The sequence below is a fragment of the Quercus lobata genome, chromosome 10, assembly GCF_001633185.2.
Source record: "Quercus lobata isolate SW786 chromosome 10, ValleyOak3.0 Primary Assembly, whole genome shotgun sequence".
Taxonomy (NCBI): Eukaryota; Viridiplantae; Streptophyta; class Magnoliopsida; order Fagales; family Fagaceae; genus Quercus; species Quercus lobata.
Window position 1 is genome coordinate 25408667 of NC_044913.1, and position 144179 is coordinate 25552845.

At 35.2% G+C, this 144179-nt stretch overlaps 10 protein-coding genes across 13 annotated transcripts; 7 read left to right on the forward strand and 3 right to left on the reverse strand.

The window, feature by feature from the left end:
• Positions 1–5798: 5798 nt before the first annotated feature.
• Positions 5799–9592, forward strand: LOC115962437 (cleavage stimulating factor 64). The gene is made up of 7 exons (XM_031081274.1): positions 5799–5954; positions 6135–6212; positions 7784–7822; positions 7907–8485; positions 8576–8650; positions 8944–9135; positions 9224–9592. Exons 1-7 carry the CDS (start codon positions 5862–5864, stop codon positions 9347–9349), a joined length of 1182 nt encoding a protein of 393 aa, XP_030937134.1. The 5' UTR covers positions 5799–5861; the 3' UTR covers positions 9350–9592.
• Positions 9593–20174: 10582 nt separating this feature from the next.
• On the forward strand, positions 20175–28036 carry LOC115963245 (CRM-domain containing factor CFM3, chloroplastic/mitochondrial). Its single transcript, XM_031082186.1, has 10 exons — positions 20175–21285; positions 21877–22342; positions 22428–22558; positions 22656–23129; positions 23531–23687; positions 23765–24057; positions 24166–24225; positions 25489–25581; positions 26796–26951; positions 27474–28036. The coding sequence occupies exons 1-9, from the start codon at positions 20368–20370 to the stop codon at positions 26883–26885; spliced, it is 2682 nt and encodes an 893-aa protein (XP_030938046.1). The 5' UTR covers positions 20175–20367; the 3' UTR covers positions 26886–26951; positions 27474–28036.
• Positions 28037–32217: 4181 nt separating this feature from the next.
• LOC115965502 lies at positions 32218–40217 on the forward strand. 3 transcript variants are annotated; one of them, XM_031084745.1, is made up of 5 exons: positions 32218–32300; positions 36472–36757; positions 36844–37055; positions 37421–37685; positions 39720–40217. In XM_031084745.1, exons 2-5 carry the CDS (start codon positions 36497–36499, stop codon positions 40014–40016), a joined length of 1035 nt encoding a protein of 344 aa, XP_030940605.1. In that variant the 5' UTR covers positions 32218–32300; positions 36472–36496; the 3' UTR covers positions 40017–40217. The 3 variants fall into 3 exon arrangements, with proteins under 3 accessions (XP_030940605.1, XP_030940607.1, XP_030940606.1); XM_031084747.1 differs by having other exon boundaries at positions 39726–40217; XM_031084746.1 differs by lacking the exon at positions 32218–32300 and adding an exon at positions 36209–36297 and having other exon boundaries at positions 39720–40198.
• Positions 40218–43304: 3087 nt separating this feature from the next.
• Positions 43305–43799, forward strand: LOC115964558. Its single transcript, XM_031083846.1, has one exon. The coding sequence runs from the start codon at positions 43305–43307 to the stop codon at positions 43797–43799; it is 495 nt and encodes a 164-aa protein (XP_030939706.1).
• Positions 43800–44012: 213 nt separating this feature from the next.
• LOC115964559 lies at positions 44013–44537 on the forward strand. The gene has a single exon (XM_031083847.1). It carries the CDS (start codon positions 44013–44015, stop codon positions 44535–44537), a length of 525 nt encoding a protein of 174 aa, XP_030939707.1.
• A 12976-nt stretch (positions 44538–57513) lies between these two features.
• On the reverse strand, positions 57514–69806 carry LOC115963351 (synaptotagmin-5). Its single transcript, XM_031082316.1, has 14 exons — positions 69351–69806; positions 66923–66997; positions 66726–66833; positions 66024–66056; positions 65833–65922; positions 64128–64250; positions 63178–63321; positions 61924–62343; positions 61365–61496; positions 60477–60695; positions 60095–60367; positions 59374–59511; positions 58393–58695; positions 57514–57988 (listed from the first exon to the last, which is right to left on the reverse strand). Exons 1-14 carry the CDS (start codon positions 69537–69539, stop codon positions 57767–57769), a joined length of 2469 nt encoding a protein of 822 aa, XP_030938176.1. The 5' UTR covers positions 69540–69806; the 3' UTR covers positions 57514–57766.
• Positions 69807–100873: 31067 nt separating this feature from the next.
• LOC115966110 (VQ motif-containing protein 20) lies at positions 100874–101907 on the forward strand. The gene has a single exon (XM_031085449.1). It carries the CDS (start codon positions 101045–101047, stop codon positions 101690–101692), a length of 648 nt encoding a protein of 215 aa, XP_030941309.1. The 5' UTR covers positions 100874–101044; the 3' UTR covers positions 101693–101907.
• A 6755-nt stretch (positions 101908–108662) lies between these two features.
• On the reverse strand, positions 108663–118514 carry LOC115963334. Of its 2 annotated transcripts, XM_031082300.1 has the most exons (11): positions 118213–118342; positions 118035–118113; positions 117169–117416; positions 116717–116951; positions 115616–115785; positions 113938–114080; positions 113607–113784; positions 112871–113450; positions 112284–112396; positions 109545–109785; positions 108663–109147 (listed from the first exon to the last, which is right to left on the reverse strand). In XM_031082300.1, exons 3-11 carry the CDS (start codon positions 117357–117359, stop codon positions 108920–108922), a joined length of 2079 nt encoding a protein of 692 aa, XP_030938160.1. In that variant the 5' UTR covers positions 117360–117416; positions 118035–118113; positions 118213–118342; the 3' UTR covers positions 108663–108919. The 2 variants fall into 2 exon arrangements, with proteins under 2 accessions (XP_030938160.1, XP_030938159.1); XM_031082299.1 differs by having other exon boundaries at positions 108726–109147; positions 118035–118514.
• A 21390-nt stretch (positions 118515–139904) lies between these two features.
• Positions 139905–141753, reverse strand: LOC115965987 (transcription factor BEE 1-like). Its single transcript, XM_031085323.1, has 6 exons — positions 141263–141753; positions 141029–141148; positions 140815–140880; positions 140615–140683; positions 140440–140517; positions 139905–140168 (listed from the first exon to the last, which is right to left on the reverse strand). Exons 1-6 carry the CDS (start codon positions 141653–141655, stop codon positions 140073–140075), a joined length of 822 nt encoding a protein of 273 aa, XP_030941183.1. The 5' UTR covers positions 141656–141753; the 3' UTR covers positions 139905–140072.
• A 1758-nt stretch (positions 141754–143511) lies between these two features.
• On the forward strand, positions 143512–144129 carry LOC115964560. The gene is made up of 2 exons (XM_031083848.1): positions 143512–143672; positions 143829–144129. The coding sequence occupies exons 1-2, from the start codon at positions 143512–143514 to the stop codon at positions 144127–144129; spliced, it is 462 nt and encodes a 153-aa protein (XP_030939708.1).
• The last annotated feature ends 50 nt before the right edge of the window (positions 144130–144179 follow it).

The following is a 144179-nucleotide window of genomic DNA, read 5'->3' on the forward strand; positions in this document are numbered from 1 at the left end:
ACCTTTTTTTAGGATTTTCCCCCATATGTGTTTTTTTTTTTTTTTCTTTTTTTTTTTCCAATCTTTATAAATAGAAGAAGCATCTCATAATTCAGCACACTTTTCACCCTCTAGAGAGAAACACCTTTTTTTCTACGCTATAAGAGGCACACGTTTTGAGGGTCTCAAATTGTTGATACTTGCTGATCCTCTCTGAGATTTGCTGCTTAAATTAGAGTTTTTAGATTTCAATGATAACTGAATAAGTTTCTTTGAACCCTAAAACATCCTCTCAAGAACAAAGAGTGCTCATGCAAGAGATTGTTTCCTTCACCCTATCTTTTTCTTATGCTTCTTGTTTATAATGATGAATGTTCTTTTATCTATGAATTGCTAATCATTTTTTTGTTTAAAGCATGATTTTCTTTTATGTGATTGTTATAATCTTTTTCTTAAATGTCAATAATCTGCACGTGAACAACTCTTTTTCTTAAAATAAAAACAGATATGCATCTTCATTAGATGTAGATCTGACTTTTTCTTAAAAATAAAAACAGATCTATATCTTCATTAGATGTAGATCTGACTTTCCTTAAAAATAAAAATAGATATACATCTTCATTAGATGTAAATCTGACTTCTCTTAAAAATAAAAACAGATCTACATCTTCATTAGATGTAGATTTGACTTTTTCTTAAAAATAAAAACAGATCTACGTCTTTATTAGATGTATATCTAACTTTTTCTTAAAATAAAAATAGATCTACATCTTTCATAGATGTAGATTTGAATTTTTCTTCACAATAAAACAGATCTGCATCTTCTTTAGATGTAGATTTGAATTTTTCTTCAACATAAAATGAATTTGCATCTTCCTTAGATGTAGATCTGGATTTTCCTCAATCAAAACTGGTTTGTGTCTTCATTAGATGCAAATCCGAACATATTTTTATTTAAAAAAAAAAAAAATTGATTTGTATCTTCCTTAGATATTGATCTAATTTTTTTTTTTTTTTAATGCATGCAAATTTTTGAAATAGAGAAAAAGATTAAACATGATTGTGCTTGTGTTTGTTTTATTTATTTCATGTTGCATAAATTTAAATTATGAGTGAAACTCTCTTCTTAAAAAATCTTTTTCATTCTTTTAAAACATATAAAAAATAGATATGATTTTTCTATTGTCAAAACAGTTTTTTTATCATCACAACACAGATCTAGATTTTTATCATCAAAAACCTCTTTTTCTACATACTACAAAACATATCTGGTATTTTGATAAACCAAAATCATTTTTTTTTTTTTTTTACCAATCAAAACAGATCTGAATTTTTTTTTTTTTTAAACAAAAGAAGAAACTTCAATCATAAATAAATTTGTGTGATTTAATTTTAGTGTCACATGTTCAACATATCATTCATGACATGCATAAAAAGGTACATTAGTCACAAGAGTCTAGAAAACCAGACTTTGTCTAGGCAGAATGGGTGCCTAACACTTTCCCATTCGGTAACCTAGCCTCTAGATTTAGATCTTTGGTTACGTAGATTTAGCCTTGTCTTTACTTTAAATTTTGGGTAAAATGTAACTAGGACAAAAAACCATGTATTTTGGTAGTTTGTAACTAGGATCCAAAACTATGTATTTTTGGTAGATTGTAACTAGGACCTAAAACTATGTAATTTTTAAGTTTTTCAGGATATGTAATTTTTTTATTCAATCAATGAATGGATTTGAGTCCTCGAAAAAAAAAGGCGTCCCTCAAAAAAGAGATTCGGGTACCTTTTGGGGCACCTCTCTTTTTGAGTAAGTGATGTGGAGTCGCCACTTATTTTTTTATACAAAAAATAAGAAAAAATAAATAAATACATGACTGAATTGTTCTCTTCATTAATTGAATAAAAGATTACATATCCTAAAATTTTTGAAAATTACATAGCTTTAGGTCTTAGTTACAATCTACCAAAAATACATGGCTTGTTGTCCTAGTTACATTCCACCCAAAATAAAAAGTAAAGACAGGGCTAGATTTACTTAGCCAAAGACCTAAATCCGGAAGTTAGGTTACAGAATGGGAAGGTGTTAGGCACCCATTTTGTCTAGACAGAGTCTGTTTTTCTAGACTCTTGTGACCAATGTACCATTTTATGCATGTCATGAATGATGTGTTGAACATGTGAAAAAATTAAATCACACAAATTTATTTATGAATGAAGTCTCTTCTTTTGTTTAAAAAAAAAATCAGATCTGTTTTGATTGGTAAAAAAAAAATTTGATTTTGGTTTGTCAAAATACCAAATATGTTTTGTAGTATGTAGAGAAAGTGGCTTTTGATGATAAAAATCCAGATTAGTGCTGTGATGATAAAAAAAAATGGTTTTGACAATAGAAAAATCAGATCTATTTTTTATATGTTTTAAAAGAATGAAAAAGATTTTTTAAGAAGAGAGTTTCATTCATAATTTAAATTTATGCAACATGAATTAAATAAAAAAAAAACACAAACTCAATCATGTTTAATCTTTTTCTTTATTTCAAAAATCTGCATGCATTAAAAAAAAAATCATATCTATATCTGAGGAAGATACAAAACAGTTTTTTTTTTTTTTTTTGATAAAAAATGTTTGGATTTGCATCTAATGAAGACACAAACCAGTTTTGATTAAAGAAAATCTAGATCTACATCTAAGGAATATGCAGATCCATTTTATGTTGAAGAAAAATTCAGATTTACATCTAAGGAAGATGCAGATCTGTTTTTATAAGTTAGATCTACATCTAATAAAGATGTAGATCTGTTTTTTATTTTTAAGAAATAGTCAGATCTACATCTAGTGAAGATGCAGATCTGTTTTTATTTTTATGGAAAAGTCAGATCTACATCTAGTGAAGATATAGATTAGTTTTTATTTTTAAGAAAAAGTCAGATCTACATCTAATGAATATGCAGATCTGTTTTTATTTTAAGAAAAAGAGTTGTTTACATGCAAATTATTGACATTCAAGAAAAAGATTATAACAATCACATAAAAAAACAATCATGCTTTAAACAAAACAATGATTAACAATTCATAGATAAAAGAACATTCATCATTATAAACAAGAAGCATAAGAAAGAGATAGGGTAAAGGAAACAACCTCTTGCATGAGCACTCTTTGTTCTTGAGGGTATGTTTTAGGGTTAAAACCCTAATTTAAACAACAAATCTCAGAGAGGATTAGCAAATATCAACAATTTGAGAGTCTCAAAACGTGTGCCTCTCAGAGTGTAGAAAAAAGGTGTTTCTCTCTAGAGGGTGAAAAGTGTGTTGAATTATGAGATGCATCCTCTATTTATAGAGGTTGGAATGCTGAAAAAGAAAAAAGCAAAAAACGTATGGGGGAAAATCCTAAAAAAAGGAGATTTGGATAAGAATAAGCTGATTTTTCAGATCAGAACCAGTTTTGTATTTTGATCATATCTCTTAGTTCAAAATTCTGATTAAGCTGAAATGTTTAGAGCTGAAAGGAAATTCGATTATCTACAACTTTTCCAGAAAGAGCCTAGTCCTAATTTTGAGTTCTACTATGCCAAAAGTGCCTCAGAACGTGAATCTGAAATTTGTTACTTGATTAGCACGTTTTTGAGGTGTTTTTCAACTCTAAGACGGTATTTGGACGAATTTCAGAATTATTTTCATTATAAACCTCATTCCAAAGTGATAACTATGACATTTTAAAATAATTATTTTGAATATAATTATCCCAAAAGCCTAATTATCCACGGTCTTTAAATATTATCAACTTATTTGTTTTAATCCCATGCAACAAATTTCACTTTAAGAAAAATGCACCACCAATCACATAAATTCATTTAATTAATTTTAATCATCAACCAATCAAAATTAATTTCAATTAATCACATGTGATCAGCTTCATCCCATACAATGCATACTGACCGTGCAAACTTGATTATGCGATATCTTCGATCCGACGGTCCGATTTGAAAACTGGGCATACTGTGGCAACCGTTAGAACCTCAAGATCATTTTTATGATATGCAATGAATGAATTAATGCATGTAATGCAAGGACAAAATGATGCATGTAATGCAATAATAATTTTTAGGGTACATGAATGGTCATTCAAGTCATTCTCCTTGATTAAATTATGGGTGCAAAATTAAGTGTCTACAGAGAGAGTCTTTTCCTAGATGTTCAATCATGGACGAGGGGGTAAACATGAAGGGATCATATGCATGGCAGAGTATTTTAAAGGCATGACAAGTGATTGATCTGGGATCTTCTTGTTGGATAGGCGATGGAAAAAATGTCTACATCAGAGGGGACAAATGGCTTCTAGAATTCCATTCTAGTAGAGTTATTTGACCGATGAAAAAATTTCCTGGAAATACGTGGGTTTGTGCTCTATTAAAGGAAGATGGATCTAGCTGGATAACTGAGCGGGTGCTCCATGAAGCTGAATTGGCATCCATGAAGCTGATTTGTGCCCCATGAAGCTGAATTGGCATCCAAATCGGGGACCTCAAATTACTCTGCCCAAGGGGTGTTTTGGAAGGAAATTTGTAACCTCAACATCCCAAGTAAACTTAAACACTTCCTATGGGGAGCTTGTAATGATTCACTACCGACGAAGAAAAATCTCTTTCGTCAAAAGGTGACTCAAAACTCTACTTGTGAGTGCCACCATGAAGGTGTGGAAGATACCATACATGCTCTTTGGGACTGCCAAGTGGTTAAAGAAACATGGTGGGATGAAGTAAACTGTCATCACCAACTCTCAGAACACTTTGTCAACTTTCAGGACTTATTGACAGGGAATCTTAATGTCAATGTTCAAAACTTAGCAGAGCGCTTTACCTACATTGCTTGGAGCATTTGGGCCAAACGCAATGCCACAAGATTAAATTCCCCATCTTTGCCATACTCTAAAATTTACTCTGATGCGATGGAAAGATTATAGGAATTTCATTCAGTCTAGGATTCGCCTTCACTTGTGGTATCCTCTGCATCCTTAGTTCACTGGTCTCTTCCCCAACAACTGTTTTACAAAGCCAATTTCGGTGGTGCTCTTTTCCAGGACATCACTTCGGAAGGAACATTGGTGGTGATCAGGGACCTTGTAGGTCAGATTATTGGATCACTCTCGGAAAGGATTGTCTTGCCCCCAACGGTGTACGATGTTGAAGCTCTGGCTTATCGAATGGCGATAGCTTTCACTCTAGAGATAGGGCTCTAGGAAGTGGTTTTTGAGGGAGATTCGGAGACTGTTATACGAAGCCTCAATTCCAAATTGCAATGCATGCTCCTTTTGGACGCGTCATTGAAGTCTCTCGCTTCCTAGCTTCATCACTCGGATCTTATTCGTTTTCTCATGTGAAGCAAAAAGGTAACTGCGTAGCTGATAAACTAGCCAGATTGGCAAAGTTTGTTTTTTTCTAATCCTCAAATTTGGTTAGAAGACATCCATAGTGATGCTACCAATATTGTATTGTTTGACAGAAGTTTTCTATTGATTGAATGAAATAATAGTCTTTTATCTCAAAAAGAAAAAAAGAGTGTGATGAAAATTTTGTGAGTTTTTTGTTTTGCCTAGAATTTCTCAATCTTATTTTTGACTTAGGATAAATTGACACATTAACTTGTGAAAATATTGTGAGATTTTATACCGCTACAAGAACTCATTTTAGGGGGGAAAAGATTAAAAATGAAAAAAGAAAAGTTGAAATTGAAGTATCCCAAGGTCCATATATTTTGGGCCTAACCGCAAAATTTCAATAAACTTGGCCCAGGACCAACACAAAAAACCGAAATTAAACTCCTACCCTCCTCACACTTGAATCTCTCTCTCTCTCTCTCTCTCTCTCTCTGTGTGTGAAACAATGGCGGGAAAGTCAATCACCGGCGAAGGCTTATCGGCGAACCTCGCCGGAATGTCGAAGAACCAGCTCTATGAAATCATGTCTCAGATGAAGGTCAACTATTTTCTCATTCTCTCTCTCCGAACTTTCTTTGAATTCATTTTTTTTTTTCCTTTCTCATTCATCCTTTTCCTTCACTTTCGAAATTTTCTTTTCTTCCAAACACTGAATAATCTCTCTGACAAAAACAGAAATTACAATAGAATTTGTTTCATTCTTCTTCTCGCATTACAGGCTCTAATCGAACAGAACCAGCAACAAGCGAGGCAAATCCTCATTCAGAACCCACTCTTGACCAAAGCCCTTTTCCAGGTACCAAATTTTTAGGGTTTCAAAAATTAAAGCTGTTTTCTGCTTATTTCATGGACTCTGGAAATTCTGTGTTTTTTTTTTTTTTTTTTTTTTTTTTTCATGTATTTATTTAGGTTGTGCAATTAGGGTTTAGCATTTTTTTTTAGGGGTTTGATGAATCAAAATTCATTTAAATAGAGAAGAAAAATTGAACCAATATATATATATATATATATATTGTTTGCAAATAGTGTTTTTTGTCCTAGTAGGAGAGTGAGAATTGCAATGGTGTTCTTGTCCTAGTAGGAGTAATTCTGGAAAAGACACAAGAGTTTGCATTGATGGCTTTGAATTAGAAACATGTGATTCTAAATGGGTAATCTTTAGAAAACACTACCATACTAAAATATCACTTGGAGATTTCATTATTCGACCAACTTCATAACCAAGAAGTACCTCTCGGCCTTTGAACTCTGGATGGGAGGGATTTGGGAATTGGGAGTACCACCCCATTATTGTGAGTTTGAGTCTGGAATCAGCTTTTCAAAAAAAAAAAGTTGGGGGGGTAAGGAAGCCTACCAATCAGCTCTCCTGAACCCGCAAAAGCGGAATCTTTCTGAACTCAATATGGCCTTTATTTATGGAAATGATGACAAATAATTGTCTGATAAGTTTCATAGACTATGTAGTGTTCTTGGCATACGGTTGCTTCCTCTGGTTTGACCTAACACTTTTATATTATAGCAAACTCTAGGTAATGAACTATTTTCTCTCTATGGAAGTTAGGCAATGTCGTATTACAAGTTTGCCTTTTACTAAATTAGTCCCTAAATTTAAAATTTAAAGAAATTTGGTATCTATATTGTATAATGAAAATATTGAGAGTATTATTTTAGGAAATAGTAAACAGAGTTATCAAGAACCTGAAAGTTGTGAACATTAGCAATTGTCATAACAGAAGTCCAGTGACAGTTTACTAAAACTGCTTCTGTCCATGTTGGAATTAATCAAAGTCTACTTTAATAGATTATTGTCAAGGCAGCATTATGTGGCATAGGTAATTTTGGGGGGGGGGGGGGGGGAGTTGGTTCTTTGATCTTTATACAGGACATACCTGTAGAGACTTTTGTGTTTTCTCTCTCCCCATGCCCAGTAATACCAAGTTATTCAGACTTGATGATTCTAGTATACATTAAGTTATTAAACTTGTTACAATGTATATTTGGTATTTGTAAAATTCATTTCACTTATGATACGTATATGTCTGCATTTGGTGTGTCATAGTTCTGTTAACATGGAGATCGACAATTAGTTTTAACTTTTAAGTAGTTCATTATGCAATCTTGAGATGGTGCGCATTTCTGAAAATGATGTAAGGCAACTCTACTATGATTCATCTAAGAATCATTGTATTTTATCTAGATTTTAGAAATTTTTTTTTTTTAATAAATGAGATGTATACCACACCAGTTAGTGGTGATCTATGTTTTAGTTGGTTTTGTAATTCATTTTGTTTTCAGTTGGACATTATACTACATTACATTCAACTGTTTTTTTTTTTCTTTGACTGGTTAGTATTTTATTTTTGCTAGGCACAAATTATGCTTGGAATGGTCCAGCCCCCTCAAGCGGTATGCTTTGTTATTTATGAAGCTTTGATCTTTAGATTTTATTTAATGCCTACATGTATATGCTAAATTTCAGTTTGTGTTTAGATTCCAAGCATCCAGCCACCAGTATTACAGCCTCCTCAACAATCGGCACAGCCAACTCAAATGTCAAATGTTCAGGCAGCTCACTCACCACCAAGTCAAGTGGGTATGCAGGACCAAACTGGTGCATCTCAGATTCCACCTAACAGAAAACAACACCAGAACCAAACTGTGATGCCTATTTCAACTGCTGCTGTTCCTACACTAAATGTTCAGTCTCAGCCCATGCCTTCACATCCCCTGCAGATGCCACAGCCGCCTAAAGGACATATGAATTCCCAAATGCCCCCTATGTCTCTTCCGCAATCATCTCAACTTTCCAATGTCCCTTCACTTCCTCTATATTCCTCTTCACAGCCACCTCCACTTCAGCAACCGCAAATGTCAACTGCTTCCAGCCAGTTGCAACAGCCACTACAGACAACTGGAATTCCTCATCTGCCACTGCAACCTCCATTGCCACCACAACCTAGGCCACCTCCAGTTCCATCTTATCATCATCAGTATCACCCTCAAATGGGGCCTAATGTGGGTTTCCAACATCCTGGTGCTTCTCAACATCTCCAACAGCAAATGTTTCATGTAAGCTGAAGATCATATTGTTCAAAAATCATTATTGATTGTGGTATATATTAGATTTTTTAAAATTGTTTTCTTTCTTGATAATTTCAGCCAGGTAGTAAACCTCCTGCTGGGATTGGTTCTTCATATCCACAGGGGCAGCCACCACATCAATCACTGTATCAGGTATGCATGTACTTTTTAGTTATTGGATAGCACCATTATGTTCGACATGTTCTTACTGGGGTGGTTAGTCAACTAACTATTGATGGGAGGGATATAAATCTGAAGAAATTAGGCTTGGTGGATGAGCATTGGAGAGAGATAGTGGTGTCCTTTTTGGGGGGGCATACATGCCATGGTTTAATAAAACCAACACAACTCATTGATGATCTTGCACATAAACATAGTCAACTGTTGTAGAAGAAAATTGACAAATACAACTTTATAACTTATATTTACCCTCACTATCCCCCCAGATGGGAGGTCAACATTTAGGGACAGAATTCAGCAATCAAGGTGGAAGTTCCATGCAAGTGGATAGAGGATCTTCTTGGATGTCTGGCCCACCTGAAAATTCGTCAGTAACACAGCATTCAGGTCTTCCAGGCCCACCACCACTAGTTCCTGGTCAAATGGGTCCCGGCAATCAGCCTCCTCGCTCCCAATCGGTAATATGTCCACCACTGTTTTTTGGTATCAACTAGATATTTTATAATACATTCAGATTTTAAAAACTGACTTCTGCTCATTATGTAGTTGACACCGGAGATGGAGAAAGCACTACTTCAACAAGTCATGAGCCTCACTCCTGAACAGATTAATCTCCTGCCTCCAGAGCAAAGGAATCAAGTGCTTCAATTGCAGCAGATACTACGCCAATGAAACAAAGAAAATTGATTTTGTTTGGAAGGAAAGCATGACAGGATCAAACATCCTTTTTAAGTGGTAGAGATTGAATGTATTTCGTTGCCATCTAAGTTACCAATTTGCTACAGTGAAGAATGATACAAAATCCTTCAGAACTAAGTTACAGTTTCTCATCATGAATTTTTTTTTGGTGGGGGTGGGGGGCTTATAGTGTATCTCTCGTGCTTTTAAGTGAGCCGTTGAGGTTTTTTGGAATTGCATTTCTCTTCTCTTCCATAATGTCTGCTTCATTAATGCCCCAATTAACTGTTCATCTTATTTGCTAGGTAGTTGTGGTTCATAGCAAATATGTGAACGTGGTTCTTATTCTCTCTCTCTTTCTCCGACCCAAAAATAAGAAAGAAAAAAAAAAACAATACGTTGATTTATTTTCTAAAATCTAGGGATCATGGTGTAAGGTGCAGATTGTAAGAGAACACTCACTATTTTCTACTCACCAAAAATTTAGAGGACACTTAGGTTCTTACAAAAAATACTCGTGTAACTGCTTTAGTCAAATTCAGCTACAAAGGTTTACAAAGTATGCACAAATACACGATACACATTGTTTTCCCACACTACACATAGTACTTTTCCTCTCCAATTAGTTACTGACCCCTAACAACCTTAAGGCCACAAGCCATGCAAGTAACCTTGGTAGTCCAAGTAAACTATCCAGCACTCAGCCTTGGTCAATACACACCAAGTAGAGGGTTTAGCCCAGCCAATGTCGCCTCCAAACTCTGAGCTATACAGTATCATCACCACTCATATGCAGCCTAACATGCTTTGTTAAGCAAGCCATAATCCAGTCTCTTTTCTTTTATTTATTTTTTGAGATATAACCCACTATATATACCACACAAGCAGCCCAACCTTGCCTTGAACACAAGCAGTGCACATTGCACATTAACCTGTCTATGGTCAAGCCCATGCAAAGCAACCACATAGCACCATTGTACATGCTTTCCCCAGCATACACTAGCGTGAAACCTACCAGATCCATGTTCCCAACACAATCACAATGCCACTATGACACTTTCAACCAAGCCAACTCATGTGAACATGCACCACAAAGAGGCAATACAACCAGTTAACAGTCCAAAACACCTTGATCAGCTCATGTCATGCCTCTTTCATGCTCATAGGCTTGTGTGACTGGCATGGGTTCAAGATGCCACCACATGTAGCCAGACATCTCAAGGATAGAACAAAACTCCCCACTGAAAGAACTCGATGTCCTCATCAGTAGGGAAACAAACAAAGGGAATCAACTGATCATTATCCTCTTCCAATACAGTAACAATCATCAAAGCAAAAAAAAAAAAAAAAAAAAAAACTTCATTCACTTTCTCCTAATCTTTCTCGAATTTATTTGTCACTAGCAGTGTAGGCACACAAGAAGGACACTTTCCACCCATGGACAAAATTCCACCAAGGAATGGCAATATTTCCACCTTTGATGCCACCTAGAAGGCTAGAAGCCTAGAAGTCATCCCCAATATGACTTCAAAATAATGTCAAGATACAACAAAGAAATCAACTTTACCGTGCCAATTTTCAATCCCAAATTGCTTATCGTAAGTAATGCCATAAACTGTATATGCTTATGAATTTACTGCCTTCATTCTACTCGGGCACTAGTTGACTTTCACCCCAAGTGCAACAACCATCTTTTCAGTAATGAAATTATGAGTGACACTCGTACTGTCCAACATGGCTAGAAAACCATGTGAATTTGGCAAATCCTAAACAAACATCAAACCAGCCGATGTCTCATAACTTGATTGAAAATTGCCTACAAGTCTGCTATAAATAAGGTAGAAGTGGTAGAAGAAGAAGTCTCAACAATGGTGTTAATAGGAGCAACCAATGGTAGTACATTGTTAATGATAGCCACTACTACGGAATTTTGAAGAAGCCATGCACAAATACAAAATTGATAAATGGAATGCCCCCTGATACAGCAAAATTTACAATAGAGGTGATCTTTTTTTGGATTAGATCGCTTGTTCACGTATCGATTGAAGCCACCATACTAGTGCAGACATGTTTCTTCTTGAACATGCTTAATTATTAACAACTTGATCAGTTGTGGGCAGTGGTGAGTGATGAAATAATCGACCACAAACTGGCTCAAAGTCATGAAGAAGGCCCATTAGGAACTGATGAAGTCGTTGTTGCGCACAATACTCTGGGAATAGCTCGTCTTTTGTTGGTGATATGGTATCTAGGTTAGCTTGAAGAATGCATGTCGAACCCAAAGAAACCACATACACAAGTAAAATTCAACGATGTGCTCTCCTAAGTCCTAACTACTGGTTAAGTCCGTACAGTGTCACTATAGGGATCCGTTTTGATATAATTTATTTTGCTGAAAACTGAAAATAATAAAAAATATATATTTTGATTACTATTCATTAATGAATTTATTGTTCATTAGTCTGATTGCACTGTTCATGTCCCATGAACAGTGCACCAAGCGCTGGTCCAAAAAAAAAAAAAGTTGAAAACGTGCAAAACGTAGACATGGGAAGCGCAAACGTGTTTCCCAAATGTACCCTAAGCTAATATTCTTTGGCACCATTAGAGCCAGCATATCAAGAGGCAAGCATGTCCTATATCTTCTAGGTGGTGTCATAACCTCCAAATTCCAATTTGACAAATGGAGTGGAAGTATTGCGAAGCTAAGTGATGGTCTAGTAGTAGTAGTAGTTTGTGCTCTACTAGTCTTTAAGGCGGGAAGTGAAGTTATTTTTAGTCTCTTTCTCAACAATGGTAGGGTTTTATGGTCCCCAAAAACATAAAGCCAAAGCTTACGGTTTCGAAGGAAGCTGCGAATAACTTGAGCCCACACAATGCAGTAATCCCCATCAAGAACTATGCGTATAGGATGAGAACATCATTTTGTGACATTTTGAAAATTCAAAAGTAAAAAAGGACAAAAAACTAGGTATGGTGCACCTGTTCAAAGTCAAAGTCAATGGTCAACATCAACTTGATAGTTGACTCGATCTAGTTGTTAACATGGTAGGTTGAAATGGCACCTATTTTGACGTGGCAAATGACCTGGTTGGTGCAGAATGCTTTGTTAGCATTTGTGGGCTCGTGCAAAGGTAGTTTTGGGTATTTACTATTTATAGCAAAGTTGTGTTGTTTGTTCTTTGATCTTTTTATTTAATTGGCTGATCACTAAATCAATGCACAAACTCAAATCAATGCACAAATGGAATGGATCTAACTAAACAAGTGTTGAATTAGCAACAGGAACATTGTCTGCGACCAATGCTAATGGGATGACGCTAGGAAATAGAGGATAATACTTTTGTAGAGCTTGTGCTTGGATACCATAAAAAGTATAAGTTTGTGTTAAGTAATTGTACACGGAGTGTTTTGGTCACACGCCAACTTATCATTAGTAAGGTATTATCCTCTTTAGAAGTGACACATAACCTCATACCAATTAAAGTCGAATGCCTTTATATAAGGCACATGACCTCCCTTACTTAGGAGATGTGGGATTTAGTCCAAATTTGATTGATTCTCCTTTGTCTCACCACACTTAAGATGTTTTTTGGTCTTTGGTATTCTCATAAGTCACAGCATACATGAATAAGATAGAAGAAATATAACATAAAAAAATACAAGTGCAATGTAGTACAAGGGTACAATGTATTGATACATTGAATCTAAACAACTAGTCTTGGGCCTTGGGCTCTTGGGGGTATTGTATTTTTACAATATCATATACTATATACTATTTAGTTAAAATTGTATCCTACATGTTTTGGTTGTCAAGTGGATGCCCTCTCATTTTTTCTTCTATCGCTATGTGACACACTATAAGTGTATTAATACTATTAATAATGTGAAACAATTTCAATTTGAATCCCTAATCTATTTGTGTTATTCATTTACCTTATCATGGAATCATTTATGTAACGAATCACTTATTAAATTTTGCATTTCACTTAAAGTTTGTTCATAAATCAATTTGATGGCTATTGAATAGCAACACTAGAGAAAGAAAACTTCCTTTGAAAACAGAAAGTTTGGATTAGAGTGAGTAAGCGATTATCAAAAAAATCAAATAAATAATTCAAATTGAAGAAATTTCATAAATTTTAATACTTTAATCAACAAAATTTAAAACTTGGCACATAAACCTTTTTTTTTTCCCCCCAGAAGGACTTGGCATGTAAGCTTAAATATGGTTTTGATAAAATTACTTTTTTACCTACCAGTAACAACCTGTTATTAAGATTTGTTGCAGACATAAACCACATTTATTTTTCTCTCCCTTTCTCACTCTCTTCACTCAGTCTCCGCCTCTCTCTCTCGGCTCATTGTAGTTTTGGAACTCTCGAGTTCGTGCTAATTTTAGCAAAAGAAGGTGGTCGATCTCACTAGTGCAGAGAAGGAGATTTTTGAACAGCATTAATTGACCCACAGACTTAGGTATGATGCCTTTCTCTTTCACTTTTCCCCAAATTTTATTGATTTAGCAAGGAGGAGATGGTCTACAGCTTGTGGGTTTGTTTGTGTCTATGGGTGTGTGTGTTTGGTGGGCTGTAAACATGTGGTGTGGGTGTGCTGCAAAGACTTAGAAAGAAGAGATGGGTCATCGTTGTTTTGGTATATGAAGGAAACGGGTATGTTGGAGGAGTCTGTTGGAAGTGGTGGACTTGCATCTTTTATTTTGTTCTTTTCTCTGTATCAGTCATTGGCTTTCTTATACGCATTCCTTCTTTCATCGCTTTGGCTGAATTGTGTTGTTGGGTTTTGCTTTTTTGGATAAAGGTACTTGTTGATTGTTATGTGATTCTGAATTTTGGGTTTTGATGATTAGGGAATACTAGGTTTTTGGTGATGTGAATTGGGTTACATTTGGATTTTTTTTTATTGTATGGGAATTGTTCACACATTCCGGTTTGTTTTGTGTTTTGAATTGTGTTTGGACATAAAATTCAAGACAAGAGAGGTTTATGAATTGATCTGATGACTCTAATGGCGATGATGATGATGATACTGGTTTCCCAAGTTATTTGTAGGGTCTGTGTTTCAAGTTGGGGTTTTGGCATTGATTTGTTTTCTAGTATAGAATCTGGAGATGTTTTATGTTCTTTGAATTGCTGCTATTATATTTTTTATTTTTCTAAATTCAATTTTATAATCTCTGCAATCCTTGTTGTAATTTTTCAATTTTGAGAGTTGTTGGAGACTCTTTTGGTAAGTGAATTTTTGGGTTTTGGTTGAAAATTCAGAAGTTCTGTACTTATATATGAGAATCAAAGGTAAGAAAGAGAAGGAATGACTAACTATACAATGTGTATTAATCTAGTAACTATGTTAATCTAGTATCTAAATCCACTAATCTAGTAACTAACTTCATCTAAGTTTTATACATGTCTTTTAGTGCCATTACAAGAGAACAACCTTAGTTTAGAAAGAAAGTCTTCTTTTGCATTCTGCTGTAACTTCAATTACAAGAACTTCTAAATTTCCAACTAAAACCCATAAATTCACTTACCAAAAGAGCCCTAACAACTCTCAAAATTGAAAAATACCAACAAAAATTATAGAGATTATAAAATTGAATTTAGAAAAATGAAAAATGAAAAATGAAAAATATAAAAGCAACAATTCAAAGAACAGAAAACATTTTCAGATTTTATACTAGAAAACAAATCAATGCCAAAACCCCAGCTCAAAAACAGACCCTACAAAAGACTTGGGAAGCTAGTATCATCATCATCATCATCGCCATCAAAGTCATCAGACCAATTCAAAAACCTCTCTTGTCTTGACTTTTATGTCCAAACACAATACAAAACACAAAACAAACTGGAATGTCTGAACAATTCCCATACAATAAAAAAAAAATTCCAGTTGAACCCAATTCACATCACCAAAAACCCACTATTCCCCAATCATCAAAACTCAAAACTCAAAATCACATAACAATCAACAAGTTCAAACCTTTATCCTAAAAAATCAAAACCCAACAATACAATTCAATCAAAGCAATGAAAGAACAAATGAGTATAAGAAAGCCATTGACTGATATAGAGAAAAGAAAAATTAAAAGATGCAAGTCCTCCACTTCCAACAAACTCCTCCAACATACCCGTTTCCTTTATATCCCCAAAACAACAATGACCTATCTCTTCTTTTTAAGTCTTTGCAGCACACTCACACCACATGTTCACAACCCACCAAACACACACACCCACAGACACAAATAAACCCACAAGTTGCAAACCTTCTTCTCCTTGCGAAAATCAATAAAATTTGGGGAAAAGAGAGAGAGAAACATTGAGATAGATGCGAGATTTTCTTTTTTAAAGGCTTTAGCTATTTATATTTCCTAGAATATTAAAATAGCTAAACTGATATGAATGCTCTTATTGCCAACTACTTTTATTTTGTGATGTAACTACCCAAATTGTTAAGGCAACAATTATTTTGTGATATTATTGCCAATCACTTTTATTTTGTGACATTATAGTTAATTACTTAGGCATGTATTTTGTGATGTAACTGCTCAAACCATTAAAGTAACAATTATTTTGTGATGTTATTGCCAATTGCTTTTATTTTGTGATGGTATAGTCAATTACTTAGGTAGCTATTATTTTGCAATATAACTGTCAAACTAATAAGGCATATAGTATTTTGTGTGTGATAGTAATTAACAATAAATCATGAGCTAGTCAAATTTTCATTTGGTAAGGATGTACTATTTATTTTTGTACCTAGAAGTTTGCAAAATTATTATTGCACATTGCTTAGTTATTTCTCAAAAGAGACATTACACTTATTATTACTATTTTTTTTTTTAATGTTCAAAATTGATTAGCAATATTTTTGCTATTTTACTATTTTGATTTAAGTGTGCAATTAAATCTAATTTTTTATTCCAATTGGATCTACACCTTTTTTCTTTTCTTTTTTTTTTTTTTTCGAGGGAGGGGTTGGTTGTTACTTTGTACATAAGCAAAACATTCAAAACTATACTTATTTTTTCTACTCATACAAGGGATTTGATTCCTCCTATATTCTATTCCATTACAATTTAATTCTTTTAGTACATAGTAGAATCATAGATAGGGAACTATACTAGACTAAGAACCTAACTAATTTTATTTCTTTTCTTTTAATCACATTGTTACCTTAAGTAATTCTTTATTTATATTACAAGATTCAACCTCATGTTGTGCCTTTTATATTAATCTTTCAAGTTTGAACTGTGAACTCTTTAAACATTTGAAAGCTAAGGTTGAAGGAGCCATGGTTTTAAAAACCGGACTGGAGACAAAACCATATTTGTCTTTGGTTCTCGGTTTTTGATCGGTTTTGGGCCTTTTTTTAGAATCGGACTGGCCTTCGGTTCCCGATTCAACTGGTTGAACCGGCTGGTCAAGTCCAATTTTTAAAACATAGGAAGGAACCTAAAGAACCTACAAGCTTACTGCTTAACATTTGTTTGCTTTTGGGTTAATTGGAGTTCCATCACTTTTGGGTAATGTTTCTTAAAAAAATCACTTATGTTTTTATTATATGTTGTAAGCAAAAATAATTTTCAAGGTCAGACCCCCAGAGCAGCCCATTTTAATAAATAAATAAGATAGGGCACCCCCCCCCCCCCCTTCTTCTTCTTTTATTTATTTATTTATTTTTTATTTTTTAACTTATGCAAATCATATGAATTTTTCCATTCTTCAACAATTTATGCTTTTTAAAAATTTATTTTCTTATTAATACAGTAATCATTTCATTTAAAATTGCGCGTCATTAGTTAGATTATAAATTCCAAAAGTGCAACAATCTAAAAGAACACTGTATTACAATGTGAAACTCACACTACACCATCACATGTCCTTACACATTATAAAATTATGGCAAATACATTATTTTTTCAGTTCTAATTTGCATATCTGCACTAAATATGAAAATGGAAACCAAAAGTATGCACATAGCACCATATATTCCCTTTCTTCCTTTGATACATTTGTTGCATCTCTGGGATAGATCTTTTTCCTGCACTGCTTTCTTCTCCCGGCCTTTTGATCGTCTCCTCCATGTTGGCAATAATATTATCTTTCATTTTGTTCATTTCTTCCAAATGTTGATTTTCTTGCAATACTTTTAGAATCTTTCTTACTAATCCATTCATAACATTCTGCCTTTATCACATAATTCAATCTCAAGCTAGTCAAAGTAATCACAATTATGCCCTATCTACAAATTACAAAGATGGTTAACATATTACTCAAAACACATAAAAAAAGAATTAGAAAATGGATATGAACTACTTGCCTTATAATTAGGACATCTCCAAAACTTTCTTCCTAGATTCTTAGTAGTCTTTGATGTGATTACACATGTTGAAAGTTTGCATCTACACTCTTGTACCTCACTACTATTTACACAATAACATAATTAGAAACTAAAAGAAAATGAGAAAGCAAGCATAATGAACTATTTACACAATAATTTAACTCAAAAAATACCAAATATTAAAGGGGAAAAATTAAGAACTATTTTCAACTTCTAGTAGTAGCTTTGATTAAACTAAATATTGGGTTCTATTATATTTTTGGTCTAGTTCATAACGCCAGATAGCGTTTTGGCCTAGGTGTTCTTATCACATATCACAGGCGAATTGGTTTGCAATAAAGTAATTAAGCTAACACACAAATTTAAACTAAAAATCCAAAGTCTACTAAACTTACCCAAATGTTTTTGGCGACGCTATAGTTTCATCGAGTATTGGCTGGAAACACCTCCTCTCTCTCGATCTCTCACTCTCATTCTTTCTCTCGATCTCTCAATCTCTTTCTCTTTCTCTCTATCAATCTCTCTATCTCTTTCTCTTAATTAGGGATTTTGGTGGGGGGGGGGGTAGGTGATGTTTTTTCTTCTTCAGGGCCAGTGAGAGTACGACATCGTTTATCAAGTTTTAAATTTATGGGTTTTTAAAAAAAATTAAGAAATAAATAATAAAATTAAATTTAAATATTAAAAAAATACCAAATTAGTGTCATTTTTAGGGTGGTGGGGCGGGGGGAGGGGGCTAATGGTAATATTAGACAACACTTTAATGGAGGAATGAATCGAGGAGTTTTGAAACTTAGAAAACTCATATGAACGAAAGCAAACTTAGACGATTGAAATGAATCCTGATGAACTTAGAGGGTGGAGAGAGGGTCATCGTGAGGCATGAGAACTGAGAAGCCTATGATCATGTCGGTGTGTGAAGGCGATGGCAACGGTAGATTTGGCGTGAGAGGGACTATGGAGTGGAGTGGAGGCAGAATGTGAGAGTGAGAGTGAAATGTGTGGGGTATGTATGGTAGGGTTTTCTAACCTTTGTTTTTATAGTTTAATTACATATTTATTTAGTTAATCTAATTGGTTTTATTCGTTTTAAATAGGCCCAAATGTTTTAACTAGTTAATCTAATCTAGTTAGTTAATTTATTTAGTTTCATTAGGCCCAAATGTTTTAAAATAAATTGAAAAGGCCAGAGGCCCAAAGCCCAAATATTTATAAAATTTATATTATATATTTAATATAAAATATATTATATTATGATAAGGTTTGGTTTCGGCCAGTTTGGTGCACTCAAACTTGCCACCAAAATCGAACTAAAAATTTCGGTTTTTTTAAAAATGAAAATCGAAATTGAATTGAAAATTTTGCAACGGTTTGGTCAGTTTCGGGCGGTTTTTGGGTTTTTTAGTTTTGTGCACACCCCTAATTTTTAACCTTTTATTTATTTATTATTTTTATGGAACTTAAATGGGTTTAAACTCTTGAACTTTTATGTAATTTTTGCATAAATATTTGTTTTTATAATTTATTTCTTTATAATTTTATAGTTACAATAAGAAATGAGTCTCTCTTGCGGTGAGGCGAGAGGCTTAAATGCATTGGACCTAATCAGATTCTGCCACATGACAATTCCTGAACACATGGCAGCATTCTATTGAATCCAGTGCATAGGACATTGGACCAAGCTGAACCTCTATGGGAAACATGAAAAAGTGTCTATTGATCTAGGAAACAAATCATGGTGTGCTAGATAATGAAACCAAATAAATTAAGGATTCAGTTAATAGGTGCCCTTGGGGCATTTGTTAATGGAAAATTTTAAGAAAGTTTTAATATCACTTTTATGTGAAGTATAAAAAATTGTAAAAGAAAGTTAGTTATTTTTTTATTTTCCCATAAAAATTTTCAAAATATAGTCCATTAACAAATGCTCTTAAGATATCCATTACCTTTTTCTATGAATTAATAAGAGTACCTTTTATTTCACATTATCTTTAAAATTGTGAATTCAAATCATGATTTCCCTTACTTTTTGTAAGTGTGTACTATGTGAGAGATAGTGTGTTATAGTATTTGGATAAAGTTTCCCTTTAGATAGAAATTCATCAAACTTTTTGTATATATTTTTATTAGATATAAATTTTAAAAATTTATTTATTGTATTTCAAGTTTTTTATTTTCTTAACATGCACGTAAAGTTTTATTCAATTCAACTGCTATTTACCATTCCACTAATAAAAATATTTTTTTATGCATAATTTTACACCATTAAAATTTAAAATTTATACACTTAATTGATCCATAGCGTTGATTTTTGATATTTTTGAAAATTTACATGAAGTAAAATGATAAATGAAGTTCATCAAAAAAAAAAAAAAAAAATGATAAATGAAAAGTTTGAAAGGACTTTTTCGGTTTTCTAATCATGTCAGCAAACCTTTAAAAAGAGGAAGGAAAATATCACAAATTTCCAAGAAAACCTTATCCATCAATATCATCATCCTCTCTCCCAAAACCCCAAACCCAAGCTCCACTCTCAGACAGTCAGACACTACTTCTTCTTCCTCCTCTCCTCCAAACAAATGAAACTAACAAAATCAAAAACCATACTCATACTCCACAAAACAGCTTAAAACTCATAATACACTCACCCAAAAATGGCATTGACAACAGCCAAAATATCAGAATTGCCAATGAGAAGAAACCCATTCCCACTGACCTCCAACTCCCACTCCCACTCCCACTCCCACTCTCACTCTCTGAACTTTCTCTTCTCCTCAGCCCCAAATCTGTCATTTCACATCCTCAAACCCTTCTCTTCTCTCCGAACCACCACACAACACAGCGGCAATAGCCATAGCAATAGCAGAAGCAATACAACCCCTAAGCCTAAGCCTAAGCCTAATCCTAATCCTAATCCCAAGGCTTCATCCAAACCCAAATCCACGTCAGCTCCCTGGCTCAACAAATGGCCCTCTCACACTCCCCCCGCCAAAAACGACGTCGTCGGTGTCGGTGTCGATGTCGAAGACCGAGTCGAGACTCGCTATTTCGATAACAAAGTTAAAGGACACAGCGCCATCGAGAGAATTGTGCTCCGGTTGCGGAACCTAGGGCTGGTATCGGACGAAGAATTGGAGGAGACCGATGATGGAGTCGACGCATTGCCGCCGCCGGCCACCGGGGAAGAGAAATTGGGGGATTTGTTGCGGCGGGAGTGGATTCGGCCGGATTTTATATTCGAAGAGAGCGAGAATGGTCCCGACGAGTCGGTTTTGCCGTGGGAGAGAGATGGGGAGGAGGATAAGGTGGTGGAGGATGAGGAGAGAGCGTGGACGCCGAAGAGGAGAGCGAAGGCGCCTTCGTTGGCGGAGCTGACTATGGAGGACGAGGAGCTGAGGAGGTTGAGGAGGGTGGGAATGTATATTAGAGAGCGGATTAGCATTCCGAAGGCGGGTATTACCAAGGAGGTTTTGGAGAAAATTCACGCAAAATGGAGGAAGGAGGAGGTGGTTAGACTCAAGTTCCATGAAGTTCTTGCTCATGATATGAAAACCGCGCACGAGATTGTCGAGGTTTATTGCTTTTCTTTGCTCAAATTATATCTAACCATTCAAAATTTGCAGCATACATGTAATGTAGTATGTTTTAATTATGATGTGAAATATGTCATGTGATTGTGTGATAATTTATAGAATTCTTAACCTTTAAAAGTGGGATCTTTGTGCACTCTGTATGACCTTTAAAAATGTACTGGTTAAGACTAGTAGCTTAACGTGTTTAACTATGCCTATAATTATTTCAATGGCCATTGTTTTAAACATTATGTGTTTTTTGTAATGTTAAAACAACAAATTGGGGTGCTTATATTGCACCAAAGCTTTTAGAATCCTAGCTCTAGTTTGAGAAATTAAAAAGGGGATGAGGATTTGATGAGTTCCTAATGGTAAATCTTTATATATAATTTGTTCCAAAAATTATGATGTTTTACTTCGTTGAGTAGCTTGACTTGTCTCTGGGTAGTTCAAGGCCCTTTATTCATAGTAATAGTTCTACCCACTACTGGTTATCTCATATCCTTACATTTGGTAATATTCGTTATTTTGTTATTTATTAATTGAATATAAATGGGAAACATGTAACTGACTGCTTGTAGTGATGGTCAGCGACGGACGGGAGGGTTGGTTATATGGAGGTCGGGAAGTGTTATGGTGGTGTACCGTGGAAGTAATTATGAATGGCCTCCAAAATCCCAACCTGTTCACAGGGAAGCTGATGCTTTTTATGTTCCCGATGTTTCTTCTGCTGACAGTTCCATGACAAGAAGCGGCAGTGATGAAAGTTCAAGTCCAGAAAAGATTGAGACTGCAGTGAAAATGCCAGACAGTCCTGTGAGCATAACTGAGGAAGAATCTGAATACAACAATCTACTAGATGGTTTAGGTCCTCGTTTTGTTGAGTGGTGGGGTACAGGAGTACTTCCTGTTGATGCTGATGTGCTTCCTCAAAAGGTTCCTGGTTACAAAACACCTTTTAGGCTCCTTCCCACTGGAATGCGATCACGACTGACCAATGCAGAGATGACTAATTTTAGGAAACTTGCAAAATCACTACCTTCTCATTTTGCCCTTGGTATTGTTCACCTTCTATAAGTACTTTTATTTAGTTTAGTTTGTATATTTTTTACATTAAATTTTGTCCTGAACATCTTATGAAGGGAGAAATAGAAACCATCAGGGTTTGGCATCTGCTATTATTAAGCTTTGGGAGAAAAGTTTAATCGTGAAGATTGCTGTTAAACGGGGTATCCAGAATACAAACAACAAACTGATGGCTGAGGAACTAAAGGTGTGTTTTGTGCTGATCCTGCTCCAGCCATGAATATTTTTTTCCCCTCTCCAATAACCATCAAGCATACTGTTTTAAAGTTTCATCTATCTTGCAGAATTTAACAGGAGGTGTCTTGCTGCTAAGAAACAAATATTACATTGTCATGTACCGTGGAAAGGATTTTGTCCCAACAAGTGTAGCTACTGTTTTGGCTGAAAGACAGGAATTGGCTAAACGGGTCCAAGATGTGGAAGAGAAAGTGCGGTGTGGACCAGTGGGTGCAGTTCAATCGGATGAAGATGACAAACAGGCACTTCCGACAGGTGCAGCTGCTGCTTTGGCTCAAAGACAGGATTTGGCAAAACAGAGTCAAGTTGTGGAAGATAAAGTTCAGTGTGAAGCAGTGGATGTAGTTCAAGCAGGTGAAGATCAAGAGCAGGCACTTGCAGGTACTTTGGCTGAGTTTTATGAGGCTCAAGCTCGGTGGGGAAGAGAAATATCTGCTGAAGAGCGTGAGAAGATGATTGAAGAAGCTTCGAAATCTAAGACTTCTAGGCTTGTGAAACGAATTGAACATAAATTAGCCATTGTAAGTCTCTCTCTCTCTGAAAATTAAGTGCTTGAAAAGTATTGGCATTATCTTGAGCCTAATAAATCCACTTGCTTTCCTAGAGTAACCAAAGATGGATAATAGAATAGGCTGTGTAGAATGTTCACTTAACTTTAGTTTGCCAACAATTGGAAAAATATTCCACTGGTCCCTTCATTCTAATCCACATTTTCAAATTGACTTAATTGTCTTGTACTTTTAAGATGCAAAGTCTATCTCTTGAGAAAGAATATGAATTGCAGCTTTGAATTTCCCAACTAAAGAGTTTCTGTATATAAACTGAGTAGCACCATTTGATTAATAACTCCAGGATTAAAATGCCATTTTCCATGTTTCTGTTTTCATATTTGTTTAATTTTGGTATTTGGTTGTGTTATCAGGCCCAAACCAAAAAGCTTAGAGCAGAAAAACTTTTAGCTAAAATTGAAGCATCAATGCTTCCTGCTGGTCCTGATCATGATCAGGAAACAATCACTGAGGAGGAACGGGTGATGTTTCGCAGGGTTGGTTTAAGAATGAAGGCATATTTACCTCTTGGTTAGTAATTCTCATTTTATTTGGTGAATTTTAAATCCTGAGTTCAAATGCTAATTGGTCTAAATCATATGGATCAGGCATTCGTGGTGTTTTTGATGGTGTCATTGAGAATATGCACTTGCATTGGAAGCATAGAGAACTTGTGAAACTAATATCCAAACAAAAGACCCTTGCTTTTGTTGAAGACACAGCAAGGTTGTTGGAGTATGAGAGTGGGGGAGTACTAGTGGCAATAGAAAGAGTCCCTAAAGGATATGCTCTTATTTACTATCGTGGAAAGAACTATAGGCGGCCCATTAGCATAAGGCCAAGAAACCTATTGACAAAGGCAAAGGCACTAAAGCGTTCAGTGGCCATGCAACGACATGAGGTTCTATCTTTTATGTCTCCATTTTTTAAATAAAAATATACAACATTTGCTACCTCTGATTCTGGGACACGTCCTTAATATCACATCATATTTTAAATAACTATGCAGGCTCTTAGTCAGCACATATCTGAATTGGAGAGAACCATAGAGCAAATGAAAAAAGAAATTGTAAGTATACTTTTCATATTGAAACCCCGCCCTTTTTTCTCTCTTGTAGATAAAAGTTGTACCATAAGGCTCTTATATGTTCCTATTTGGGCTGAAATTTGTGAAACCTTGGGTTTGCATATTTCTTTACCAGCTAACGTGGTTATTGAAATCACCTATTCTTGATTTGGATCTTCTACCCTGTGTGATATTGCTGAAAGTAAGATCTAATTTGTTATTTGTTTTGGCGTATATGAATGTATAAGATATTTATGCCTTTTTTATTTTTTATTTATTTCAAGAAGAATTCAAATGAAAGTCAAATTATTTTTCTTCTTTGAGGTTAATTCATTTTGGAGATGACCATTTTTCCTGAAACTGTTTATTAATGATTTGCCCATAGTATTGGAATATTTTTGAAGTTGACATTAGGTTTAACTGATCTAACCAGTTGAAAAGTTTCCATTTTAACCTGTAAAATTGCTATATATAAACCTGAGATGCATGAACTTTTTGAATAAATGAAGGTCTACTGTCATGTGTCATTGGGTCAGTCATAAATTAAAAAATGTCGTACACAGTGTAGATAAAAAATGTCGTACACAGTGTAGATAATAACCCCCAATTTTTTTGGAGGTTGATTCTTGAACTCAAACCTGCGACCTATCACTTTTGGGTCAGTCATAAATACAAGGTTAAAAGTTGTGTGAACCATTTGGGATTAATGCTTAACAGAACTTGTGGGAAGTTGGCTTTGGCATTCTAAAACCAGAAATAATAATCTTTCTCATCTCATGGGGGCTCTGTGATTTTTAGTTAAGATAAAATATGTTAGTTATTTTTCCCATAATATTTAGCATGCTTGCATTTATGTAGTTACATTATTCATTGTTCACTTGCTGGTGTATCAGTTTCCAGATCTTTCCCTTGCCTACACCATCAATATCATAAAAACATGCACTTGGCCTGATATTAAAGTTTGTAATCTTTGATTTAGCCTTTATTAACAATGAAGTAAGCTAACAAGTCAAGGGAAACTTGGTTGGGTTTTTTACTAGAGAAATCAGTAGCAACAACTTTGAATTATAGATATCAAAAGAAAAATGTACAAAGTAGGTTTGATAAATTGTGATTCTTCTGGGATTTAATAATATATGCTGATACTAGTAGCTTAAATATGAAATTTTGTTACTTGACCTCATTTTTAACAACATTGTAATCAGTTTTTTTTCTTCTAAAAAGTCTCATCTGAGGGCAACTGAACTTTTTGTTGCTTATCCACAGGGTATTTCTCAAGATGCAGAGGATGGGAATTCCTGGAGCTCTGAGGATGCTAACGGACCTAACCAGATTGGCACTCTCTCAGAGTTCACCCAAGTGAGATATTTTTCTTTACACTGCCTACTACTGCTGGTATTCTTATTTTTGGTTAAAATGGTGAGGACGTGTGTCATTGAGGAGGGAGATTGGTGCAGACAAGATAATGATCTCCAATTATGCATACTTTTGGAGGATGACACAAGAAAGACAGACCAACCAGTGACCCTATGAATAGAGCCTACTACTTTTTGGGCCTAAGACCTAATCAATTTAAATTCTAGGTTTTATTTACTTTATGTAGTTGGTTACCATTTTTATTTTATTTTCCTTTTCCTTCTTTTTTAGTAGAATTAATATTGCTAGTTGGGATTGTTTCCTTTTCTTACTAGGATAATAAGTTTGGAATCTTATTTAAAGAATCTAGGGTATTATTTACAGCTTGTTTGAATAATAAAATTTAATGTTGGAGTTTCTTCCTTGAATAGCTTGGTGTGAACTCTAGGCAACCCTAAGTATTGATTCTTAGATTTTTTTTTTTTTTTTTTTTTTTTTTTAATGGGGGAGGCTTTAAGAGGTATCTATTTTAATTTAGTTCTATTTTATTTTGCAAGTCAATTGTATTTTTATTGGTCAAATGTATTTTATTTTAGGCCTTAGTATTTAATTAGCTTTATTAGTATTTTATTAGAGGCAAGGTTATTTCTATAGTTCAATAATTGGGACCTTTCAGGTCCATTATGAATAGGGTTTTCCCATGTCAGTTAGAATTAAGGTTTAGTAGTCTATATAAGGAAAGTATTGTACACCTATGAAGTGACAATTGTTTTGATGAATAAAATTGATTTTGAAATCATCCCAATTGTTTGATGCTGTCTCTAGCCAACCCTAGGTGTTTACTCCGAGAGGTTATCTCTTTTACTTACTGCTGATTCCAATTATGCCTTGGTTCTCTATCTTTATTTTTGGGTTCTTTAATTTTCGCATTGCATTATTTTGGCTTGTCTTGCATCAGTTTTGTTTTATCTTGCTTGGTGCTGATTTCCAAGTGAGGCTAGGTCTCAATTTCTAGGTGTATTTAATTTTTTCTACTCTTGTTGATTCTCAATTCCTTTGAGCACTTGTGCTGCACCAGAGTTGGGCTGGTGTTGGATTCTTCAACTTGCTCCATAGAACTGCTTATTATATCGTTTTTTGTAACCACTGAAAAATATATTTCATGAGAATAAGATTTATTTATTTATTATTATTTTTAAACTTGATCTCTTCTGCAGAGTGAGGAGGAAGCTTCATGCATGACTTCTGGTGGTGAAGAAGATGATGGCATCAGTGATTGGGAAGATGATGAAGATGATGATGCTTGACATATTAAGTATTTGCTCTGTTCAAGAAGTAGTTGACAGTTGTGTCATTGCCGTTCGCCAATTGAGGTAATCATATTAAGTGTTATCAGATCACTTACACACTTCTCATCCTTAGTGTCGGTCTGTTAGGGGTATATTTTCTTCCATGGTGTATTAATACTAGAAGGAAGTCTTCAAGGCCATATATGAACTAATTTAATTTGTCCTCTTGGCCATATGTTCACACTATGATCCATATCCATTAAAAAAACAGGTTTTGGGATTCATTGTGAGTGTCTGGGGTATGTTGGTTCTTAATGAATTCATAACTTGAGTGGAAGGAAGACTTCAAGGCCATGAATGAAATAATTGGATTCTCTTTTATGGACCTGAACATTCACTCTGTATTTAATGTCCAGAAAAAGTTATCTCCGGTTATGTGATCCATTGTGGTCCCAATTTTAGTTTCTCACATGTCCAGTGAATCATTATTGTGCTTCTTGTCTGACCTTTGATCTTTTTGGATCAAAACTGTCTGCCTTGTCAGCTGTGGCTAACAAGCTTTTTGTTGAATAAACTGATTTGATCTCATTTTCTCTTTTTCTCTAGTTACATTTCCCCAGCAGGTAATTTTGTGTGGATGGCTTGCAACACTGCATGGGCAAATTTTCTTCTCACGTGCATTGACAGAGAGCTGGCGACTCTCGTACTCATTAACATTTCTCCCTTAATGGAAATTTGCTGTAATTGCTCCAAAGGATTGGAGGTATGCCTGAATATTATATGCATGCAGTATGTCACTTGCACTACTCCATCCGGTGCAGCAAACTAGGCTATATATACTCCCCACCTGTTCTTTTACCATGCTCTTTGTCGAATCATCACTTTTATTATGAAGCTTAGTAACAGGTTTCACAAGGTCTGTTTAGCATGAGCCTGCCTTTCATTGGAGGAGCGTAATTTAGCACAATTGTAGTAATGTCCTTGACAGCTATTTCTAAGTCAAATGTATTTCAAATTGTAAAAGCATTTCTGGTGGTAAAAAATGTGAACGATGACCACTATTTCAGCTGTATCTTATTGTCTTTGATGACTAACCTGCTAGAGGTTTTTCCTCTCTGGTTCTCTGATGTGATAAAGTAGCTGCAACTTGTACTCCTGACTTGATTTAATATCTTTGCACGGAAGTTTGAAGGGGATTTTCACCTATCAAAAAAAAAAAAAGTTGCAGGGGATTTTGTTGGCATGGAAGAATAGAATTCTTTCAGCCTTTAATTAAGAATGCACATAGAGTCAATAAATTAGTTAGATTTTGGTTTTATACATTTGGATAATTATGTATAAGAGAGCTGAATATGCCCTTTTCTGATTGGCCCCTAACATTTGGCTCTTACAATTGAATTAATCTTATAGATTCCTCCCTAGCCAACCCAAATGTCTTTCATGGATGTATTCTCCTACTAAATCCAACACCTCACATAGCCCATTCCCAAATCACTTTAATAGCTTGAAGGAGAGACGAGTGAACAGGTTCCACTCAATCCTACAAAAAGACACATACACCTCCAGGTTGACGTTTGTGGCTTTGAGCTGGCGTTAGAATACAAATTGCATGAGGCTTATCACCTACTGCTGTCTTCTTCAAATGATATTCCATTTCCTTCTCTCAGTTTTTCCTGCGTGCGCTTGCGGATATGTGCACTTGATCAATCTTAGCGATTTCGTTTGGCATATGAGTTGATGAGGTAAATGAGATATTAAACCAACCACCCCCCCCCCCCCCCCCCCGCGGGGCCGCGCGCGTGCGCGTGCACGAAACTATGGACACAATCATTTCTATTCTCAATTTCACAACTTATTGATTTGTACGATTGTGAGTGATCAACGTAAAGTGGTGTGTAGCACAAGGCAGAAAATTCAACTACTCACAAATCAATAAATTGTAAAATTGGGTGCGTGATTAATTGTATCTCTAAAAGTGAGTTATTTTCTTTTGTCTTTCATAGGCCAAATGGCTTATTCCATGGAGAAGCAAAGATATTTTACATTCATGTATCATGTGTATGGTGAATACATTCACAAAATCTCTCTCTCTCTCTCTCTCTCTATATATATATATATATATAAAGTACATTAACAAAAATAAGAAGGGATATTGTGACTACCCCTCATGTCAAATAGGCCAAAGACATTTCAAAATTAACCTACTTGGTCCCTAAATACAAACAATGTTAGAGTATTGGTAGTAGATTACCTAAAATAAGGTAAGAGATGAATATGGGTAACCAAAACCAAAAATGCCCAAAAACCAACCCATATTAGCTTACCTATTTTCCTCCCAAGATAGGTTTTAGTTACAGTTGCTCCCTATCTTAGGTAGCCATATTCATTCCCTAAATATTTATTTATTGTTGTTGTGTTGCGAAAAAATAAAATGGGTGTTTTGAAAAGTGAGAAGAATAAAATATATATATATATATATTAATATTAAATAGGGTTTGTAACAAAGAATTTTATGTGGATGAAAAAAAAAAATGGTTAGCTAAAACAGGAAAAGTAGTTTTTTATTGTAAAATAGAGAGAAATTTTAAGTAACATGCTACCATGTTTACACCGCTTTTAAACTATACTCCAAAACTAATCGTTATACACAATGTGTTATTAGTTATTACATGCATCTTATAAATATATCTACCACTTATGAGGGAATGAAAAGTGAATACATATATTAAATACATAATAGATTTTCTCACAGTAATTTCATTCCCAAGAGCACAAACTCAGCAGGTGGACCCAACAAAAGTTGCTAAGCTTTAGGGATATGGCTAAAGCTCATGTACATCTTATCAAAATTCAAAGCCTGACCGGTCTTTATCACGAGTCATTTTCTTTGTGTAACAAGTTTTAGTTTGAGTAGTTCATATTGCTTTCTACCATATCATACACAGATGAATAAGACGAGATGCCTTTGGACTTTTTAGAGAGTCGAATAGGATAGGAATGCCTCTTCTCCCCTAGTCGTTGAAGGCACCACTCCCCTAGTCGAATGTTCCTACCTACACTAGAATATGTGGCGTTTAATGGTTTGCCAAGGAGTGAATGTATAAATTAATGATGGCTACAGAGGAAACTCTAAAAACGTGTGTTCATTCAATTTTTTAGTGATTTAATAAGATAAATTAAATACAAAAGGTAAATTAAAATTTTAAATTTAACTTCCACTATATCCCATACACTCCCATCTAAAAAAAAATCCACATTCTCTAAATTTCTAGTTTTTATAGTCTAAAACTATACATAAAAAATAAGTTTATGAATTAAATAATAAATAACATCAGATTGACAAGAAATTTGACATTTGTGTTAAGAACATGCAATTTAATAGTTAGATTTTTAAAATATGAGGCAATGTTAAATTTTTTTATAGGAAATATAATCCTTGGTTATAACCAAGTTTTGTAACAAACTTTATCCTTTGCAATGATAACAAAAAATAAAAAAAATAAACATTATATTTTTTATTTAAAAAAAAAAAAAAAACTAAAAGCAAAAAGAGTGCGTGGGTATGAAGAGGCTACTAATTCATTAATCATAATGAAAATATAGGAAGTTTCTGATAATTACACAAAATATGCAACCACCATATAAACCCTCTCATTGCTTAGCCTGTTTGCAGAATATTAGGGTTTCTATTTTTGAAGGACTTAATGAACCTTGGTTTATTGTCATCAGTATTGCTTTAAAGAACCAAATTTAGGATGCTCTTGCGAGAAGTCATAAATAAATCATTTTTGTCTTTGGTAAATTTCCCAAGGGCTATAGTCATAGTGATCCTCCTACATGCATTGTGCAAATAGTAATAAGTAATAGAAATCACTTAGAGTTCAACAAAATATCAAGCTAAAAAGCCCCTGACCAAAATTTTGGCTTCCTAAATGGCTCATAAGGTTATTGGTTTCATTCTCAAGTTCAACAAACAAAGCTCCTCCATCTAGAAGAGTCAAGGGCTAGCTCGGAAAATTTATGTTATGAGATGGTCGTATAAGACATCTCTTTTATAATATGTATGACTATATGAGTCTCACATGTTGTGAGAGAAAGACGTCATGAGACCATGAGAGCTTCTCTAAGGCTCGATTCGTAGAAGTGTGTCATGCACTTCACATGGCAAAATATGTAAAATGGAAAAGTTAAAGCATCAATTTTTTTTTTTTTCCAAATTATTACGTGGCTACTAAAATAATTATCAATACATACTCGTTTAAATATTTAATGATTCATGTGACTTATTTAAATAATTTAATAAGTTATGTGATTCAAAAAGATAAAATAATTTATAAATTGTCTCATAATAGATTGGATAAAATTTCTCCAAATTGGTTTTAAAAAAAACTGTCCAAAAGTGAAAATTAATGGCATAAACTTAAGTTAAACATCACTTTCTAGAATGCTATCTTTAGTATAAAGAATAGGCCGATATGGCCTATTGCATGGTAGTAAAAATTTTGTTTGAGAGAAGTGAAAAGAAAGTTTAGAGACACAAAAACTTGATATCTGTTGATATGGCAAGTTGTTAGTAGTAAGTAAAAAAATGATATCAATGGCGAGCTCAAATGAAAACCAACAAAAACTTGCCAACTCAATTAGTATGAAAAATGTTGTCAAATTTTTATGTATATAGCATTACTTGAAAAGTAAAACATCTTAGAAAACATATAATAAACCACTAGTAAAGGTAGTTTAGCACTAGGAAGTCTTTATGACCTCACACTTGCAATTCAAGGAATTGTGGATTCAAAAGGTGGTAAACCCTATTTGTGTTCTGGTGGTCCCACTCCATAACACAATGCAGAAGTTTAAGTAATACATAACCAGTGAACTCTTGAGACCCCTTTTTATGTTTTTCTACACAAAAAAAAAATACAACAAACACTTCAATAAAAAATGAAAAACGAAAAAGCAAGCTTGCCATTGATATTTTTTTACTTACTAAGAACATTTGCCACATCAACAAATGTCAAGTGTTTTTATTTTATTTAATTTTATTTTTTATCTCTAGACTTTCTTTTTACTTCTTTAAAAGAGAAAAGTTAAACCTTATTAGACGTGTGTAGACACACGTGTTTTATACTAAAAGCTGGTCATAAATAAACACACGACAACACAACACATATAGGGTCCACTAGTATCAAGACAGACCTTTTTAACTCGTCAAACTTCACTTCAGAATCAGATATATCTGTGTGCGGCTTCTCAAAAAGAAAAGAAAAGATATATCTGTGTGCGTATCAATCAGAGTCATTTTGGTAGTTGGGTATTCTGTGGGAAAGAATTGGGGGGAGGAGTGAACAGGAAAATATCTGCAGCATCAACCAGAGCTCAGCTCATACGAGAAAAGCCAAGCAAAACAGTTTCTTTAAAGCTTCCCTCAATCAGGTGGGTACCTTTTTATCCTTTTCTTTTTATTTGATTTGGATGCTGTTAAACTTTAGATGTGCCTTATTTATTTTCATCGTGTCCGTAGGAACCATAACGTTATCTTATCTGGCTCGCTCGCTCTCTCTGTTTAACATTTGTCATTGCAAAGATGTCGGATAACACAGAAAGTAAAATTGTATTTGTAGTGTGAATATAAATTACACTTTGTCTGCATGTAGTTTGCCTAAAAAAATATTTTTCTTTAAATATTAGTACTTTACCTGCCTGAAGTAAACACTGCTTGTCTCAAGTTATCTACCTCAGTTAAGAACATGATACATGAGCTACTCGGGCAACTAACAAGAATATCCAATTCTGAATGATTTTTACATAAGAAGAGAATACATCATGTTTGTTGAGAGCCATCAAAATCATTGCTTCACATTCACAGCCATTACAACCTTGGTCAACTCGTAGAGCAATACTGTGATCAAATTGCCAGCACCAAAAATTTAAACCCAACCCAAAAGACAAGCATAGAGAGGACAGTGAAAGATAAATGAGACAAGTGTACTTAGAGCAGTGAGCTGAACTCTTCATTTCCCATACTTCTTTTTCAATCTTTCCTTGACGAAAGATTGTTGAGGGGCAAATGTTGACATAAGAGAGATGCACACCGGCAGCAAAAAGAGCAGCACCAGAGCCGAGGAATGCCACAGTCATCAACAATTTCTTGGGTGTTAAAGGAAAGCACAGCACCATTTCCTCAATTATCTACGTGCAAAAGGAGAAGATTCAATCAAAGCTAACCAGCTCACATACATAAAACCACAATCTTTCATTGATTGAAAAGAAAATTAGATCTTATAGATCTGAATTTTATAAAACCTAACTTTTAGATCTTCTTTTCTTTTGATTTTTTTAGTTTTTTATGTTTTGAGAAGAGAAAGACATAAAATTAATGGTAACAAAAATACAAATTTACCTCATTTTTTAACCGAGGTGGATATAATTTTAGTTCCTAAATTTTACTTTGAACAATATATAATTTTATCTCTTTGTTATTGAAAATGTTTCACTTCTTGCACTTGAAATTTAAAAATTAAATTAGAATAGGGAAAAGATTTCAAAGCAACACTCCAATCTAGTAAAGTATGAAAAAAGACATAACACATCTCTCAAAGCATCTTGCATTCCATTGTCACCAAAGACACCACATAATGCAATGCGGCACAACCCTCCAAAAAGCTATATTTTGATATCTACCAAAGGCACCTTACAAAAGTTGCTATAAATTCAAGGACACTTTGTGGCATTACCTAAAGGAGACTAAACAAACTCCACACCATCGTCCATAACTCATAAGCTGTGGGAACATGAAGTAGAAGTTCGTCCACTAACTCCCCACTCTATTTACACATATGACACTATTTTACAACAATAATACATCTCTTCTGATAGGCCAAGAATGTATTGATCCATTTGGTAAATTAATCAATTAATTATTCAAGTGAATTCATTAGATCAAATTACATGCAGTAAGTATAGTAGCACAAACAAATCACTAAGTTAAATGCAGCGGAAAGTAAATTTAATATAGGTGATTTGTTTACGAATGGAGAAAACCACCGAGGTAAAACCCCACCAGATGAATTTAAGATCACCATTCTCAAAAATCCACTATTATCAATCACAAGCGGTTACAAGTAAAAGAAATCACAGTACCTAATACCAACCTACAGTTGAACCCTTACCCCAATACCCAATTGGACTTGTATTGTAGCGGCAATCTCTCCATTCAATGCACGAATCCCAGTACGTGATTAACCAATGATGCATAGATCCCAGTACGTGACTAACACACCAACTTGAGGAAGATGTTGGCTGCAAAGTTCTTTAGTTCATTAGCGATGAAGATTAGGAAGCCCCTTGGTCACAAAACCCTTGGCGTAAAGACACAGTAGTTTCTACAGAGATTTCTGTCTTCGGTCACACAATGCATGTAACAACTAGTGCAACAACCTTTGCATCCACTGTGACGGCCCCTAAAATAATCTTTATATATGTCTAAGGTTATGAGAAAAGAAACCTTACACAAATACTCAAGGATATACGGGTAATCAGATCTGAAATTTCTGATTTCATAATTTTCAATAGATATAGCTTCTGTCGAGACATCTGTCGAGTTTTAATGAATAACACTTCTTCACTTGTTTCTTGGTCAGATTTGCATGGTTTCAATACTAAATTTGAACACTTGTTTCTTGAAATACTAAACCCATCTTAGATCTACCAAATTGCAAGTAAAGTGCGTTTTGTCAAAAGATTAGCCAATTACATAAAATATGTCTCTAACATCTTCCGTAAATTATCAGAAGGAAAAATCTTCCCTAGGATAGCAGTCCACAAGAAGAAAGCTATTCTACGAGGAACCTTCGATTGTCTCACCAACTTCCAAGGACATGACATGCCAATAGTTGAGCAAATGTAAAGGTAGTACCCACGCACCTCAAAACCCCAATTCTTGTCTAGCCTCCATCATAATTTATCAAGTCCCTCTCTTTTCACTGTGGTGGAATAGATCAAATACATAAAAGCAGTCAAAGACTCCAAGTCCCAATCTTGGATTGAGCTAGAGAACTAGATATCCCAATGGAGTATCCCATTAGAAAAATGCATAACCTTGCTATAAAAGACTTCTTATCATGACTAATTCTATATCACAAATCATGCCGAAATTTTACTCAAGTACCATCACCTATATCGAATTGTATAAACTAAGAAAAAGTCAACCGCTCTTATCTTATGGATTTCCAGAGACTTACACCATGACACCCCTTTTGTACATTAGCCACCCCATTCACTCCCATACTTCACCTCTATGACCCTCCTCCATAGATTATCTCTCTTGGTCCCATATCTCCACAACTATTTTCCTAACAATGCTTGGTTGAATCTTCTCAAGTTCCAAACACCCAATCCTCCAAACTGCAATGGTTCACAAATCTGAGCCCAATTAACCAAATGAAATTTAGGTTCCTCACTAATTCCACTCCATAAGAAATCCCTTTGAAGTTTCTCTATACAGCTAGCCACCTCCACTGGAATGGAAACAATTCAAAGGAAGAAACTGGGCAAACTCGAAAGAATGGTTTTAATCAAAGTTATCTTCCCCATTTTTATTGGAAATTTACTTTGAAGTTGTGTGTTTTTGTTTGAATTTTACTTTTGATTTGAATTGGAAATCTATTTAATGGAAAGAAAAGTTTTTTATTTGAATTTTTGAAATTTGAAACAACTTGGTCTCTCTCCCCTTTATGTTATAAGTAGCATGATGGAGGATTTTGTTTCCTTCAAGTGGTATCTGTTTGCTTGGTGAGATTAATTCACATTGGATTGGAGGATGAGGTTGAGGCATCAAAACTTATTGAGTGAGTAACTGATAAATCAATATATAAACACATACCTTTAATTTTTTGACAATTTATTATTATTTGGTAAGTAATGATATTTTTATTGGAAAAAGACCACTAAAAGAATTACAAAGAAAATGTATTATATAAAGAAGTGTAGTGAATCTTTCAATTCATCTATGGAATTACTATTGTTAAAACTCCACACATGCATGAGACCAATCAAACAAAGATCTAATAAACAATGCTATTAATTGAGTCACCGAATTTTCAATATTCTCAAAATTACAATGATTCCTTTACCTCCACAATTTCCACATAAATCATATAGGGACTATACTCCAAATATCCGATGAATGTTTGTCAACCCAATTGCTCCAACCAAACAAAAGATCAATGACCTTTTCTGGTAACACCGATTGAATCCTAAAAGATCTAAAACAAAACTCCACAAATCACAAGCAACTCATGTCGCTGGAATAGAATGTTTCTTCATTAAGCTGGCATTGGTGTTTTTATTTTCATTTTTTGAATTGATGCTAGAGAGGCCTTTTCCACATCCGGATTATGGATTTCAAAGCAACCATACTTCTATAGTTAATGTGAGTTGTCAACCTAGTATTTTGTTCTCGTAATCTGCAGCCACTGCCGGCAGAACTTATTCTAAATAAATATGTTGCAAAATATATATGCAAGTCCTTTACTAAAAATTTTGTGCTTAGACTCATGGAGCTTAATGTGTTGATTGATTAATATTTTTTGTCACCATAATTTAGTATAACGTTGATCAACACTTCAAGGATGTTGAAGAGAGCTGTAGTGTTGATTTTTGTGGTGTTTCTGGCATGGGCTTATAAGGCAACCCAACCTCTTCCACCTAAGATATGTGGTTCTCCAGATGGTCCCCCTGTTACAGCAACAAGAATCAAACTTAGTGATGGAAGGCATTTGGCATACAAAGAACATGGTGTGCCTAAAGAAACAGCCAAATATAAAATTGTCTATGTCCATGCTTTTGATTTTTGCAGGCATGATGCTGTCATCGCCAAAACACTATCTCCGGTACTTATCCAGTGGTTGTTATATATACATATAAATATGATATTCTTGGACTTGGTATCATTTGAATCAATCGTTGGTTCTTTCAGGAAATCGTTGAAGAGTTGGGGATCTACGTTGTGTCTTTTGACAGACCTGGTTATGGGGAGAGTGATCCTAATCCAAAGCGAACAGTGAAGAGCATGGCTTTGGATATAGAAGAGCTTGCTGATCAATTGGGATTGGGATCAAAATTCTATGTAATTGGTTTCTCAATGGGTGGGCAGGTGCTTTGGAGTTGCCTCAAGTACATTCCTCACAGGTATGATTTACCCTTGCTATATAAATAAAGGGTAGTGTTTGTTACACACACCATACATACACACAGTTGCACACTAATTTTTTGAACTGAAATCGTGAATTGAAGTATGATTTCACACACACTGTTGCACACTAATTTTTTGAATTGAAATCCTGTATTGAAGACATGATTTCAAAACTGAAATCATGTTTTCAACTCCCAATTTGAGTTAAAAAATTGTGCGTAATGGTGTGTGTAAGAGGGTTTGTGTAACAGGTTTTATCCATAAATAAATGCTAGACAAGAGAATAACAAGAACTGCTGCATTTGCCACTTTATGTGCAGTGCCTTTTCTCTTATGTGTGGGGTACTTGGAACACTAACAGGTTAGCAGGGGCAGGACTATTAGCTCCAGTGGTTAACTACTGGTGGCCGGGTTTTCCTGGAAACTTATCTGGTGAAGTCTACAACCAGCAGCTTTGGCAAGATCAATGGACACTTCGTGTTGCTCACTACACTCCTTGGCTTACCTACTGGTGGAACACTCAAAAATGGTTCCCCTCTCTTAGTGTTGCAGCAAATAATATGGATATTTTTTCTCCCCAAGACAAAGAACTCATGGCAAAGCTCTCTGACAGAGAAAACTATATGGTTAGCATCTAATTTTCATACAGGTTGCAAGTTCAAAATTTTTATTTCATTAATCCAATTTTCATATTAGGTGCATATATATCTTTATTTTAAGAGTGAAGTTGCAAATTTATCTATAACAAAGCAAAATGCAAAGCAAAATTATCTTTATTTGTATGATTATCCTGATCTGTTGTACTATTGAAATGCAAAGCAAAATTTTAAGCTTTTCTGCTGACAAATATGTCTATTAAAGACTACAGAAACGGTTGCCTGATTTCTGTAGATAATTAGTATTAGAATTTACTGCATACCACAATGATATATTGGTCACAAAAGGCTGTGAAAGGACACCATAAACTTTGAATATCTTATTAATTTCTAAATATATAGCAATTAGGAGTGAAGGTATGACTCCTTAATAGCATGTGTTTGGTTAGGCTTTGTTATTTTCTAACTTCATTTTGTGCTTAATGGTTTGAGTTATGATCATAATTTAATATAAGAACATTTAGCTTAACATGTTAAAATTTGTTTGGTATTTGTGATGGCTTCAATCAAATAAATAATTGCTGTGGATTGGATAAGATCCCCAGTCACATCAATTTTGCATGCCTGGAGATATTGCTAGGCCACCATTAGAGTAATGTTATGGTTCATACTTCATATTGAGTAAAATTGATAATGGATTTTCATTGAAACTCTATTAACTTATGACAAATAAAGATTAGGCTTGAAATAATGACTTAGAGGTTAGTTTATATAGAGTAAAAATGAGAGAACCAAATGCTCTGCACTTGTTCGTTGGGATTGACTTTTGGCCTTCCCTGTAAAGATTTCTTTCGTCTTTTTGCTAAAATTTCATAAAGTACATAGTGATAGTTTTCATTGGGAAATATCTTTGTGTGGTGTGCACTATATTTTTATGTCTCCTCTTATAAACCCCCGAAATTTGGTGTTTTTTCATGGACTTTATGATCCCTAATGACATTCTCTTCGTCTTGCAATCGTGGTTGTATTTGTTTATTTTTCCCCCTCGTTTGTTTGGTAATAAAACTAATGGCTGTGAAGGATCTCTAAGAACAAATATAAACTGTAAAAGAATTATGATTTAGGACTGAAATGCCACCACATTTTTCTGTAAAAAAAACCAGTTATTTACCTCTTAAAGTGAGGAAACTTGACTTGAAATAGGGGTTGACTAAATAATTCTCAGTGATGGGGAACAACTTATTTAGCTGAAACTGAAAACTTTTTGTTGAAAGTGCTGTAGATAAAACTAAAAGGTAGCTAAAATAGTACCGCAAGACATATGAATAGTACCAAAAAGTGCAATAAGACCTATGAATAGTAACAAAAAAAAAGCTGAATAGTAACAAAAAAAATGCTAAATAGTAAAAAAAGCTGACTTTTTAAGCCAATACCATACACACACTAAGTTTAGTTATGCATATTGGTAATTGATTCTACTATGGTAGAGTATTGTAATAACAATCTTGGAATCTAAAAATGCAGTGAACATCACTCTTGTATAAAGATGTGCTTAACAAATTTTGGTGCACCACTAATAGAAACAGAATTTTGAGATAAGATTAGGCTTTCAGCTCCTTTTCCCAGCCAAACTTAAGGTTTGATTAACTGATTAAAGCATCTTATACGACAAAAGTTTAAAGGGAGGAAATTTGTGTTATGTTAAGAGGCTTTCTTTTCAGTTCTTTTATTTATTTATTATTTTCATGTAAATCTACCCTCTCTCTCTCTCTCATTTTTTATTTTTTATTTTTTTTATGGGCCAATTGATATGGATTTAAAAGCATATTTTTTTGGTACTATAATCAACATATTTCTCAGGTTCAATTTCCATGAAGTGCATGAGTTACTAATAGGAAAAAAAAAAAAAAAAAACTTTAAATGTTCTTATTTTTTAAGAGTGTATTTGTATAAGCTATTGGAAAACTGTGTTTTGAGTTTAAAATGAACATTTGTAAAAAAAAAAAAGCTCTTTTAAACTCCCAAAACGCCTAATCAAATGGACCCTAAATGTGGCTTCCTTAGGCACAGGTAAGACAGCAAGGAGAATTTGAGTCCCTCCATCGTGACCTGATTGTTGGATTTTCTGCTTGGGAGTTCAGTCCTATGGATTTGGAAAACCCATTTCCAAACAATGAAGGTTCTGTCCACTTGTGGCATGGAGATGAAGATTGGATTGTGCCTGTTACACTGCAACGATACATTGCCCAACAATTGCCATGGATTCACTATCATGAGCTTCCGGGAGCTGGGCACTTTTTCTCATATGCTGATGGAATGGGTGATACTATCATCAAGGCAATTTTGAGATGGGAGAAGTAACCTCAGTGGCAAAGCCAGAAAATTTTTCTAAGGAAAGAGACTAAATATAGCAAAATTCTTAACTTAAAAATAAAAGGTTGATGAACCCAAATAAGTACTTTATTTCATATGTTAGAAACTTAAATAATAAAGTTATGTCCTGTACTCTTTCATTGTGATAAAATAATTTATTAATTGGTTCTAAGCCAAACATTCTAATCATCTCTCTTTCCATGTATAGAGTTAAACAATCACTCACAAACTCATTTGATATTCGTGAGTTCTATATTTATATGGCCTAGTTTTAAGATGCGCTCGATGGATTTCAATGGGTTGATTAACTTTTTATATATATTTTTTATTGATAGCGCATTCATTAGCATAATACTTTTATATTGGTGGTTATAATTTAGGATTCAGATCTTCTAGATTTTTTAGGGTACTCTACCAAATAGATTTCTTTAAATCTTAATCATTCTTTAATAATTTAATGGATTAGATTTTGCCATGTTAGCATTCTAATAACAATAATTTTAATTGTTTTGTTTACAATATTATTTTATTATTTTAAGAATATTGTTAGTGGAATGCTGACATGACAGAATCTAGGTCATAAATAATTAAAGTGTAGTTAGGATTTAAGAAAATCTATAAATAGAGTGCCCTAAGAAATCTAGAGGATCTAAGTCCCATAATTTAGGATCACATTATTATTATTATTTTTTTTTTTTTGAGAAAGAATTTAGGATCACATTAAGTAGTAGTTTTTGAGTTTTTAATATATTCTCTCTTAAAATATCCATTAATTATTATGGATGATGTTCCAATAAGTTATCCACATTTTGGAACTTAAAATATAATTTTTTTAAAACAAGCTATATAACAACTAGACTCATCACACGTGTGCAATAATGCTCTTATTTATTTATTTATTTTTTGTTTAGTATTATAATGTTTAAAAACAATATATAAATAACTGTGCGTATTATTATTATTATTTTATTTATTTTTTTTAAGAAAGAGGTTAAGGTAACGTAGAATAATGTTTAAAAATGAGATAGAAAATCATAAAAAGTTGAAACCCAATGGGACATTTGAAATTATTGAATGGAATAAGAATTATGATAAGTAAAAAAATTTGAGATTTACACAAAAGAAAGATGATATAACGGTATAAAATTTAGATGGATGAGGATTTGTGATAACGGTATAAAATTTAGATAACAGACATTTTGAAATGCTTAAAGATTTTTTTTTTTTTTTGAAGAATTAATTTTGTATTTTTTTATATAAAGATAATTGAAGTATTTGAATACAAATAGATAACAAATATAGATAGAAATCAAATATTTGAATACAAATTGGTGGTAAGAATAACGGTTTTTGTTCCCCTTTTGTATGTGAGATAGTATTACTCTTTTAACATTTTCTGGAAGAAATAATTTTTTTTTTATAAAGATAATTGAAGTATTTGAATTCAAATTGATAATAAATACATATAGGAATTAGACATTTAAATACAAATGGGTGATGAGAATAACAATTTTTTTTGTTTTTTGTTTTTTGTTTTCCTTTTGTAGGTGAAATAGTATTACTATTTTAATATTTTTTTGTTTTTTTGTAGGAAAAAAAAATTAAATTAAAGGGTATGTTATTTTAGAATTTGTATGAGGGTATTTTGGTACACCAAAACTTGAAGACGAAATAGGAGAATCCTCTTATTAATAGTATAGATTATATATATATGTAGGGGCAAAGGCCCAAGATCATACAATGGGCCTTGAGCCTCGTATGGTAAGATCGACCACGTCCGAGGAGAAGACGTGGGTGCCAAAAGGGTTCCCGACCTAGTTCTTGTGGGCCTGAAGATGTTTAGAAGGCGGTCCAAGGAGAAATGTCTCATCGGACGTAACAAATGTGGCTCAAACATGCATTTTGCCTGCTACAAGGACCCACCTCAACGGGCATTAGTAACAAGGATGAGTCCCACAGGCCCGTAGGAAGGAAGGAGGCGTAGGGTGTCCAAGGAGAGGCTGCAGCTGCCACATTAAATGCATTGCAGCTACTTTTCTGGTCGCATTAATGTGGAGAGGACCTGTGAACAGTGCTGCCTTGGCTACCACAACTCACAGAAAGATGGGAGGGATGTCCGATGGGACAGGCACTCAAGTGAGGGTCCAGATGATCAACAAGTGTAAGACCCTGATGACTTCAAGAAGACTATATAAGAAAAATGAGTCCCCATGAAGAGGGGGACGGAGAAAAAAGGAAACTAAAATAGAAGAACAGATGGACGTGAAGGGGATTTTCTTACTTTCAATTGTTGTACGGCCCAACTTTAGCTAGAGTACACTTCGTTAAGGCCTAGTTCTATAACCCACTTTCTATAAATTCATTGTTTCGGGGCTCCTTGGACTAGAACCCTATACCTGCTAGGCCTGGGCTCTAAATTGTGACCCTATAATTGGCGCCGCTTGTGGGGAAGAACTTGTGCCTTAGCAAGTGAGACCGTTAGAAATGGAAGGATCAAGTCTGCACCAAACGGGACCCGTAGACTCCCAACGGCAGGACAACTTTCTGAACCTTGAACGGGAAAGAGATCAAGACAAGCGACGAGAAGGTAGCGTAAATACCTCCCACATGAGCAGAAGTTGCTCGAAAGGGAAAGGTCATGCATCCCAAAGGCGGGACGATAATAGGGCTCTACAGTAAGAAATCGACGACCTAAAGAGGAAGTTGCGCCGAGCGCAACGAAGGCGTCCTTCCCCTAGTCCGGACACCAGCGACGAGGAGGACAATGAGTACAGGCGAAGGTCGAGAACCCCACCAAGTGAAACTTTCTCCTATGAGGAAGAGCAACCTCACAAACGCGGCCACAAAAGTCCATCTTACAAGGGCCTAGCAAACGACACCATGAGTAAGGCCCTGGACCGCATCTCTTAGTCACCCTTCACGCGCAGGATAGAGGGGACTGAACTTCCTCAGCGGTTCCACCAACCCACTTTCGCCATATATAATGGTCGGACGGACCCTGTAGAGCACGTAAGCCAGTTCAACCAGAGGATGGCCGTCCATTTCAGAGACGAGGAGTTGATGTGTAAAGTGTTTCTGTCCAGTTTAGGACCTATGACGATGAGATGGTTTGACAGCCTCAAGCCAAACTCCATAAATTCTTTTAAGCAGCTAACCCAGGCTTTCAGTTCTCGCTTCATAACGAGCAGCAGAGTTCCTCGGCCCTTAGATTCCCTCCTGTCCTTGTCCATGTGAGAAGGAGAGACCCTGAAAGCCTACTTGGATAGGTATTGGGAGATGTATAACAAGATAGAGGGAAATTACGATGACGTCGCCATCAGCACCTTCAAGAGAGGCTTGCTGACAAAGCACGGTTTAAGGAAGTCCCTCACTGGGAAACCGGTCACCAGCGTGTGCCAGCTCATGGACCGAATCGACAAGTACAAGAGGGTCGAAGAGGACCAACAGAAGGGAAAGGGTAAAGTGAAGGTTGTCCCTCAAGAGAGGAGGGACTTTAGGTCGGACCGATTTAGCAACAATAACTGGCCGAGAAGGAATTACTCGGAGCAGTCTGGATCCACCGGGGCACAGGCAGTCCACGTTGTGTTCCAAGAACCATTACATAAGATCTTAGAGAAAGTCAAGAACGAACCGTTCTTTCAATGGCCAAATAGGATGGCAAGCGACCCAGCGAAACGTAACCAGAGCTTATACTGCGAATACCACCAAGAATCGGGGCACATTACTGATGACTACAGAAACCTGAAAAACCACTTGGACCGGTTGGTCTGAGAGGGGAAGCTGAGACATCTCTTGTATCATCCCGCTGGACGACAAGAGCAAACGAGCGTCGAGGCAAGGCAAAGCATCTTGAGACCGCCTATTGGCACGATAAATGTCATTCTTGCCGCTCCAAGAAGAATCGGCTCCCATCATTTCAGAGTGATATCGGTGGCCCGACTTCCCGTTGAAGCTGACGACCATGAGTCTAAAAGGGCTAAAGGGATGGCCTTGCCCATACTCGGATTCTCGGATGAGGATAAAGTTGGAACCATCCAGTCCCACGACGATGCTCTAGTTGTCACGCTCAGGATTGGGGGATATGACGTGAAGAGGGTGCTAGTTGATCAGGGTAGTGCCGTGGAGGTAATGTACCCCTACTTGTACAAGGGGCTGAAGTTGAGACTAGAAGACCTGATAGCATACGACTCCCCTTTGGTAAGTTTCGAAGGGAAAACTGTTACTCTAAAAGGCCAGATTAGGCTGCTTATACAAACAGGCTCGGACATAATGGAGGTGGACTTCATAGTGGTGGACGCATATTCGCCCTACACCGCCATTGTAGCTAGACCGTGGCTTTATGCCCTAGGATCTGTATCCTCAACCTTACACCAAAAGGTGAAGTACCCGTCAGAGGGTCAGGTCAAAGAAGTGATAAGGGACCAAGCCATGGCCCGGCAATGCATGGTGTCCGCCATCTCGCGACGACCGAGTACTGAGCCCTCTACCTCTGCCAAGAATGGCTTATAGTAATTAACAGCCTTGGCCCCGGGTGGTGGGGGACCCGTCGAGGAGGCGAGTTGTGAGGATTTGGAAAAATTTCTTGTGGGCTCCGATCTAGAAAGATTTTTTCAAATCGGCTCGGAACTGCCGCCCTAAGAGAAGGAAAAACTGATTGATTTTCTTAGAGAGAATGTGGACGTGTTTGCATGGGACGCCTACGAGGCTCTTAAGGTTGATCCGAATTTCATTTGCCATCATCTTAATGTTAGTCCGGCCGTTACACCTAAGAAACAACCTCCTCAGCGACTGTTGAAAGAGCATGCAGATGCGGTAAGGGAGGAAGTGATGAAATTAAAGAAAGCAGGGGCCATCAAAGAAGTTTTCTATCCCGAGTGGCTGGCCAATACAGTTGTGGTGAAGAAGAAGAGTGGGAAATGGCGAATCTGTGTGGACTTCATAAACCTGAATAAGGCCTGCCCAAAGGATCCTTTTCCTATGCCTCGGATAGATCGATTGGTGGATTCGACCGTGGGACACCCTCGAATGAGCTTCTTAGATGTCTTTCAAGGATACCATCAAATACCCCTGGCCGCCGACGACCAAGAAAAGATGGCTTTTGTCACCCCCGTTGGAAACTACCACTATAAGGTGATGCCTTTTGGTTTGAAGAACGCTGGGTCCACCTACCAGAGGATGATGACCAGGATGTTTGAACTACAGATGGGTAAGAGCATTGAAGTCTATATAGATGACATGGTGGTGAAGAGTAAGTTTGTGTCCGGTCACTTGAGGGACTTTGGCGATATCTTTGAAATCTTGAGAAAGTACAGGCTGCGCCTGAATGCGTCTAAATGTTCGTTCGGAGTGGGATCAGGGAAATTCTTAGGTTATATGGTGACCCATAGAGGTATTGAAGTCAGCCTCGAATAGATTAGAGCTATCCACAGCATGCAGCCTCCTCGGAACCCCAAGGAGGTCCAAAAGCTCACCGGCATGATTGCCGCCTTGAACCGTTTTATCTCTCGTTCGACGGATAGGTGTAGGCCTTTCTTTCTCTTATTAAACAAGTGGAAATGGTTCAAGTGGATTGAAGAATGCGCCCTAGCCTTCCAACGACTCAAAGAGTATCTGTCTCGGCCACCAATCATGTCCAGTCCCGAAGCTGACAAGGTTTTATTCGCCTATATTGCCGTGGCCCCTCACGCAGTGAGCCTGGTGCTGATCCGGTTGGACAATGGCATACAACGACCTGTCTACTACGTGAGCAAGTTATTGCATGAGGCAGAGATCTGTTACCTCCCCCTGGAAAAGGCCATCCTGGCGATCGTACAAGCCACGCGAAAGCTCCCCCACTATTTCCAGGCGCACACCGTTGTTGTACTAATCCAACTCCCGCTCAGGTCAATACTCCGAAGTGTTGATTACACAGGGAGAATAGCTAAGTGGGGGACCATTCTTGATGCCTTTGACATTAGGTACATGCCTCGCAGTGTTGTGAAGAGCCAAGTCCTCGCGAATCTGGTAGTTGAGTTTGCTAAACCCTCACCAGAAGAAGGGGGAGGGGTACCAAGCACAGACGAAAAACTGGTCGACACAGTCTCTCAGCAAGAGCTCACCTGTTGGAAAGCATACGTTGACGACGCGGCAAATCAAAGGGGCTCTGGGGTGGGGCTTGTCCTGATTTCCCCCGAGGGGATTACCATTGAGAAATCATTAATGCTGGGTTTTTCGGCCACGAATAACAAGACAAAATATGAGGCCCTGTTGGAAGGAATGTCTATGGTCGAGAAACTGGGCAGGAAATCCATAAACATGTTCTCGGACTCAAGGCTTGTTGTAGGACAAGTAAATGGGGAATTGAAGGCAAGGGATGAAAGAATGCAAGAGTATTTGGTCTAAGCTAAGCGCTTGCGGATGCGTTTTAATCCCTTTAGCCTAATGCATGTACCTAGGAGCGGAAACACCCATGCTGATTCTTTTGCCACGCTAGCCACCTCCTCGGCACAATGCCTACCTCGAGTTATACTCGTGGAAGATCTACACAGGCCCTCGGTGGTGAAGGCCGAGTTGATGCATGTTTACAGCGTTAGGGCAGGGCCTAGCTGGATGGATCTTCTAATACTGTTTTTAAAGGAGGACGTCTTACCCGAAGAGAAGAGCGAGACCGACAAGATTAGAAGAAAGGCTTCTCGATTCTAGCTGTCCAAGGACTTGAAACTGTATAAGCGCTCATTTTCAGGACCATACTTGCTATGCGTACATCCAGATGCCATAGAGCTTATCCTAGAGGAATTGCACGAAGGAATTTATGGGAGCCATACAGGGGGTAGATCCTTGTCCCATAGGGCCATAACCTAAGGTTATTGGTGGCCGAGCATGCAGAAAGAGGCGCACGAATACGTGAAGAAGTGCGACCAATGCCAGAGGTTCGCCCCAAATATACATCAACCAGGCGGGACCTTCAATCCGCTGTCCAGCCCTTGGCCGTTCACGCAGTGGGGCCTGGATATCCTAGGACCATTTCCTAAAGCAGTAGGGAACAAAAGGTTCCTTCTCGTCACCACTTATTATTTCACAAAATGGGTCGAAGCTGAGCCACTAGCAAACATTAGAGACGTAGATGCCAAGAAATTTATTTGGAAGAACATCGTCACCAGGTTTGGAGTCCCTCACACCCTAATCTTGGACAACGGTCTCCAGTTCGATAGTAAAGCTTTTAGAAGGTATTGCAGCGAGTTGGGAATTGCGAATAGATACTCCACACCAGGGAATGGGCAAGCCGAAACCGTCAACAAAGTCATAGTAAATGGGCTAAAGAAGAGGTTAGATGACGCAAAAAGGAGATGGGCAGAAGAATTGCCCCATGTCCTGTGGACGTACCGCACCACGCCGCGTAGATCCACAGGGGAGACCCCCTTTTCGATGACCTATGGAGCTGAGGCTGTCAGTCCTCTAGAAACAAACTTCCCAACATTGAAGACCAGCACATTCTGTCCTAATGTTAACAACGAGTTGCTGGAAAAAAGCTTAGACTTCATTGAGGAAAGAAGGGAAAAAGCAATGGTCCAACTCACCTACTACAAACACAAACTTAAGTAAGGTTATGATGTCAAGGTGAAGCTAAGGCCATTAGCACCTGGGGATCTGGTATTAAGAAAAGTTCTAGGCACTGCAAAAAATCCCGCGTGGGGAAAGCTCGGACCAAATTGGGAAGGGTTATATCGTATCACCTCGGTGGCTGGTATAGGGGTCTACTTTTTAGAAGATTTGGATGAACATGTAGTGCCACGTCCTTGGAATGTAAATAACCTAAAAAGGTACTATTATTAATGAAAGTTGGTATTCTTGGTACTACTCATTGTGCATTCTTATCTAAGTGTTAAACAGAATCCAAGCCCTACGTGGCTCCTCGGACCACAGGCTAGGGGGAAATTAACCACCACGTAGTTCTTATCTAAGTGTTAAACAGAACCCAAGTCCTGTGTGGCTCCTCGAACCACAGGCTAGGGGGAAATTAACCACCACATAGTTCTTATCTAAGTGTTAAACAAAACCCAAGTCCTGTGTGACTCCTCAGACCACAGGTTAGGGGGAAATTAACCACCACGCATTTCTTATCTAAGTGTTAAACAGAACCCAAGTCCTGCGTGGCTCCTTGGACCACAGGCTAGGGGGAAATTAACCACCACGCAGTTCTTATCTAAGTGTTAAACAGAACCCAAGTCCTGCGTGGCTCCTTGGACCACAGGTTAAGGGGAAATTAACCACCACGCATTTCTTATCTAAGTGTTAAACAGAACCCAAGTTCTACGTGGCTCCTCGGACCATAAGTTAGGGGGAAATTAACCACCACGTAGTTCTTATCTAAGTGTTAAACAGAACCCAAGTCCTGCATGGCTCCTCGGAATACAGGCTAGGGGGAAATTAACCACTACGCAATTCTCATCTAAGTGTTAAATAGAACCCAAGTCCTACATGGCTTCTCGGACCCTAGGCTAGGGGGAAATTAACCACTATGCAATTCTTATCTAAGTGTTAAACAGAACCCAAGTCCTACGTGACTTCTTGAACCATAGGCTTGGGGGAAATTAACCACTATTCTTTCATTCATACTTAGCCGTATTGCTTAAACTACGAGTAATGGTTTATCCTTGGAAATCTAGTAACATAGTCGAAATTCATTCATAATGAAGGCAAAAATGGAAGCAGTAAAACAAGGTTCAAAGAAGAAATTATGTCATTCATTAAACTTCGAGATGTGTCATCTTACAAACGTTAACAAAATCTAAGGAAATGAAGGACAAAACAAAATGACTACAAGAAAAGTTCTACACTAATGTTCTAAGCTTTATCTTGGGCTGAGCTCTTTGTAGGGACCTTTGCCTCGGGGTGATCACCTCCTACCGTGGGCTTGGGTCCGGCCTCTTTGGCTTGCGCGATAACGTCCCTTATAGTGAGGGCGTCCTCAGGCGATTTGTCCTTAGTTGGTGGCTGTACCTCCTCGTTCCCCCCTTTTTCTTCAGGTATGATGGAATCAGGAGCAGTGGTCGGGGCAGAAAGGGGCTCCTCAGGAGGAACCGAACCCAGAATCTCGCGAATATCCTCAGGGAAGAAGATATTCTCGATCTTCCTAAGGTCGGAGTCCGCAGGAACTGTCGCCCGGTCCAAGGCTACCCCCCAGGACACGGTGATGTAGTCCCTGCAAACTGCAGCCACTTCCTCGGTCAGCCTGGCTTCAGTATCCACCACTCCGCGCTCATAGGAGGCTGCCATCGCAGCCTCAGCCGCCTCCCTGGCCAAACGAGCCGCCTCTTTTGCCTGTAACAGCTGTGCCTTGAGGTCCGAGACCATTTACTTCTCGGTCGCAAGGTTTATTTCTAATAGATGAAGCTGCTGGCGCATGTCCTCGGCCTGCTTCGTTGTAGTCTTGAGGCCTGCCTCGGCACTGTCCTGGGCCTTAAATACCTCTTTGATCTCCTTGCTCAAGCGCTCTTTCTCCAACCTAAGAGCACCCGCAGCCTTCTCTGCAGTAAGGCGGGACTGAACCTCAGTGTTCAGCTCTTCTCGAGAGTTCTTCGCCCACTCCTCAGCCACGAAGATTTGTTAGGTGACCTGCACAAGAGTAACGGAAGGATCACTAAAATGAAAGTGACGGATAGACGAGTATGGAATAAAGGACCTAAACAAGGAAGAGTTTTCGTTTTACCATGGCCAGATCTCTCTTCAACGACATGAAAATGTCTGGTTGCTGGGTGGCTCGAAGCCCCTTCATATCATGAGGCAGAATGAGGGGCTGCTGTAGGGCCTCAGCAAGGTAAGACGCCTGCCCCCGCTGGGACTCCCAAAGGGTTGCATCCCACGAGATAGGGGCGCTGTCCAGCTCTAGGCGGGGGGACCAGGTGCGCTGCTCCCTCCTAATAGCCGTCTCCTCTCGGCTATCGATGGGCTTTGTCCTCTTGTCCTTGGGCTCTTTGCCATTTTTCTGTTGTTTGGCCTTTTGAGGGCCGACCTCACCTTCCTCCAATTCTTCCACTGGCCTCTTCGGCCTCAAATTGGGAATGGGTTGTAGCGCGAGGTCAGTGGAAAGAGGAAGAGGATGAGGAAGTTTAGTTGGAACCTGCTCCTTGGGGGCATCCTTGGAGGACTGCCTCTTGTTCCTATTGGACAAGAGCCCCCTCATACCGGACCTCGGCTTCAAGTCCATATCCTCCTCTTCGACTTCTTGGCTCGTGTCAATCTGAGCAATTACCAGGCCAGGGGAGTGAGCCGCCGAGAAGCGATCGAGATCCGAGCTGGAATCTGAGAGCTCTACGGGCCTTGTTGGCATCTCGCCCTCCTCGGTGAAATGGATGTGGTCGATTTCTGCCTCGAGAGATGAATGCGAGGAGTCAACTCCCTCTCCTGGGGTGGCTACCTCTTGGAGAACACGCTGAACGGGTGGTTGGACTGGTGGTAAGTCTCTCCGAGCAAGGAAGCCTAGTTTAGAGACGTCAATACGGGCTAATCGGGGACTTCCAGCCCTTATTGCTTGACCCACATCCACAAAAGCGCAAGAAAGGGGCTCGTAGTCCAAGATAAGGTGAGCGGCATGCAGTTGCCTGTCTTCGCTCACAATGACCTCGGACCTTAGAAGATAGTTGAGGGCTTGGACGTTGACCAAACTTATCCTCGGAATGGTGTGTTCCTTGTCTGCAAAATACCCAAAGGAAGGGTTATATCAGTCTGAGAAGGTAAATAATCAAACCGAAACTGAAATAAGTGAAAGGAAAGTTTAAAACTAAGATCCCCGCCGAGGGATCTGACCCTATAGTGCCCCACCTGGTGCTCCCGCCCTAACTGGGCAGTGAAGACCGCCGTGCCATGCTCTGGTAGACAATCAAATGGTCGTCCTTCAAGCCTTTGTTGGACTTGGGAAGGCAGAATATCAGCCTCACCTCGTCGAACCTAGATTTCAGGTAATATGACTCATTGAGGCAATGAAACTTGTACAAGTGAACTACATCGTGCCATGAGAGGCCGAGGTTCATCTGTTCGTTTAGAGCGTCTACGCACCCTAGGATTCGGAACATGTTAGTGGCACACTAGTGGGGGGCCAGCCTATGGCCACGCAAATAATGCCTAGTTATCCTCCCCATGGGGATCGTCATTCCTCCTTCTATGAAAGTTATCATAGGAATGGCGACCTATCCCGTCCCTCTCTTGGTTAAGATCTGGTCTGAGAAGCAGTGTTCTAGACCCACTCCCGACGGGATACGGTATTTGGCCCTGAATCCTTCCATACCGGCCGGAGAATCTACCAGTTTCTAAAACTTACCCATCCTACTAACCTTAGGTGGTACGAAGAAGGTTTACTAATGGAAGGAAGTCGAGAAGAACAACAGAGAAGAAAAGTTAAGGAATACGGGGAAATGAACACTTACGGGAGCGCAGATCCTAAACCTCCCAAGCTTTCAATGAACTCGTCGGAAATCCTCACGAAAGTGGCTATGGACTTTAGAGTGTTTTGCGAGAGGAAATACTGAAGTACTCTGGAACATTTGGGTGCCTTTTCTAAAAGGAGGAAGTAATTCCCCTTAGAAGCCTTATATAGCAAGGAGAAACTGGACGAGTTTACTCCCGCCCAAAGAATTGGGGAAATATCTACCATTGATTAAGTGCCCTACCATTAGATGCGAGGGACATAAAGCCGCTTGGCACAATTAATAGCGCCTCATGGGCTACGAAACGCCAGTGGCAATAATGAGGCACGTGAGGCTGTACTCCCACACGCGTGAGTCAAGAAATCATAGTAAGTTATCCCATAAGTATCAAAATCCCACTTTTTCTCCTCGGATAAGAGGGAAAAACGGAAATTTTGAGGGACTATTGTAGGGGCAAAGGCCTAAGATCATACAATGGGCCTTGGGCCCTGTATGGTAAGATCGACCACGTCCGAGGAGAAGACGTGGGTGCCAAAAGGGCTCTCGGCTCAGTTCTTGTGGGCCTGAAGATGTTTAGAAGGCGGTCCGAGGAGAAATGTCTCCTCAGACGTAACAAATGTGGCTCAAACATGCACTCTGCCTGCTACAAGGACCTACCCCAATGGGCATTAGTAACAAGGATGAGTCCCACAGGCCTGTAGGAAGGAAGGAGGCGTAGGGCGTCCAAGGAGAGGCTGCAGCTGCCACATTAAATGCATTGCAGCTACTTTTTTGGCCGCATTAATGTGGAGAGGACTTGTGAACAGTGTTGCCTTGACTACCACAACTCACAGAAAGATGAGAGGGATGTCCGATGGGACAGGCACTCAAGTGAGGGTCCAAATGATCAAAAAGTGTAAGGCCCTAATGACTTTAAGAAGACTATATAAGAAAGGGGAGTTCCCATGAAGAGGGGGATGGAGAAAAAAGGAAACTAAAACAGAATAACAGTGTAAGAACCATAGTCTTTGAATAGGGACCCGTGTATGTTCCTCTCGTCTCCTCGGACTAAGAATCTATGGATGTGAAGGGGATTTTCTTACTTTCAATTGTTGTATGGCCCAACTTTAGCTAGAGTACACTTCGTTAAGACCTAGTTTTATAACTTACTCTCTATAAATTCATTGTTTCAGGGCTCCTTGGACCAGAACCCCATACCTGTTGGGCCTGGGCTCTAAATTGTGACCTACAATATATATATATATATATATATATATATATTGTGTACAACAAAGTTTAAATTACTCACAACACCAAAAAAAATTTATATAGAACAATTCAAACCATTACACGGTTAATTTTGCTTTTTATCATCATACCAAGACACCAATTGATTTTTTGGTGTAAGTGGAGATTAAACCTTTGATCTCTTATTCAATTATCAAAGACTTTACCAGTTGAACTAATTGAAACCCATAGTATAATTATTTTTATTACATAAACTTAGCCACACTATTATTAATTTATTATATTTAACATATAATCTATCTATCTATCTATCTATATAAAAGCTGAAGTGTAGCGTGTAATATTGTTGCGCTCCCGTTGAGTTACATCAATACCACATTATCAATCTGTTTTCAATATTTTCTCTCTCATTTTTAATTATTTATCTCCTTATTAATTTGCCACTTTACAGTTACACATTCTCCAACATTTACATATTTTTACATTTTTATCTCTCCACTACTCTATACCTTAACCTTACAATTTTTCCACCCCTTCATCTTATTTTTATTTTGACTCTTCTTCTCCCCATTTTTTTACCATAAAAATTTATTATTTTCTCTTCCATTCAATCCATATTTTGCTCACACAAAAAGGTGAATAATCTCTCTCTCTCTCTCTCTCTCTATATATATATATATATATATTCTTTCTTTTGGTGGATGTTTAATTCCTTCGATTGATGGATTTTTATGTTTAACTCTACTTTATGTTGATATGATTTAGTTATATTTTAATTTTTTTTTTATCTTTTTAATTTTATTTTCTTTGTTTGTTACATGTTATCCTATGAAATTACAGAATGGTTGTTATTCTACTACATAACATGACTTGGATAATTTGGTGTTTGCAACTATACATTTTTTTTTTTTAATATTCATCAACTCATCTTTTTTTAATATAATTTTGTTATATGTCTCTCTCTTCCAAAAAAGGTGATTGTTCTCTCTCTCTCTCTCTCTAGTTTTGGTTTGAGTTAATTTTTAGATATTTTAGAAATGAGATGATTATGTATTTGAATGTCTCTATAAATTATTTGAGTAATATCAATTGTAAATTTGTGATGATGTTTAGTTATCATGATAATCTTCTTAAGATAATGAGAATTTGGAACTTAAAAATTTTAGTTGAAGAAAAAAAAAAAAAAAAAACTATAACACACTATACAAAAGTTTGAATAATATAGATCACTTGAAAAAAAAAAATAGTATTTCTATCTTTTATCTCAAAAAAATAATGGAATAATATTGATCAAATGCACCTAAGTTTTTCAAAAAAAAAACTCAAAATTTAGAATGATATATTTATAGAGATGGAGAGATGAAAAATAATTTTAAAAATAATATCTCCTGTATGTTTTAGAGAATAAATCATACATTATATAACGTTACAAAATAGTTATATATTTTCACGTATCGCATGAGTGTGTGACTAGATTTATAATTAAAGTTATGAACAAATAAATATCCATTCACCTTCCATGACATCTTTGGTGTTGTACAATACTAAAAAAGTAACTTGCTTTTTAACCACACATTCAGCCAGTAGCTTATTATAAAAAACAATAACAGTATATAACAGCTCAAATCAGTGAGATGGCAAGAGAGAGAGAAAGAGAAAGATACCAGTAAATGCCGCCATGGACTGGAGTTGGAGCTTGGAGCCGAGTAAACGATTTGTATTTACTATTTATGACAAGTATTGTACCATGGATTGAATTTTATTTTATAAACTGTTGCGTAGAAGAATGCAGTTGATACTATAATAAAATTTTTTTTAGGCATTGTGACCTTGACCCCAGCACAAGAATATAAGTATTTTGGGGTCTTTTTTTTCAAGGGGCAACATGTTGCTTAAGCGTCAGGTCATGTTTTCCAATAAATCTAAGAACACAACAATTTTCATATCTATTGAAGGGGGAAAGTGGGCTTTTATCCTTAATTTTTAAACTGTTCAGCAATTTGTCCATGTCTTCAAACTATTTAGGTGTATTTCCCTATTTTGGAACTCAATTTTCTGAAAATCGAATTCTCCCAATAACTCGAGTTTTTTATTACCGATCGGTATTTTGAGTTTTTTTATTAGTGCCGACCAGTATTAATTGGGAAATTATTAGTGCCGATCAATTCTAATTGAAATCTGATTAATACTGATCAATATTAATTGGAACCTAAATAATACTAATCGGCATTAATATGATTTTCCTTTAAAAAATGCTCAAAAAACCATTACGATTTTTCAACAGCGACTTGAATCACATTTTTGGCCCTGCAAACATTGAAATTTAGTTTTCTTTATTTTTTGGAAAAGTTGTAGATAATTAAATTTCCTTTCAAAGACACTGATTCCGAATCAATTGGGATTATGAGCAAAAAGTTATAGCTAAAACACTAGAAAGGTGCAAAACATAACTCGGAAATGGTAAAGCTGAGTTATAAGGGGAAATGGATTTTCTAAAAATCGAGTTCCAAAAGAGGGACATGCTATTATATAGTTTCAAAATAGGGATAAATTGCTACATAGTTTAAAAATTAAGAGCAAAAGCCCATTAACCCCTTTATTGAAGTGACATGTTTGATTAGTACTAATAAAAGTAATGTTATTAGTAGTTCTATGTGAAAGTAATATTAACTCCAATTATAGTTTTATCATATCAAGATATGTGATTAAGAATGTGAAAATTATTATGTCCCTAGTATTACTAGATGTTTCCAAAGTTCAATACGGAGAAAAGTGTTGGGATTTATAGTGATGTAAAGCTGTCTAATTAGATAAGCGTGAGTTTACCAAAAAAAATAGTAAGGGTGAGGTGTACGTGGTAAGACCAAGAGACTCCATTACAGCCTGCCGAAGATTGATTGTCCATTGATGGAATTCCTTTGAGCTCCAGTGGAATCCCGCAAGTGGTTTTTAGACTGCTTGGTGCTAAAATGGTTTTTTTTTTTTTTTTTCCACGAACCCTGATGCTTGAGAATTGAATATTGAGACTAATCTGATTCTACAGGAATATGTTGCTTTGAATGTATAAATATTTAACCATACTTGTAAATAAGTTTGGATTTGGGTACTATCGTTCTAGAAGACTACTAAATAAAAAATCTATTATTGTTTTAATATGTTGGTAAAAGCAATTATCATGAGTAAATGTTATAAGTTGAAATTCTATCGTTAAAATAAATAAATAAACTGTATTGGGGTTCTAATAATTAAGGGCAATTTCATGGTCATGCATATATATAAATTAAGTTAGAAATTTTATTTCATGAAACTTGGGTTTCATCTGCATGATTAACTCTTTTTCAGGGAAAATAGTGGTCTCTAAGTCTCTTTTATCCAAGCACTTGTGTTCTCATTATACCGAGCATATTTGGTTTTAAGTATGTGCTGCTTTGTTGCCTTCTCTACCAACATATGTGCTCGAACATGTAGCAGCTTAGGCAACTTCAGGTCTCGAAAACAAAAGTAGGGAAAATGACAATTGTTACACCAAGATTCTCATGGAAGATTTGATCGTTATGCAAGCTCTAAAATTATTATGATGCCTAAAAATAAGATAATGAACCTGAAAATATATTGCTAAGAATTAGTATAAATAAGATCCCACACCATTATTAAGGATTTCAATTTTAATATTTATGTTTCTCTGAATTAAGCATTCAGCAGACACTTGCACTTTCCAGCTTTGCATTAGTTTTGTAAATTAGAGGGTCCAGACTCCAGAGGAGTAAATAGGCAGAATCTAGAGGAAGCTTTGAAATCTTAGTATTTCCAAGCTTGCTTTGCATTATTTCTTGACATTCAAAGAATCAAGTACGTGGTTTAATGGTTTCTTTCAATTTTTATTCTCTTAATTTAATCATTTGAATTTATTTTTATTATATCTTTCAATTTAAGGTTCTATCCTCGTTTTTTAATGTGTCCAGTGACATCAAGCTTATTGGGTACCTTCTTGGCAACTTTTTATTCACTATTTACAAGTTGCACATGAGTCTCTCAAGAAAGAAGCTTATTTCAAGCTTTGGCTAGCTTATTTCTATTACTACTACGGATCTCCCTAAGCTTGTTTTTGGTAAAACAAAATAAAAAATAAAAATAAAAATAAAAATCACTACTTTGCAAGTTTCTCTCCCTTTTTGCGCACCTTCTGTTTATTTTAGGTTCCACTTTACTTCTATTTTTTTGGTATAGTAATTTCAACACCCATTAAAATATATATATATATATATATATATATCTCGCCTTATTCTATCTTTTAGGTTTTATGTATATTAATTTTAGCAAAAAGATAGATAAATTGTTCCCAAACTGATACAATTGGGCTAAGATTATCAAGTTGAGTAATGTGAATAATGTTGGGCATAAAACAATTTCATCAAGACCAATACTTGAAAACATATCTCCAACAAGATATTTATAGGCTTGTAACTATGCAACCCAAGAAAGAATCCTAAAAGCATTTTTGCATTTTCCAATCAAGTCAATTAGACATTCAATCAACTCAATCACTTCAATAGGAGACTACTATCTTTCTCCGACTCTTACGAAAATGCCATATATATGATTGGAAAAAGAAGGAAAAAAATATCTACATTCTCTAAATTACAACTATTTTCTGTAATAACTTAAAAACATTATATTTTTTTTATTAATAACAAACAAACAAAAAAGAGTATATGCGTGTAAAGAGGCTAGTGACTCATTAATCATAATGAAAATATAGGAAGTCTCTAATCAATTGCGCAGAATATTGTAGTCTGCAACTGATGTTTAGTAGCATCTAATACCAATACATAAGAACAAAGAGCCTCATTGTTTTGTTTTTTTGGAGCAATTTCTAACATAATTAAAGACACTGGAATTCTCAAATTCTGAAAGAGCAAATGCTATATTTTCATTCAATATTAAGTATTAGTCATGCATCCATATTCAATATACACAGCCTGACATGAACCATTAAAGACTTGTGAGTTGGAGAACCATGTACACTAGGCTATCCGAGATGATTCTTGTGTAAGAAAAACTATATCAAGGGCAAAAATAATCATTAAGGCTAAAACTTGAAGGAATGTTTCAATTGTCAGAAGACATTCTGCTCAAAGAAGGAGATGAGCTAAAAACTTCCTGATCAAGCTCTGTAATCTTGTTAATAAGAAGCATTTGCTCAGTCTCAAGCTGTATCATGTACTCTTCTTGCGTATCCTCAATGCTTTCTATCTCACTCAAAGCTGCTGAGAGTTCTTCAAGATTGCCATCCTCAATTAAAGATTGAAACTTGACCAACGTTTGCTTCATCTGATCAGACTCATTTTTAACAAACACAAGTTAGACATAAAAGCATTAAAATTAAAGTCATTCAAACTTATAGTTTCAGGATAATGGGTTTTTATACCTTGAGACACATACAGTATGAATAGACCAAAATGATCATTAATTATCTTAAGATGGTGATATGGACTAATAAGGAAATAGAATACTAAAATAGCACTACAAATTGAAAATCCAACCATGATAATGAAATTTTGTGTGCTGGGAGAAGACTGGTTTAGATAATGCAATCACATGGGAGAAGACTAATTTGTGATTTTGAACCAAAAGTTGTCAATGACATTTAGTCAAGTGGGAATCTGAGCTCATCTGATCACAATACATGCTAGAAAGCGAAATATATATGGTCTAGGAAAAGAAATATATATCACCTGGCCAGAAATACGATGTGCTCTAGTTAAGGATGGTTCAGAATCTAAACTAGATTTCTTCTGTAGTTCGGGAACTCTTCTCGTAATTTGAATATGAATCTCTCCCCTTTTAACCCCTTGCAGGGGTATCCACTTGTCAGATCTCTGATTCGGAGGCAATCTCTGATATTCTACAACACAATCACCTATACTTGTTGTGGGTAGTAAATCATTGTGGTCTTTTACATACAAAACTAAGGGGCTGCCATCATCAGGGAATTCTAAGGTCTGATTCCACTGGGGATTTAGAGTTTTGTAGACAACCTGTAATGGCACAGAAGTAAGCATTTGAGATGGTGCAATCTCACCAAAAGATTAATTGCAAGCACCCCCAGTTATATGCTTCTTTCATAAATGATGGTCATCAATGGACATAAAATTACACAATCAATAACCAATTCAGCTTTTCCTCATTAAGACATACATATAAGCCAAACATCATTTTGTCATGAAATTTTTTGGCAATGAGATTTCTTGAAAATGTGTTATTAAATCCACCATTCACATAGCTCCATGTTTGACAGATGATAAAAAATAAGTAAAGGGGTGACCAATTGAAACAGTTGAGAACTCATGCTTGTAGTTAGTTGCTCAAATGCAAGCAAACTAGAGAGGAATGTACTGTGACTTTTATAAGAAATAAATCAAAGGAATATTTTCTAAGGAACAAGTCAAAGTGATATATCTTAAGCAGAAAACTCTCTTTCCAGACCACTGCACCACTGGGGCGAGATGGTATCTCCCCAAATCAAGGGCAGCATATTTAGTGTGTAAGTATTTCTAACCATCTCCCACAAAAAAGAAAAAACAAAGACAACAACAACACTCTCTTTCCAGAATTGCACACTCTTTTATTATGTTTCAGAAACTTGATCATGACAGCTGAACTGGAAAATTAGCTAGCTGTATCATAATTGCAATAAAAATGTGGTTGTCTCAAACCTTTGTTCTTTTCTTCAAGTTCCCATAATGTGCCCTCACATAGGGATCACTTGTCCCTCTGAGATCAGCTGCAACAAGGTCTTTTGCTTCAATGAGAATGAGTTCAATCCAGCCACTTCCTGAACCTATAGTTGAACCCTGAAAATTACAAGAAAAGAAAAGAAGAAAAAAAAAGCGTATCAGAGTAGACACGTTTAATCTGAATAAGTACATATTAGGGGCAACATTATGCTGAAAAAATTGGCAGGCTAAGCTTGAGTAAAGATTGTATCCAATGCACAAAACTTCCCCCTCTGCAGGGTCTAGGGAAAGGAGGTTGGTAGCAATCCTCACCCCCAATTTTTAAGAGGCAGATTCTCAAAATCAAATCCAAAATACATCGGTTGGGCAGAGGGCACTTGTCATTGCACCAAGGCCAGAACTCCGCAGGACAGACCACTCCACTAAGATTATAGTAATTTTTTTTTTTAAATGACCAAGCTAACTCAGGACAAACCAAAATTCAATGTCAGCATTTACTCTTTATATTGAGCAGGCTGAACAGGCCAGGCTTAAAATTGCAACATCTGGTTCAGGAACATTCACAAGATCATGTCCATAAACACACAGACAAACATGCTACATGCTCATACACTTTTCATGTCCTTGTTAAGTTTTTCTTTTCTGTATTTTCATATCTAACTGATTGGGATGATCTCTTTTCATTCTAATAAAAACATACCCTTGATCCGTCGAAGTCATCAACTCTGACTGCTTCTATTTGAAGCCTTAGCTCTCCTGAATTCACTTTTTCAAGGGGAACCCATACATCCCATGTTGACCCCTCCACCAGTCCTTCCAAATTTACTCGTGCGCAACCTATGTGGTCATCTCCAAAGGTGTCTTCATTGTAGCATTTTATTTTAAGATATTCATCGCCTCCTATCTCATCAAATTCAAATTTCTGGTTCCATATGGGATTTAAAGCATGCATAGACTTAGTTTTCTGGAGAGCCTGAAAAGGTCCAAACACATACATGTTACACCAGAAGTAATGCTAGAATGTTCAGGATATTTGACCTCAGTTCATATAACATGAGACTATGAAGAAAAGAGAAACCTACCTTTCCATATTGCAATTTAACATATGGATCACACTTTCCAGATTTTTCTTTTGCAATAAGATCTTTTCCTTCCACAACAGTTATATTGATCTTCCTTCCAGTTCTTGCCAGAACAGTTGATGTCCCATTGATTGATTGTTGCAAGCTGAGATGATAGCTGTTCAAGCTGTGTGAACCATCCGAGAATTGCCATTCTTTTAAGACAAGTCTCACTGTCAACTGTAAAATTAATTTGAACGAGGGGAAAAAAACAAAAACAAGAACTTCTATTTCAAAGAAGCATATTGTAGTGAGAAAACTAAAACAATTAATTATCATCCAAAAAAGAAAAAGAAAAAGAGACATATAACAGTTTAATACGGCAAAGAAACCCTATTTGCTGTTCAAGGTTTAGGTGAACTATTTTTTGGTCCAATAGTTGGTTGAAAACATGAAATATTTTTAACCCCCCCCCCCCCCCAACACCTTCTTTTTTTAATAATGTAGGGAACCTTTCTAAAGAAAAGCCCTTTGGACACTCCAACTCTAGCCGGTAAGGCAATTGACTCCACCCATCATAACCAGTTGCCAGGTAATCCAAGGGCATTCACCCATGACAGGCAAAGCAGTTTATGCCCATGCCTGGGTCAACTAAAAGCCCTATTAGATCTAGAGTAATCACAAGTACGTTAGACCGCTATTAACTCATGTATCATATGATGAAATAACTTGCTGTAGTCAATATCAATCTGAGATGACAACGTTCATTAAGTTCTTGGAACATGGGAGACTAATTTTATAAGTAAAAACGCTGATGTGGAAAGAAGGAAGAAGAAGAAAAAATCATGGGACACAAATTATAAATATAGGGAAGAGTTATGACTTGTCATGAGATTTATTAATGTTTACCTCCCCAGACTGAGCCCCCTCAAATGGAATAACCATTTCAACTTCTGTTCCACAAAACGCATGCTTGGCTATTACACCAGAGTCAGGTCCTATTGCCCAAAATGTTGTGGAATCATCTGCGACATACTTCATCTGCTCATAGGATACAAGAATTCAACTTTGCTAACATTTTAATGAGTAATTGATATGCATAGTACATATTCTGAGAGTAAACAAGGGTTGAATAGATGGACAATTTTCAGACTATTAGTTGATAACACGTTTGTTAGCAATGTGAATAAATTATTGTGGTTGCTCAATTGAAAATGTGATAATTGCATGATTGGTCATGATATGTTATGAATCAGACCTAGCCATTTATTTAAGTCAGGCTACTTAGCAATATAAGGAAACATATTTTAACATAATATCATTATGGCACAATTCACACTTGATTTTTGACTAGTGTCTCAAGCATGTCTCTGTACATTTAAGGTGCAGGAACCAACTAAATTATACATCAAATAGTGATGGACCATGGCTTTATAATCTGAGACAGTGGCATCAAGAATGCTAGTACCTTAATTTCACAACTTGCTAGATAGTCATACTTCACACTGTTCGGGGTAGAGTCATAAAGATGGAATCGAATAATTCCTGTCTCTTCATGTAAAACCATATTGAATGTTGAATTCCATGTGGGACTTGAGCCTAATCTCACATCTGTCCTCCTAGTTAACTCTTCAAGTTCAACTTCCACAAATGTCTGCAGATCTTTATCAGTATGGAGCTCTTCTAAAGTGCCTTTTGTAGAAGAATTTTGCTGCCTTCTCACTGAGTTCCCTCTCAAGTAACTCCGAGAAAGTTTACTCGCTGAAATGACTGTCACATATATGCTACCACCAACAGCCTTCTTCCTTAGGTCTACAGCTGGCAAAGAGTAACAACGGCGGCGAGGTTCAACCATCGTCTTAACCAAGGTGTCAGTGAAAATTTTAACCTGCAAAGAACATATTATCAGATTAAGCTATTATATTTTCCAAAGAGTATAGCCAGAGTCATCATATTGGCCATCTAAGATTTGCTTTAGTATCACTTAGATGCTATTGTTTATTACGCCAGAAGAAACATCGAAAACAAAAAGCACTTCACCAATTTCAGGTGAGTATATACCATATTGACGTGAAAGGAGATATGGTAATAATATTAAAGCATAACATCAGATTCATCTGTTGTATAACCAGCCTAGTTTCCAGAAAATTGGGTTTCATCAAAAGTAGTAAGCATTTATTAGAATAATGGTTAAATAATTAAAATCATCATTTCTTATCAACTTATACTTTTGGGACAAGTCGTAATTTATCATGGTATCAAAGTAGGTGTTGTTGGGTTCAAACCATGTCTCCACTTTACCTCCCATTTTGGGTCGCACCTAATGGAGAGGACTTTGGGACCACATGAGGGTGAGTGTTAGAATAATCATGAAATGATTAATTTCACCATTTTCTATCTGCTTCTATGTTCGGGCCAAGTCTAATTTATCAGCATTCTCCTGCATAGCAATTTCTCAATTTAATTTTAGAAAAATTTCAGTAGTTGTGCTACAAACATTATATAACTGGATCTTTCCAGAACCATTCATGGAAAATAGAAATGCTGTGATTTGAAATGCACTTTTCTGCTATCAATACTGCAGAAGCTGCATCAAAACTACTCAATAAACTAATAAAAAAGGATGATACCAGATCAAGATCAACTGAAGCCAGCTCACATAAAGAAATACAATCTAAATTAATTCTTTATGTGAGTGAATATGGTCACTTAAGAAACCCACCAGCCAAGAAGAAACACCAGGCAACGCTGTGGCTGGTAGTGATTGGCTTCCACCACTTCCAAAGGCTACTCCAATTCTCACTTCAGGGGTTGACACAAATGAATACAAAATTGCCTTCCCCTCCAGAACTGGCATCAAGTGAAGCTGTAAAATGTAATTCACTGAATGAATAACAATTAGAAACACTGAAACTGCCTTTTCAGAAATACACAACAATCAGTGCCTTTAGAAACTGTAGGACATCGAAATTTCAGAGACACAAAAATCGAAGCAGTCATCAAATCAGGGCAAACCATTCTTTATGAGAGCAAAAAGGATCAAATTAACATTAAAAAGACACAAAAACTGTAACTAAGACGCATCAATGCCATAGCCATTCAACATCTGCCAAGGATATCATGTAAGATGGAATCATCAACTCTAACTTTAAATACAAGAATCTGAATGCATGCTACATCAGGTAAAAACTCAAAATGTGAAATAAAATGAAGAGAAAAAATCGATCCAATTTTATTTGTAAGGGACAGCCTAGACATCTACAACTTCAAAAATTCAGCCAAAAAAAAAAAAAAATCTACAACTTCAAAAGCTGACTAGCATTAACTTAACTATTCCCTTCATGGGCACCTCACACTTCGTGGTCAATGCGTCAAAGGTTAACTCCAACAAGATATCTTTTTTTGGGTAACACAAGTTCCTAGTGGATCTTGAACCCATGACCTTACCATCCACCTTGCTCTTACAAGGAAAGGAGATTCCATTTGAGCTAGAGCTCATTGGCTCCTCCAACACAATCCTTGAACCTCCTCCAGACCAAGATTCACATTCTCACAAACTAATAAATCAAAATGATCATCCAGTTTCTTTTACTTTTGTAATATATGATTTGTACTATCCTTTCAAGCTGTGTGAGAGAGAGAGAGAGAGAGAGAGAGAAATACTGTACATACATCACCCTTGATATGAAGGTTATTTATAATAATCCGTGCAGTCCCCATTGGCTTGGCCAGCTTAGCATGCAACAAAATGCTCATATCAGTTGTGTCCCAGTCAAAACCCAATCGCATGATTTTCTGTCAACATAAAGATGCTTCATGAAGATCCCAAGAATTTAGCAACAAAATTTCACTGCTTGACTCAAGAAGACAAACCAGCAATCATAACAATAAACCACACTAGGTGACAGCAAGAATATACTGAAATTTTGAACTATTATTATGTAAATTACTTAACCAGGCAATCTGATACTTATGATGTACCAGTTACAGTCATGTCAGACACCAAGGCCAGAGTCTATACATAATTAGAGTGTCATGTTCTTTCAGGCCACTGAATCAAACATTTCTTATCTGTCTAGGCACGATAGAGTAGCAGGCTTGCAGCTGTGCTTCTGTTTTTGATATTTACTAAAAGAAAATCACCCACTAACATAATATACTATTGTAACTTTTAGATGCCAAGATGACAGTTTTACACCCCAGACAAAAACAAAGGTCGATGTTTACCTTGACAAGTGCAAAGTGAATTGTATCTAAAATTTCAGTAGAGCACATTCTTTTATATTTTCGTTACAACTTGATCCCTTGACCATTTTCAATGCTTTCAAGGTTTATTATTTTGTACTTTTCTTCTCATTCAACACACGCACAGACACAGAAAATTTATAGAAGTTTTTAGATAAAACTGGTTACAGAGAACCATAGTTAGTGACTTGACCAATACATGGCAAGTCAAAAGGCTAATTGCACATCTTAAAAAACCATTGAAACAACTATTTATATACATCACCAGTATGAAATTGAAGAACACAGAGTTTACATGGAGGCATCAGCAGTACTTGATGCTTTATTTGGTAGAAATTATTTAGAGGTTGTTATTTCAGAGATAACGAAGGCTATATGGTACAAATTCCACTTGGAACCAGTGATGGACTTAAATCAATACTTAAAAATTGCTTACTAGAGATTTTAAATTTTCCTTGGATCTGCTTCTGCATTTGAGGAAATGCAAACATACTTACATTAATGTATGTAAAATTTCAAGAAAATAAAATAAAATAAAGAGAACACACACACAAGGCCTAGGTCAGTATCTGATAACTAATTAGGCCAATTCTTCAATCATTTTAACATCCATTATATAGCTAAGCCAACATGGAAGTGCTGAATTTTAAAAGAATGACATAATGGCCAATTCCTTGTTTATAGCAAACACAGAAGCTGATCACTACCAGCTTATAAAATTATGGCAACTCAGACTTGCCTTTAACAATAAAAGCAACAAGCAAGAAGTAACCAGCATGTTCAAGGCACCTGATAGAACGCTAACAGGAACAAGACATTTAAAAAAGAAAAAAAAAGAAAAAAGAAAAACTGAAAAAGGATTCTACTTCAAACAATAAAACCTGAAAAAGGATTTCAATCAGGTTGACTAACAAATAAACAGTAGAGAAACAACAAAAGAAATCTTCCTATTTGTAGAAACCTTCTTTCCAAGCTTTTATATTGGATTTCGAAAAAGGCTTGTTCCTGATATAATATCTAAAATTAAACACAATCCCTGCCCACCACCCCCCGCTCCAAAAAAAAAAAAGTGAACCTTGTCAAAAGAATGGGATACACATAAAATTTCAGAACTAAAAATCAGAAACCAAACCTGATCACCCGAAGTTGACCAGCTAGTCCCTTGAAGACCTAGGCTTGGTGGGCTTGAACCCAGTGAAAATTCAAGCAATTCAATTTTTTCCTACATGATAGCTTTTCTTCAGTATAGAGGTAGCATTCGGTTATCATCAGTCCAAAGATACGATGAATGAATGAATTTAAAAGAAAAAGTAGACCACTTACAATAAGCCTTGATTTTCGGTGCTTTAACCGTTTCTGCAAAAGAGTAGATTTTCCAATTAAGTTTATCATTATAAAATGTAATGTATGTATGTACGCCAAACTAAGGGGAGATATTCTACTGAAGCACTTATGATATTGGTAACAAGTATGAACACAATTTCTTCCAGCATTAGGTTGCAGTATATCAATTCCAAGGACTTTATGACAATAGAGGAAAAGAGAATATCAGTACTCCTGTCAAGTTGTCAATAATGGAATGGCAACACGGAATCAACTACTCTAATATCCATTTCTGGAGATTTCTTTTCAAAAAAATTTATAAAACATTGTAATCCCACTAGTAGGAGGGTCATGGATTAAATCTAAGTTGATCTAGGGGGAAATTTTTTGATCTTGTCATGATCTAAATGCAATAGATCTACTGTAGAAACTATGAATTACACTGTATTTGTCATCAGATCAAACTTACACCAAAATTTTTCAAAAAGGAATCAATTTATGAACATGCTAGCACAACTATTTAATCAGTAAAGTTTGAGAAGCATGCAAACAGAATTAGTTAACATGGTGCAGATGAATTCATTAAACCATAAAAACATGCAAATACTAGCAAGAAATGAAACATCGAGCAGAGGAGTTGCATAATTTCTGTGTTGAGTGATTAAAAGTGAATCTCAAGTATAATGAAGTACAGGATCTCACCTCAACAATGGCTGAGAACCTTATTGAGAGCTTTGGGCTAATGAAGTTAGGCCATACTTCCATCAACAGCCTATTCAACCATTCACAGTGCTCCAACGGTGTTATTGCCTACAAAAATGCAAATGGATAAAAATTGACTTCAAAAATCTCAAAGACTCATTGTTCGTATAACCAAAAAGAAGCAAATGTGAAGTTACTGAGGTGTTCTGTATAACTCGCTTCCATTTTTCATTCAAGTCTTCGACAAGTATTTGCTGTTGATAAGTTCCATACTGCACACATGAAAGTGACATCTCAGGTTATCACCATGTATGATTTCAAAACTCATTAACCAAAAAACCTAAAGCACATTATGTGTGAAACAATGACAAAGTATAGAGGTCTTTTGAACTGATTAAAATTAATGCATAATTCTGTTAAGCAGAAGCCTATTATAGAACTAGACTTTATTGAATCAATAGAAGTGGGAAAAAATCACAAATAATTTAAAGAATGTGACAGGTACAGTATGTGAAAAATTAAAACTATAATAAATAAAGGAAATTATAACATAATGGATTTCTATTATGGCAGACAAGCCAAAATCAAAATTATACTCCTGACTTCAAACCCCCAACATAAATAGCTTGGCCAAAAATTTATATAAAAAAAAAAAAGTTTTGAGTTGGCAAAAGTACAGCTATATTTTGGTCCTGCACTGATGTTTCAAATGCTACAGCACATGAGTTCCTTAGTTTGTGCTCAAAGATATCTCTTGTATAAAGATAGCATGCTCAAGTTTGTAACAACAATTTAGTTCCCTGGATTATTTTTCCCCCTTTTTCTTTTGGATAGGTAAACAGAATTCATACACTGGTACGGGATTGGATTTATGACTTTATCCTCACCCCTTATATATGGGGGAGGAATGCCAGACCATTGGCAGTTTACATGATGATTATTTTAAAGGAGAAAGAAAGGGTGACATAATGGCACACAACAATTAAAAAGAAAAAGAAATATAAAAAACCTATCAACTTGTTTCTATGTTATATGAGTAAAAATTTCCGGATTTCCTCATTTTTATAATGGGTGAGATTAGATGACACTAAAACTAATTGAAACTCAGTGCTACTACAAAGGAAAATCTTATTGTGTGCAATAATGCTCCTTTCCACAATGAACACAACAATGTAAAAGCTATTTCAACTACATGCCAAAAATGGGTTTGCCACATATGTGCGTGCGCAGATATATGTGTGTGTGTGTGAATGTGACAAAGGAGAGTACTTAGATTCTCTTCTTATTTGTACATAGTTTTTTTTCTTCTTCTGTTTTTCTGTATATATATATATATATATATATATATATTTTGTTTCTTCATGTGGCTTGCATGAAGTAGCCTTGTTTGATAAAAATTTTCTTACTTATCCAAAAAAAGAGAAGATCTTGTCTTTGTAACTCAATTTTTTATTCAACCATCAATGCAGCACAAATAATGAAAAGAAACAAAGAAAATAATAAAAGGAGAAATATCAATACATGATTATCCACCACCAAAAATTGGTTCAAAGAGTACCCCCACTTACTGTATTTTTTTATTTTTTCATAGGAAATCTAGTTATTGGATAAACTTCTGCAAGAATGCATACCAGAATAGCTTTCCATATACATACATACATACATATATATACATATATATATAAGTTGTTGCTTGGTGTAAACTCCCATCATTTTTTCTATCGGAGCATACTCAAGGATATCTTCTTCTTTTTTTCCTTTTTTTTAGATAAGTAACATCTGTCAAAGCATATCTTCTCTCCATCAAAGTTGCCTATTGAATTTGCATAAACTAATAAAAAATAAAATAAACAATAATTTCAATTTCAATTTCAATTTCAATTTTGGGTATAATTTTAATTGTTTTTATGTCATAATTAATCAATGGCAAAGGAATGGTTTGGGAGATGCAATGAATTGCATCAGATTTCATAAGGAAGAAATTACATATTCAAGTACAATACTTATACTGTCAAAAAGATGTGAGATAACCTGCTGTGCAAGGCAAGCTTCAGCCTGAATAAAGAAATATATAAAGCTAATAATAAACTCAACAAGAACTCAGTCAGGAATAGCAGCAGAACTAGATATTATATATTTACATAAAGACACACACGCACAGACCATTAAAAAAAATTCAATTTTAGAAGACTTGTAGAGATATGCAAAAGTTTATTGTAGCAGAATTCTGGGGAAAAGTGCAACACAGAGCAATAAATTTATATTAAAAAAAGCCAAATAGATTAGCAATGAAATAAAAGGCCAAATTCACTACTGTTGAGGAGGAAAAGAAATATCACAGTACACTTGAAAAGCTCTAAATTCAACCCAAAAAAAAAAAAACTGTTCAAAGTAAGCAACACAGACCAGACAATTTCATTTGCTCATAATTAATTAGTATGCAATAATTACTGAACACAATCATAACTAAAAGAGCTTAAAAAAAGAGCAACATAACAATAAAGTCAGTCAATTTCACTTAAACCAAAACAACACCCAAAAAAAAGTAACAATTTAAAATTAAAAAAAAAAAAAAAATTCAAGGAAAGAATCATGAAAACAAAAGGAGAACTATAAAGAAATTACCTGTCTAGTTGCCCAGACAGCAACAATGAGTGGAACCCAATTGGTAACAGAGAAAACCCATCTCTCAATAGCCCAAACAATCAATATTAGAGGAATCAAGAACGGAATTAGAGGCATCTCTTGTATGATACGTTTCACAAACTCCACAACCTCATCAAAACTCAAAGCTCTCTTTCTCCACCTACCCATTTGAGAAGGCACCCAGCTGAACCAGTTTCTAGCTTCTCTATATCCTTACATACAACAAATAATAGGTGTCCATACCTCCATGTTTATGTCAAAAAAAATGATTCCCATGTAAAACAAGAACTCATTGTCAAAAGGGTCAGAAGATGAATTATCCAGAAATATTAAATTTCCGGGATAGTGGTGGAATAATATATTTTGTTTTCAACAGTTAAAGAAGCCAAAGGCCCCAAAGAGGAAAAGGTGAAATAAGCTGAGAGAGACACAGACATTGGAAAAGTACGTTATTTATACAAAACAAAAAACAAAGGAAAAGGAAAGTCTAAAAGTCAGCGATAAACTCAGAAAAATTAAGCTTTATATTTTAGTGAGTCTGGAAGGATTTGTCGTTTTTGAGTAAAGGACGGTTTTGCTGTCCGTATTATTGCAAAACTATCTGTACTTTCCTTCATACCAGTATTTTAATCTTTTTTTTTTTTTTTTTTCTATCTTCACAGTCAAAAAAAAAAAAAAATCATTTTTTTAATTAAAATAACATTTCGATCCCTACTCTTTATCAAAAGTTTATTATTTATCTTTAAACTTAAGATATTAAAAATATTTGACATTTTATTCTTAAATTTTAAAAATGATCTTTTTTTTTTTTTATTTATCAAAATAGTCTATATTTCCAAGATTAAATTACACTTTTCCATTCTAATTTTTCATATTGATTTAATAATGCTAAATTATTTGAGAACCTTTATGACAAAGGAAAAGGGTGTATGTATAGAAATTCAGTATTTATTTACAGTTACATGATATTCAAAAACTTTTGAAATGTACAAAGTGTGAATGCTTATACAAGATATGGTCAGATTCAATGAGGTGAATAGCCATTTAAGGGATCATAGGACCTTGTTAGCTTGATTTTATCAATCATATTGATTTGGTGGTGCAAGCCGTAGTGGAGATTTTCTGCTGAATTTTTTGTTTTGATGTGGCAAGAACTTAAGTTAGAAATCATTTTTAAAAAAAATATGAAAGTTTCTAATATTATTGTAGATGTTAGACCCCCTTTTTTTTAGTTAATACTTAATAAAGGTTGGAACTTAATTCGATGGCCTCGACTATATGTTGTTGGTTGGAGTCCAAGAATTAAACTCTCCAAAGTTTATCAATCACTTTCTCAACTTTGTAAAATTAAAAGCATTATGCATTGAATACAACCTTAAAAGTTTATATTATTGTATTGTCATTCAATTTTTTAAATAAAAAAAAGGTCAATTAGTTAAACTTCATTTTCTATAAAGTATTAGCAAAACATTTTCAAAATTTTCTATTCTTTTAGAGCTTAAATTTTTGAGAAGAAGAAAAAAAAAATACTTTTAGATGAGACTACCTAGTTTTTGTTTTTAAAGGAAATAAATAAATATTTTTTTTTTTTTAAAAAGGACTTAAATGAGATCGACAGTCTCAAAAATTAGCCATCCATCAATAAATTGTGTACATAAAATTTTATCACATCATCAGTAATTCAAACAATCATTGATCAGTGTGTATATATATAAAAGAATTTCACAACAAAGTTATCCTAAGAATTTTGGAAGATTTTAGTTCTTATTGGGTATTCACCCATGTAATGATTGTTATTCTATATACTTGGTGTACTACGCCTCCATTTCACATAAGAGTAGACCCTATTTGTGGGGCACACGAACAGGACTATCCTAATGTGAGATAATGTTGTAATCTATTAGATGCACTAAATAATTTCACCTTCATACTCTTCTTAGAAGTTGCCTAAAAGATCTAAGCTCCTAAAGGAGCAATAATAGTTTACTTCTATTTTAATTAATATTTATACACTTTTTTTCCCTCAAGTTGGTAGATCAAGAAATGAGTGGATGATTTGTGGATTCTAGTTAGCTCAACCACTAAACTCTTTTGCCGTCGAGTAACTAGAGATTTGAGATCTATCTTATCTTAAAGGGAAAAAAAAAGTTGATGATGCTTGCAAATATTAGTCCATCTCTCAAAAAGGATACATTGGTAATCACACATACTTGATGGATTCATACACTTCCTTTTTTCTTCAAAGTAATAGAAGAAAGGTGATGTGTGGATAAATTATATTGGTTTAAGGTCCACCTTAAAAGGAGTAGTATGATAATTACGCACACTTGGTAGGTCTTAAAAATTTAAAATTACTATCTCATTCTCATCTTTCATTCTATTCCCCAAAAAGGAAAGATTTAATTTGAGTTAGAAATCATTAAACGTTTTTAATATAAAAGCTTTATTTTTAAATACAGAATTTTTATAATATCTCAGAGGTTAGATTTTAATGTAAATCATGAGATGGTAAGTACACTTTGTGATAAGTTGCTGGTTCAAGTTCAAAGATTTAACTCTCTAAAAGTTGGTGATAAAGATGTCTATCAATTATTGTTATTGGTTTGAGTTGGAGAAATAAACTCTGTAAAAATTAGAAGTAAAGATGCCTATGAATCTTTTATTTCAGTTTTGTAAAAGTAGATTCTAAAAAATAAAAAATAAAATAAAATAAAATAAAACAAAATTGTAAAAGTTTTTTTTTCTTGAAGAAGAAAATTGTAAAAGTACGAGCCTTATGTGCATTGCAGGCCAACTTTAAAAGTTTATATTATTGTATTGTAATTTAATTTGTCATTTAATCCAACCTTGGTTTTCCAGAAGGAAGTAGAAAAACATTTTCAGATTTTTTTTTTTTTTTTTGGGTGGAACTTAACTTTTTGAGAAGAAGACAAAATCTTTTTAGGTAGAACTTAGAAGAAAGACAGTGTTGCTTTCGTTCCAATGACGGCAGCACCAATAAACATAGATAAGAATTAGAAAGGATCACCTAGCAAATAAAAAGGAAAAAACAAAAAAACAAAAACAAAAGATTTAGATGCACTTTACGGTCTTAAAAACCATCATCTACATTTATATGTTTTTGAATAATAATAGAGTTGACGTGTGTTAGTGCATGGTTATTGTCTCCACCCACCTAAACTCTGTCATAGAGGGCATAGGAAACTTATAATTCTCTCATTCACATGAACCATGTCATACATAATTTGAAATTGCTTCAGCAATAGTGGGAACTCGAACTTATAATCTTTACACTAATAAATATGATGGGTCACAACAACTTTATACCACAAAAGCCATGAGCTCATGTGCGTGGAATTTTTTTTCTCGAATACTAATCCATCTACAACTTGGGAGCACATATATGTGGCTAGTGCATAGCCAGGTGTGGGCCACTTGTTCCACATTTGTGGTTGCAATGGTGTGAAACGGTGGAATATCCGAATACGGGTTTGTGAAGAACTGTACCAGTCAGAACTGGCTGGCTAGTTAGTAAATAGTGAGAAATAATGGACGACAGCATTTAAATCTTTAGCAATCTACTTTTATGATGCTATGACTATGATTGGTTAGTTTAGCAAAAATGACTATGATTTGGTTAGTTTATTCACGCGTAAGAATGTGCATATTATATATAATTTGTCTGGTCAATGTTTCGTGCTTCCCTGTCGTGGGCTCACCTTGTTGGACTCGGCAGGTCAAGGAGGTATGACCGTACAGTCCGAATCTCGGATCTAGATTTCGTGTCATTCCATTTGGCAACAACTTTCTACTCTTTAAGGTTGTACTCCAAATCTCTAGATGAATGTCTTTGTTTTTGCACCACATTGCAAAGCACAACAATGGTCATTCCTTGATAGCCTCTCTCACTGGGATTTCATTTCATTCGGGGAGACACTACTTAGCAAACAATATATTGACTATTTTTAATAAAATTTTCAAAGAAAAAAAGTTGTAATTTGATAGTTATAAAGGAGGAATAATTTGAATAGTGAGCTTTTTTGTTAGAAACATTAAAAAGTGTTAGTTAAAGTACAAAATATTGATCTAAAAAAAACAAAATCTCCCTTCTGGGATGTTGTTTTCTGGTTACTAGACTTTGAATTCTCTAAAATCTTTGATTTTACTAGCTAGTACGAGATCTGTGTAATTTTAGAAGACTTGATCAGTTGAGCTAAATTTGGTTGGAACTCATATCTTCAAAGATTGTTATTATGTTTCTTATAAAAAAATAAATTTGGGACAATAATTTTATCCTATTTTGATATTAATCATTCAAAAAAAAAAAAAAAAAGGAAAAAGGAAAAGAATGAAGAGTTATTTTTCCTCTAGGTAAAAAGTTTAAACAAATAATATACTCAATAGATCAAATATATGAATTATATCGTAAATCGATTTTTCATTTTTGTATCGTGTATCATAAACTACAAAAACAATATTTTATATGTAAAAAAAAAAGTTATATACATATTGTAGGGACACAATTTTTAACGACCCAAGAATGACATTGAGCTCGTATGTAAAGGGCCCGAACAATATAATTTGTAAAATGTGGGCTTGAAAGGCTGGACCTTGGTCACCGGACAGCGGTCTGGTCATGATTTTTATGGAAGCTCATACGAAGGTAGGCTTGGCCTGAATAGCTAAGCTTACCTCGATGCAGCTTGGAGGGTTTAAGTCCTCGGATGCATCCGAGGAGCATCATATCCTTCCCATTCTCCCTTTTTGTAGGATTTCATCCTCCTTTCTTGGGATCCCCCTCCTCCTTGACTCTCTTTCCCTTTTATACTAGTGTTTACTTCCCGTTTAGTATCCACGTGTAAGTTTTGCTTTTTGGGGTACAAACCAGTCCTATCAATCCATACCTCAGAGCGGTTAGGGGTGGTTGGAAAAAGTTAAATAGCATGGTCTGGAGTATGGGCCTGTCAGATGCAGGGTTCCATACTACAGTGTTGGCAGCTTTCTCCTTTATACTGCCCCTGTACTGAGTTTGCCCTTTTCTTCAGAAGTTTTGTGAGGTGCCAAGCATAAGATCGTCCTCGGAAATCATTCTCTTTGGTTTGGATCTTGGGCCCTATTATGAAGTGGGCTGGGACCACAAATTCTCGGGCCCCACAATAACCCCTCAAAATCCTGCTGCCCGACCTCCTGGTTGGGGAGGGGGGTTTTGGTGATGTCGGGCTCAAACCATGGCTTGCCCAATTCTGTACTTTATTGATGTTGGTGTTTTCTATGTGCATGGGAGGTGCACCGAATTATAAGACATCCCTCTAGACTTACTCACGCGGCGTCCTCGACGTTTCAATGCTCGAGGCACGCCTTCACGAGGATATTCAAATCTTATGGTTGCAAACAGTATTGAAAATTGAGCCAAAACCGTCTTGTCTGTAGCATTTCTTGGAAACCTGCATAAATTAAATGCCGCCAATTTGCCCTTTATACAGGTAGGATAGGAGGTTACTCCCTTTACATATAAACCCCTCGGTCCCTTCAAATTCATAATCCTTCATCCATACTCACAGTCTTCATCTCCAGTGCAATCCACCCTTAGAGCAATATGTTTGAGGCGCGGGTGAAGGTGAAGGAACCACACCCATTCCAGAGGCACCGGATTCTTCCGAGACTCAAGGTGGTGCGGTCTGGACGGGGGAGGCATAGACTCAAGACAATCCTCCGTTTTCATAAGGTGGGGGTGATATTTCTACCTCTTTTAGTCAAAATCCGAAGCAGGCACTGGTCGCATGAGATTCTTGGTGCAACAGCGATAAGGTTTTCCGTCGTTAGTGCCATCCGCTCCATCGCGAGTGTGGCTAACATGGAGGCTCATCAACTTCCTGTGTGGCCACCTGCGAATACCCCGCTCCCTGCACCTTTTCTTCAAAGGTGCTAGCCTCACATTAGGTTCTTTTGTTGCCTGAGTTATGGGCATGTAGAAGTACCGAGGAATGGTTTCCTTAGACAACATTTTGGAACTGCTGCATCCCTCTTCTTTGCACCTCTTCTTCTGCTTTTTCTTCATTCCCTTGTATCTTTTCTTTTTGCTTATGTAGTTAATTTTTAGTATAAGCTTATTCAAGCTCTTTTATTGTACATTGTACTATTTTATTTGTCTTAATAAAAGATGAATCTATTTCCTTCTAAATACTTTTCTTTTCTGCAGCAATTACTTTGTGAATGGGTGTACTTCATGTGTATTTTCCTTTAATGATACTTAGGGCAGGAAACCTTGTAACAAAAAGCTATTAATTTGAACTTATCAACATTATCAAATATAATAATGTTAACCCACAGTAGATTAAACTTATGAGACTAACCGAGATAACAACTGAGTGCCCCGTAATGCGTGTGAGACAGCCGTCCGAGAATGAGAAACTCAAAATAAACCATCCGAGAGAGTTGCCGAGTAGGGAGGGACTTTGGCCATGTTTTTGATAACGCCTGGCCCCATCACAATCGCATTAGTTCCCTTGGTATTGAGGATCCGAAGATAAACCGGGGATTCCATTCGGTCTAGGGATTAACCCGATTACTAATGGGTAACCCCTCCATGGGATAAAGTCTGAGGGACATACAATGTCCAGGTTGTGTCCAGAACCTTTCTTTTTTCTTTCAGGTAGTTGGTTTTCCCTTAGGCTTGAGTCCAAGGACCATACATTACCTTTGGTTCTGTCCAAAACTTGTATTTTTTCTTTTAGGTAGTTGGTTTCCCCATAGGCTTGAGTCTGAGGACCATACAAGGCCTTGGTTCTGTCCAAAACTTGTATTTTTTCTCTTAAGTAATTGGTTTCCCCAGAGGCTTGAGTCCGAGGACCATACAAGGCCTTGGTTCTGTCCAAAACTTGTATTTTTTCTTTTAAGTAGTTGGTTTCCCCAGTGGCTTGAGTCCGAGGACCATACAAGGCCTTGGTTCTGTCCAAAACTTGTATTTTTTCTCTTAAGTAGTTGGTTTCTCCAGAGGTTTGAGTCCGAGGACCATAAAAGGCCTTGGTTTTGTCCAAAACTTGTATTTTTTCTTTTAAGTAGTTGGTTTCCCTAGAGGCTTGAGTCCGAGGACCATATAAGGCCTTGGTTCTGTCCAAAACTTGTATTTTTTCTTTTAAGTAATTGGTTTCCCCATAGGCTTGAGTCCGAGGACCATACAAGGCCTTGGTTCTGTCCAAAACTTGTATTGTTTCTTTTAAGTAGTTGGTTTCCCCAGAGGCTTGAGTCCGAAGACCATACAAGCCCTTGGTTCTGTCTAAAACTTGTATTTTTTCTTATAAATAGTTCGTTTCCCTAGAGGCTTGAGTCCGAGGACCATACAAGGTCTCGGTTCTGTCCAAAACTTGTATTTTTTCTTTTAAGTAGTTGGTTTCCCCAGAGGCTTGATCCCGAGGACCATACAAGGCCTTGGTTCTGTCCAAAACTTCTATTTTTTCTTGTAAGTAGTTGGTTTCCCCAGAGGCTTGAGTCCGAGGACCATACAAGACCTTGGTTCTGTCCAAAACTTGTATTTTTTCTTATAAGTAGTTGGTTTACCCAGAGGTTTGAGTCCGAGGACCATACAAGGCCTTGGTTCTGTCCAAAACTTGTATTTTTTCCTGTAAGTAGTTGGTTTCCCCAGAGGCTTGAGTCCGAGGGCCATACAAGGCCTTAGTTCTGTCCAAAACTTCTATTTTTTCTTGTAAAACTTGTATTTTTTCTTGTAAGTAATTGGTTTCCCCAGAGGCTTGAGTCCGAGGACCATACAAGGCCTTGGTTCTGTCCAAAACTTCTATTTTTTCTTGTAAGTAGTTGGTTTCCCCAGAGGCTTGAATCCGAGGACCATACAAGGCCTTGGTTCTGTCCAAAACTTCTATTTTTTTCTTGTAAGTAGTTGGTTTCCCCAGAGGCTTGAGGTCTAGGACCATACAAGACCTTGGTTCTGTCCAAAACTTGTATTTTTTCTTGTATTTTTCGAAAATTAGCCCCTCGACCAAGGTAGGGAGAGTTAGTTTGATGTTGGAAGCCCCTGGAGCTGCCCGTGCCATTGGCATTGCGAGGTGTAGCCCCTAACGGAAATTTATGTCGGAACAACAACAGCGCGTTTCTGGAAATGAAGGAACCTTCACAGACCCTTGCTTGACAGAGGCTTGACTCCACCGCCACCTGTGCCAACGCGCAAGCCTTCCCACAGACGGCGCCAATTGTAGGGACACGATTTTTAACGACCCAAGAATGACATTGGGCTCGTATGTAAAGGGTCCGAACAATATAATTTGTAGAGTGTGGACTTGAAAGGTTGGATCTTGGTCATCGGACAACGGTCTGGTCATGATTTTTATGGAAGCTCATACGAAGGTAGGCTTGGCCTGAATAGCTAAGCCTTACCTCGATGCAGCTTGGAGGGTTTAAGTCCTCGGACGCAGTCCGAGGAGCATCATATCCTTCCCATTCTCCCTTTTTGTAGGATTTCATCCTCCTTTCTTGGGATCCCCCCTCCCCCTTGGCTCTCTTTCCCTTTTATACTAGTGTTTACTTCCCGTTTAGTGTCCACGTGTAAGTTTTGCTTTTTGGGGTACAGACACATCCTATCAATCCATACCTCGGAGCGATTGGGGGTGGTTGGGAAAAGTTAAATAGCATGGTTTGGAGTATGGGCCTATCAGATGCAAGGTTCCATACTACAGTGTTGACAGCTTTCTCCCTTGTACTGCCCCTGTACTGAGTTTTTCCTTTTCTTCAGGAGTTTTGTGAGGTGTCAAGCATAAGATCGTCCTCGGAAATCATTCTCTTTGGTTTGGATCTTGGGCCCTATTATGAAGTGGGCCGGGACCATGAATTCTCAGGCTCCACACATATATTAAAGGTATATTTATTATAAAATATTTAATAAAAATAAGTAAATAAGTCAAATACAAATATATTTATAACATCCACAGTTAAATTGGTCAAAATCAAAATCAGAAGGGTTAATATAATATAATATAATATAATATAATATATATATATATATATATAAAAGTTAAAATAATTTTTTGCTCATCATATTCATCATCTTTCTTAATTAATCAGCTTTATCTCTCCATAGTCCAAGACTCCAAGCCAATGTCATATTACAAAATCATATCCTCCTTGACTTCGTCTTCTTGGTCATTTTCTTCATCATCATCTCTAACAGTTTCTATCTATTCATGTTCTTTATTTCAATAACTTTTTCTCTACTTTTCTTATTCCCATTCAAGTTTATTTGACCTATAATCATAATAACCAAACAAAAAAAGAAAAAAAAAAAGGTTCTATTGTCATTCAATCAATAGTTTATTTACAATATAGAAAAGAAATTTGCACTTTCATGTAAACTATACACGTCTTTCTTTTGCAAGGAGATGAAAAAAGAAAACGTCATTTTATCGGGCTTAGTTGAGTAGCCCAATAATTGTATAAAAACAAGCTCAACAACTAGTTAGATTCATTTCAAAGCATAAAATTTAGCAAAAACGCACATGTTTATATATAGTTTTTTTTTTTTTTAGAGAGTTTCAACTTATAGTATCCGTTTCTGATGATAGTTCTTTATTATTAGACCAAGATACTAATCAGTTTTTAGTGTAGATGGGGATTGAACACCAAATCTTTTATACAACCATCAGAGACTTTATCAGTTGAGCTAACTGGATATAATATAATATAATATAATATAATATGATCCATATAATACGTAATTATTTATCGTATGATTCATGAGTATAACTGATACATATCTATGATACCATTTTTTTTTAGTTCAATTCGATATAAATTATATGATACTAACAACTGTGATAACACTTATTAAGATTTGAACCCAACTACTCTGCTTAAAGGAGATCCCAACATGTGATTGAGCAAGAAGCATGATGATTGGAAAATTAACATTTGAAAAAATTGACGATGAGGACCCACCCAGTAAATATTCAAATCATCATTTTCTCTAGAAGTAACATGTAAAGGGATACTCTTTAGGAAAATTATTCTAAAAAAATAATAATAATAATAAAATAGAAAACTACAAGTTTGTCACTTATTTCTTACATCTCTCTCTCTCTCTTTTTGAGACAAACTCTAAGCTGTTTTTCAAATTAACTTCACTCAAACTATTCCTTACATCTCTCTCTCTCTTTTTTGGAAGAGAACTTTTTCTTATTTCTTCTGCTATTAGATTTCAAACTATGAATTGATTTACACGCTTGAAATCACTTTGAAGCAATAAATATGACTAGTTCGATACAAATCTTAAGAGCACTAAGTGGGTGAAAAATAGAAATATGTGTAAAATTTTATATAGTTTTGTCTGAAAAAACCTACATTAGTTAGTATATAATTATATAAATTTATAAATAGGCTTGTTCGTTGATCTATCAGCACCGATTGAAACCAGTCTAACTGCACCAATCCAACCCCCTCAGAGCTCCACCAAAGGTTTCCAGCACAGTGGTTAGTGACATCTCTTTAGTACCGACATCGAATCGATGTGGCCATCAACGTCGAGATGTGCACACCGCCGAGAACCGAACCGCACCGAGTATGTTTAATATATATATATATATATAATTTTATTTTTTGTTTTTTTAAAAAAAAAAAATATGGTGTGTTGAGCACGCCATGCTCTCAGTTTCTCACAACGTGGCCCGTGCTCTGTTTAAAAATATATGGCGTGCTGAGCACACCGTGCTCAGACTCCCAGTTTCCTCTTTTTTTTTCTTTTTTTTTTTTTTTTTTTTTTATGAGGAGGACTCTTAGTTTCTTTCTCACCCACATGCGAAGTCAAAAAAAAAAAAAAAAAATTTAGTGACTATTAATAAATAAAAAATGTTAGCGTGTGTCAGTCCTAAAGTCTAAACTCACTCAGGTCTTGTCTAAGTTGTCTTGCATTTAAACAAACCAAAAAAAAAAAAAAAGGAAAAAAAAGAAAAGAAAAAGAAAAATGATGTTGTATTTGGTTAGTGTTTTAAGTCACTATGTAAGATTTTTTTTTCTTATTTACTCTCAGCCACACACGTATCCAGTTGTCTTACACTCTAACTTGTCTCTTTCTCTCTTTTTTAGACTTGTGTTCTTAGTCTCTCAATCTCTCAAACTCAACTCACTCAACTCAGTCAGACAAGTGGTTTGTAATGGGTTTTAATACTTGGGCTTGTAATGGATTTTGAATCTTTTGATATTTAGATTTGATCTAAATTTTGATTTGTGGTTTGAATCTTTGAGTTTTCTAAATTTTGTACAATCCTATTTGTAAGTTTATATAGTAATCGTGCAAATTTATAATGATATTATTTATTTTGTATTTAATTTTTTATTCTTTTTATGTATTTCAAGGATAAAGAAATGTGTTTGTTGTATATATGAAAAAAATGAAATAATTATAAAAAAAAAAAAATATTTTAATGAAATAAAGTTCAAAATAAATAACCAAATGTACGATATTTGAAAAATTAGTATATAGAAATTTTTTTTACCCCATCTAGAACGACAAACAGTGGAAACCATTTGTCATATTTTCTCGAAGCTAACTATCACTCTCTCGAAAACGATAAATGGGACAACGTTCGCCACATGCTAATCAACAAAAGTAGTGGTAAATAGTCAATGCCTCAATGGACCACATCTGCACTATGATCGATCACTCTTGAACTGTGTCTTTGGTAGTTTTCCCAGAGCCACATGGAGTTTCATCATTCCTCGGTGGACACCACACCACTACTGCTTAATAGTACTCCACAACTTACTTGTAACACCCTCGATGTAACCAGGGAATATCCCTTGAATGATACTGAATTACTGATGAAAACTAACGATTTTTTTTGTATTTTCTACTCGCATCTCCTTTTAATTCTTTTCCCAGTACTACAATGGTCAAGCCCTTCATTCTACTATCAGTAGCAAGGGTTTGTGTTTTGTGTTATATCCAAAGTGGCTTGCCAGATAATCACTTACGGATGAAATTTACATAATCAATGCTGGAAATTTTGTTTGCATTTGAAAAAAATATATAATGGACGGAAATGTCTACAGAATCAGAAAGTGGGAAAGTGAGAGAAAAGAGGTAAGCATTTATAAGATAAATTTTTCAAACTTAGGAACAAAATTGGTCAGGTTTACTGGGCTTTTTTTTTTTTTTTTTTACTTGATCCCATCCTTTAATAAGGGTTTTGAATCTTTAAAATCGATTTATGTTGGATTTGGGTTTGTTAAAATAAAAGGATGAGAATAAAATATTTAGAGAGAGAATGAGAAAACAGAAGCAGGAGAATTACATTATTTTTGAGGATTTTAGAACTTGAGTGCTCTGCTGTTAACGAGTTATCAACTATGGTTTTTTAAAAAGTAATTTTTGGAAATATCCCATGCATTACAAAAAACTTCCAATAAACAGAATTGTCTTAAAAAAATGCACATGAAATCTCAACTTCGCTGAACTTTTTTCCTTCTAGCTTATAATAATGGAATCATGTTTGTCCTCTTGAATGTACTACAAAAATTACTTTTGACGGAAGAAAACAAAATCTCATAATAAGAAGCACGATATATGCCGTTTTCCATCATCAACAAAATATCTTGGTATGACCCAATTTATCTAAGGATGAAGCATAATCGTCCATCTAGTTCCTACAGATTGGTGACTCTATGACAGTTCAAAAACTAGTTGGTTTCATGGTATCATATATCATCAAGATTTGCATTTGAGTACGATAGTGAGTGAGGAAGAAAATAAAATTTGAGAATAAAATCGGTCTTCGTTGGGTCAAAATCAAGATCTACAACCATGAAATGGCTTCTTGGATAGAGTTAGAGTGGTAGGATTTCATATTGGTTAAATGGTGAAGCATTCTATTGGTTGACTGCTTCTCCGAATATTCTTAACAAGAGTACTTTCTTTGACCTCTCCAATGAAAAATTCCAAAAGTGTAAAATCCTAGTATAACCAAGTAAAAATTGGCACTTTTTTATACTTCTCGATTCTTGGATTCCACAATGTCATTGATTTCACATTATATATGAACGCTACTTCATGACAATTATTGACACTGTTTGGGGTTGAAAGTGGCAATGTAAGAAGCTCCTTTTAAAGTTTTTGACATTATACCTACATGGGCGAGTTTTGCACAAAGTGCATGCATTTTATGAAAGAATTTTCTGGATTTTTATTAGTTTCCTCCAATGACAGATGAAAGAGTGAGAAGTGTGAATGATGTAATTGGGTTTTAAGCATAGGGAAAACATGAATTTGAAAGATTGATGTAGTTCATTCTATTTTTAAGTCCAAGATAATGCAAGACTTAGAATATGAATGAGGCATACATATAGTCCACAAGTTGATGCAAGCAAGAAAAGTTGATTAAGACGTTGGGTCCAAAACTTAAGACATTGGGAGCACATGTTTATTTGATCAAATTCATTTTTAGGCACACTTAAGATAATCTCAAAGCACATCCCTAATCTTGTCAAGATCTACTCACTAAGGAAGATACCAAGAAGCAATGAAGAGCATGAATGAAAGTATCGACATCATGAACAAGACACTTGTTTGCATGGAGGAGCTAATGAAGGATGTAAGCACTCGACTACATAGGCTTTAAGATATGCATGGCACAAGCCGAGGATGTTTTTGGCAAGCCAAAAGAAAGAAAGTTATTGCCAATGACACTCCCAAAAAGAGAAGGGAATTTGATGACATTCACATATCGTTGTTAAAGGCCTTTAAAATCTTATCTAAGAAATGTTACCTCAAGCTACTTGAACCTACTCTTCTTCCAATTCCAATCCCAAACACCTGGAACATGAATGAGTATTGTGCTTTTCACCAAAAGTCAGGACACAAGACAAATAATTGCTTTAGGTTGAAGCATGAGATTCAAGATTTGATTGATGGTGGAGTGATTGCCAAGCCAAGATGCTAAAGATGAAGCAAGATCAAATGAAGAGATGTGCTTAAGAGATTTGATCCATGAGAATACCTTTGCTAGAGGATGATCCATTTCAATTTTATTGAGTCTTTTTCAATTGTCATGTCTTTAATTTGTCAAGTCAATTTTAGTCTTTCTCGATGTTATGTTGTTGAGTCTTTCCCTTTGTTGTGTTGTTGAGTCTTTGTTTAAGATGTCTTGTTGATTCTTTCCATATGTTTTGTTGTTGAGTCATGTTCCTTTGAATTTTCAAGTCAATGTTGTTTCACTTTCAAAAAAGATGGTTATTCAAATATGACATGTATCATGTGATCTCTTTTTGCTAGCTTTGAAATGAATGAATCCTTAAACCTAACATATTTATTAATTCAAATAAGGAATCAAAAGATAAGATTGTCTTAGTTCATTCGATCACAAGAAGCAAGCATGAAAGTGAGAAAAAGGTTGAGATGTAGAGAGAAGAAAAAAAAAAGAAAAAAAAAAAGACTTCGATCAAGTGAGAGAGTACACAAGGATGAGTGATGAGAGATTCCTTGAAGCACAAGACATGAGTGAGTTCAAATATAGGAAAGAGAAATTGAATAAATAACTTATTGTTTCACATGGATGACACTACGATGATGAGAACTTGATGAGATTAAAAGACTAACCTAAGTTTAGAAAGGCTAAGAAATCAAGGTTGAAGGGATAAAAGGCCATATTTCTGCTACCCATTTTACAATGAGAGATTATTTCCACTTGCTAACCCCGTTGAGCCTAGATTACTTCTTTCTTTATACCCATGCCAAGAGATTATCCCCTACACTAGGAGCATGTTCTTAAGAAATGGTGATTTGAAAGGTTTACCCTTAACACTAGGGCATACTCTAATATTGGAAAAGATCAACCCTATACCAGGGGGCAAATTTTGTGGATGAATGATAGAGGGAAGTGAGGATGATTTATAAGTAAAAGAATACCCCTTTCCCAACAAGAGGCATGGAAAAAGAAAAAAGAGAGAAAAACAAAGAAAAGAAAAATGGGAGATACAAGAAAAGAAGAGAGGAAAAGGAAATGAAATTGAGAATCAAAATGGACAAGGAAAAATGGATGAAAAAGAAGAAAACAATGCAAGCACGAGATAAGTAGAAATCTTTGGCAATTAGGATACCTTGAGAATAAAATTGAATTTGAGCCTCAAATACCTTTTCTTTCTTAATTAAGCCTTAGAATCTCAGCTTCGTTACAGTCCAAAAACAAGTCTTCTCTGATTAGTTGAGATTGTTTAGCCTTACAAATTTTGGAAAGCCTAATCTTAGTAGCGGAAAAAAAAAAAAAAAAAGGTCTGTTTGGTTAAAAACCTAAAAGGGCAACCTAGACAAAAGTTAGGGCACCTTGAAAAGAAGTGAAGAAGAGCAACAAGGAAAATGGTGAACTTTCACCAAGTTAGAGACAAATCATGAATGAAAATGACAAAGGAATGAACATACAAGAGAAGATGAAGTTACCTCCAAGCTAAAACAACTATGATGAAGAGAAAAGTGACCATACATGAGAGATGAGTTGATTGAGGAGAATACAAGAAGAGAGAGGTGAGAGAAATGAGGTATGCATGTTCAAACAAAGATAATGATTGAGTTTACTAGAGATAATTGAATTATAAATTTATATTTGGACCAATCAATGAAGATGGTAGGTGATTCATACAAAACTAGTTCAAAGAGAATATGCATTGGGGTACAAAATCATCTGGATCTATGATTCCTTGTTTTTACCTCCTTTCTTCAATTCCTCCACATTTTCTTCAAGGTCCTATTTGTATTCAAATCATGTTGAGCTCTACTATCTCTAAACTTTTTATGTGTTTGAAACTTCTTTGGTCTAAAGTCTCTTCCAACTTGTTGTGTTCATAAATATTCATTTGTCTCAAAACTTGTATCATGTTTAGAACTTCTTTGATCTAGAGTCTCTTTCAACTATCTTTGATCTTTGTCTAGAGGTGTTAGGAATTCTAGAGAATTGATGGTCATCCAAAGGCAAAAGGTGCATAAAATAAAAAAGAACAAATGATTTGTTTGAATAAATATATGTCCCCGTAAAAGAAAAGAATACAATGAACACATGGCCTAATCAACTCTTCCTTGTTAATGCTTTAAAGAAAAAAAAATGCAATTTTTAGAAGTCCAAAAGAATGGGAAAGAAATTTTTTTTTTAAAAAAAAGTGAGATGTTGAAAATAAAGAAAAAGAAAAAAAAAATGAAAGAGGAAGGTTTGAAAAGAAAATGAAGACTTGGAAAGTGAGAGAAGAAAAGAGAGGGTGAAGATGAAGAGGAGAAGAGAGGGAATAAAAGAAAAGAAGATTGAAGAGAGAGAAAACAAAGGTGAAAAAAAAAATGATGAGAAGATGAGAATGAGAGATTGAAAAAAAAAAAAAAAGAAGAGAGAAAACAAAAGAGAAAAGAAGAAAAAAAAATGAATGATGAAGAGAAGATAACAAAAGAGAAGAAAAAAAATGATGAGAAGATTAGGAAAAAAGAAACAAGAAAAGAGAGAACAAAAAAATTGTTTGAAGGGAAGATTTTGAGGAATGATGTGATATATTGTGCTTGGTTTTGTCCTGATGTGTTTGGACCAAACCTAATGTGACTCGTTGTGATTGGTTTTGTCCTAATGTGTTCGAATTAAACCTGATGTGGCCTATTTTGATTGGATTTGTCTTGATGTGTTTGGACCAAACCAGATGTAAAGCGTTGTGATTGGTTCTATCCTGATGTGTTTAGACCAAACCTTATGTGACTTGTTGTGATTGGTGTGACTTAATTGTTGTGAGAAATCTGAAAAGTTTAAGAAAGCTTCAAAATTCAAAAATGAATTCAATAATTCAAGAGAGAGATTGGCACAAGAAGAAAATCAAGAATTTCAAAAGTCTAAGGAGAATTTCAAAAGAAACGATTTTAAGTTTCAAATATCCAAGAGAGAAGAAAGTTTTCAAAATTGGACGGATTTGAATAATGAATTCCTTGATGTGTGATGTTGAGTTTTTTGAATTTTTTTTATGATGATATGATGTTGTGTTGGTGTGTTTATGCTTATGATGTTGTGTTGATATGTTTATGATGTTGGGATGATGTGTTGATAACATGATGTGTGATGTGTGATTTTTGGCTTAGGATAGTAGCCATTGATGTTATTTTTATGATATGTGGCTTTGCCATTAAAAGCGGCTACCTCTTTTTGGGACGTCGATCACTCACTAACAGGAGTAGTTAGTTTCTCCCATCCGTATTTAACAGAGTTCCACACTCTCTCATCTATAGATTTCAGGAAGGCTTTCATCCTCACCTTCCAATAGGCATAGTTATTTCCATCAAAGTGTGGAAGGATCACAAGACAGTGATCATGTTCCATGACAACAGGGGTCAAGGATCAACTCTTAAATCAAGAGATCTAAACACAATAGCTAACTTGCTCTGATACCACTTGTTAGTTTTTTGACCCCTTAACACAATATGTTTAACCTAATATTAAGCCAAGTTTATTAACAAGTTTGTTAATTCGATTTAGGTTAAACCAATATGTGTAAAACAGATATAAAAAAAAAAAAAAAAAAAAAAAAAAAAAAAAAAAAAAAAAACACACACACACACACACAGATCTGATGACCTAGGAAAACCTAACCGGTAAAAAACCTAGGGAGGATTTAGCCTAGCTATCCTCAAGGTAAAAAAAAAATCCACTATAAAGGAATTGAAATTTGTACAATAAGACTTAGACCACTAATATCCTATTGCTACCTCATGTAGAAAACTTATTACCACGACCATGTGACAGCTCCGAGTCCACGAACTACTTCTTTCCTTGATCTACAGCAACCACAAGTTCTCCTACTTGTGACTTTGAGACACCCCTCAAATGTTTCAGATGTTATTGAAAGTTTTTTATGCAGCAATTGAAGCAATTATCAAGTTCTTGATTTGAATCTTGATCTTGATAACTCTATGTGTGTGTATGAAAGTAAACACCTCTTAGATCTCACAAAAGATTCAACACACAATTTAACAAAGACTTCTAAAATGAAGTTAGGGTTTTTTCCTTTTATATTTGGAGTGAAACACTTAACCCTACACACCATATGGGCTTGGGCTGGTTTAATAATTTTGCAGAAAATTACTGATTCATGAGGTTCGATCGATCGAGTCTAATTTTCGATTGATTAAGCCTTGTAGATTTTGAATAGTAATTCCTACAATTACTCGATTCCAACTTTACATCAATCTCAACTTTGAGCAAGCCTAAACCTAGACTAAATGTTTTGGTCATGGTTTGCCAACATATACAAATTGAAGTTATAATACATTAATTTCTAAAGTCTTAGAACCTAACACATTTTAATGTTATCTACTAATTAAAACAATAGTCAAAGTTTCCAGCATAACATTGAGTTATATACGTCCATATGAAAGTTAATTTATTTAAATGACAAAAGATGTTTATTCAGTAATATGAAAGATTGGTTCTCACTTGTAAATATCCAAACTTGAACTGAGTACATCCTCCAAATAACCTAAATTTTTTTTCACCAATACCGAATATTTGCATCAACGTTAACAACAAAAATTAAATTAAGTTTTCATCTACATATTGCATCAACATTAACAACAAAAATTAAATTAAACCCAGTGGCCACTTCAGAATCATAACTTTTTCTGTTGAATCATAATGGATCATTTGGTAGATCCCCACATATTTAGCAATAAATTGATTTTTACACCAACTACATATTTGCATCAAGGTTCTCAACAAAATTTAAATCCGATGGATCAAATTTGTTGACCAGAGACAAACTTATTCACAGATATGGAATTTGTGTTTCAAGTGAGATTGGAGGAAGAGACTGAGCTACAGAACCGCTCACAGATATGGGGTTTGTGTTTCAAGTATGTACTTACATACTACTCAAGTTTAGAGAAGTAGAGTATATACTTAGATGGTACACGAGTTTAACGAACTCGAGTATTGTGTAGTTTTCTAATTATAATACTCGATGATCAAGTCCATGAGTTATGTCAACATATAGCTCGAGCTCCACAAGCTTGAGTTCAAGGTGGCATTTTTTAACTATTAAAATTCTAGCTTAATCACGCTACAATGGCAAACTCAAGTGGAACTCGAGTACCCCAAACTTGAGTACCTAAATAGTGGTAGATTCTTACATATTTTCAAAACAGTGGTAGATTGATATATATTTCGGAAAACAGTGGTATTTAGTCATTTTGGCCGTTAGATGAATGGTAGGGTTTTTATACTATGGATGAGTGTGGGACATTTGTCATGTTTAGGTGTTAGATGCATGTTAGTGTGTGTGAGTTTATAATAACATATTAGAGGACCCTTTGATGAGATTAGGATTTACAATGAGTGAAGGCTAACCTATGGGTCGAGTGGGGTAGGGTGCCTAACACCTTCTCATCCTCATACCTAAACTCTAGATACGTGCTCTGATAAAGATCAATCCTTTCACAAGGGCGCTATATTTATGGATCCTAGACCTAAACTAGGTGATAACTCCATTTTACACCCTCTACTGTGGTCCATCCTAGGCTAAGACGTACTCCTCGAAACACAATGGGGGATGACACCCCGTCGTGGGCGCTTGCGCCTATAGGTAAGGCAAAAAACTAGCCTGAAGCGGGAGTGGGGCGTGGGCAGGGAATAGAAAACCAGCCCCATTACCATTCCCATAAATGTTAAGACATGACAAGCAATAATTTTGAACATAACATGCATATTTGGACATATCAATACATTTAATAGCATAATAAAATTATTTATTAGAGTTAATCTTATACCAATTATACATTACAAATACTGTATATTTAATACTCTTAAAGGTTTTTTTTTTTTTTTTTTTTTTTAGAAAGAACACTATAATATTATTAAGAAGAGATAGTCAAATCTGCCAATATTACAGCAGAAAGGTGTGCCTCCATCCACACCGAAAACTCACTAACATGTCTAGCATGTTATGGGCGGAAAAATTACTCTTAAAGTTAATGGTGTATTCATATATTATTTATCAAATAAGTTGCCTATATGTACATTATAAAACCATATTGTGGCCAACTAATATTTTTAAAATCATACTTAGGTTATATCATATAACATATGCCACTATTTTTTGTCTCCTAATAAATTTAAGGATAATTGTTTAGCTACAAAATGGTTGTAGCGTAAGTCTACAATCTTATTCAATATCTTTTTATTGGAGATGAATTTTGACAAATCCACCATTAGATTACATCTTCTTTTTATATTCTCGATACTTGCAAAATTTTTAGGAAATTTAAGATCAATAGCTATGTCATCAATAAATTGTTTTAATGACAAGTTTTGGTAATTTAAAATTATGCATAAAACATAAGCTTATAAATCATATAGTAAAAATATTCAATTGACACAAAATTTGACATGTGTATTAAGAGTGTAAAGAACATATAATTCAACGGCTAGATTTTCAAAATATATAATAATGTTTATTTTATTAAGTAAGGTTGTAGCCTTAGACTACAATCAATTTTGTATCTAAACTTTATCCTAAATTTAATACACAATAATAGTAATGAATCATTAATTTTCATTTACTATTTTAATGCACAATCATGATAATATTTTATTGGTGGTTTCCAGTTAGCTCAACTGGTAAAGTCTCTGATAATTGAATTAGAGACTTGGAGTTCAATTCCTGCCTACACCAAAAACAGATTAATGGCTTGGTCTGATGATAAAGAGCTATTATCAGGAACGGACGTCATAGATTGAAACTCTCTAAAAAAAAATGATCATATTTTATTTCATACTTTGCATTCAAAAAAAAAAAGGACGGGCTCCCAAAAAAAAAAACCTAAAAAATATATATTTTTCCTCTCTCTTTATTCCAACAGTAATTTTGATTTTGGAATCTTTATATATATATATATATATATATATATTATCCATTTATATTTTTCCTTTTGTTTCTTACAAACAAATTCAACCATTTCAATTTGGCTGATTTATTTATGGATCAAACCCTTTCAAAACCAACTCTTCAATTTTAAATATGGTCTTTTCTTTTTCCCATTGTTTTACTCTCTCTTTTTGTGTGTAGGTTTTAAATTCATGCAATAAGGAGGAGGAGAAGAATATGGATAGGATGTTATATATAAAATTAGTTTAGTTCATTCTTTTCCAATATTTGTAATTTTTTTTTTTTAGTTCTTATCAAATTTTTATTGTTCTCAATCGATTGAAATTTTTATAAAATAATGATAGTACCACAACAAAACCTACAACTTTTATTACAACTTGCTTATGTGGCAATCATGGTGGAGTAAAAGTGGTGAGTTCAAATGAGTCCACAACTCACCATGTGAGCAAGTTGTGGCAAAGTTGTGGATTTTGTTGTAGTAGCATTAATTCATTTTTATATTTGTATGTTTTAATTTTTATTCTCAAGGTTTAGATTACTTGTTATTAACGAATTTTTTTTTTATGGATTTGTCGTTCATTCATGGATTTTAATATCACTTTTGTAGTTGATTTTGATCCAAAGATATTTATACACTGGAATTTTATCATTGCATGGATGAATGGTATTGAGCATGGGATACTAATTAAGGTAAAACTCTTCCATGTTCTTTCTTTTTCAATCTTTTTTAACCCATGAGACTCTTGGGTTATTTCGAATGAGTAATGATCCTTCTTATGATTTTCTGTTTATTAGTTTTGCAATATAGACTTGATTTTTCTTGAACTAGTAAAGTTTGGAATTGTCATTGATGATGCATAAAATCGTCAGTGATGAATTGATCGTCCACATGCATGCCAATTAGGATACCTAAAGAACAAAAGAACAAAGAACCTACAAAGAGCACCGGTGGGGTGCCAACCAAAGAATCTCCGAAGGTTAAGTTAGTGATAGAAGAATCTTCAATAACTCAAAAATGTAAGAGTTAGGAAATTTCACATTCCTTGGAGAAAAGGAGACTTGGTGCTTATATAGTGGTGTAAGGCTAACCAAGATACCATGAACATAGGACCTTTCCCTGTACGGAAGATATGGAGTTATTGTTCTGAGATCTTAGGGCTTTACTTCCCATACTAGGAGGATACGAATATGTAGAAAAATCTTTGGACGTGGTGTGCAAGTTCTTTCCTTATAGGAATGCATGAGTGAAGAACACGCAAATGGTGTGGGTTAAGTGTAATCCATCTTCGGTACTGGTTAACCCAATGGGTACTTTCCTACCCGATGATGAATGTGAGTGGAAAGTATGGCTGATGTCACATCATAATCAACCCAAAGGGAACCTAGTACCCGAAGGGTAAAAAGAGATCGAAGGACCTTTCAAACCTGAAGGGTAAATGGAACCTAAACGGCATTTCAAACTCAGAGGGTAAATGAAACCCAAAGGGCATTTCCAACCCAAAGGGTAAATGGACCCGAAGGGCTTTTTCAACCTGAAGGGCATTTCCAACCCAAATGGTAAAAGTAGACCGAAGGGCGTTTCCAACTTGAAGGGTAAATGGAATCGAAGAGCATTTCCAACCTGAAGGGTAAATGGAACCCGAAGGGCATTTCCAACTTGAAAGGTAAAAGTAGACCGAAGGGTACTTCCAACTTGAAGGGCATTTCCAACCTCAAGGATAAATAGAACTCGAAGGGTAAATAGAACTCAAAGGGCATTAGGCTAAATGGACCCGAATGACATTTCCAACTCGAAGGATAAAAGGAGTTAGAAAATTTCTTAGTTAAAATATTCCTTATAATGAATAGGACATCTCCTTGAAGGTTCATGTTAGTATTTTGTGCAATAGTCAATAGGTTTTTTAGTGAACAATTGTTAATAATTCATTTTCTTTGTTTCTATTTAATTCATTTTTTTAATATGCAACCTTTTTTTTTTTGTTTTTTACATCGCCAACATGGTCTATAAAGTTATATAGTACAACCAAATACCAATAGGCCATGTGAGTTAACTCTTTAAGAATAAATAAATACAATCCACTTGTAGATAAAGAAGAACAAACAAAATACCATTCAATTAATAATTGATGTGAAAATTAAAATACCACATGAAATTTCATGAATAGTGTAGGGACTCAATTTGTAACGACCCCAAATTGGTTTATTGGGCTCGAACATTAAAGGCCCAAACAATAAATTTATAGAGAGTGGGCTGAAAGGTTAGGCCTTAGTCACTGGACAGTGGTTAGTCATGGTGTTCATGGTGGACGCACAGAAGTGAACTGTGCTTGCCCAAGAATTCTTTCTCCTTGGCACGGCCTGGGAGGCTCTGGTTCTTGGCCTTTTTTCCCAGCCCCTTTTCTGGATTGCTTCCTTCTCCTTTTATACTAGCCTTTACCCTTCCCCTAACGTTCACGTGTAGGTCCAGCTTTCTAGAGCTGATACTTGTCCTATCAGCCCATACCCAAAGTGGTTGGGGGTGGTTTTAAAGCTGAAAAGCATTACTCTGTCAAGCGCAGAGTACTTAATTACAGTAATGACAGTCTTTCCCTTGTCACCACACTGCTCAAGCGTCATTTCCCCATTAATGTGGAGGTGTCTATCTTTTCCTTGAACCGCTTCTATACCATACTTGCCTTTTTCCTAGAAGCGCCTTGAGATGCCGAGAACAGAATTGTCCTCGACTGCATCTCTAGGCCATTTGGACTTCTGTTGCATGTCCTTGGCAATGCCTATCCTCGGCGTGGACCTTGGGCCCTAATGCAAAGTGGGCCGGGGTCACAAATTTTCTGGCCCCACAATAGCTCCTTAAAATCCTGCTATTCGGCCCCTCGGACGGAGAGGAGGATTTTGGTGACGTCAGGCCTATGTCACGACTTGCCAAGCCTTGTCATTCACCAATGCAGGTGCCTCTTCATTTGCTTGGGACATGCTCCTGATTATGAGACATTCCTTTAGTTTTGCTCACGCCGCATTATTGCCGTTTCGGTGCACGAGGCGCGTCTTTACTAAGTTCCCTTTACGAGGCGACACAAATCCAACTGTTGAAGACGGCGTTGGGAGTTGTGTGGGACTTATCTTGTTTTGTAGCTTTTCTTGGAGATTTGTACAGATTAAGTGCCACTAGGCTTACCCCCCATATAAGAAGCACGGTGAGGGGTCATTTTCTTTATTTGTAGACCTTTTAAGCCTTTCAAATCTCTAACTCTCTAGTTGTGCCCATAGTCCCTATTACTAGTGTGACTGAGCCTTCGGGGGTGATATGGTCAAGGCCAGGATGGGGGTAAAGGGATCTCACCCTCTCCAGAAGTATTGGGTTTCCCCGAGACTCAAGATGGCCCGGTCAGGGTAAGGGAGACAAAGACTCAAGAAACTTCTTCCCCTTAATAAGGCAAGAAAGGAGCCCCTTCTTCCTTCAGCCAAAATCTGAAGCAGGTGGAGGTCGCATCAGATTTTCGATGTGACAGCACTGAGGTTTCTCATCGTCGGTACCATCCACTCTTTCCCGAGCGCTGCTAATATGATACCTGCTCGATTGTAGTCAGAACTAGTACGGGGATTAGGAATTCCTGCTTTTTCTTTTCTTCCATCACTGGTGCCACCTAGGTGCCTCCGCTTCTTCTTCTCTTCCATCACTAGTGCTATTATGACGTGCTTAGCTGCTGCTAGGGCTAAATCTTGAAGGGTTTATCATTCCCCTGTGTCTTTTTTTTTTTTTTTTTTGCTTTTCTTTTTACTTCTGTATTTAGCTTCTGGTATAGGCTTGTTTAAGCCCCTTATTGTACACTGTACTACTTCTTTGTCTAATAAAAGATGACTTTACCCCATTTTGCGTGTTTTTACTTTTCTGCCATAATTATTTTGTGAATGGATGTGCTAGTGGTCTTTTCTTTTGAACAATACTTAGGGCTGAAACCCTTGTTAACAAAGAGCTATCACTTTGAACTCATTAAAACTGATGGGCGCAATAACGCCGACTTGAAGTAAGTTAGCCATATGAGACTGACCGAGATAACCGTTGATGCTCTGTATTGCATATGGGGTGATCACCCTAGGATGAGTAACCTAAAATGAACTATCCGAGAAGGTCGCCGAGCACTAGGGTGCTTTGTCATGTTCCTGACAATTCATAGCCTGAACCTTTTTTTGGCACCCGGTCCGAGGACCGAGGTACGACTGTACCGGGTCTAAACACTCGGTTTGTGTTAGTTTCCTTAGAGCTGGGAATCCGAGGACTGCGCAGGATTTCCATTCTATCTAGAACTTAGGCCATTTTCTGGTGTTTAGTTTCCCCATAAGTTTGAGTCCGAGGACCATGCAATACCTTGGTTCTGTCCAAAACTTAAATTTTCTTTAAGTAGTTGGTTTCCCCATAAGTTTGAGTCCGAGAACCATGCAAGACCTTGGTTCTGTCCAAAACTTATAGCTTTTCTTTAAAGTAGTTGGTTTCCCCATAGGTTTGAGTCCGAGGATCATGCAAGACCTTGATTCTGTCAAAAACTTAGATTTTCTTTAAAGTAGTTGGTTTCCCCATAGGTTTGAGTCCGAGGACCATGCAAGACCTTGGTTCTGTCCAAAAATTATAACTTTTCTTCAAAGTAGTTGGTTTCCCCATAGGTTTGACTCCGAGGACTATGCAATACCTTGATTCTGTCCAAAACTTAGATTTGCTTTAAATAATTGGTTTCCCCATAGATTTGAGTCCGAGGACCATGCAAGACCTTGGTTCTGTCCAAAATTTAGATTTTCTTTAAATAGTTGGTTTCCCCATAGGTTTGAGTCCGAGGACCATGCAAGACCTTGATTTTGTTCAAAACTTAGATTTTCTTTAAGTAGTTGGTTTCCCCATAGGTTTGAGTCCGAGGACCATGCAAGACCTTGGTTTTGTCCAAAACTTAGATTTTATTTAAAGTTTTGAGGATTAGCCCCTCGACTAAGGTGACTTGATGTTGGAAGCCCCTAAAACTACTCGTGCCACTGGCGCTTTGAAGCGTAGCCTCTAGTGGGACTTTATATTAAGGCAACAACAGCGGGCTGCTGGAAACAATGAAGGGGCTTTCGCAGACCCTTGTTTGACAGGAGCTTGATCCTACCATGACTAACCGCCACCTGTGCCAACGCACAAGCCTTCCCACAGACGGCACCAATTGTAGGGACTCAATTTGTAACGACCCCAAATTGGTTTATTGGGTTCGAACGTTAAAGGCCCAAACAATAAATTTGTAGAGAGTGGGCTGAAAGGTTAGGCCTTGATCACCGAACAGTGGTTAGTCATGGTGTTCATGGTGGACGCACAGAAGTGAACTGTGCTTGCCTAAGAATTCTTTCTCCTCGGCACGGCCTGGGAGGCTCTGGTTCTTGGCCTTTTTTCCCAGCCCCTTTTCTGGATTGCTTTCTTCTCCTTTTATACTAGCCTTTACCCTCCCCCTAACGTCCACGTGTAGGTCCAACTTTCTAGGGCTGATACTTGTCCTATCAACCCATACCCAAAGTGGTTGGGGGTGGTTGTAAAGCTGAAAAGCATTGCTCTGTCAAGCGCAGAGTACTTAATTGCAGTAATAGCAGCCTTTCCCTTATCCTTTATCGCCACATTGCTCAGGGATCCTTTCCCCATTAATGCGGAGGTGTCTATCTTTTCCTTGAACCGCTCATATACCATACTCGCCCTTTTTTCTAGAAGCGCCTTGGGATGCCGAGAACAGAATCATCCTTGGCTACATCTCTAGGTCATTTGGACTTCCATTGCATGTCCTCGGCAATGCCTATCCTCGGCGTGGGCCTTGAGCCCTAATGCAAAGTGTGCCGGGGTCACAAATTTTCTGGCCCCACAAATAGAATTAAAGCAATCTACTCAATATTTTTTCTTCATTTTATGTATAAGAAAAAAATAACAATGAAGAAACACTCCTATATCAAGTGGTAAGATTTCGAGGGTTATGTGAATTATGAGGGAAAAAAATGTTGTTCAAATATTTCAAGCGATCTAATAAAAATTAAGAAATATATTATCTTCCAATCGGTTACATGAATTATACCTTAATGTATATGTCAAATGTTCAATGAGTTCTATTTTGTATATATTTTGTAAATTTGGAAAAACAATATATATCACAGACCTTGCATTTGATTAATTTATTTTCTAAGTAATTTTTAAAGCACAACATGCAATAAAGAACATCCCCCCCCCCCTCCCCCCAAAATACATAGTTTCATTCATATATTTTACAAATAAATAAATAAGTCATCCCATGCAAGACATGGGCCCATAATTAGTTCTAATAAATATTTGTTGAAATATTCATGTATGAGTAGTGAATTTAGTTAAGTAGTGAAATCTCACATTGGATACTGATGAAAAGAAAGAGTATTTAATATAACATAGTTGAACTCATATCTTTAAATATTTTGGATTAAATGATATCTCTATATGTTATACTAAGTATAACCGCTTGAGGAGTCTTCCCAAGATATTTATCTCCAAAACAAAGAGATATTAAAACCGATGGTTTGCCCGAAGTGCCACAATTATGACTTGGTCAAAGGCTCACACACAAAGGGGGAGATTTGTTGAAATATTCATGTGTGAGTAGTGTATTTGATTAAGTAGTGAAGTTTCACATTGGATACTAATTGAAAAAAAAAAAAAAAAAAAAGTTATTAATATAACATAGCTAAGCAGCCTAAGCTCATGCCTATTGAGCTTAAGCCTTTCGGATTACATATGTCTCTATATATTATATTAACTATTTAAGTAGTCTTCCCAAGGTAATTCTCTCCCCAAAAAAATTAAATTTGTACTTTTTTTTTAGAGATAATTACAACATGTTGCTAATCCCGTAACTCGAACCATTTCCCCCTTAAACCCCCAAAAGTACTTTATACATAAGGAGGTGTCAATTCAGCTACAAAACCTTTGGCAAAATTTGTACTTGATGCAATAAAACATTCAGTCACTTTCTCATATTTACTTAACTTATTGTTGATATATTATATAGTTAATGAGAGAGAGTCAATAAATTGTCACAAGTTCATTTAGTGTGTGGGTTTAGGCTTCTTTCCTAATACACACAAGTAAGAATTCATCTCACCATTCAGAAGTAAGGTTCTTCCTAAACAGTTTCCTGAGCCATCTTTTCTCTTATATACATTCATCTCCTAATTGGGAAATTTTTTTTTAATTATTTTTGGGGAAAAAGAGGTTCTACTTTACAAGTTTTTATAAATTTATAAAGTGTACAGTGGATGATGGGCTTGTCATATCCTAGGGGACAACGTGCTAATAACCTTTCTATATAATCTTGCTAAGAAAATGTGAATCATCTCAAAGGAATGTGAATCATCTCAAAAGAGTGATTTGATCCACACTTCAATTTTTGTCACTCATCTCTTGTAACTATTCGTTAATAAGTTATTAATTATTTTATATTATTAAAGGTGCTATAACTTTTTATATTCTCAAGTAAAAGAACACCCTCCATTTCTTTAAAAAAAAAAAAAAAAAAGTTTTTTTGTGCTTTCGGCATCAAGCAATATATTACATTGTAACCTATTTTTTTATGTCGTGAAAGCCTAAAGAAAGCACACATGTTACTCTCTTGATGGAACTAAAACTAAATTGTTAGTTCCTAGTAATAAAGCTCAAATCCACAAGGAGTTTTCCTGAATCTACAAGGAGAAGAAAACTAAAATCCACCAGAAAAATAATTTGACAAAAGTCTATATTTATTGATAATAGTCTCTCTTGCCTCTAACGGCTACAAAACATATAAATACTAAGAAAAAGGTCTAAAACCCTAATTCACACTAATTACGTGATTAGGTGACAAAATACTGAAATTTACCAAAAATGGAAAAATTGAGTTAAATGCAAAAACTACTGACCTTAAGGGTCGTCCCAAAACAGATGAGACCTTATTCTGACTTTTAACTAAAAGTTATTAAGGAAAAACGAATATTACTATAAATAGCAAAAACACTGTTTTCGGTGCCTTAATGAAGGACTTCGCCTAATCAGAATGCCGTTTCTCTTCAACTTACCAAATTTCATGCAATTTCGACACTCACCCTGATGACCTCTATTGACACCCCCTTTCATCTTGCGTTGTGACTTTCTGCATCCTTGCTGCTTTAGGAATCCATGTGTTGTCTGCTCTACATCATCTTTCATAGATAAAATTAAAGCAAGTTTAATCTTTATCTTTGAACAACCATGAATTTTCTTTATGTTAAAAGGAGGTATGAACTGCTAAGAGCATACATAGCTCAATTAAATAATTAATTGATATTTTTAATATAAATATTTAGAGTTTAAATCTCACATCCTTTATTAAGAATGATTATAAAATAAATAAAAATGGTCCGAACTTGATGAAATGAAGGGTCCATCATAATCCTTCTTTATTATTTTTTTAAAAAAAATTAATCTTTTCTTTTCCCCATGTATCCATTATAATCCATTAATCCTTATGTTTTCCCTTATTATTACTACTCCCAAATTATTGCTAGTCCACTCATTCACACACGATTTTCGAGGCAGAAAATTATTAGATACTTTCGGAGTATCATAAATGCGTACTTTTTTCTCTCACATGAATGGTAAGTCCTACCATAAATTTAATTAGTGAGACCTACCATTCATGTGAAAGGAAAAAGTGCGCATTTATAATACTCTGGGAATACACAATAATTTTTCTGATGATTTTTTTTTTTTTTTTTTTTTTTTTTTTTTTTTTAAGGGGAGATAGAATTTTACTGTAGTTTAAGCTAAGTGTATGTGTGTGATATACTTGAATCCCGACCTTGCCTCCCCTACATCCTACATCCACAAGTATTTATACTTATGAAGTGACCATCACGCGATATGCAGTGGTAAAGGTTAAAATTTGTGATTATACTATTTGTGTTAAGAATTTTTGTTGGACAAAATTTCGGTTTAGATGTTGTTACTAAGCCCGCCTAATAAGTAGTTTCAGTTATGGATATATGATTGACAGTGAGCATCTAGAGTTATCTTAACCAGTTATAGTGGCAACGGACATGGAGTTAATCTAGACTTACATAGAAAGAAGACATTAATCGAAATAACTTGGATTCCAATCTATGGCTAGTCAATGCACTTAGATTTAAATTTAAAAAAAAAAATTATGGTGATCTTGTTTAAATTTGCTAAGAGCTTACGGCTTAGTATAAGTCCATTTACATTGATTGTCCATTTTCTTTGTTTTGATGGTTGTTATATATAATCTATCTCACTTTCTTAGCTTGAAAAATACTATAAAATATGTGTTATTTAATGTGTATCACACCTAATTACTTATTTGAATTCATATCCAACATGTATAAATTCCTTTCACAAACATAGATCCCATCTCAAACTACCCGAGAAAAGAAATAGAAGTCAATAATTAAATGGTTTCACTTTAATAGGCCTATAGAAATAGAATGACTCATTGACTTGCAATGCTCTTTTTAACTCTCTAATTTTTCTTACTTATAGCAAATTAATTAGATAATTAAATTTGTCCTTATTTTTTGTTTTTGTTTTTGTTTTTTTATTTCACTTCACTGCAAATCCAAATTGTAACTAAAAGTAACAAATTGTAGCTTTGTCAGTCAAAAAAAAAACATACAAATTGTAGCTTTGGGCGTTGCACGCGTGAAGAAGCGCGTTCAGCTTCCCAGAAGCCCAACCTTATATTCCTACAAAAGCGTTCAACCGACAGATCCGCTAAGACGAACACATTGGACTTGCTTTCCTATACCCACTCCCATTTCGACACGTCATACTCCCTACCCCAACGGTCCGCCACCTGGCACTTCTCTCTTATCACCTTTTTCTCTAGTCTTCTCCCATTTCAAGAAACATAAAAATGGTTTGTCTCCAACTCGATTTATAAGAAATTCGTTTAATCTGTTTCATGCCGATTAATAATACAAGAAATACTACGTTCACAATATTTTTATAACATTTTCACAATAAATCACGGGTGATTAGTTGTTATTGGTTCAAATTTGAACCTAATACTAAGTTACTTTTTTGCCCTAACAATAACAACCAGTAACAACCTGCCACACAGGATTCGTTGTAAAAATATTGTGAAAATATTATGGACATATCATTTCTCATAATACTATCCATATGTATTTTTAATTTAACAACTTATTTTAGGAAACGCGTTTAAAAGTAATACACTTGGATAGTGTTATAAATCGCCACAATAATAGATTGAGGAAGATTCTACTAAACCAATTTATAAAACCAGCACATCAGTCCTATTATATGGCACAACACTATTGCTCATCAAATAGTTGTAACAACAACAAGGAAAATTATTAGCTACTCCCGGAGTACCATAAATGCGTACTTCCCCTTCTCACATAAATGATGGGCCCCACCATAAATTTAATTAATAGGACCCACCATTCATGTGAGAGGAGGGAATACACATTTATGGTACTCCGGGAATACACAATAATTTCCCCAACAACAAGGAAACATGTACATGAATATTTGTGGCTTTCCTATAAATACAATTGCCACTATGCCATTACCTTCACCCAAAAACCATCTAAATTTGTTTCAACAAATTCCATACAATTAGGAGCAAACTTACCCCAAAACAAGAAAGATTAAATAATAATAAAAACTCTCTCTAATTCCATGTTATTTCCAACCTTCTTGTTGATTTGTTGAAGCTATTTTATATTGTTTTAAGGTCATTAGCCTAGAAGTGTTCTTCCAAACCATGAGTCCTACACAATTCCATGCAAAGAAGGACGTCACCAACAATGCCTTGTGCCCACCTCCCTTGAAGGTCAATAAGGACTCTCATTTCATCAAGAAATCATCGGGGTCGGTGTCCTCATCCTCGTCGACCTCCTCCCTTGTTAACAGCGTGGCGGGGACCGCCAAGCCGCAGCAGCGCCATCCGGTCATAATCTACACACATTCCCCGAAGGTCATCCACACACACCCTAGGGACTTCATGGCATTGGTGCAAAAGCTCACGGGGCAATCGCGGTCCGAGGAACATGACACGGCTCGACAGAAATCTGAATCTGGTGGCAATGCTTCAACCTCGTCCGACGAGGAAAACAAGAGTGTGAAGATCGTGGGAAACGATGACAATGAGTCGTCATCGGTTGTTACCGATGAGAATTGCAGCAGCCTAGGTGATGGTCAAGTGAATTCTTGTTTTGTGCCACCAATTTTTGAGACACCAAATCCATACATGACCAATATCCCATTTTTTACACCCAATTCGGCTGAGTTTTTGTGCTCGAATCAGCCCTTTTATAATTACACAGACTCTTTGTTTTTTACCCCCAACATGAGGAGTTCTGTTTCATCATCTTCCAACTTGGAAGGGATTAGAGAGTTTCGTGAGTACTAAGGTTTTTAGTTATTTTATTTCTTGAAATGAGTTTTTTTCTTTTTTTTAAAACAATATTTCATTTCTTTTTCATGCCAATAAGGTTCTAATTTTGTGAGATAGGACTTAGTTTTTTTCTGGGGTTTTGTTTTTTCATTGATAGCCAGAATAAAAGGCAACGAAAATGAAATGAAGTTGTTTCTTTGTAATTTTTTTCTTAGTTGGAATGACTTTATATGCTGTATTCTTTCCTATTTTCTTCCTGTTATCTCATCAAAGGAACTGTTATTCTTTTCTTCTTTTTCTTTTTTTTTGCCAAATATGTTTTTTTTCTTGAGAGAGTTTCAACCTATGGCATTTACTCCTAATGATAGTTATTTATCATCAAACCAAAACACCAATCAGTTCTTGGTATAGGCAATGATTAAATCCTAAATCTCTTATTCAACCATCAAAAACTTTACCAATTAAGTTACCTGGAACCCACAAAACATGTTTGATTTCGTTAATTGTTAAAACTTGGGAAGTATGTAACACACAATTAATGACAAATGTGACATGTAAAATGTATGAGTACAGCATGAACTACTGGGTCTATTGATCAAGGTTTTAAATACGGAAAAGTTCATATGCAAGAAAAGCAATTAGAAGAGAAGAATATGGTATTAATTAAGGTTCAAAATCTAAAACAAATCCTATTCAAAAGAACCTTGAACAAATGACATTCAGTTTGTTTTGTTTTGAATGATGATGATAGTTAGAATTAGTAGCACTAGTCCTCCTCACATATAACACATTGCAATTGAAGTAATTTTAATGAAATATATATATAAATTATTGTAAGGTTGGTGTTACTCATTATTTTTGCACTTGCAATGAAATCAAAATGGGAAATAGCCATTAAAATTTTGTTAAAAGGTTGAGAGATGGGGATTAGGGAGTGTGAAGGGTCAAATGAATTTGTATGACAACACTTGCCAGTTGCCAGTCCTTAGAATTTTAAACTATTACTCGTAAATTAGTTCAAATTAAGATGGTTATATCTATTACAGCTGTGTGGATAAAAGTGTCTAACACAATTTCAGATTTTCTTCCAAAGATAAACACATTTCGACATTCTTCTCTTTTGTAAAACGAGTTTGAAGGAAATTTTAACAAAATATTACAATTATTATTATTATTATTTTGGATACAATATTGCAATTATTAAAGGGAAAAGTTAACGGATTCTTTAAGAGTATTGATTTAGGATATATTTTTAGAAACTTTTTATGTGAAAATAAAAAAATAATTAAATTTTTTAACGGCTTTTTGTATTTTTCATAAAAGTAAAATTAAAAATTTCTTAAAATAATTTATTAATAATTATCGTAAGGACACTCGTTAAAAATGGTTGGAGCTATGACATAATTTTTTAAGTAGTTTGTGTGTTCAAATGGTCACTAATTATTTGTGTAGGAGCTTAAGAATTCTTTTGCCAATGGCTTTAGTATTTTTGACTTTGCCTAACCTTGCCTTTGGCATTGAATTCCCTTGTCCCACATTGGAAGGAAAGCTTTCCTCTTCATACCTTATAAGGCATGAACCAATGGATGAATGAAGGTGGATTGCCAAAAAAAAAAAAAAAAAACAAACAAACAAACAATACATTAAGTAAACAGTCAGGTCTCTTTTTAAACTCGTCTCCGAAGTCCTTCCAAACTCTGCCTCAGTAGCGCCCATATTGAGAGAAGGACCTTTTTCAAAAGAAGATGGAGGAGATGAATGAAATGAAGGAGGAGAAGAAGAGAGAAGAGATGAAAAGAAAGAAAAAGGAGCAAAAGAGGGAAAAGGAAAAGCATCAGGATGGATCTGGTGGTGGAAAGAAGAAGAAAGAGAGGTAAAAGGAGACACCAGTGAATGAAGAGAGGAAGAAGCAGAGGCACTTGGTCCCTGCCTCAGTCTTGACTCCTAACACACTGGTGCCATGTTAGGTATGCTCATGAGAGAGCGGTTGGTACTGATGATGAGTGTCCTCGACTCAGTCACGCCGAAAGTTTGACGTGACAAGTCCCTGCTTCGGATTTTGACTGAAAGGAAGGTGAGATAGATCTTGAGTCTTCACCATCCCTGCCCTAATCGAGCCATTACGAACTTTATTGGAACGTGGTGTTCACCGGGGGGGGGGGGGTATGGTTCCTTCATTACTCGTTGTTATGGTGAACGTATTATGATTTAGTGTATAACTAGTGGGTAAAGTAAACGCTAAGGGAGGCTAAGAATTTCAGATCTCAGAAGGATAAAAAGGGTCTTTGTACGAGAGCGGTAGCCTCCTACTTGTCTTCTTATAGGAAGGACAAAACGAAAGGTATTAAATTCGTCCAGGTTTCCAAAAGAATCTGTAAATAAGGATGTATCCGTTCCACTTCCCCACCTCATCAAACAAACCGTCGAATTTAAATAGGTCTCGTAAATAGAAGCCATTAAAAACGCGTTTTGGATAACCAAACAGCGAGAACGCATCAGGAGTAAAATCAAAAGAATGTCTCGTAGACCGGTGCATTTCCTAGGCAGATGGAGAACCGCCAGCATTAGTGAAAGGCCGAATTAAATGAGCCATAATAAATGCTCGGTGTTACCAAAACCCCCCTTTCCAACCAAGAGGTTGGACAGCAGGGTTTTGAGGGGCTATTGTGGGGCCCAAATAATTTATGGGTCAGGCCCATTTACCCGTGGGGAGTCCAAAGGCCCAAGCCGAGGAGAACTATGGCCCAAACTTGATAATATAAAGCACAAGATAGCCTTGGGATACAGCCGAGGACAGTTCAGTCCTCAGCAGACCCAAAGTCCCGCCGGGAAGAGGGGTAAAAACGGTATAGGACCAAAACTTGGAAGAAAAATCTAAAATATCTAGGGAAAGCTGCCCTTACTGTCATTCAATACTCTGAACCTGACAGAGCCGTATTTTTCGACTTTTACAACCACCCCCAACGACTTTGGGTATGGGCTGATGGGACAAGTATCAGTCTTGGAAAGGTTGACTCTATACGTGGATGAAAGACAGTGAACGCAAGCTAGTATAAAAGGAAAAATAAGTAATCTAAAGAAGAGGCTGGGAAAAATGTCCAAAAACCAGAGCCTCCCAGCCCACCTCTAGGAGAAAGACTCCAGGGGTGAAGAAAACTTAGCCATGCATGAACACCACGAGAAACCCATCGCCTGGTGACCAAGGCCTAGCCTTTCAAATCCACGCTCTACAAATGATATTGTTTGGGCCATTTCTCGTACGAACCCAATACTGTTATGGTTTGTCACGAATCGTGTCCTTACAATTTGGATTAGAATTTAGCACCTTCAAATTAGAAGTTTGAACAATTATGGCAAACATATGACGATGATTATGAGCATTTAATAGCACTCTTTAGAATCTTCCTTGTTAATTATCTTCCTCCACTTTTTCTTATGAAAGCTTGGGATGTCCACTATAAAGTTCATTCAAAATGCACATATCTTTTTTGCATAAATAATACATTAGAAGAAACGTGGATATATAAATTAAATTGTATGTAAAAAAATAAAAAAAAATAAAAAAAAAAAGTTTGGCTTACCTCTAGGCTCTAGTACTTTTTTAGCTAGACATATTATTTTGTTTTAAATATATAGTAGTAAGTGGTAATGGGTTTTAATTTTCACCTTTTATTTAATTAGTAGGTAATGTGACAATCTTTCATTAAAATAAAAGGAAATTTCTTTTAAAAAATTATTAAAGATAAGCAAAATAAAAAATAAATAAAAAAACATAAATCTTTTTAAATACATTAAGAGAAACGTGGATAAATAAATTATTGATATAATTGAGCTTCCTACATCATCCCAATTTACATGGAGCCATTTATGCTTTTATAGTCACACTAGCATTTTTTTTTTTTTTTTTTGGTATTCACAATTTATCATTTAAATAGGAGAATTCAAGAATGAAGCCATGTCTTCAACAGAAAATATAAAGGGCACTTTTTTGCTTTATATATATATATATATATATATATATATATATATATACACATATTGGAAGAAGGAATTCCTATCCATACTTGGCAAGCCAAGATGTTAAAAATACCCCTGGCAAAATTTGACCCAAGCTTGTCAACTTGCCCAAACCAGTAAAAATAATGGGCCAATCCAAAACCCAACTCGCGAAAACAAAAAGCTTTTGGATATGATTTTGAATCTTTGACATGTTGACCTAGGGGTATTTACATTAGTCTCCTCACATTTTAGCTAAATTAACCTAAAAAGCTCTATTTTTTCTAATTTAGGTATCCACGTTTTTTATGCTCATACATCAGCCTCATTAAAATATTTTTTTCTCTCCTCTCAGCATAGACCGCAGTGACAATATACCACCACAGCACCACCATATGCAACAAATCCATGGCACAACCATATATAACAACACCACAGTACTACCATCAGAAAACCCAACAAAACCCACTTCAAAAATCTCATCACAATCACAAACCCCACATAAATATATATATATATATATATATATATATATATATATCACACAGCACCACCATAGCACCACCAACACCACGGCACTACCATCAGAATTTGGCAAAAACTTTTTTTTTTATCACAAATGTTTAACTACATGTGTTTTTTTTTTTTTTTTTTAAATGCTAATATCACGAACTATTTTACAATTTTTTTTACAAACTGATGATGTAATAGGTGATTATTGGTAAGTAAAAATGTGATCTTAGTGATAAACTCAAATGAGAAGAAATAAGAATTTGCTACATCATTATTTTGTAAAAATGTTGTAAAATAATTTATGCTTATAACATTGCTCTTTTTTATTTGTGTATTCATCTTGTGACAAACCACTTATTAATTAGGATATTTTCTTTCTCCAACTAATACGAAATGTGATTGTGGGGGGTTCAAGGACCGAAGAGGAATAGATCAAAGAATGGTTTGCATGTCAGTCCAAAGAGCAAAATAAACCCCGATGATTTTGTTAACCCGAGGATGGAAGTAGAAGCATGGGCATTTGGTGTCCTATGAAGAACCACAATAGGGGCAAAGGATGTGAGAGGAAGCTTCTTGAAAGAGATACTTCCCACCTTCGCATTGAATGCCCTTCACCAACCATATCAGCTGTATTAATGTGGAAATAACATCTGAATAGTAATTTCACAACTAGCAGCCCTGCCTACCAGCTTCAATAGAGTTTTGATAGGACAAGTATCCTAAGAAATGTCTTAAGGCATATAGGTGGAGGGCTAGGATGCAAGTAGGAAGGATATAAAAAGAAGAGAGCATCCCTAAAACAAGGACGAATTTTTTTTTTTTTTCTAAGGAACAGAAAAACAAGGAAGTGAACAGTGTATATTTGATCTAGAACTTGTAATACTCATAAATAAGAAACCAATCCTCAGACCAACCTGGGGAGAGAATTACTACCAATCGTTACTTCAATTCCTCTTCTCTATCACACTAATTTCTTCGGCTATACACCAGGATTTAGCTTAGAGTTACACTTGAAGTATTTTTCTCACTCTCTTAGAAATTCTATTGTTTGGGCTTGGTATAAAAGGTAAGGTACCACTGTTCTTAGTGGACTTGGGCCTTTATTTTTTGAGTACTTATAGTGATAGTATCAAAATTACAATAAATGAGTTATATTATATGATTCATATCGAATCGTCGGTGTGTATCTCTTAGACCCTTGATGGTTTAAGGGGTGTGGCAGCATGTAGTGGCATCATACACCAATGGCAGCCACAAAATCAGGGGCACGAGGGAGGCATGCCGTGGGGCGTGGGTTGTGCAAGGTATTTGGAGGCAGTAGTAGAGGAAAGACAGGTTTCCTTAAGGATTTATATCTTAGTTGACATCAAGAAAATAAAAGCTTCCTTCTCGAAAAAGTAAAAAAAAAAAGGTTCAAAATTGGCTTATGTGGTGTAATTGCCGGATAATATTCAAATCAGTCATTTCCTCAATGCATCAAGAGTAATTAAAAGCCAAATATTTAGGGGCGTTTGGTTTGTCGTGATGTTACATTACACCATAATATTATAATATTGTAATCTTACATTAATATAATCTTAATACAAAAATACAACATTACATTGTTTAAAAATGTGATAAGATTAAAGTGATGTGATATAATTTGTAATTTTAAATTATGGAAATGTTAGAAAAAATAAAATAAATCAAAAACTTTAATGTCACATTATCGTAATTTGTATCATAACAAAAGCACATCACAACGAATCAAATGCCCCCGACAAGTCATCAAAGAAGCCTAGAAACATGACTGAAGAGTCCCAAGAGGGTCTTAAAGTGGAGGAGTTTCAATCACAATTTGGCAATTTACAATGGCAAAATCAATATCAGCAATTTCTTCTAAACTGACTTTGCAATTAGCAGTGTATGATCACTATTTACACTTTTTTGGGTTGTTGAGTTCTCTTCTTGGGAATTTGATGCCATGAAGGAGAAGAAAGTTTAAAAAATAAAAAATAAAAGGTACGGTTCATGCTACTGTAGCGCGACACTGTAAACAGTTTTTATAATAAAAAATATAATTATTGAGGGGGGTTTTATGCCTTTTTCAGCCCCTTTAAGTTAATATTTTTATTTTACTGGATGATTTTTTTTTTTTAATTTTTTTATTGACTGTAATTTAATTTGAATTACAGTTTCCGACCTAAAGGTTGTAATCATATTATTATTCAGATGCGTGGGGAAGGAGCCAGGGTTAGACTTAGAGGGGATCAAAATCCTACTGCACATGATGAAATACTCACGGACGGCTACGAACAAGAGTTAAAATGTTATTGCATCCCATCCATAAGGCATTACATCAAATGTAAGAATCTAGTTATTACACAGGATCTGGATCCTTGAAGGGCGGGATTGGGGAGGAATTGCCCGACTTGCAAAGAACATTTCTCCTTGAAAATGCAAAGAACATTTCTAGCTCTATTTAACTTCTTCTTTTTTTTCTTTTTTTTAGCCACATAAAACATTTTCCATTTACTTGCATTTTCCGTTGTACCAAACACAAATGAAGCATCATATCTGATATGTCATTTATTTTCTTTTTCCTTATTGTGCTTCTCTTTTAACTGTTGAGGTTTAAGCCACAAAAAGTTATCTGTGGCACATTCAAAACAAAACAAAACAAAAAACAAAAACAAAAAATGACATGTACACACTATCACAAATTTCACACCATCACTACCTCTAATACTTACATCACTTTCTCTTTTTTTCCTCTTTTTCTCTTTCAAGTGCAACAGGAGCTGCTGGTATGCTGAACCACCACTCTCTCAATCTCCTCATCCATCTCTCTGTGATTGCTTTCCTTGGAGGTGAATATCTTGTGAAAGTTTCCAAGAAAACGATAAGAACTATGAACTTACTAGGTAGGAAGGCCAGAATCAAAGCTGTGACCAAGAGAGCAACTGCGAATTTGTCGCTTGCCTGATGAAATCATAAATACCCATGTATTGGCATGTGCTAGTAAAAGACTTAATAACAAAAACTAGCAGACCATTAAAACAACAATAAGTCCAGGGTAAGAACATTTTCCTCAATTTTTTTCACATCTGCTGATATGGCTTTTAGTTGTGATTGGTAAATAATAAAAATGATGTCAGTGATGGATCCAAGTGAAAGTGATTCTACTTCAATCACAACAGTCCATGTCAAAAATTGAGAGAAATTGTGTCCCTAGCATTACTTTAAAAATAAAAAATAAAAACTTCTGTAGTGAAAAATGACATGCACCAGATTTTGTGCTTGTGATGGATCACAGGAGAAGCAATGAGAATAATGGAAGGTGCAGAGGGCAGTCAGGACAAAAAGAAGGAAGAAAAACCTGAGGGAAAATGCATAGCAATAGGGCCCGTATCTTGAGTAGAACAATGTTACCATCCTGGATGTACCCTTCAGTTTGAGAAATTGCATTTTGAACAGCCAAAAGCTGCTCCATTGTATTCAACACTGGAGGTGCTATCACCTTAACATCATCAACAGGTCCTTGGCCACAAAATCGTGTGAGTACCATGAAAATCGCAATAAAGATGAGCATCAGAGCAAATGTGTAGCCCAGCCATCCCCTGAAATGCATGCTGTAGTTTATCAGAAAAGATATTTCCCAGTTTGGTGTGTTCCAGGAACTTAACAGAAAGCATCGAAAACAATTATCAAGCTAAAAGGTGAAACTGTCATCGCTTTTCACCCCCCCCCCCCAACCCACAAGAAGAAGAAGAAAAAACCCCACCATTCCTTGTTCAATTGAATTGATATTTTGTTGAAAGAACTACTTAACTTGAACAGTAATTTCAAATCGCACTAGAAATACAACCATACACATAAGCATACGCACCCCTGTGCGGTGCACGCACATACAACAATGTTAAGGTTATATTAGAGTGGAAAAGGCAAGATTTAAATCTTATGCAGACAATATGTATGCCACTCACTGCTTGTAAGAAAGCGAGTATTATCACCAAGTCATCACGTGTTTCTCTCTGCAATTTTCTAAACAATGTGGATTAAAATTTTCTTTAGAGTTGCAATTTCATTCAGAAGATATGCTGATTCTATAAGGGTAAATAATATTGACTTAGTTTAGGAAGCACCAATTAGAGACATAATGATTTAACATAGGAAGCACTAATTACAGATCATTGAACTTTTAAACATTAGATGGTATATTACCAGTATTTTGCTCAAAGCATGTTCCATAATGAAAAAAAAAAAAGGTTTTGTACGTGTGCTTGTGTGTTTGGTATTTGTGCGGAGAGGCGGAAAGGGAGGGAGGGGGAAGTGAAAGGGTCTGGGACCCTTGACAAGAACCAGAATTCTTTAAATTCTTGAGATTTCTTATCTTTTTTGACAAGTACATCCTTGAGTCATGGTCAGCAATAGCTTGATCTGAAACATGGTACGCACTAATTCCAATGCACAGATTTTGGTGATCACAAATGTTACTAAGTAACCTAGAGCTACCTTATCACATTCACATTTAACTTAAATTCTGTAAAATGCAATATAGAAAGTAAAATTAAAAGCTTAAAACATCTAACTTTTTGTGGAGCAATCTTTGTTGGTTGAATTCAAACCTATCCCACCATACATGATCCAGTGTAAATGGCATACCATGTTACCATTCCCCTTCTGCATACACATTGTTTTACATTATAGGTATACCACATACCACGTTTTGATTCCTATTTTACATGCATATCAATTCGCGGTGTAGGTTACTTCATATTATATGACAGGCAACATGTTCTCACTCCTATGTGCCAGAGAAATAAAGGGAAAAAATCCAGAACAAGATATGTGAAAAGTTAAGTCACAAGGATCCCAGAAACATCCTCCGAAAATTCTTATTGATGCTGGAGTGATACTGTGACACCCTTGCACCATCCATGATTTATGTATACAGATCAGGAACTATTCATACAACAGAATTTCCTTTGTACTAGAATCCTTATTTTATTTCCCACCAGAATTATGATTTTTTTTTTAAGGGGGGTGAAAGGAAACTAAGAGACATTATTCTATAGCCCAAAACCACGAGGACCAACAATGAAAATGGAATCCCTCAAGAGTAGTCTCAACTCTCATCAGACTTCATCACTGTCACCTTTAAAGATTGTTCAACATTGAACCTATGATCTCAATTTGACGCATGTAAAACATAGTAGCACACTATGAGATATCATTAATCTTCACCTTTCCAGCTAAAAGCAAAACCCTATATATTTTCTACGAGGACACCAAAATGAGAAAGAGGTAGCACCCAAGAATGCAAGAGCAATTGTTAACAAGTAAAACCATTATATGATTTTGTAAGGTTGATACTTGATATCAAGTAAGACTAGCAGTATACAGCAAAGATGCCCATTTTCCCATCAATTATCCCGAGTCCTTTAAAACAAAAGAAAGCATCTCCTTCATGAAATTTTGGATCATCAAGCATCTCCTTCATGAAATTTTGGATCATCAGCTTTCCTGGGAAAAAAAAAATAGAAAGAAAAATCTGGCTGTAGATTCTCCTCATCCAGCAGTATTAAGGCCTTTCAAACTATTCTCCCTTGAAATAAATGAAGCCAGAATGATGATGGACAATAGGACTGAAATCATTTCTTCTTCTTTTCCTATTATGCTAGGGTGCTAGAAATGTGATTGGGCATGTGAGGCAAGACTTAACTTTATATTATTCAGTAACAGGCTTAATTCCAAAATCCTTTATGCCATCTTAACATCTGTCAGACATTTTTTAGAGAAGATTCTCTAAAAAGTGTATCTGTTGTGTTTCAAAAACCTAAGTGCACCTTTCTTTAAATTTAACCTTTAGAACATATTTATTTTTTATAGTACACAACACGAGTTATAAACCCATTTCAAGAAGTGAGAAGTTACCAAAGACATGTGGCTTTGCATCTCAACAATCAATTAATTCAACTTTATGTTGACCACTTGACCTTTATTTCTCATGCTCAACAGATATGATTTTTCTTTTCTTTTATTCATTTATTTATTTTACCACAGCTCACCAGATAGTCTGTAAAGCAGAAAGAAATCACACAAACAAGAGTTTTACCTGCAAATTATATAACTGAAAACTAAACAGAACACAAAAGACTTCACAGGATCATCCCAATAAACCAAAGATAGAATGCAGTTCCCAAGTTCCCTCATTGGAAAGAGCAACTCCTGCAAGTACACAAGAAACAAGAAGATTTTAAAGATATGTGATTTTAAGAATGTTGAAGATACTCTTGGCTTAAGTGAGAGAACAGAATAGTAGATCCAGATTCATAGTGCTGAGCCGAAATAGATGGGATAAAACAACATTTGACCATGACACAAGTGTTTATTCATTCTAGTTTACCAAGACCTACTCTAATGAAATAAAAATGTGTATGTGAGAGATAGACAGAGAGAGAGAGAGGTCTTTAACGGTGCCTAGTGCCATTACTTGGTTTTAATAATTATAACATCTCACTAATCCCATTACCAATATGATGATCATTGATTGAATTTATCTTTTCACTAAAAAAAAAAAAACAAAAACCAAGAGTGGGGGGTTGGGGGGAGGAGGCAAAGAAGAAGAAAGAAAAGTGATGTCCAAGTAAGCAAATTTAACAGGAGAACCCACAAAAATTCTTTAATCAGCATTACAACTACCTTCATCACAGCCAAATTAGTGTCAATGCCATCTACTTTAACTCCATCAACCGTTGCTTGTGCTAGCACCACTTTTTCATAGTTGTTTTTAGATTCCTTTACTGCTCTTTCCAAAGAAGTCATCTCTCCCACAGTTACCTCACCCACAACAAGCCCAGCCTCGTTAGAATTATTTGAACTTGTTCCAAACACAAACCCCAAGTTAGAAACCATATCCAAGGCAGATATTGAATACATTCCAACCCCACCCTTAGAGTTGTTAGTCTGGTCCATTTCCCTGAAAGTTGACATATTGGCAAGAGTTTCCAGTATCAAGTCTCCACCTGGAAGTTGGTCACAAAGATTAAACATAAGAAGACTCTCACACTGCAGAGGAATAGCTGAACTAACATCTTGAATGGCTTGTACTCGCAGAATCCCAAGTACAGCCTTTGAAAGCGCTTCATCCCGTTCAATTCCCTTGATCTGGTACTTATTTATAAAACTATGAACATATAAAATCTCTCGGATAATTGCTAGCCAGTAATCACGGCGAGAATGCCCTTTAAGCTCAGGAAATTCTATGACAACTGGTTCTGATCTGCAAGGGAAAACTATAAATATTTAATGGCCAATGTAATGAATAAAAGAAGATGCCCAGTGTTCACATGCAATAATATGTATAATTTAAACATTAACAAATTACAACTAAACATTTTAACAATTAAAAGATAAACAGATAAGCATCATAACTTACAAGGAAATTGATTTATATGACACAGCCTTGTCAAAAAGTCGAGTACCCCATGGTCCAGTCATCTCAGGTTTAACAACTTGTTTCAGATCACCTGCTAAATCATATCTTTTTGCCCTGTCATAAGACACAACACGAAGAGCTTCAAAGTGCAGTGCGTGGTCTGTCAGAACTAATCGACCTGCATACACCCCACAGTAATGATATAAAAATTAACTTAATCACATTGTGGAGTAGATAACACCATTACAACAGTCAACATGGATTTTGTCATTTATAAATAAAGGTAGGAATGAAATTTATTTCACAAAATCTCTTAATTCCATTAACCTACCTGGCCACGTGGAAATTCCTACATGTTCAAGAACTGGTTGGGTGGTGACTGTTCCATCAACTTCCAGAATCTTTTCTCCCTTTGATGATCGAACAGAAGAAAGAAGGGACGAATCTGATTGGGTCTTCATTTTTCTGATAGCTCTGCAGATGTTAAAATAACCCCAAAAAAGGCAAACAAAAGTTAGGAATAAATAGCTGTCCCTAGTACATTCAATGAAAAATGCTCCCAGATTTTTCATAAACTTGACAATAAAGTAAAGTATGATGTGTAAACTTAGATAAGTATTAAAAGAATACAAAACACATTAAGAGTTTTGAAGCTTTTTACATTAGAGTTAGAGGCTGGAGGCCCTTAGCATTTTTTACATGTCCTTGTGTGCACGTGTGTGGGTGTGTTTTATAAGTAAATGATATTTTGTTGCTTGATAAATCAACTCATTAGAAGTACAAGCTACAATTTAAAGAATCTAAGAAATCCAAAAAAGATACAAAAGGGAAGTTGCCTAATGCAATTATCAAATCATACAAAGAACGTAACACAAATGATTTCAGGACGCAAGTTGGGTGTCCCATCACTGAAGGTCCAGCTATTCCTTTCTCACCAAACAGTCCACAGAATAAAGGAACAGTCTTGCAAATTTTTACATGCCTGTGATTATTGAACCTTGTCATGAAGGCTGAAGCTGACATTTGAATTACCATCTTTAGCATAAACCCAGATACTCCAAATAAAGCAAACACTAGAGAACACAAATCTCTAGCCACTGAACAATGAAGCAATATGTGCTCAACCATATGGCACATGTTTTAAATGGTTAGCATATCAATCATTCTAGCAGGGGAAAATAAAGATCATATTCCAAAACATCCACCACATGTCCAACACATCAGTAAGTGCCGGCTGAGTGTACAGTGCCACAATGAAACTTCAAAGCAGATACAGCCCAAGATATACAATAGGGGCCAGAAACCATGGAACTTTGCCCCTGGATCTACGTGACACTGTCACCAATGTCCTTTGAAGGAATTTATTGCTATCTAAGGCAATAAAGCCATTAGATTTTGTTTATCAATGTTGTTTAAGGCTTTTTGGCATTCTTACAGTAGTTTTCACTTTTCACTGTTGATCTGGCCTATTACTAGAAATTCTTCAAGCTTATTTGGCATATTATACAACTTCATCCCTTTAATTTGGTTAGAGAGCTCCTCCTGTGTTGTTGGTTGTTTCAGCCATCAGAATAAAGCTTCAGATAATGTTAACATTTTCACTTTTTGATGACTTAAGATTTGAAATATACAGATAAACTTGTAAAGTGATAATGGTTATGACTAGAAGTAAAAGGGCAGTTCTTGTTTACTAAAACTAGTAAGAGAGAGAGAGAAGATGGAGAAATTCAAATTGTCTCCATGGTCCTCCTCCTTAAGAATAGCTTAGATGGGCATGAAAAAGACCAAGAAGCTCAATGGGAAAGTCAATTCTCAAAGCGACTTTAAAACATGTCAAATGAAGAAAAAAAAACTCCCACTTCTCCCAACACTCCCCCTCCTCCCCCGGCCGGCGGCTCTTCCCCCAAAAGAAAACCAAAAAGGACACCTAAAGAAATTCAATAAGAAATAAAAAGTGTTTGTCAGAAAAGGGAAGGGGTTAATTGCAAAAAATATGGACATGAAATAACCTGTCTAGTCCACTTAAATACTTGTCGTAGACAGAAAACTGAAGCCGACCACCAGTTGATTTTGTAAGCACCTCGAAAAGATTTTCACTAATAATCACATTCGCAATAATAGGGACTGCTGAAGCTATTCGTGAGAAGGCCTCTACCCCAACAGCTATATCCTCATCAACCTGCAGATAGATGTCAACCATACATGACCATAGCAATGTCAACAAGCAAAAGACTGCAGAATTTAGACACCATAATTTAAATACCTCAGATATGATTATTTTAAATGAATCTAGAATTCAAAAGGAGCCTCTAACAATGGAATCACATATTTAGTTACAGAAAAAGTTGTGTGGCGCGTGCATGTGTGTGTGAGAGAGTGAAAGACAGATTTAATAGCTTTTCAATGAACAGATCAAATAAAGCACATATGACATGATTGATCATCAGGTATAAGGAAATTAAACTGTACAGGAGTTTATCAAGCTATGCATGTGGAAGTCAGCAAAGAATATTCCTTCAACCAATAATATTCCCTTGGGAGGTAATGCGCCTCAAAAAAGCTCAACAACTAAATTTTAGCCTTAGCTGGTAGTCACCAAGAAGGCAAGAAACCACCAATTTCACTTGGTGACCCTGGAATGGCCAACTTATTAATTTATATAATACATTACTGGGACCTTGTTTAGTGCATAGACTTCAGAGATCCATGGATCAAATTTTTTCTTTTCAAAAAAGAAAATTTGTACAGTGTACTAGTGTTATGCCCTTTTTTGCACTTTTTTAATACATTACTTATCTATACAAAAATCATACATTATCCATCTCTGCCTCCACCACAGCCCACATGGTTGGATAGACTTTTACTTCTGTCTTTATCTGTATTTACAGTTTCAATTGATATGCTGTTAAGAGTCCAAGAAATAACCCAAACCTGCAACACTATACTTGTGTGTGAGGGGTCTCTCTGAGACGGGGGTAGATGCCCATGCACACATGCTTTGACATGTGCGCGTGTGTGTGAGTAAGAGAGAAAGAGAGGTCTTCACATTACATAGTAAAAATGTAGTACTACTGCACAATTAACAACTTAATTGAACAAGAAAAGCTTACATTAAGCACAGGTTGGCTGGCAGCAGCAGGAGCCTCCCAAGCTAGCATCATGTCATATGTTAGGCGTCTAAACTTTTTATCAGCTAGATGACCTGTTACTTGTATGGACAAAGCCAGCGTCCTGAAACAGCAGTATTCCAACAAGTTCCTTGCATACCGTGATGGATGCTTTATAGATTCAGCAGCCTCTGCATTGAAGCTTTCTTGAAGTTCACTTGAAGGGATACCAAGGATTCTGCATCATTCGGTTTTCATTGTCAGAATAAATATCAATAAAAAAAACAGTGAACATATATGTGCCATAAAAAATGGATTTGAATTAAGCTAGGATGCCTGATGACCATACTAGAACCAAATATTAAAAAGAAATTTCAAATAACACTGGACCAAAACTCTACTTGATACATCTCTTGATATAGTAAACATGTAAGCATTACAGAGTACAAGCTTACTTTGAGCATCTGCGAATAACAATATTTGCAACTGGAGAAAGTTCCGGTATCCAATTCCTTTGGGCAGATGGAGACCTTCCCATCTCTTCAAATTCTTCATCAAAAGAACTCCGTCTGCCAAGCAACCATTTGAATGATCCTTCTCTTACTAAACCTTCGAGCATAGTTCTGGTTTTGCTTGCCACAGCCATCTCCAATTTCCCCCTCACTATCTTATCTCATTGGACAGAACCCCAACACTCAATTACCTGTCAAAATCCTTGCATTCAATTAGAAAACCTCAATTTTACCAATACCACTGTCAAAGTGAGCTACATTTGATGAAACGCAGGAAGATGACCTCTTCATTTTAAGTGCAAACATCAAATTTGCCATATATGATACTTCCATTATTTAAGCAGAACCGACAGAGATTACCCACCTAACACCTTTTTATTTAAAAACTAAGAATCAGATTTCTCCATAGTACTTTCAATCTCTGCTACTACTTAAAAAATTCATTACAGGTTTATCACTCAATACAATTTGAGATGAAGCTCCAGAATCAACTTTTTAATACACCACTTAAACTGACTGCAATTCTATATAAGCCACAAGATTACTCACTACAATTACTTATTTGTTCCAAATCTCCAAGTATCTATTTTCTTTTTCTTTTTCCTTTAGCAATGAAACTTACCAGGAGCAAATGATGGATTTACCATGTGGGAATAAGCCATTGCTACTCAAAAACCAAAACACAAAAGACCAAACTTTATTACACAACAACAAAAAGTATCAAATTCTACACCAACTCATCAACCAAAAATTCATCAACAACCTAATCCCAACAACTTGTTCACTAACTACAACAGAAAGCAACTTACCTCAAATTGTATATTCTATTCAGTTCAGACCCCCCGAAAATATGACAGCTTTACACGAAACACGAAATTCTCTTGGTTCCTGCCACATTTGAAGAAAACCCACCTCGAATTATGAGCACAAAAGCATAATCAGCAAACCCCCATATCACCAATTTGCGAAATTCAAAGGATTACGTACACTGACAAAGCAGAAGATAATCGTCACGGGCACAGTCATGGTTTTGGCGTGAAATGGGGTTTATGATGGAAAAAGGAAAAAGGTGTAGAATAAGAATTTTAAGCAGAGAGTGATCAAGAAGCTTGCACCATCGTCTGAAGCTTGTGTGTTTTTTTCTGTGTCCGAGTTTTGTCTTTGGGAGAGGATCAGAAGAGGTCGGGTACAGAGGTTTATGACAACGTGTTGAGATAGGATTGTTTTACTTTTATTAAGGTAAAGTAGGAATAGATAGGGACTTTTAGATTTGGACTGAAATGAGATTGTTTGGTTGATGTGATAAATCCCACAAAGTTACTGTGGGTAGAAGATCATTGAACCTTGAAAGAACCGAACCTCGAGTCCACTTTAATTTTATTTGTGTAGAAATGAATCTGAGCCTCCGTTTGGATTGCACTGAAATGAGATTTTGTTTCTTAAGATTTGTTTAAAACATGGTCAAAAGTCAGATAAAGACAGTCAAACTATATAAGAATAATAAGAAAAAGAAATATTCCAAACAAGATAGTGGAATGATTAGAATTAGGGCATTTGGTAGAGAAATTTAAGTAATATGGTTTGTATTTTTTTGAAATATATGTGGGTGAAAAAGTATATAGAAGTGTGTATAAAAATACGTGTAATATTATTTAAAAACTGAAAATATGTGTTTAAGACGTTCTACCAAACGAGGCCTAAGTTTTTAATATATTCTTTTCATGTTTGGAACTTGAAAGTTTAATGAAATATAAATGGATAGAAGGGAAAACTTGTTACTTTTTATTTTCTAAAAATCTCAAATTTTCGTTCTTCTCAAAATTTAGAATAATTGAAGAGAATTAAATTAGGTTTAATAAAAATTTCACGAAAACTCCTAAAATATCTCTTTATTTTAAACCTTTTTACTTTAAAATAGAGATCTAATAATAATATTTTCATAAAATAATTCAATTTTTTTTTTCTTTAATGTTACTCTCAAAACCAGGTAACTTATCTTACATTCATTTTTACATTACTTCTTAATGATTGTCTTTGTGCACATTATATTTGGCATCAGTTGTTAGTTGTTACATATAAAGATGCAATTTTTGTCCATGAATTCTTCTTCAATTTGAATTTCTTTATCAATGAGATTGGTGCTTCATGTGAATGCCATAATGACCTAAAAGCTACTTAAGCAACACAAATTGCACATATCCTAGCTATTGTTGAACTTGAAAGCAAAACATGAGCTAACCAAATAGGAACTTTGAAGTAAGCTGATGACTCTCTATGGGTTTCTCATTTTTATTATATTTGTAGCCTAATAAGGATGGTTGGTGAAACTTGTTCGATGCTGAAAATATTAAAGGATTTATTCTCACTCAATGTGGGGATGTCAGTGTAGCTTATAAAATAATGACATCTTTCCAATTCATATTCATTTTACATTTAACGAAAGAAATCATAGGTGCTATTGATGTCCTTTGTCAAGCTTTGCAAGAAAAGTCTCAAGACACCTCGAATGCTCTACACGTTTATCCAAAAGCTAAGAGAAAATTGTTGGCATAATTTGCTTAAGAATGTTATCTCCTTCTCCAAAAAATTTAAAATAGAAATTACAATTTTAATTGCTTGTTACATTGAAGGTCAAGGTTGTGATCAACATGATTACATTTAAGTGTGTACAAGCCAATAGCTTTAGTGTTGGCAATCCATGACAAATTGTAAGTTTTGTTGAGTTATAAGGTGTGTTTTCAAGTCCATAACAAAAGACCTAAGTTCAACTCAAAGAAAGAGAAGTTTATGAATTATTGACACATTCTTGATCAATCAAGAATGAATTATTGATACATTCTTGATCAATCAAGAATGTTTTTCAATCTATTGAGGAAAGTGTCAATAGATCAAGAATGAGTGTTGATCAATCAAGACTATGAGAAATAGATTTTGTAAAGGCCCATTAACTCATTAAGTCGTTTATACAACTCTAATTTGTGCCTTAGTTGCTAGACTACATAAGGCATATTAGGGTCGACCAAAACAAGAGAGAGAGAGAGAGAGAGAGAGAGAGAGAGAGAGAGAGAGAGAGAGAGAGAGAGAGAGAGAGAGAGAGAGAATTCATAGCACAAATAATATCCAAACCCTAATTTTCTCTACTTCGCCATCATACCGAAGTTTGAGAAGTACATTTGAAGACGATATCATTGGAGATTAGTGATCAAGGATGAAGTCATGATTTTATCCCAACGCTACTGCTATAGAGTAGAGCTTTAAGAGGTTCTTGGAGTTGGTTTATGGTTTCAGTCATACCGTGGGTGCATCATTCATGAAGACCTCTATGTGATTGAAGAGTTCAGATATTCTTGAGCAGCATAAGGTTTTTCTTGTAAGCTGTCTATGAGTCATAACGGTTTTTCTTAGTCTATAAAACTTCTCTTATCTTAGTGGATTGTCTTATTGGGGAAGATTCATCTTTGTAGTGGTTTTCCCTTGGATAGTTTTCCTTCGTCACTATATTGTTGTTTCCTTTGTGATTGATTTTGTGTGATTGGTGATTGTAGACACTCAATTTTGCACTCATGATTTAATCAAGGAGAATTACTAAAGTAACCATCTAAGTACCCCAAAAATCATGATTGCATTACATGCATTAATTCATTCATTGCATATCATAAAAATGATCTTGAGATTCTAACGGTTGCGACGATATGTCCCGTTTCCAAATTGGACCGTCAGATCGAAATATATCACATGATCAAATTTGCACGATCAGCATGCACTATGTCTAAGTAGAAATGACCACGCATAATTAATTTAAATTAATTCTGATTGGTTAAACAATTAAAATTAATTAAATAATTTTGTAATTGGTTGATAATTAGTGTTTAAAATAGAATTGCTTGCATAGGAATAAATGGGATAATTGGATAACAATAAAATTGTGGATAATCTGAACTTTATCAAGATTTATTTTAGAGTATTTATCTACAAGATAATTGTTGCTAAAAAGACTTGAATTATCTAGAAAAGAGATAAAAAAAAATATTAGAATACGGATTGAAAACACATCTAAGTGTAAGGCCCGGCTCAAGAAAACCTAAAAAAGAGTCCAAAACGCACTCGAACACGAAAGTGCGATCAACACCCAAGAGTACTATTCGGCACTTTTGGAATGCCAATTGGCACTTTCAATGTGCCGAATGGCACCCTTTTGAGCTTTGGCCCAACTCTCTTCAGGTGCCGATAAGGCATATCATTTTCGACTTTTTTCACAGAAAGACGCATCCGGATTCAAATTCTACTTGTCGTTGCTTATTTTTTAAGCATTCTAGTCTTTATAAATAGAGACTGAATCTCAAAATTCAGCACATTCTTTTACACTCTAGGAGAGACACCTTTTCACACTCTCAAATTTCTCATCCCCTTTCTGGTATTCTTTCTTAAATTAGGATTTTTAGATTTCAAAGATAATTGCATAAATTTCTTTAAACCCTAAAACATCCTCTCAAGGAGAAGAAATACTCCATGCAAGAGGTTGTTTCTGATTACCATTTTCTTTTCTTTATGCTTTTCTTGTTGTAAAGATACATGTTTGTATATTTTTTTAGTTTAGTTGTTTCAAGTATCCATAACATGAATTGTTAATTTATATTGTTAAAGCATGTTCTTGATTCTTTTATTATGGTTATGATCTCTTTCTTGATTTCAAAGATTTGCATATAATTAATTCTTTTTCTCAAATAAAAAACAGATCTGCATCTTCCTTAGATGTAGACCTGAATTTTTTTTAAAACAAAAACGGATCTACATCTTCCTTAGATGTAAATCTGAATTTTTCTTAAAATAAAAAATAGATCTACATCTTCCTTAGATGTAGATCTGAATTTTTCTCAAAATAAAAATGGATTTGTATCTTCCTTAGATGCAGATCATGAATGGTTGTTTTTGTTTTATTCAAAATATATGGCATAAATTTACTTCATGACTGAAATCCTCTTCTCAAGCAATCTATTTCATACTTTTTGAACATATAAAAACAGATCTAATTTTTCTGTCTTCAAAAACTCATTTTCTTTAAGTTCTCAAAAAACATATCTGATATTTTTTAAAACCAAAAGACTTTGTTTTATTAAATAAAAACATATTTGAATTTTATCTCTAAAAACCACCTTCTTTTACACAACAAAAACAGATTTGATTTTTTTTATAACCAAATTCTTTTTTTTTTTTTTTTTTACTCACAACAATAGATCTAAATTTTTTAACAAAGGAGAGGATACCTTCATAAATAAATTTGTGTGATTTAGTTTATTTCACATGTGTAACATATCATTCATCTCATGCATAAAAAAAGGGTACATTGGTCACAAGAATCTAGAAGACCAGACTCTGTCTAGGCAGAATGGGTGCCTAACACTTTCTCATTCCATAATCTAGCCTCCGAATTTAGTTTCTTTGGATAGGTAGACCTAGATCTTATCTTTGCTTTTATTTTGGGTAGATTGTAACTAGGACAAAAAGCTATGTACTTATTTGGTAGTTTGTAACTAGGACCCAAAGTCATGTAATTTTCAATTTTTCAAACATATATTTTTTTAATCAATGAAAGGAAACAATTTAGTCATGTATTTTTTATATTTAGTTTTTCTTTTTTCTTTTTGTATAAAAAAATAAGTGGTGACTCCACACTACTTACCCAAAAAGAGAGGTGTCCTTAAAAACACTCAAAAATCTCTCTTTTTTTGAGAGGCACTTTTCCAGTCTCTCACAATGATACTATATTTGATGTGCCTAATATTTTAATCTATTATATGCACAATTGATAAATTGGTGTAATCAAATCACTTGGGTAATTCACTAATTCACAATGGGTCTAAATAACCCAACAAAGTGGAACATCATTATTATTTTGACATATTCTCTCTCTCTCTCGCTCTCTCTCTGAATATTATTTTGACATATTCAATGCTATTATAGACTTTGAATGACAAGAGCTCAACAATAGTTTTGGTGAAGAAGCAGAGAGATTTTTGACACTTAGCTCAAACTTTGGATCCAAAGAGTGATCATATGGTGAATTATGTCGAATGTTTGTACAAACAGAAAAGTCAAAGGGATATCATCTCATTGATTGATTGATTCATCTTCTTTTGACTCATCTTTGCAAATGACTAGTGAACGAACATTTTCCACTTTGAAAGTTGTTAGCAAGACTACACAATAAAGTAGAGGATGAGTTTGTTGTAGACAATTTGGTTGTCTATGTTGAAAGGAAAATTATTGAGAACGTCACTTCAAATTCAATACTTAGGGTCCATTTGGATGGAAGAGTAGAAAAGTGGAAGGATAGAAAATTAATGGGAGAATAGAAAAGTGGAAAGATGAAAAAGGTTTAGTTTTAAGATGGAAAAGATTTAGTTTTTCCTCATGTATGTTTGGTTAATGAATGGAAAAGTGGGGAGGATGGAAAAGTGGGGAGAGTAGAAAACTCTTTTGTTTGGTTAAGAGAAAAGTGAGGATAGAAAATATATTTTATATAAATTGACTCTTATGCCCTTGTCAGATAATATGTAAAAAATAATTTATTTGTACTCGTTAAATAATATAAAAATTAACACAACATACATATAAATTTATATTATTTTTTATTATTATATATAATATAATATAATATTATATTATATATATATAGGGTTGGGTTCAAGTTACACCTAGTGTAACTTTAAATAATATTATACCACCCAATATTTTTTTAATTAGATGTGAATTTTAATAAATCCACCGTTGGATTACATTATCTTTTGTATATGCTCCATGCTTACAAAATTTAAAGATAATTAAAGATTAATAGTCATGTCATCGATCAATTATTTAAATTTAAGTTTTTGTAGTTTAAAATAATACATAAAAGATAAGTTTATGGATCGAATGGTAAATTACATCAAATTGGCATGAAAAATGGCATGCATTTTAAAAACATATAGAACATATAATTCAATGGTTGGATTTTCAAAATATGAATTTAATAACAAGTTATTGTGTGGTGTAATATTACTTAAAGTTACACCAGGTGTAACTTGAACCCAACCCATATATATGTGTGTATGTGTGTGTTGCTGGGAGGAAAAAGAGAAAAACTGGGCAACAAAAACGTGGGCAACAAAACACTATTCAACTATATTTTAATACATTCTTAACATGGGCAACAAAACACACTTCAACATATACATTCTTCACCTGTTTCAAAAACGTGGGAAAAAGCACAATTACAACCAATATCAAAATATATGTATCAACAAACTACTCACCTATTTCTTAGAGAGAAAAAAAAAAAAACTATATATATACATTCTTCCAAAGGTGGCCAAAGCAATCATGTTGAATAGAAAATGATATTAATTATATTAATCTATAGTACTGTGCAAGTCAAAATATTACATTATCTTCTCTTGTCCTAACCAAAATACAAAGTCATCAAATATTGCTAATTTCGTAATATACTACATTTAATCCATTAAAAGTCAGCAAATCAAAAGTCCATAAAATGAAGTTGTATTTTTCAGTATTATGCAACTTAGCTACTACCAAACATCACTTTACATACCACTTCATCTATTAGACTTGTACCCAAAGTCAATTTACAATTATTCATCCTTTAAGGTTCCTTAGCATACATCATTTTCAATAATATTTGTCGGTGTAACTCACTAGTTGGAACACCAAAATAATGCTCTCATTTTGGATGGATCCTTAATTAAGAATAGCATAGCATCAAGTTGTATGTCCGACGGTATTCCTATATTTACTAATTCTAAAAATACTTTCTCCTCAGAGTAACAATGTGGACGTCCTCTCTCCCTGATAGCAAGTCTCTCATTAGCAATCTCATGTCCTTGCATCATAATAGCAATTCCCTCTTTAGCAATCTCATTTCATTGCCTTATTTTTGTTGCCACAAAATTAGCCCCAAATTGAAAGATGTCCATTTGCTTTTCAAGCATTTCAATCATTTGCGCTGGTTTCTTTGCCCTTTTGGATGATGTTTCACATGAGTAGAAATGAGAAATTATTGGAGAATATAATTCAAAATTTGGCAAGCTAAACCCATCAAAGCCATCAACGTTTTTTTCCAAATTTATGCTATTCTCTCTTTCCTTTTCTCATCGACAGACTTTCTCTTTTGCATTTATACAACTTTCACCATTTGCCCAGTCATTGGAAAACAAATCAAACAGCTTCTCATAATGTTGAATTTAAGTTTTTTTTTTTTTTTAATTCCATTTTTAGCATTTGGGTTTGCCTATAGGAATGCAATAGTCAATACACACTTTCATGACAGTAAAATATACTAAATTGTTCTAAAAATTATTTCATGATATCAAAATAAATATAACTAACCTATATTAAAGGTTCCCACACTTTAGCTTCAGTCTCAAAAAAGTTCAGTAATTAGATTCCATGCAAATCCACTTAAGTTCTAGAAAAGGTCATGACATGAATGGAAAGTATCTTTCAAAGCTTTGAAGCGATTCTTGATGTTACTTCTCTAAACTGCATAACCGAATGTTGCAGAACACTTCTTACACATATTCGAGTAAGTATGAGAATTCCATGTTTAATTGGGCATATTTCAATTGTTTTGTTCCTTCAACATGACATTAAGTAAAAAGTCATCAATATCATTAGTTCATCTCATGTTATTCACATTAGGTTCACTATCAGTTATTGTTTTCTTCAATGTCTTAAATATCTTTAAAAACTAGATGTTATTATTCTTTACAATATTATTACCAAGATTACATGCAACTACTACAAACAAACCAATAAAATAAAATAAAAAGACATAGCATAATATTACTACAAATAAACTAGTAATTGAATATTTTTCTAAAAAAAGTCTAATTGAATAAAAACATTAATAATATTACGATAATAATTGTACAAAAACAACAAAGTTAAATGTTTCACAACAATGCATACAAAACAACTATTACATCGAGAAAGATACACATAAGCAAATCAAATCCCATAATATAATGACTAAAATTATTAAGGGTAAACTATGTTTTTGGTCCCTAACCTATACTCCATATTTTAATTTGATCTCTAACCTTTCAATTGTGTCAATTTGGTCCTTAATCTTTACCATTATCTTTTGGATGAAAATTGGTGATGTGTATAATAGTCAAAATAAAAAATTAGCTTTTGTTGATATGAGAATAAACTAAAATTTTATTTTGGCCATTTATCATGTCAACAATTTTCATCCAAAATATAACAGCAGGGACTAAATTGACACAATATTAAAAGGCTAGGGACTAAATTGATACAATTGAAAGGTTAGGAACAAAATCAAAATATGGTATAAAGAATAGGGACCAAATATGTAATTTACCTAATTATTAATCATGCAAACATAGTCATTCCACATTTTAGTTGCTATACTAGTTGGTAATATTGCTCCTTTTCATCTGCGTCTCTATCATTTGTACTGTTTCTACCTTCATTATGTATGTCACTATTCAAGGTCTTTTGATCAACTTTTGCAATCAACCTTTCATCCGGATCCACTCAGATAAGATAGTTATACAATATACAACAAGCCAAGATAATCTCAGTAATTGCATCAACTAGAAAAAATAAAAGTTCCATCGTTCCAGATATAATTGGAGATCATTTCTTTAACTAACCAAATGTCCTTTCAATGACATTGCACAAAGAGGAATGCTGATGATTAAATATTTTCTTAACATTTTCTATGCCACATGCTGAATACTCTTTTAAATGATAACTTACACCCCTGTATAGTGCGATAAGTCAACTTCTCAACATAAAGCTCTCATCTACTATATAATATTTGCCTATTAAGAAAATAAGTTATATAAGTAATTCAATCTCTCTCTCTCTCTCTCTCTCTCTCTCTCTCTCTCTCTTTCTATATATATATATATATATATATATATATATTATAAGTATACTTTGTATTTATAACTTAACATCATCTCTGAGAATTATAAGTTTGTCTTCCCTACTTAAAGCGTTTTTAATTATCCTCGAGTTAGAGGCATTCCCTTCCCACCTAGGTAAAACTTATGTAAATCACATGCTGCCAATACATTTTAAGTTGTGTACTCTTTCCTCCCTCGATATCTAGGCGCATCTTTTGATGAAACTTTTACACGAATATGTGTCCTGTCAATTGCCCTACACAATCCTAGAATTAAAGCAATCTATTAAATCAATAATTTTTTACTCATATTGGAAAAAATTCCCATATAGTTACTTAAAAATATGTTTACCTTAAAGTATGGGTAAGATTTATGACTATTTCGAATCTATGAGGGAACCTTTGCCCCATTAGGTTGTAGAAGAAATTGGTCTTCTATGCAATGGCGGCTCTAGAAATTTTTTTCAAGGTGGTCATTAAGAGACTTAAATTAAACAAAATTTAATAAAAATAAAACTTGAATATATTTTCTTCACAAAAAAGAAAAAAAAATGTAAATACATATAATTCAAGATTAAATCGATGTAATACTCCATTAATATCTTTTTTTAGGGAAATTAGGGCCAAGAGGTTGAAAAAAACCTCTTTGTAAATATACTATTTTTATTTCATCTTGATGATTAAGATGAAAAGACGAGACATTTTTTCATAGCTTAGAATCTAAAAGAAGATTATTCAAGTCAATAACAATTTGCTTAGAAGATGAATCTTGCAATATAAATGATTTCCTTATAAAAAATTTGTTCATGGTGCTAGCAAAAGAATAAATGATCAACTATTAATTCATTCAACATATTCAACTTAAGCATTCAACCGTTACATTGATCTTGTTCAATAACATATTCAAGCATTATTTCATTGCATATACGTATGGACAAAATGTGTCACATAAATCCAACAAATTCACCTAGAGGCTAGAGCAAGCACTAATAAACTAGCTATTTGAAAATGTACGTTTTTTTAAAAAAAATAGTGATTTTAAAATATGTCATTTGAAAACAAAATTCAAAAAATCAAAATTAAACATTTGATATGGGCTTTTGGGCTAATTTATTTGTTTAGGCAATTTTTGGTAAGTGCTATGTCCATAACATTTTTGCAACATTTTCACAACAAAGTCAAAATAGCAAGTTGTTTGGTTCTAATTTGACCCTACTACTAAAATTACATTTTTTTTTTCATTAGTAATAATCTACCACTTAAGATTTGTTATGAAATTGATATGGAAAAGTTATGAAAGTGTTGTGAAAATGTTGTAACTATAGGATTTCTTGCAATGTTTTGGTTCAACCTTCCATGGAACAAAATTTTGGAGAGGCCAAATTTTTCTTTAGGGTGTTCAAGCTTTTTTTAAGGGTGGTTAAAACCCATTTTAATTTTAAATTCAATTTTTTAAAAGTATATATATATATATATATATATATATATAATTCATCTCAGGGTGGTCACTTTGATCACCCTCTGTAACACATGGCACCGCCCTTACTTCTAAGTAGATTATTGCTCTCAACATATTGTGAAAATGATGGCTTATAGTCTCATTGGAATGATAGAAGAAAAATGAAATTGTACAAATTCTCTCATTATGTGCTAAAGTGTAAAGAAGTTTGGTTACTTGCTCTTCAATAGAAGAATTCCTAGTGTCTTGAGGAGGACCAATTCCTCGAAGAATTTCACACAACTTTGCAAAGGCATAAAACCCCATTCGAATTATGTCCTGATATTTCTCACTACATCTAAGTTGACTCATTAGTTCTTTCTGAATGTTTTCTCTTTCCCCACTATTTTGGGTAATTACCCTATCCACATAACGTTGATTACAGTATATACCTATCATTCATATTGCATGCACCACATGTGCAAGAAGTTGCAAAACCACTACATCTCGTCTTCTCTGCAAACCAGTCAAAAGTTGCAAACCAAATTGGTTCATTTCATGAATATTCCTTAATTAATCTTGACAATTTTCCTCTCAACTCTGACTTAAATCTTATGGTAGACTACTATTCCAATTAGTTGGACTATCCATTTACCAAAGATCCATCACAAGTAAGGAATAATTAACACATCGGTCATAATAATTACTAATCAAAACACCTTACCCTTGTATCCTAGTTCCTTTCATCCCAATACATAACTAGCAAAGAGACACTATAACAAATACTACTACACAAAACTAGTCATGTAAAATTGACTACTTATAAATAATAGTACAAGGGAAACACAAAACTAATATTAGATACTCCTTCCGTTTCACTTTGTTTGTCCTATTTGAAAAGTCAAACTTTTTAAAGGAACATAATTTATTGTCTTATCTACCTTTTAAAAATGTGTAAATTTTTAAAACTACCCTTAAATAAATTTATAAAAAAATTGAATTAGTAAATTAATAGGGGTATAATAAGAATATTAGTAAATTAATGACTTTTATTTTTAGAAACAGGACAATATTTTGAAATATCTCAAAATAAAATAGAGGACAAACAAAATAGGACAGAGCGAGTAATAAAAACTAACCGCATCAAAGCACGTAAACCTCAAACAATCCACGTGGTCTCTTTCACACACAAATCCCAACCACTAGTAAATCAAAACCTTAAACCAACAGTTCTAACAATCACAACTATTCCTAGATAATAAAAACCATATACATTGGGTCCGTTTGGATACAACTTATTTTATGAAATTGAAAACTGAAAATACTGTAGTAAAATAATTTTTAAACGTGTGAATAGTACCATGAAACTCATTTTTAATAAAAAATAACAAAAAAGTGATGTTTGTAGGTTCGTAAACAGTATACCTATATACTGTTCACAGGTGATAAGTGAACAAAACCGGCTCAAATAAATATAAAAAAAAAAATCTGAAAAGGCGCAAATATAAAAACGTGAACGTGCTATCCAAGCTGCAACATAAAAACACGTGAACCTCAAACAATCAACATTGTTTCTTTCACACAAAATCCAATTTTTGTATATGCTTAGATTCAATAAATCTATATGGGGTTTGCAAAAAATAAGAAATAAAAAGAAAATAGCAAATTACCAAAGGGTCTAAGTGTGAAAAAATAGAAATAGAAATAAAAAACACAAATGATCTGAGCAAGCAAAAATTAGGTAAAATGAACACGAAGAAAACATATATAGATGGTGTGCAACTTGATTCTGAGTCTTCTATCTGCATTTTCAATGAAAACTAAAAAGAGCACAGAGTTTAGATGCAAAAGGAAAAAAAAATCTGAAAAAAAAAAAAAAAAAAAAAACCTCAAGGAAAAAGAAGAAATACAACAAGGAAAAAAAAAATAGAGAGATAGAGAGAAAGAGAGAGGACAAGAAGGAAAAAAACAAGATTAGAGTCTAGAGACATACCGACTTTAGCTTCTCGGCTGGAAAAGAAAAAAAAAAGGTTTAACAATAGAAACAGAGAGAGTGATAACATGAAGGGGAAAAAAAGGGTCAAAGTCATACTTGAAATTCTCGACTGAAAAAAAAAAAAACAAAAAAAAAGGGTCAATCATACCTGAGATTCTTGGTTGGAGAAGGAAAAAAAAAAAAAAAAGATTAATTTACAGCGAGGGAGAGAGAGAGAGAAGTTGAATTTTTACCGTTGAGTTGTGAAGAGGCAAGAACAAAGAAGGAGAATGATGAGTAATGAGAGCTCTTGTGGGAAGTAGTGGGAAGCAGTTGGGAGGTAGGTGAGCATTAAAAAGTTGGGAACACTTTTGTCTGTCCCTACCGACATGTATTTTCACGCTTGCTTTCTCTGCAAGATGGTTTTTTTGTGGGATCGAGTGAAAAATGCCTAAGCTCCACTACAAAATTTATTTTCCTTCTTTTCTTACCGAACAATACTTAAACTCTTATTTTCTTTCCTTTATTTTTCATCCACTTCATTTCACTTTCAACCAAACATATCTTTAATGGGTTTAATTCTCTTAAAGATTGCAGACTACAATTCAAGATGAAATACTTATATTTTGTATTATTATTGATTTTATACTAATCTAGTAAGAGATAGGTTGAAGATATCATTTGACACAAATTTGTCCAGTATAATAATAGATATAGTCTTTGTAACCCAAATATTAGACTATAAATATTTCATTTGCATTGTGAATTGTATTTATAGTATTTATTTTTATTCTAAAATATGTAATAGGAAGGTGATATAAAATAAAAATAAAAACTTAATCATCACATTATCTATTTAGCTCCTCCAGCAGCATATTCTTGGCTCTACCACTTGTGCTGATTGTTTTGACTAAACAAGAATGCGCTAAAGATGAATGTGTACCATGTACGGTTTTCTTTAGGTTACTCTAATATGAGTTATTCTCATTTGGAACATGATCTTCCCTGTTGCTTTTTTTATTTTTTGATAGGTAATAGAAATTTTATTGAAATAGAAGAACATAGTGGTCACTATGATGAACACTCTAAATATGAACCAAATACATATAACTCAAGAACTAAAACTAGCATATTGTAGAAAATCAGAAATGGAGATATACAACGTAAATCCCCATACACGAGCCCACTAAAACAAAGTCTCAAATAGAAAAGACTTTAAGAGATCTAAAGACTTAAAGACTCTTTTTATCTTTAAAGGTTACGGGTGTTGCGTTCCTCCCCAATTAATTGAAATTGAGTTCATTGTATAGTTAAAATTTATTTCTTGGATCTAATTGTGTATATAATATTACTACACCATTTAAAAGTTTAGGTGGTTTGACAATAGATATAACTTTAGATTTATACTAATATTTATTTAAAATCATTAATGTAGCTTCTAATGAAAAAAAAAAAAAAACAAAAAAACAAAAACGACGAAAAACGAACTCTGAATCCGTTACCAATAATACATTTGGTGTCAATGTGTCATTCCATGGACTTATTCCAATTTCCAATGCTCGTGTGGTTTTTATGAGTATCGAAAATCGAAATTAGTTCGATACCCAATTGGTTTTAAAAAAACCAAGCCTATATAAAAGATGGGCGATTCTGGGCCTATCTAACCCAATTCAGTTAGACAAAGGAGTAATGACCTGGGCTTTGCTATACACATGGGCTTTTTGAGTTATGGTCTGATGATCCACCATACTGAACAAGGGGTCTACTCTACTGTCTCAATAACATGACATGAAATATTAGAGCATTTGCATTAAAAAATAGATTAAAAAAAGTGTTCAATTTTCCAAGTTTAAGTCCCAAAATCATCCTCATCAGTCAAGTTAAATATGTGTAAATTTGCAAAATTTCTATAATAACGGTGTAAATATACATAGTTACTGTAACTTCGTATATTATTATTTTATCATTTTTTCTTTGACATCTTGTCTCACCAAATTCTCTCACTCTCTCTCTTTATATGAAGACAATAATAAACAAAGAATGAGACCGGAAGCGATCGGGTCAATTCTAGACTTCTGGGTTGGGCACAAACCTGACCAGGATCTACTCATGGACAACCCTAGTTGCCAGGTTGGTTTGACTCAACTAGTGGGTCAGGTTATGCAGTCTATGGACAGCCCTAAGTCCCACATTCTTTTCAGCCAACAAAATCATTCATAATTGATGTAAGAAATTGGAAATTAAAGTTCCAGAACAACTTATTAGAGCACTAGCCTCCGAGGATGCAAAAAAAAAATATATATATATATTTTGCATCTTCAAACATTATTTTATCTATTTTACCAACTCATTTTAAAACTCACCCTATATTCTAGTTTTTATTTTTATATACAACCTAATAAAATAATATAAACTACCTAATAAAATAATAAAAAGTATTCTTATCTCCCTCTTTCCTCCCACTATCTTTTTCTCTTCCCACACAACCACAAGATTAAAAATTATTTTTTTTCTTTACAACCTATGAATAGTAAGGTTGCATATATGCAACTTTAGAGCATTCACATCAAAGATGTGAAAAATGCTAAAATGCTATTTTATAGCTTAAAACCTTAAAACATGCTCTACATCAAAGATGCCATAACTAAAAAGTTTTAGCAATTTGCTACAGTAAGGTGCTATTACTAACACCTTAGAGCACTCTCATCAGGTGTGCCAAATGCTAAATATTTGGCATTTGGCACACCAAACATAAAAAATAGACCCTCATGAGTTGTGCCAAATGCCAAAAAATTTGGCACATCGCTACAGTATCGTCTCAAATATGAGACGGTACGGACATCAATGCTATAATTTTTTTTCTTATTTTATTCACTTTTCTCTCTCCTCCCAACACATCTCTCTCCGTCTGCAACACAGCTCTCTCTCTCTCTCTCCTCTCTGGTCTCCATCTCTCCGTCTCTGCGCCTCTTTCTCTCTCTCTCTCTCTTCTATTTTTTTTTTTTTTTTTCCTGAGAAGGCGATTTCGATCTGAAGCAAAGCTCGCCGATTGAAGCTCACCAATCTGAACCTCTACTCGCCGATTTGAAGCTTTGCTTGCCCAGGGGTAGTCGCCGATCTTTGCCTGTCATCCTCCACAGTCGCCGATCTTTGCTCGTTGTCCTCTACAGTCGCTGTTCTTTGCTCGTTGTCCTCTACAACCGCCGATCTTGTTGCCGATGGTTGGTTGAGTTTGGTCATTGATTGATCTATCGGGTTGGGGTTTTGTTGAAGATTTTGAGTTTTTTTTTTTTTTTTGGTTAGGTTTTTGGATTTGGAATTTGTTGGAGGATCCGGTGATTGTGGTTGTAGTTTGTGGCAGTGGTTATAGCGGCGGTTGTTGTTGTGGCAGTGGTTGTAGTGGTGGCTGTTGGACTCGGTGGCGACTGGCCTGTGCATTTGTATATTTGCTGTATTTTGGGTAAATATATTATTTTAATGTGTAGGAAATATTATTTTAATGTATAGAATTGAAGCATAGAACATCTGATAAATATTATGTTGTAAAATGATGTGCTAAAATGATAAAGTGGGTTTTTGGTGTGTCAAAATAGCATTTTTTTTTAGAGAGCTGATGTGAATGCTCTTACTATAGCAAGTTGCTACTATTTTTTATTATTATTTTTCTTTTTCTTTTTACTCTCTTTTGCCATGCCTCTTCTCTTCTCTCTCTCTCTCTTTCACTCTACCTCTTCATCTCTCTCTGTGTCTCCTCTCTCTTTCTATCTGTCTCTCACTCTCTTTCTTTGACTATTGATCTTTCTCCTAGGACGAGTTGATTTCGCAGGTGGTGGTGGATCATCCATGTGGTTTGATTTCGACGAGTTGATCTGATTTTGTGATTTGGTGGGTTCATGGGTCTCTGTTGTGAATTGATTTTAGCTGGGTTTTAGTGAGTGTGGCTACGGTGGTTTGACGAGTGTGGCTCGGGTTGATTTCGGGGGTTTGGGCAATGGTGGTTTGGCAAGTGTGGCTGATTTTGGGATTTGATTTTGGTAGGTGTGATTTGATTTTGGTGGGTTTTGTGGTTTGATTTCGGCGAGGTGATCTGATTTTGTTATTTGGTGGGTTTGTTGTCTCTGTTGTGAATTAATATTATGATTTTGTGGTTGTGGATGTGGCTGGTGGTGCTTAAAAAATGAGAGAGAGAGAGAGAGAGAGAGAGAGAGAGGGAGAGAGAGAGAGAGAGAGAGAGAGAGAATAAAAAATGAATAAAAAAAAATAAAGAAAGAATATTTTAATGAAGTTCCCGTTTGGATCCCACGTCCAATGTCCATGTTTAGCGTTTTCCCTTTTTTTTTTTTTACCAGCGCCTCTTGCACTGTTTATGGGACATGAACACTGCATTAAGACAAATGAACAGTGTTTGGGGGAGTGAACGGTAACCCAAAATTTATTTTTTTATTATTGTTTTTAGCAATAAGTTTTCAGTTTTCAACAAAATAAGCGGTATTCAAACATACCCTAAGAGCATCTCCAATGGTGTAGCTAAAAGTAAAATAATCTCTATAATAGAGAATGAGACCCAAAAAATGGTCTCCAATAGATTCTCTAAACCTTGAATTTTTTTTGGCTCATGAATAGTAGCTAATCAAATCTGATGGGCTACTGTACATTGGCAATTCAATTTTTTTGATTAAAAAATTATACCAGCTACTATTATATCAATTCTTTCTCTCTCCTCCGGATTTTTTTTTTTCTCTCATTCTCTTTGTTGCTTCTTTTTTTCTCTCATCTCGGTTGCTTCTTTTTTTTTTTCCTCTAATCTACGTTGCCTCTTTTTTTTTTTTTTTTCTCTCCTCTCTATTGCTTCTTTTTTTCTCTCATTCTCTCTGTTGCTTCTCAAAAAAAAAAAAAAAAAAAAGAGATAAAGTTGGAGAAAAAAAAAAGAGAGTTGCTGGAATGTTCTTGAATCTAAGGGAGAAAAAGAAAATAAAAGAAAGGGTGGGGTGGGTAGAGATACGCTGGACATGTGTGTGGAGGAGAAAAACAAGAAAAAAGAAATGAAAACGTATGGATGAGAATGAATTGAATGAAAGGAAAAATAATATAAAAAATAAAAAATCGTAATTGAGAAATGTTACTACAATATTTTCATAATAAATTTTAAGTAATAGATTGTTATTAGTTAATATTGGTGAGTAAAAAAATAATTTCAGCGGTGGGTTCAAATTAGAACTAGTAACAACTTTCCATATAAGATTTTGATATGATTCTTGTGAAAGTATTGCGAAAAATGTTGTGAATATAACACTTTTCATTGAAAAATATAATTGTTGGGAATAAATATAGGAAGAATAAATGATGATAAAAAAAAGAATAAAGAATGATAAAAGAAATAATATTTAAATGAGATAGAGAATGGAATAGAGAATCTGTTGGAAAGTGTATTTGAAAAAGTTAGTAGCTAAAAGAAAAATGTCATTGTTTATTCTTCAAGCAGTACAAAAATTTGAAGAATCTGCTGGAGATATTCTAATAGTAAAAAAATAGAAGTTTTGATGTTAGGTGTATTATAAAGTGATGTGTTAAAAGTTATAAAGTTAGTTTTATAGATGCTAAATGCTAAAAATTTTAAAACTTTTTATGAGAATACTTTGACTATTCATAGGTTGCAAATTTTAAGTATACAAACCTGAACGGAGTGAATTTTTGCTATCTTGAATTGTAAAATAGCAATTAAGAGAAGTTACACCCCAATGCTAGTTCTCTAGAATAGAATAATTCTTCGTTGTTTCTTTGGATGACATTGATATAAACATTGCTGCATCTCGCCTGCAAAAGTGTACATTATCTTGCAATTTATATGTTCTGCCGTCTCTGAGTTTTGTACAATTGACTTGGTGGCAGCTTTAGCAGAAACCTTTACGTAACAGATTCGCAAGTGGGGTCATGTAAAAAATAGTATGGCAATAGTTGATGTTAATGTTAATTTATTCTCTTTTGTATTATTGCAGGTTGCTTTGCGAGCCAGCCAATTAGCACCGAATCTGATGTTACAAATACGTCTATCACTTTTCCCCATTGCTCACTAGGAACAATGTTATTGTGACGAATTTTGAAGATGTAGAGACGACTGTTAAACAGCCTTAACAAGTTTGAAGTTTTCTTCAGCACTTCATTCCTGAGTAAGACACAGGAAATATATTGGGATTCCCATGTACTAGCTATCGCTGCTACACCATAGTTTTATTCACAACTAAGAATTTTAAGAAATTTCCTAACTTTATCGAACTTAATAAAAGGTACAAACTAATTATAAAATCATATATATAAAGAGCTCACCTCAAATATTAAAACTTATTGATTTGAGTAGATTTCAGTTAGTTTAATGTTAAAGTTTTTTGTCTCTTAATTAGAGATTTAAAATTCGATTTCCGTTTACACATAAAAATCAACAATATGTTTGACTTTTTGTAACTTTTACTAAATCTACTGCTAAATTTATGACCGGTCGTCCAACGAGATCCTCTAAAGTCTTAAACTACTCACCTAGTTTTCGGTTTCTCACTGGTGGATAAAGTATTGCCACCTCAGGTTTGGATGACTTTCCCACTCTTTTCTTTAAAGATTTTAGGAGTAATCGAAACTCAGCATGTCGACCTAAAAAGGTTTGCATGCCATGACCTTAAAGTAGAGTAGATTTTATGTTCAGTTCAGTTAACTTGACCCATCATAAGTTTCTAAGTTGTTTTCGGTTTCTCACTGGTGGATAAAGTATTGCCACCTCAGGTTTGGATGACTTTCCCAGTACTCTTTTCTTTAAAGATTTTAGGAATAACCGAAACTCAGCATGTCGACCTAAAAAGGTTTGCATGCCATGACCTTAAAGTAGAGTAGATTTTATGTTCAGTTCAGTTAACTTGACCCATCATAAGTTTCTAAGTTACTTTGTCAAAGGCTATAGCCTATAGTCTATGCTGTGATAGGCTCATAGCCTTACAGATTTACCTTGACTGTATAAACAAAACAGTTAACCTAATTTCAGCTGAGAGAGCCTTTTTTATTTTGGAGGTAGTGCTTTTCTTAAACTATTCTCTCTTTGGTTCTCTTTTTTCTTATTATTTGAATTAAAAAAAAAAAAAAAATCATACACACACTTGTGATCAAATCGGGTCGAATGAATCATGAAGTACAAAAGTCTAATCAACTGTTCAGTTGAGCTTGGTGTTCACTTCTCAAAAGTAATTATTTAAAAAAAAAAAGTGCTTGGTGTATGAATTTCTTTAATATTACATACATGCATATATATTAGAAGATCTCCTTTATATTTTTTTTGCTGTAGTGATGGTATAAATTAAGATTGGTGACTAGCTACCAACCTCTTTTTTTTCCACTTCAGAAGCTTGATGATGAACCCACTGTACTAGGGTCCTTGAACTTGCCCATATAATTTCACTGGTCCTGTTCACCAGCTCCACCTAATATATGACCCTCAATCTAAATTGGAAATATGACACTATCCATTTAGTTACTATGGGACCCTTTTGAGACCTCTTCCCCTTACTTGTTCATGCATACTCCAAGAGACAAGCAAAGACTTAGTCAAAAGGGGGTCAAAGAAGTAAGATTGAGTGGGGAGGAGAAACAAAAGTGGCTTGAAAGGTTCACAAAGCTCTTATCATTTAGTGAAGTTGGAGAACCCACATTGCCCATTCTCTTTTGGGCATGCTATGGCCCATTCAGTCTGTTCTCCTCTCCCTCCCAATTTCATGGATGCAATGCATCTACCTATTCTCTTTCAATTTATATATTAAAAAGACCAACCTAATACTCATAATAATAATACAATCTTTCCTATAATTTCTTCCCTCCAATCATTCAGTTCAGGAATTGGCAACATCCATGAGATTTTATGTATTCATCTATTTTGTGGGATCCATATGCTTTTTGTTCACTTGGATTCGCCAAAGTGACTAGTCATGGTATAAAAACTTGTTGCCCCTTGATGTGAGTCTTTAAGAGTATCCCTATCTAGTCTCATGGGTCATGCACTTTTTATTATACCAGTGCCAAAATGGATTAGCATTTGCCGACAAAGTGTTATTTTATACAAAGTTGTGGCTAATAATTTTGCATAGCCATAGGCCTTACCCTACACGACATGGGATACTAAACAACTAGTGATGGCAGCAGGTTGTTGTGGTATCAATGGTAGGTAGCAATTGGAATTTACGCCCATTCTAATTACACTTTGAAAGATTGTCTTCTAGATTTGCCTCATCAAGGGAAGTGAAAATTCTTGTTCCTTAATGGATAAGAATGAATAAATGATGTATGGTATTGAATCAATCCCCATCAAGATTCATGACATAAATAATCATTTTATGAACTTGCCCCTTGTCCAAGTTACATCAATAACAAAATCTTTTACATAAACAAGTGTATAAACAAGTGTATTTTTGAAGTTTAAAGGCTCAAAATGCAAGAATGACAAATAAATTTTTCTTGTATTCATTTGATATTGACAGAATTTATTTTACTATTAATATTTTTTTTTTTGGTTTCCCAACCGGTATCCAAACCCACTGGGCCGACTAATCCGGTTTCGGAGCGGGTCCCGGGGTTAAGGTTTTAAACTCCTCCCAACGGGCTTGCGGGGGATCGAACCTTAGTTCGCCCTACCAAGTCTAGCCCCTGGCACCACTAGACCAAGACACCGTTGGTTATATTTTATTTCTTATATCTGATGGTATACAATGTGTCACGTTATTTAATAATTTAAATGATGTGACATGAATATACGTTTAGATTTGTAATATTTAAATGGAACATATCCATTTCAAAATTAAAATTTTCTAAAAAGTTAAAATTTTGAACCATGAAGAATTCATGAATAATAACTAAGGTAGTGGGAAACAGACTGCAACGTTTTGGTTTTAGGTTTGTTACTTGTAAACGTTTTGGTTTTAGATTTGTTACTTGTAAGTTGTAAGTGAGGCATCTTCTTCTTTTTTTTTTTTTTTGGATACAAATGAGGCATCTTCTAAATTAGTCTTATCAGGCTCAAATACAAGTTGTGCTCAAAGCTCTTGTCAGCAATATAAATAAAGCATCCTCAATTTCTTAAAGTCAATTCACTTTGGTTCTCTTGCAATCAATGTGTAATTATGAGCACAAACACAACACACCACACCACATTCAAGTCCAATCAAGTTGATTAATGTCTAATGGTGCTTTGGATCATATGGCACTACAGACATAATTATTTTTGGATTGGCAATGATGCTCAACATACTTTCAAACTGAAGGAATTCAACAATAGTTTAGGATAAAAATAATAATTATAAGCCTTATATTAATCTTAGTTGAATTTCCCAATGTGTGAGGACTTGTACAAGTATGAATATAAACTTCTGCTTGTATAGCTGAAGTGGGAACAAATATATTTTCATATAGAGGAAACTATTGGGAAATGAAGCATCTTAATGTTGCATGACAAGGGGTAACATCCAATTCTGAAGTCAAAGCGGCGACCAATTTGAGTGAAATGAATCAAGTCCTCCATAGCCTTCTCTCATCAATCTCTCCAACTCTTTGGCTTCATTTGCCTTAGTCCTCTGTAACAAAAAAAAAAATCATTCATATCACTCATCAATCACATACCCAATTCTAACATGCAAACTACAATTAAAAATAGTACACAAACTACATGCAGTTAAGCATTTGGGCATGTCAAATATAGCTAGATTTTATGCGTATGTCACTTATTATCCTTCAACAGATAGTTTATTTTAACCATACAAAGTAAACAAAGGCTAGATGAAGCAGTCGATTTGCCATTTAGAAATTGAAAGCAGAAAATGAGCTATACAATTTTAGAGGAAGCACCTGCATTGTTTCTAAAGCATCTGTCTCTGAGTTGAAGTCGTAAAATAAGCTCGCTGCTGTAAGCTTCATAGAAAGGAACTGCACTCAAATCCAAAGAAATGTAAATGTTAGTGTTTAAAAAAATTATTTTGTACTCAAAAGAAAAAAAAGGTGGTGTATTATAAATTTGGCTCACCTCGACTTGGTTTTGTAAGGACTGAACATAATTAATTATCTCGTCCAGCATTACTGCCATTCCCATGCTCTGTAATTTCATAATCCATTTTAGAATATAGATAGTCCAATTTTATTTTTAACCCAAAGAGAAATTTTAATTATTCTTTTTTTTTTCAATAACCAAAAAAAAAAAAATCTTTTAAAAGAAAATTTTCTTACCTTATAGCATCCGGGGACAATGTCTTGCAAGCATTTGAGTCTTTCATTGATCTTTCCTCTTCTAACCTGATTGAAATAACATATACATCAACCTCATAATACTTGTAATATATAGTTTAGAAAAAAATACAATTTAACTAAATTGGTTTTGTAGTGAACATCTTTGTGATCAAGAGCTTAATTATTTTGGGTTGAAGTAAGTTTTTGGAATTACCCTTTCTGCTAGACTGTGACTATCAGTAGCTTGGCCTCTTCTGGCTCTAACATGGACCACTTCCTTTGGATTCTCTAGTTCCTTCTCATTGCTTTTCACTCTCTTCCCTCTTCCTAAATTCTGCAAACATACAAAACCAAATAATTCATGAAGCCAAAGACCAATTCAAAACTTATTAACTTAAATAAATATTCTTCCAAGTCTAAGAATATAATAAGGAAGCATTATTCTTACTTTCTTCTTCTTAATCACATCCTCTGAAACTAGGGGACTTGAGGTTCCAGAGCTGCTCTCAGACATGTCCATTGCTTTTCTCTTCTGACTTTCATGGAACTCATTTCCAGTAGCTGCAACATTTATGTGCTGAGAAGCAGGCATCACATTCTGATTAAACTCATGGAAAGTTGCTGGAATAGTTTTTGCTAAGTTTGCTGTGAATTCTGGCGCTTGGTGGCTAAAGGCATTACCATTGGAGAAAGGATTGTAGCATTGGAAATCCAAGTTTGAAGTCTCCAGGACACTTGGGTTTAGCCCTGCATATTGGTTTATTATATCCATGTTTTGATCAATATCTAAGACAGGAAATGAGGGTCTAAAGCCTTGCATATCTGCTGTGAATTCGGCCATGGAATTTTGAAAGACAGGGTTTCTTAAGAGGCTTAACTTGGTTTTTAGATAATGAAGCTGGTGTGAGACAGCTACTTATAGTGTGGGATTAAGATTCAAGTGTGTGTGAAACCTCAATATTTTGCTTTCACATAAAATAATGAAAAAGAGATGCATTTTAGGGAGAACATGTGGCAATAAGCTTCTGTGGTTCTGTTTTCCTGTGGGTGCCACCTTCAGGAAATATATCCAATAATAAAATGGGACATGCTAACTGGTAAGCTGCTGGCACTTGACCAAAACTAAAATAAAATAAAGATAAGCTTGTGGCTCCTAGTGTTTGGTAGGAAGGAAAAGTAAGAATAGAAAATGGTGGAAGAAAATAGTGGGAGAGGGAGCTAGATTTATGAGTCATTTGGCAAAAAATTGTATCTTATATATGTTATATTATGTTAAAATTTATTTGAAAATTACAACACTTATTGATGTATAAATGTACCTATACATATAGGTTGTAACATGTGAGTAATTCTACTTTCATGTAGAAGAACAAAGAATGAATTAAGATAAAAAAAATGAATTTTGGTGGCTCGATTAAGGGAGCTTTAGGCCCACTAGAGTGAAGTCACAATGCTTTGAAAGTGTTGGTTGAGAAATAATGTTCCCTATTGAGTTTAGATTTTAGGTTGGTAAATCGTGAACAAAATATGTATTGTATTAGTTTTTTAAAAGTGTATTTTTAAAGTCAAGATAGCTATCCAGTTTTCTCAATTCAAATTCAAGATTCTATACGCACAGGGAAGGGCCCAGGCCCCTGTTGACCTATGACCTTGGCCCGAACACACCTTGAGGCCCAATCTGAGCCCAAAAACCGCAATAAGACCATTCTGTCTTAAGCGTCAAAAGCGAGTCCCTCCCGATTAACTTTAACTTGGTCGGGAGTGCGGCTGCTTGGGGATACAAGGTCTCGGTATCCCGGTATTGCCTTGGGGAATATTGCTATCGAATAGCCTTTTGGAGGCAAGAACTAGTTCCAATGCCATTACCACTGTTCCCAACAGAACATCCACTTAGAACTGATGGAATTGGACCTTTATTCACACGAGTGAGATCAAGAAGTAATTATAACACCTCCACTTATCTCAAGCTATAAATAGAAGGATAGAGTGAGAAGAGGAGGTTGGCAATTTTGGAGAGAAAAGAGTAACTATATCAAGGGAAAAGGAAGCAACTCTGTAAGGAAAAAGAGGGGGGGTTTGTAAGAATAAGAGTGTGCAACTGAGTCTCCGAGCAAAGGACTACCCATAGTAGGAAACTCAAATCCCACAATATAAATAGGTTGCGAGCCCAAGTATAGGTCGAGTGCGTTAACCATATACTGGAGGCGCACAATTGGCACCACCTGTGGGGAAATCCTACGTAGCCGTGGTTTTGTCGGGACTCGTGCGAGGAAAATGTCTGAAGGTTGGTTTGGGAGTTATGCTAAAAGTGGTTTTGGGGGATCTACTTGGCGGGAAAGAAGGCAAAAGAGGCGTGAAGACAGGGAGTATGAGTAGGAGGAAAAGCCGTCTGGCCTTGGAGAAGAGTCGTATCAAACACATCGGACAATATCAAGCACTTGGTGGCGCGAGCGCTTTGACAAGAGGGACAAGGAACTTGAATGTTTGCGTAGGTTGATGAGAGATTTAGAGCTGGAAGCAAGAGGTAAGCGTCGGAGAAGAGACCACGAGGAGCGTGGGGAAGGGTTGGCTAGTGTGGGAGGTCGCTATAGAGCGGGATCCCACTAGTCTAGTTCCCATTGACACTGTGAACGTTCACGGGAGTACGCAAACTGGGACTCGATTTCTCCGGAAGAACGGTGACCTCGAAATGCCGCTATGGATGCGATAAGCCGAGTGTTACGCAGAGCTGCTCGATCGCCGTTCTCGGGGGACATTGAATGGGCCCCTATGCCGAGTAGATTTACAAGGCCTCCGTTCAATTCTTATGACGGGAAAACGGACCCAGTAGAGCACATAAGCCATTATATCCAGATGATGTCTTTGCACACTTATAACGATGCACTAATGTGTAAGATATTTCCTTCGAGTTTTGAGCCCACCACTTTGAGATAGTTCAATGGGTTAAGGAAAGGCTCAATTCATAGTTTTGCCGAGCTGATTCAGGAGTTTGGTGTCTGGTTTATAACCTGCAGCCGGGTGCCGCAACTAGTGGACGCGCTGCTATCAATGAAAATGGGAGCCGGGGAAACCTTTTGCAACTATACTAGCCGGTATTGGGAGCTTTACAATGAGATTAGCGGGGGCAACGAAAAAATCGCAGCGAGTACCTTTCGACTGGGATTGCTTGAGGATTCCAAACTACGAGAGTCACTAACAAGGAGGCCTCCCAAGGATATGAGGCAGTTGATGAGGTGTATTGAAGAATTTAAATGGTTGAAGGATGATCGGCAACAGAACAAAGATAAGGCTCCAATCATAAGTCATCCATGGTAAGGGGGTTTTCAATCAAGGCCCCGGAAGGATTTGAGAATTCAGGAGCTGGG

Coding starts and splice junctions, on each gene's coding strand:
- LOC115962437 (XM_031081274.1), top strand. CDS start 5,862: ATGGCGGGAAAGTCAATCACCGGCGAAGGCTTATCGGCGAACCTCGCC. Junction 6,213..7,783: donor TGACCAAAGCCCTTTTCCAG/GTACCAAATTTT, acceptor TATTTTTGCTAG/GCACAAATTATGCTTGGAAT. Junction 7,823..7,906: donor TGGTCCAGCCCCCTCAAGCG/GTATGCTTTGTT, acceptor GTTTGTGTTTAG/ATTCCAAGCATCCAGCCACC.
- LOC115963245 (XM_031082186.1), top strand. CDS start 20,368: ATGGCATTGACAACAGCCAAAATATCAGAATTGCCAATGAGAAGAAAC. Junction 24,226..25,488: donor AGCAAATGAAAAAAGAAATT/GTAAGTATACTT, acceptor GCTTATCCACAG/GGTATTTCTCAAGATGCAGA. Junction 25,582..26,795: donor CTCTCTCAGAGTTCACCCAA/GTGAGATATTTT, acceptor TCTCTTCTGCAG/AGTGAGGAGGAAGCTTCATG.
- LOC115965502 (XM_031084745.1), top strand. CDS start 36,497: ATGTTGAAGAGAGCTGTAGTGTTGATTTTTGTGGTGTTTCTGGCATGG. Junction 36,758..36,843: donor TCGCCAAAACACTATCTCCG/GTACTTATCCAG, acceptor TGGTTCTTTCAG/GAAATCGTTGAAGAGTTGGG. Junction 37,686..39,719: donor CTGACAGAGAAAACTATATG/GTTAGCATCTAA, acceptor TGGCTTCCTTAG/GCACAGGTAAGACAGCAAGG.
- LOC115964558 (XM_031083846.1), top strand. CDS start 43,305: ATGTATAACAAGATAGAGGGAAATTACGATGACGTCGCCATCAGCACC.
- LOC115964559 (XM_031083847.1), top strand. CDS start 44,013: ATGGCCTTGCCCATACTCGGATTCTCGGATGAGGATAAAGTTGGAACC.
- LOC115963351 (XM_031082316.1), bottom strand. CDS start 69,539: ATGGGTAGGTGGAGAAAGAGAGCTTTGAGTTTTGATGAGGTTGTGGAG. Junction 59,512..60,094: donor ATGACTTCGACGGATCAAGG/GTATGTTTTTAT, acceptor TGTAATTTTCAG/GGTTCAACTATAGGTTCAGG. Junction 58,696..59,373: donor ACTTGAAGAAAAGAACAAAG/GTTTGAGACAAC, acceptor GTGCCATTACAG/GTTGTCTACAAAACTCTAAA.
- LOC115966110 (XM_031085449.1), top strand. CDS start 101,045: ATGAGTCCTACACAATTCCATGCAAAGAAGGACGTCACCAACAATGCC.
- LOC115963334 (XM_031082300.1), bottom strand. CDS start 117,359: ATGGCTGTGGCAAGCAAAACCAGAACTATGCTCGAAGGTTTAGTAAGA. Junction 114,081..115,615: donor TATTTAAGTGGACTAGACAG/GTTATTTCATGT, acceptor TAACATCTGCAG/AGCTATCAGAAAAATGAAGA. Junction 109,786..112,283: donor TTCAGTTATATAATTTGCAG/GTAAAACTCTTG, acceptor CATGCATTTCAG/GGGATGGCTGGGCTACACAT.
- LOC115965987 (XM_031085323.1), bottom strand. CDS start 141,655: ATGGCCGAATTCACAGCAGATATGCAAGGCTTTAGACCCTCATTTCCT. Junction 141,149..141,262: donor ATGTGATTAAGAAGAAGAAA/GTAAGAATAATG, acceptor GTATGTTTGCAG/AATTTAGGAAGAGGGAAGAG. Junction 140,881..141,028: donor GTCACAGTCTAGCAGAAAGG/GTAATTCCAAAA, acceptor TATTTCAATCAG/GTTAGAAGAGGAAAGATCAA.
- LOC115964560 (XM_031083848.1), top strand. CDS start 143,512: ATGGATGCGATAAGCCGAGTGTTACGCAGAGCTGCTCGATCGCCGTTC. Junction 143,673..143,828: donor AGCCATTATATCCAGATGAT/GTCTTTGCACAC, acceptor TATAACCTGCAG/CCGGGTGCCGCAACTAGTGG.